This window comes from Carassius gibelio, chromosome A9, assembly GCF_023724105.1.
Source record: "Carassius gibelio isolate Cgi1373 ecotype wild population from Czech Republic chromosome A9, carGib1.2-hapl.c, whole genome shotgun sequence".
NCBI lineage: Eukaryota > Metazoa > Chordata > Actinopteri > Cypriniformes > Cyprinidae > Carassius > Carassius gibelio.
In genome coordinates, this window is record NC_068379.1 from 15746984 (window position 1) to 15890330 (window position 143347).

Consider the following 143347-nt stretch of genomic DNA (forward strand, 5'->3'; position numbering starts at 1 on the left):
TGGGCTGTGGTATGTACTGAAAAACTATGATTTCTTTTTTCTTAAGTTGAACAATTAAACAAATTAAGTTCCTTTATAACAATTAAAATGAGAAGTTTACTTTCAAACTATGTGTCGCCCCCTTGAGGTAGCAAAGAAGCTGTAACAAATAACCTTATAGATCAGCCTTGTACATTAGGACAGTGCTTAAAGCTCTGTGGGGGAAAATCTGTAGAGAATTAAAGTGTGAAACGTCTGTCATGACAGATATAAACACTTTATTGAGTTGTATTATACATGAGTGCAGTCTCCTCTTGCATGGTAATGTGTCTCCTCAGTCCAGAGGTACCAGAGAGTCAGGTGCAGGCACAAGGTTAATGAAAATACTGGACTGTACACACCGGGAAACATCATGTCAGCTAGCTGAGCAAAGCAGTGAGGCCACTCCAGGTAGGGTTCCGCTCAGCTAGGGACTAGTCCTCTTAGTCCAAGGTCTGTGTCACCCTATTTCTCTTTCAATAGCCATTCATGAAGAAAAACACTGGGTTTATGCGGTCTCGCAAGTCCTGACTTTTTTAGTTAGCTGCAAATTGTCTGTTCACAGTTCGCAATAATCTGTAATAAATTAATCAGACAAGTTCAGGTGACGTCGCTGGGTCACCTTCACAGTGAGCGACCACCGGCCTCCACGTCCGGTTGGAAAGATACAGAGAGCACACTGCTATCTGAGGTCAAAGGTCATCTTTCTCGCAGTCGTGACATCATCCATTCTAGACCCTGGCAGAGCCTGCAGACAGGAACGAGACATTCAGCTCAGCCAGTTAACAATGCTCCTTTTTAATTTCTTTCTTTCTGTAAATTGGCCAAAGAGAGAAATGTGTGCTTTCTGTCTTTCTGAACTAATGACCTTGGCCATAAATTGAAGTGAATTTGAGTCTTTTCAGCAAACATTAATGTCCACTCATACTTTCCGGATCACATTACCGCTTTAAACATATTTTCGACATAATTTTCTGTGCATTCTGGTATCTGTATGCATCCACAGACCAGTCAGAATAGATTTGGAAAAGGTGCAATTTGAATGTGCTTCTATACATTTTGTGAAATTTTGCTTTGGCCAGGGTTGTCTACGAAAGTTAATTTCCACTAAATAAGAAATAAAAGTCATGCTTTGGCAAATCATGACGACATAGAAATCAAAACTGAGATAGCATATCATAAATTTGACTTTTAAATTGAACATTTCTACTTTTTATATAATAATGACTGCCAAGGTCTTCCATTTTTCATAAATGAGGGTTTCTCTCATTTTAACATTTTGTCACCATTTTGACTGCCATAATGACTTCTCGATTTCAAATTTTTGTAAAAAAGAATTTCTCAGTTATTTATACTCATAATATTGAACGTTGTTATATTACTTAGAAGTCAAACTGGCAAAGTAAAAATGTCTAGATAAAAAGCAAAAATTATAACCTAAAAATTCAAACATTATTAAATTACGACATTATTGTCAATGACAACATCATAATTATGATTTATCAAAGCATGATTTTTTTTCTTATGTGCCAGAAATGGCCATAGCTCCAAAGTTATAGTTTCAAAGTTCTTGTTTTTTAATAAAAACAAGCATGTGCTGGAAACACAAGGACATGTCTGCATTTGTCTCATGGTAATTGCTGTCTATGCAGCTTTTAGATATCTAATACTGATTCATAACTTCTATTGATGCTAGTCCTATTTTCAGCCAAAAGGACTAGAACAGCAGACTTTTACACAATCTGTGACTCATTACATCTTCTCTTCTAATGGAGAGAGAAATACAATCATTTAAGTGGATCTTTGTATTGGATGTTTTTCATGTGGCTCTATAGGTTTCTATGGCCTTACCCTTCTCCAGTGAGAGCACAGCAGGCCTGGATGTGCCACTGGTGGTCTTTGACAGAGGTAAGCTGAAGACTCTGGGAAATCTCAGCAACGGTCATACAACCCTTCACATCTTGCTTGTTGGCGAAAATCAACAAACCAGCTTTTTTCAGATCCTAATGAAGAGAAAAGTGGAAAGGAAATCATGTAGTGTGATGAGGACACAGAAGAGAAAACCGGACATTCTCAGAACAATCCTTTCAGCAAAGACATGTGTATGAAGACTCAAGCGGTACCAGCTTCTCATAGTGACATACATATACTCGCCTCATGGGCTAACATCCTGTAGAGCTCCTCTCTGGTCACTGAGATCCTCTCTCTGTCTGTGCTGTCCACGACCACGATCACAAACTACACAACAGGAGAAATGTGTTGATGAGACACTCTCTTTATAATTCCTGATAACTTTACAGCTGTCTCAGAGCACCTACCTCTGTGTTAGTGTAGTAAGTGTTCCAAGAGGAGCGTAGTGACTCCTGTCCTCCAATGTCCCACATGAGGAAATGTGTATTATTGACCATAATCTCTTCCACATTGCTGCCTATAGTGGGTGAAGTGTGCACCACCTCATTCATAGAGCTGGAGATTACAAAAATGACATGAGCATGAAAAGAACAACAAATGGTGTTGTCAAATATGAAAACACCGCAAATAAATCTGTAATTTGCATGATACAATCATACCACGGTGTAAACCTGTGTTTTTTAAGAAATCAATACTTCTATTAAAAGAGGACACATTTAATTGATCAAAAGTCACAGTATAAACATTTATAATGTTACAAAAGGTTTCTGTTTTAAATAAATGCTGTTCTTTTGAATGTCTATACATTAAAGAAACATGAAAGTAGTATTACAATTTCCACAAAAATATTAAGAAGCACAACTGTTTTCAATATCAGCATTTTAGAGTGATTTCTGAAGGATCACCTGACACTAAAGACTGCAGTAATGGCTTCTGGAAATTCAGTGACATCACAGGAATACATGATGTATTAAAATATATTCAAATAAAACAGTTTTCTAAATTGTAATAATATTATTGTTTTTAATTGCTTAAAACAAGAATGGACTGCTAGATTTATAATTTAGTGCAATACTTACAACTGATAAAGTATGGTGGTCTTTCCTGCATTGTCCAGCCCGACAATAATGACTTTGTGCTCTGCCAGAAAAACAGAAAGACAGATAAATGTTTCGGAAAACACTTTAATTGCAGCCATTCATCTTTTTACCATCTTTAATACACAAACATTTGTAAACCGATATTTGAACGTGTTATTGAGCAAGGTGTCATCCTATACTAGGGATGGACGTTTTCCGTAAATATCACATTCGAATATTTGAGCTCACAATAAACGAATATTCGAATATTCGTTTATTTAAATTAAGTTTAATGAGACAGACGTTATTTTTCAGCAACATTTATTGTTTCCGTCATTTTGAACAAGCTTACACAGAATAAGCTTAAACATTACACATCATGTTTTGCAGCTGAAAACATTTAACAATGTGTGCAAACAAACAAAAGTACAGATTAAAAGCAAAAAAAAAAAAAGTGAACAAAGAAAAAACAAAGCAGCCTGCTGCAATTAGGCTATTGTAGAACGTAGCCTACACTTAACTTTGAAACTTTTTTGCTGTCAGCAAATCTTTTTTGCTTTTTTTTCCTATTGTTTTACATGTTTTTGTTAAGAAACACGGGCATGTTAAAGCCGGCTCCTTAGTCTGTTAACAATAAGGCCAGCCATGGAGAAAACGCGCTCTGAAGGCACAGATGTTGGTGGGACACACAAATAACGGTGTGCTAAGCGAATAAGTTTTGTGAAGCGCTTCGTGTTTTCATTTCACCACTGAATGGGATCCTCATCTGGTGGAATACATGGCTCCGGAACATCCTCTTCATCGTTGGTGACGGCGGCTGCATCCGCACCACTCGCATTAAGGAAAATGTTCTGATAATGTTCAAAAAAGTTTTTCTTTCTTCTCTCATGTTTTCATCGAGAAACCTGAGATATTTGTGTCGATGGTCTAGGGCAGACGCAAGAGGAGGAGTTTTCACTGCATTCTCCAAGTTAGCAGTGTTTATTCGTTGCTTGAGAGATGCCGCAACAATGTTCTTGAATTCGGTCACTTTCTGTGATTCTCCACGGCATATTTGAAGTGCTGTAGAAGACTGCAGTTCTTAGGGGCCGTTCACATATTGCGTCTTTTGCGCGCTCAAGTTCGTTATTTCCAATGGAAACGACGCAGTGCGACGAGCCTGTTTTTTTCCAGACGCGTCCGCACCGCATCGAGTTAAAAACATCTCAACTTTTCAGAATGCCGCAAGCGCACCGCAGGTCATGTGACAAGAACTAAACATTCAGTTTAATCCTTTCCCGTAACAACGTTGAAGAGCTACTGAAAGCGTAACTGCCAGAGCGCTTTGGAAAGGAGAAAGCGGCGCGCCTAGCGTTTTCTACGCGTTGTTAGGCGCGATATGTGAATGGCCCCTTATTCATTCATTAATTATTTTTTGGTGCATACATCTTCACATATACCATGGAGAATCAAAGAAAAATATTTTTTTTCTTTTGCGAAATTTGAATATCATTTTTATTTATCGAATAATTAGAGCACAATATTCTAATGTTCGACTATCCGTGAACACCCCTATCCTATACAGTAACTCAAAGTATAATGGGTGGAGTCAAAGTCTTCTCACAATAACAAGGAACGGAGCAGATCTAAAAGAACAGAATAATGGCCAAACCCACACAGTAAAACATGCTGCATGTCTCAAACGTGCTTTAGACTTGAGACCAATAGATCCAGCCCAGCTCCTGCCCTTAAAGGAACTGTTTAATACCTAAATAAAACATGATTTGATAAAGTACTGATGTTATTTAGACTCATTTTGGCCAGCTGTATAATCAGGATGTAAATATCAGGTCTGCTGAAACACCACAAAATGGAGCCACAGCCAGCATCTTGGTGATGTTTCTCAATTTTAATATTACTTATTTTTACACTGTGGCTGTGCAGCACCATTAAGCACGTTGCAAAAAACTATATCTAAAATTCTTAGAAACTCCAAATACAATAACAATTTGGATAAAACCATTAAATAGAAAAGGAGAAATGAAATCAGCATCCACAAACAGGATGTGGGGAAACATTTGAACACTTGCTGTGATTCTTATCTACTGAAACTAACGTGACAAAAATACAACCAAACGATAAATTTGTCATACGTGATGCCTGAATATGACTAAGCTATAACCGCAATAGTCTGAAAACAACTGAATGAACCAGTTTAGAAATATTCTGAATTCTCTCATTATAGGTCATCAATTACAAGACGCCCTGAACCTAACTGACAGAAAATATGAATTGGAGAATAAAGAGAAAGAAACTAAAGAGGAAAGACTACCTATTATCAGAGTCAACACCATGAGTAGACTTACTAAAGACCTGCAATTGGTATTCAAGCATATTCAGACACACCCATTTAGATGTGTTGGAAAATGAGGCTACATTTACATGACAATGGTGTAGTCAAAAAAGGAAACGTTTTTCCCTTGCAAAATGATTCTCATTACACATATCAGCAAAAATGGCAAAAATTAACACGTAAACGATAATGGTGCTGTTTTCAAAAACTTGCACTTTAAAATTTCAGATGATTTTTCAGTCCATTGTCATGTAAACGAAGAGTAAACGTGCATAAAAAAGTTTCCCGGTTTTGGCAGAAAACATCACGTAAACAGCCCCTGAGTCACAAGTATGCACACTAGATAGACCAATGTACTTTTCCAGGACACTTGCGCTTGTTTAGTCTGAAAGAGAAAAAAAGAGAGCTCTCAAAAGGCCATTCTGTACTGTAGATATAATCTTTCCTTATAGTCTTGCTCTTGTTAACTTAGGCCATTTAATTTGAAAATAACAAACAAGAGGAAAAGCTCAAATAAAAGCATTCCAAAGCAATGCTTTTACCAACACACTGTGAAACTGATGACACTCAGAGTTTAAAGCTGATATGATCATATCAGCTAAACATTCATATGACAAAGACGGTCCAAAGGTTAGGGTGTATTGTAAATGCAATGTATGTGTTTTAATACTCCAATGAAGTGTTTTGCTTTCTCATTCCTTTTATTCACAAGAACCTACAAAATAGCTTAATACCAAGCCCCTGCATTTGTAGTAAAAAAGATCATGGCTAAATAGGACAAACATGAGGTGTGTATCACATTCAAATATACTGTGTTGATGTTTAGATTTAAAAAGGTGGCTCGAGTCACACTGTCCCGGGTCTCTCTTTCTATCAGAGCTTTAAAAAAAAAAAGCAATGGTATTTGTAAATTATCCAGCTTTAATACATTTTTTACTTTCTTTTGAAAAACTCTGAAATATGGTCAATAAGTCATTTGTGCAATTTCAACAACTAATAATCTATACAACTTCAGTCTGTGACATCACTTAGATTATTTGTAGAGGTCACACCAATATTCAATACCTCAAAGAAAAATGCATCATTTGTAAGGCATTAACACTACATAAATATACAAAAGTAACGTAAAGCTGAAACTAAAACAAAGCTGGTTTGTCAAAGTGTTAGTGCAGGGTTTTATTTTCAGTGGCAATATCCCAAGCCAAAGACTGACAAAATTTCACAGAAACCTTACTCTTGCATTCTAAAAGTTTGTTCCTGGAAGGTTTCATACTAACCTGAACAAGACCAGACATGAAACTGAGGAATAAGCAGAGAAAAATCAAAGGGGTACAAAGCATGCAAGAAGGGCTTCTACCCGTTCACAGGCTCTGATTATATCATCTTATCACTTCTGTCTATTGCAGTAAATGTTTTGAAAGAATTTGAGCACTTGTGTGTGTCAGTGCTGCTGTTTGATGCAGAAACAAAGCATTTTTAGCAAGCTTTTATTTAGCAAGGATGCTTTAAATTGATCACAAGTGACAGTAAAGAGATTTTAATGTTACAAAAGATTTCTATTTCACATAAATGCTATTTTTCTGAACTATATATTCAAAGAGTCCTGTAAAAAAATATCAAAGTTTTCACAAAAATAAAAAGCAGCAAACGGGTTTTCAATATTAATAATAATGGGTATTTTTCTTTAGCATCAAATCAGCATATCAGAATGATTTCTGAAGGATCAAGACACAGACTGAAGAAGACTGGAGTAATGATGACTTGCCATCAAATGAATAAATAACATTTTAAAATACATTAAAATAGACAACCGTTTTTATTATATTTCACAATATTATTGCTTTACTGTATTTTTTATCAAATAAACACAGCTTTGGTGAGCATACGAGACTTTCAAAAACATTACAAATTTTACAGACCCCTAAGTTTAGAACAATAGTAAGTCGCCTTTAGTGCTACTACTGCATCTGACTGTAGGCAACAGACTCCAGCTCTCATGTTACAAAGCTCACTCATATCACAATGATCTGTTCAGCTAATGAGTAAGGTGAGAACGGAAGAGAAATGTTCCACTGGGTTATAGGTTACAATTTGAACAAGCGCAATGGCCCATACACTGGTGTGCAAATCTTTCAAACAAGATTATGCTTTATGGATATCGCACACAATTTATAATAAATGAGAGACCACTGGCTATCACATGGACGTGTTCTGACACAAACCCAAGTGCTTTGAGGATTACACCACCGTCAGAGACACACAGGCTGTCCTGAACTGCTAAATGCCCAGCATGCACAATGGCAGGGGATGATCTGGCTTAAAAAAAGGCAAAGAGTGCTGCAATGGGTGTTTCACTTTTTGATTCCTAGGCTACCTCCTGGTGAATAAGCAGGTTAATCTATTCTAAGTGCTGCCAACTTGCTTTCACATTTACTTTATATTGATATAACCACAACTGGTGAGTTGTTTGGTTTTATCTTTTATTAATACCAAACTAAATACAGTCCATGAAACCATGTCACTGTAAAGTGGAATATAAGAAAAAAAAAAAAAGTAAATAAAACCATACATCGTTGCCTAGGGGAATTTAATACCCATATTTACCCCAAAATGCTAACAAATATATGTATTACCACATTTATTCTTACATGAAAATACCATAAGGGCGTCACAAGGTTTGAATACATAAATCAGGGCTCCAACCTCCATTTAAACAGAGACTGAACCTGACAGCAGTGTGTGTACCTGTCAACAGCCAGTCCTGGACCATCTTAGCCAGACGTATTGAAGCATTATCGACTGTTTAATGTAATGACATACGTTCACAGAATATTTCTGTATTTACAACATGTTAATACATATTTAAGTCGTATATAAGCACCACCATCGCCGTTTTAAAATGAAACTACAGCAGCACGTTAGCAGGCACTTCCTAGCTAGTAAAAATCCACTTAAATTGAATATTATAAAATTATACTTATGGATATACCGTTTTACGTACCTTGGTGGTTAAAAAGCCTCCATAATTTTGTGAAAATGATTCCCATCGCTGGTGTCCGGCCTCGGGCTTCACCACCCAGCAGCAGCAGCAGAGGCTGAAAATCTATCTGCTGTTAGCCCGCTAAGCTAACGATCAAGATCGGTATAAAATAGTGCTCTCGGTAACAGTTATTCACTCCTTTAATATCTTCCTGTGAATGGTATCCATGTCTCGTAAGGATGTGATTTCTAAATACTGCATTATTTCGGTGCTGTCATGCCTGGTAGAAAGTGAAATGAAGGCGTTCATTTGATTCTGCTGCAGTGAGACGAGAGTCACAAAGCTGAACTCAATCAGAGCTGCTGACGGCGGTTAGGCTCGATCATGGCATTCAGCAGAAACTACTGGGCATGCGCACATCAATATAGCGTAATTTTTCTCACACTTTAAATCTCAATTATTACTATTTTTTAACATTGTAAGGTGTAAGTTTAGGGTTGGGGAAGACGTTGTAGACGGTGTAGACGGTGTAGACGTTGAAAAAACACAATCTAATAGGTAGAAAATTTCAATGTATTAGCTTCCGGTTTTTGTTGTATCCCTTCTAGCCACAACCAACCTCACAAGTGTGTGTGTGTGTGTGTGTGTGTGTGTGTGTGTGTGTGTGTGTGTGTGCGTGTGTGTGTGTGTGTGTGTGTGTGTGAGATGGAGAGAGAGGAAGGGAGGGAGAAGTGTGTGTGTGTGTGTGTGTGTGTGAGAGATGGAGACAGAGAGAGTGAGGGAGAAGTGTGTGTGTGTGTGTGTGTGTGAGAGAGAGAGAGAGAGAGAGAGAGAGAGAGAGGGAGGGAGAGAGAACCAGAGAACCAGAGAACCAGAGAGAGTGTATATGTCACAAATTATAATAAATTGTTTCTTCAACTTATTAAAATATCTTATTTTACTGCAACTATCTGTTTCTGCTTCTTTATCATATTTATAGTGTGTGATTTATAAATATCCTACCTCACATATTTAGATTTTGGGCGTCTGGACACTTATATATTATATCAGAATATAATATGTCACTGTGTGACTATTATGAATATTAAAATACGCTGAATCATGTGTCCTATATCTGCATGAATGACCTTTGCAGCAAAAAAAAACCCGCGTCAAAAGCAGTTAGGTATTCAGTGAGATATGATTAATTTAATGCGCTGACAGCTCATTGCACCTGGCAAACAAGTTACACTGAGTGGAGCTGGCGACCGGTCCAAGATGGCGGCTCACATGTCTATGGCCACAACCGCTTTCGGCCAAGCAACACTCGCCGGAAGTCACTCTCGCGAGCTGTATTAAATCCATAGTTCGCAGTCTACCAAGACAGCGTGGCAGGGTATTTAAAACGGGATGTAAAGCTCGGCATGTTTGTGGTGTATGAAATGCGGTCTAGCTAGGCAGCACATTAGGTTTTACGATAAAGCCACACTCTCACTGACAGCATAGAGTGATCGTGATGCTAGAGATAGTATTTCTACGAACATGTATAGTAAATATGTGACAAAAAAGACATATGCAATGCATAAAAACGAGGAATAAAATATTTATCCGAGGTTCTTGATTAATACGTTTGTTATTATAAAAGCAGTTGTGCAATTCATTAGGCCTGCATTTGTCAAATAAACGAACGAATGAATAATTAAGACCCTTCAATAGTGTTCTCTCAGTCTCTCTCTTATTTATTTATTTATAATTACGACAATTGTCTATTCTTGTGATTTTGGTTGCTTTGCTGCTGATAGTTCTGATTAACTGCTATGCATTAGTGATTTATCTTGAAGTAAGCATTTATGTATCTCTCATCTGCTTAAAATTAGGCTAAAAAGCACGAACAATAGTTTTGTAACACATACTTTATTTAACATATCCTGCAGCTTTCTTACTCACAATTTCTTGTATAATTGCATCTATATAATGATTATTTTTATGTTCACACCCATTTTTTTTTAATGTATTATTATTATTAGATTTAATTTTTCAAATGATTGAACAGTGAAGGTGTCTGGGAAAATATTAAAGATGAGACCACAGATAGAACAGCTATATATAAATCAACATTGTGAAAAAACAATACAAAATTCATATATATTTGATGGACCACCAGTAACATGAAGAGAGGCTAGCATTACATCATCATGAGACAAAACTGAGCAGGGACATGTGAGCATGTTCTTTTAATGTGTTTAGCCTATGAAAGGGAAAGACACCATATTTTCCAGTTTTTATCTATATATTAATAGTTCATAGCTAAACTATATGTGTACGTTTCACACTCCAGACCAGTAGGTGGCGGACATGCACCTTTAGCTTTGGTTTGCCAAGGGACAGATGTTAACGTGCATGCAGATGACTTCATGCTGTTTGTTTCCCGAGCACGACAATTGATAAACAGTCTCTGTTTACATCCTTTCTTTATCCAAACTGTGAATATTTGGAACAGCTGGTCACAGTAAAGAGCGACGCCTGCACGTTTAAAGATGTCTGTAACGGAGATGTTTAGCTATATCCAAGGATTTTTGAGTGCCGATCAAGATATTCGAGAGGTACACGACAGCACTGACACCTAAACTGGCTTTCGGAAACGCAAAATAATTTACCTAAAAAAAAAAGGTTAAGTTGCAACAAGAAGTCCATTTGAACTGTTATGCAATTGTCGCAGAACCTCTGCATAGAATATTGCTTTATCAATAACATCCTTAGTTATGTTTTCACAGGACATGAATTAGACATGATAAAGTACAACAGATGTTGAAATCTAGACAGAATGTTCTGCTGATCTCTTTTTGAATTTCGCTGTTTTCAATCCATTTGAGCTCTTGGCTCACTCATCATTCTGTGCTCTTCTTGTAGGACATAAGAAAAGTTGTCCAAGTTCTGGAGCAGACAGCGAGAGAGATCCTCACTGTTCTTCAAAGTGTCCATCAACCCAGTGGTTTCAAAGACAGTAAGTTAAAATAACTGATCCAAGTCTTTTGGTCTACATATATTTTTTTTAGAATACGTTTTCATTCCCTCCTTCAGTTCCCAGCAAGTGTCTAAAGGCCAGAGAGCTGTTCTGCACTGTAAGAAACCACACTGGAGAGCTGAAAACTAAGTTCCCTGTTGAACAGTACTATCGGTCAGTGTAAAGACCTCTTACACTATTCTTCTTTCCATTAGTGATTGAATGATCGTGCTTCTAGCCTTGATAATTATATTAAAGCCTGACACTTTTCCATAGGTATCATGAACACTGGAGATTTGTTCTTCAACGACTTGCCTTCCTTGCTGCTTTTGTGGTGTACCTGGAAAGTGAGTCCTTGGTTACACGTGAGGACGTGGCAGAAATACTTGGCAGTATGTAATGGTCATGTTTATGTATATATTTTAATACTTGTGTGAGACTGTAGTAGATTAATTCTATGTTACACGTACGCAGTTGAAGTCAACAGAGAAAAAGGGTTTCATTTGGATGTGGAAGACTATCTAGCTGGAGTTCTTATTTTGGCCAGTGAGCTGGTAAGTGTTTTTTTTTTTTTTTCTCAAATGTATTCAAGCTAGTAATAATTTATGTGCTACTCCATTTAAATATTTGCGCTGCCATGAACATTAAAGGGGTCATGACATGGATTATTTTATTTGAATATGTTTCTTGAAGTTCACTTATAATAAGTAATATGCAGAAATATGGTTATTTTCAACTCTCATTCTGACCTTTTTTCTGAAATTATACATTTAAGGGGGGGGGGGGTCCTTTAAAGGTACAGTTTGTAGGACCTGCCACTAGAGGGCGCACTATCAAAACAATAACAATCGCGTGGTTTGATGATGCCAAGAAGGAGCATTGAATGATGGGATTTGTTGTCTTCTACCCAACAGCTGACGGCCATCAAATCAGAAGGAAACATAAATTATGGATTTAACGCGAGTTCAACGATTTGTGCGAGTAGATTACATACAAAGTCAATGCAAAGACGCGATCAGACTATGGACCAGACGCGTTCTCGCGCAGGTCTAGAGACTTGATCCCCCGCGTTTGGCATGTATGCCTCATTATACTAATCTTGTTGATCGTTATAATAGCATACGTTTTCTGTAAAGATACGAATCAAAACAACTCACACGTTGAGTAATACACAAGTGAGATCGGCATCTCTTTCTAGTTCAAGTTTGTCACGAAGCTACTTCCGCATCTGTCCACAACACTGTTGTCATGTGGTTTCTACATCCGATACAGTAGGTGGCGGTATGCACCTTATAAGCCATGGTAGCAATCTACCATAAAACTAAGAAGAAGAACTAACGTCATGGACAGGCGACTGCACTGCCCGTGTCACTGTTAAGAATGGGAATTTTCTCATGATTTACAAGTAGTTGAAAATATTAGAGGTATTGTTAGTAATCAGCTGGACAAATTATATAACACTAGACTAGTGGTTTTTGGATATTTTACTGCAAATATCTTACAAATCGTACCTTTAAGGCTTCTCATTAAACAGCCACTGTTTGATTGACTGCTTTTATTACATAGGAAACAATATCAACTTCCCCTCATTATTGCACATGAGTAACTGTCATTAAAATTAAACCACCCACTTGTTTCTGATGCTCAGAACTTTTTTAACTGTATAGAGACCCAGACAAGCTGTTTAAACCCGATACAATCCGTATGAACTTACTTTACTCTTCCATTTGCCCTGTTGTCAGCAGAATCAAGTGTGTGGAGTTTGTCAGAAATGGAATTAGTATCTTTCTTTTGTATTCAGCTTAGAAAGTGTCAATGATTTTAATGAGATCTGTTTGCTTTGGATGCAACTCGGTGCTCTCATTCTGTGTTTACAGATTGTGTACAGTCACATACAGCTACATTAAACACTGCATGAAAGGCAGAAGGCAGTATTAAAAATAGCATGAAAGGGGCAGTTGAAGCAAATGACCGCCAGTGGGTGGGGCCTGTGGTGTGATGATGTATAAACAAACCCTTTTGAAGACGTTGCACTCCTATTACATATGAATGGGAAAAGTGCAACGCGCAATATGATGGGATCGTCACACCTTCTTAGTAAAAGACCCATCATGTCACTACAGCTGCCGTTAGAAACTCTGGTTAAATAAAGGTAGAATTGTATGACAAGTGGTGACCAGAATTACGGGCATTTCATGCGCATTGTGCAAAAATTTTTTAAAATAAAATTCCTGAGACGTGAGCATTGGAATTAAAAAAAGTTAGCTTTCAAGATGCACTTTTAAGAAGTCGATCTTATTTTAACTTGAGTGCCATGCTTTTAGAATGTCTCAAAAGATGTAACTGTAGTGGTCAAACGTGTCAGTCTAGTGCATAATTACATAGAAAACCGTGGAAAAGTTGTACAGTGAAATGTAAAAATGTGTTCAATGTAAACAGCCCCTACCTGCTGTGTTGCCATCTCGTTGATATTATTACAATGAGCCACTAGATTATTTAAGATATTGCTGCATGTTCAGTATTAACCATCTTTTTTAAAATCAATTTATAGTCAGTATTATATTGCAACACCCTAATACAAAAACTTTACATAACATAATGTTAATTGTAGTATATGTGCTGTTGAAGCAAGCACTGCATAATGTTAAAGGGTTAGTTCATCCAAAAATGAAAATTAGCCCATACATTCCTCATCCTCAAGTCATCCTAGGTGTGTGTGACTTTCTTCTGTCAGACGAATCCAGTTGGAGTTACATAAAAAAATTGTCTTTGATCTTGTAAGCTGTTTAATACCCCTCAGCGGGTGTTGCAGTGCTTCAGTCCAAAAGAGGTGAAATAAAAAGTGCCCTTCTATAAACAAAACAAAAGTGTCTCATGCGGCTCTGGTGGGTAAACAAAGTACTTCAGTAGCTAATTGATGCGTTTTTGATGTGTTGCACATGTGGCTCTCAGAAATGTTGAACACGGATGCGCAGGGGAGAGTTCATAACAATTGTCACTAATTAGAAGAACAAAATGATATAAGCCATGAGGAGACTGGTTTTCCTTTGCTAAAGTAAGGAAACTTTGCTTCCTTTTCTCCTGTAAAAAAATGTTGATTTTCATGGGACTCACCGGAACATTGATCTCATATCTCATCTTCCCGGAGCTGCTTCCATGTACAACAGTTGATGCAAGCTACAATAAAGTGATTATTACATTTTGAATATGGATTTTTTTTTTTTTTTTTTTTACAAAAACGCATCAATTCACAACTGAGACACTTTTTTTTTTATAGATAGGGTGCTTTTTATTTGACTTCTTTGAGATGCATGCAACACCCGGCCCGCTGAGTGCCATTAAACAGCTTGAAAGATCAGAGACAATTTTTTATATAACTCCGACTGGGTTCGTCTGAAAGAGAACAAGTAATATACACCTAGGATGACTTGAGGGTTTATTGTGGATTTTGTTTTGCCTTTTTGATGTAAAACAAACTTTGACAAGAGTGTAAAGAATGTGAATCAAGTTAAAAGCACAATGTATTTGTTGCGTCTTTTTCCGTTTAGTCTAGGCTGGCAGTTAACAGCGTGACCGCAGGGGACTATGTACGTCCGCTAAGGATCTCAAACTTCATCAATGAACTTGACTATGGCTTTCGGTTGCTCAACTTGAAAAATGACCCTCTTCGCAAGCGCTACGATGGGCTCAAGTACGATCTGAAGAAGATTGAGGAGGTGGTATACGATCTTTCCATCCGAGGCCTTGCCAAGGAGCTGGAGGCTGGAGGAGATAAGTAGAGGCAGTGGGAACGCAAGAGGCCGCGGGGCACTACCCTGGCTGGGATTCTTCATTACTGCAAGAGTGGTTAAAACCTGTCAGGTTTAGGTGGTCGGAGGAAGAGGGGAGGGGATGGAGGTTTTGAAGCCCCAGCAGCTTTGGGCGGTGTCTTTTAAACCACTTGCCCATCATGACAGAGATCAGTTCAGGTTTTAGTGGGGAGATCTTCTCTTTCTCACTTATGTTGAGAGATGTTTATGTATCAGATGCATTTGTTTGCCCGTTTTTTGACTGGATGCTTTTTTACTATTATTGATTTGTTTTTATCAGCTGTCTCTCTTGTGAATCATTGTACAGTCAACCAAGAAGGAAGAAAACATTTCTGGGTGTTTTCATAAAACATTTAAAAATACCGTTAAAAACAAAAGTTCTGTGCCTGTTTTGTGGCTTGTTCAGTCGAGACATCAAGACGTTTTCTTGATGTTGAACAAAGTAAATATTATATTAGACATAACCTATGCTTATTGATTCATTAAATTTGGTTTTGAACCCAAACACCTTTCTTGAATGTAACTATGATTAAATCACATTATTAGTATCTTGAAGATAAAATGAATACATTTATGCCAAAACATTTAGTTTCATACTGCAAATACATATGGAATCAGTTAATCATCTAGTGGTTTTTTAAACCACTGGTTTGCTGTTGGTACATATTTCAACTTTCATGTATTTCTTTAAAATGACTGTTCATCCAAAAATAAAAGTTATTTTATCATTTACTCACCCCCATGTTGCCCCAAACCCATTTGACTTACTTTCTTCTGGGGAACACAATATATATATATATATATATATTTTTGTCCATACAATCAAAGTCAAAAGGGTTGTTTTGTAATGCATGGACTTTCATTATATTGACATAAACAGTGGAAACATTCTTCAAATTTTCTTCATTTGTGATGCACAGAAGAAAGCTACACTGGCTTGGAATGACATGAGAGTTAGTAAATTATCACAAAATGTTCGTTTTGGATAAATGCATGAGATCAAAGTGATTTCTTGCTTTGCATATTTGATGGTTTATACATTTTTGGTTTATGTTTCTTTCTTTTGTTCTGGATCTTATGTTGTTGCATGCTGAACTGTTGAACTTCACCTGCAGATAGTGTCCTATGGGGAAGGACTTTGGAAAAAGAACACTAAAACCTTCCTAACAAATGTTTTCAAAGGAGAGAAGGAGAGTGCATTTGTATTTCTTTTTGTAAAGCTTTATGGCAACTTTACATTCCTCCCTATTTTGTCTGAAGATTCTCAGTGCATTCTTTTTATTGCCCTTCTTGTTGTGGCTTCTTTGTGGGTGAATGAAACTGCACTTTCAGACTTTTACTTAAAATGGTTAAAAAGAAATCCTCTGCAATAATGCTTTGTGTTCTTTGTTTCTCCCTGAAGACAGGGTTCTCAGAGAGATTTTTATTCTTCATTATTTGCATTTGAAATGTCTGTGTTTTTGTGCCATTTGCTTGTTCAGTAATGTTAGGCTAATAAAGATTACGCACTGGGAATAATGTTCTCAGAAAACATGGAGTCAGTTGAGAGAGATCGGTACTTGTTTTTAATTGCAATTCACAATATTTTACAAATAAAATAAAAAATAAATTAAGATTATTAAGAATGGAAAGAAGTATTTAACAGCTTGATTGGTCTCAGTAAAAAGAAACATTTTTCAGTCCTGGCAGGGTCAACTCATCTTTTTGTTGTATAATGTGGAAGCTACAGTACGACATTTCTAACAGTATCAGTGCCATTAAAAAAAAAAAAAAACTAAATGTCGAAACCTAAATGCCTGAATCCAGTGATTGCGACAATTTCTATCCATCAGTATTGACTTTAAACATAGAAAGACCAGAAAGACTGTGATTGATTGCTATTGCTGAAGTCAACTGTGGTTCATTTTCTCTTAAAGCTAAAGCAATTTTAAAAACAAAGTACAGTAAAGCTTTGTAAACTGCAGGACAATGCCCTTGCTCCAGTTTAGGATCTCCATATTAAAGTGCATCAAACAAAAACAGTTAACATTTAACAAGTTATCATAAAGCACAGTCTGTATATCAGTGGGAAAGTCAGAATATAATAGATCAATTATAGATCTTTTTCTCAACTGACATAAGGCCTGATTTGTGGGTAAAAGTGGGTTAAACTTGAACAAAATAGTACTAATGACTCATTCAGTATCAAATAAACAAAGGCACATATTTCTCCCCCTCAGAGATCACAAAGGAAAGCAGAATTGTATTTAAAAACTACATTAAGGGGTAACATGTAATGGACATTTTCTAACTGAAGATCTGGTTCATGGCCACAGATGTTTTCAGCACAACCATTAATGTGGCAATGACAATACTTGATGCCTAGACTGATGCTACACCCTCATAAGATTTGGGAGAAAACATACCAAAAATGGTTTGTTACATCACTGATCACAAGAATATGGGAACCTGTAAATAAAAACTGCTTGACTGCTGCTACATAATACAAATGAAGATTATTGCTGTTTTGTAAACCAGCACAGTGATCTGAAAATAAGAACTGCTCCTTAATGGCAGAGGGAATAGGTGCTAATGGAAGAGGGAATTAAAATGATCCGAAAACAAAACAGCTTTACCTCCGTCTTCACACAAAACACAGGTTTCCTTTCTGTTGTGCATACTAAAAAGTCCACATAAAGTCCATCCGATCACAAACATGTTCCCTCATGCTTATCACAAAAACCATTTCACAACTGAGAACATTTCTCCTCAGTGGAAAACTGGTTGTACAATCAGTGTTTTACAAGTGCAGCAGTGAGGCGCCTAACGAGCCCCTCATTTTGGTATGCCAAAGGGCATTACTTTTTGCTTGACAGTGGTTTTTTCCTCTTCCCAAATGTCATTAAGTTGCTTTCCACTCATACAAAGTGCCTTTTTGCAGTCTATATTAATATTCAGTCAAATCTACCAATTTAAAGTCCATTGGTGGATGGTTCTAATACTGTTTGCTCAACAAAATATTGATTTTTTTATCATTATTATTTACATCAGAGCTATGCTGGGAAGGGATGAGGGGTGTGTCGCTAAAGGCTTAGTCTCAGGAGCGGCTCTGGGTCGTGTTAATCATGATATTTGGGAGAGCATTGCGTCTCTTTCTCCAGGGTCCCAAATCACAAGCGTATCTCTTGATCTGGCGAAACCACTGCTGAGTGCGAGGTTTGTCAGAGGCACGGAAAACGAAGGCCTCACGTCGAATGTCCAGCACCTCAAAGGTGTCTTCACAGTCAGGGTCGGCAGACACCACGCAATTTGCCAAATGGATTGGCTCCCGTAACACCGTGAACTTCCCACTGCTCTTGTCTTTGATGAGTACCAGTACACCGTCCTGCACCATCTCCGAGGTCTCCAGACTCCCTTCAGTCACCGTGTCTGCATTGCACAGAGTGCGTACCATAAGTAAACTCTGAACATTCTGGAATTTGAGGGATTTGCTTCCCTTCTTAAGCCACTGGCCATCGGCGGGCTGTGCCAACTGGAGTGGCCCCTCCATGATGAAGTGTGTGCTCTCCCGTGTCCAGCCCACAGTTTTCACTGACAGCTCTCTCATCTCAATGTTGATGACTTCTCGGTTCTTGCGGCTGTCGCGCCGGAATGAGCGCAAGGACCATGTGGCAGTCCCTTCCTGTTTGGTCTTCATGTTGATGTGCTCTAGATGGGACTCCACGCGGCTCTTGGCTTCTTTTAAGCGAGAGTAGTCTGGGTGACACTCGTTGGTGGCCTTGCTGATCCGACTTAGCAGTAACGGGTACTTGGTCACACGCTGAAGTGGGGCCATGAGGAAGGAGCGCAGGTTCATGCGCCTGAGTGCCGTGTTGTCATTCTGGGACACGTCGAGGAATATCCTGAGGGATGATAAGGGATATATATAAATAATTATATATATATAATTTTCTTAATTGTTGGGCTAGTGAAAATATTAATAGTGCATGTACAAATCTGAACTACTGCCCCAACAGGAAATCAAATCTTGCTGTTAAACTATTGTTAGGATTATATTTGAGCAGACCTAATATCTTGTATTCCCATATGCACACTTGCACTGCTGATACTTTTACTAATACTACCTTTATTTGTAACACAGTTATATTATATATTATGTGTACCTAAGAAGCTCTTTTTCTTTCTCCAGTGTGTTGAGCATGTTCACAGATGTGGACTGCTGCAGGCAGTAGGTCTGAAACGCTGGAAGCATGTTGACAAACTCCAAGAAGATTTCTCCAATGCACACAGTCTGCAGGTCCTCATCGCCCTGTATGGAGGCAATCACCGTTTAATTTAGGTTTACCATTACCATTACTTTTCAGTGTCACATGATACTTCAGAAATTATTCTAATATGCTGATTTGATGCTCATGTAACATTTCTTCCTATTACCAGTGTTAAAAGGAGTGGTGCTGCCAAATATTTTTTTGGAGACACAAAACATTGTAACATAATATGTCTTAGCTGTCAGTCAGGTGCTGTAGATTGATTTTATTCATGCATCCTTGATAAATACATATCAGTAGATTTTGGGACTGACACAAAAAACAAAGAAATACCTTGTTTTATGTTAAAGTTGAAATGGCTACAAAACGTCATTCCATCACTAGCATTCCTTACCTGATCAAAAGCCTGATCAATGCTGTCCTGCAGGTGCTCTGTGAACCTGTCATTGACATCAATGAGCTCTTGAACGTTACTGAAGACCACGGCCAGCTGCTCTGCTGTGAGCAGCCCTGCGCTCTGCATGGGACAGTAAAACTCTTCCTTGATGATGCGGAGGTCCTCTCCATAACTCGACTCAGTGTTGAGAAACTCTAGGATGGCCTCTTTGCGCTCTGTGCGTAGCTTGGAGCAGCGTTCACACATGCCTTGCTCACGGCCGCCTTCTTTGTGTCCACAGTCAGGACAGGGCTGCTGAATGTCCCAGTTCCTGAGGGATGGCAAGGGTCTCCTCCAGCCCCGAGTCAATCCAGGGCCGATGCCGCTGTCAACGCGTTCTACCTCAGCTCCGGCACTGTGGCGGGCATGATGGGGCTCTTCCTCATCTTCACGCTCATCGCTCAAGCCTACAACACCGCTGTCTGCGCTCAGGCTGCTGACGGTACTCCAGCGGTGCTGTGCTGAGCGGCTCACACCCAGGCCCCTGCTCCTCTCCTCACCTCTGGGCTCTGAACGGCCCCTGGCTGTGCCTGGCACTGATGACAAAAAATAAACAAATCTCTGGAGATCAGTAACAATAGTTACATTAATGATATAGTGAAATGTTTTTTTAGTTTTATAATACATTGGAACAGTAGAGGTAAAACAAAAAGAGACCATAAAAAACTGAAGGAAAATTTCATTCAAATATTTTATCATATAAGACAATGTATTTGAGGTGTTTTGAAGTTCAAAACAACCCCATTAATTTATATGTGGGAGTGAAACAGTAGGCCCAGGGGAGAATGGTGTGTGATACGAAAGGGCAATGTAACTAATAATCATCATGCTACATAAGCCAGTTTAAGAGCTGTTTTAAAGGAAGCAGATCAGAAGGATAGTACGGGAAACTGAACAGTGAAATGTGTGGTCAGAAAGGATATAACAACTAAGAAGCATAATGCACACTAAACAAATAGCATCATCTTTTAACTCATCAAGAGTTAAAATAACTTGAAAAAATGGTGGGCAGAGTTGGTAAGGTTGGCTATTTGCAATGTAAATAGAAGTAACACTTTATTTCAAGGTGTCCTTGTTACATGTTTCATGTACTTACTTGGATAATAACAATTAATTATACATAATTACATGCAAGTAACCCTAAGACAATCCCAAATCCTAACCCTAAGTCCCTAACCCTATATTAAGTACATGTAGTTAATTAATATTACTCAGTAGTACTTATATGTATAATTATACTGTATACAAAGACACCTTAAAATAAAGTGTAGCCTAAATAGAAATTGCCATATTATTTTCATGTTATAAAAACTGATTACAGATATGATAAATCAATACTTTTTTAAAAATCTATACTTAAAAAATATGATTTTTGCTATAACAAATTATCCTGTTTGAAACAGAATAGCATAAATTCTCATAATGGCAGAGAGCGGTGCTCTGGGACAGCTCAGAGAGTTGAGTATTAAACATAATCTGTCACTATTTATTTGAAGTTAGTGCTTTGTGATGATCTAAATCTTAAAAAAAGCCACAAACAATATTTCAGTGTTTGATAATACCAATATATACATAACGGACAAACAATGGAAAATAACCAATATCGTCCCCTTGGAATTATAAGGTTCTATCTCTTTTGTCAAAATTGAGTTATTAACATATTATCATTCTATGTCAACGTATTTACATTGTGTGATAGATTTTTTAATATTGAGTACTATAAGGTTCTATCAACACAGTCGAATGGAACACAAAAACTTTGAAGTTCAATATCTCAAAACTACTCGGTGATATATGGTGCTTATACAGTATACTGTGCACTCATAATTTGATACTGGATATGTATTTGATAATTAACTTTAAGTCTAAAAACAACAACAAAACAAAGTACAGACACTGAGTATGGATGCTGCGGTATAGAAGATAAAAGCAGTCCTCAGGGCAGAGGTCATGCATGCGACGGACCAACAGTAAAAGCCACCTAAGGCCATGGCTTTCGTAATAGCATAGGGTCTCATAATAACAACTAAAGTGATGCCCTCGGGTTACAGACAAGCCTAAAAACTGTTTTAATAGAAGTATTGTCAGAACAAAACTGGGACATGACTTAAGTTTATTTACAGCAAGAACTGTGAGCATAGCGTAGTGCAGTTGAAAGAGTCTTACCACTGTCCCTGTCTCTGCGGTGAATGTGCAAACGTGTGGCTGCGGCGATCTTCATTTCTAGCTGCTTACGTTTGGTGGCGTCTGCAGGCATGGGGTCGCTGAAGTGGGGGCGCAGGCGGCACTCACGCTGGGCCCTCACTGACTCAGCCAGCTCATAGGCCGCATCTGAGCTGGAGCGTCTGCAGCCCGCCCCAGACACCTGCTGATAGGATGGAGATCTGTCAATCAACAGTGCACATGGCAGAGCACTGGTCTGAAATGTGTGTGTGTGTGTAAGGGGAGAGTTTAACAGTGTAAAACCTCATGAAGGCAGATTAATCCCTAAGCACATATGAGAATTAATGGAACCACTAGATGTTTTAGACATCAGAGTCACTGCATTACGGTACATCCAAAGCTTTTAATATATTGTGGTGCTAAGTGGAAAATTCTTTGCTGTGGCTTTTCATGCCCATTAACTGTTTATTAAAAAGTCTATTGACAGACTCCAGTGACATACAATGCATCTGTTTTCTCAATAGAAATGATTCGGAAACCAAGTCCTTTTTAAATCTGGCCTGCCTACTTTTTTCTGTGGAACATAAAATATGACATTTTGAGAAATGGCTCATTGTTTTTGTCCATTAAATGACAAACAAAACCAGGTTGGGGCCAACTATGAGACTTTTTGTGATACAATAAGGTATCAATTCTGGTCAATAACTTTATTTACCAGTTTAAACTGGTTTCACTGGAAGTCAATTGGGTTGACCACACTGACCAGATCTGCCTCAACTGACAGAATTAAAGACCTTTCACCTTTTAGACCTCTGAAACATCAGAAAGTGATTTCAAAATGACGTTTCTAAGTCAGTGCATGGCGTATTACAGCTGCGTCTGCTACCAACATACATCTACGGCATAAAACCCTCAAAATGTGGCTCGACAGCATTTGGTTCTCAAGTGTTATCAATGCACGAGAAACAAGACACAGGTGACGTACAGAATAATTAATAGGGCAACTGTTATCATAATTAAAGAGAGAAATGCAGAGACAGAAGAAACATCTGTGCGCAATGGCTAACCAATAAATCATAGCAACATTGTATATGAATGCCAGCATTTCTTGATATCACCCTTAACCTTAAAAGCATACAGCCAGTCATACACCGTGGATGAATGAGGTGATCTCAAGCAGCAGGGACAGGACACAGTGAGCATCAACACACAACCTGACACAAAGAAGGAATGTAAAGCAGTTACCAGCATGAAACCTGGCTCTAATCCTCCCTGCGTGCTGCTCTTAGCTGCGGCTCTGCGCGCTTTCCCCCTGCAACCTCAGCCTCCTGAGCATCACGCTCCCGGACATGCATGACAGTTGCCGCTTACCTCGTTCAGAGGTGATATGCAGAGGTGTGAGAGTGTGTGTGAGACGGGAGCATTCCTTACGCATTCTGTCGCCACTTTCCCCCGCTGTCCCACGGGCTCGGTGCAAGCCTCCTCTCCGCAGGCCGACGTTGTCATGGCAACGTGGGCAGATTGATGGCTGGGCTGGGGAGCGGTGATGTTAGTGACGTCATTGTGCTCACGCGACAATCGGACGGGAGTCTCGGCTGCAATCTCTGCACTGCAGCTGGAACAGAGAGGGAGAGAGAACACAAAGGGAAGGAAATGAGAATTACAATCCTGATTCTCTACTCCTTCGTGTGCTGTGCAGTCAAGCACCATCCCCCTACAGAGAACCGGTGCCCCTCAGACCAGAGGACAGCAATTAGACGCATCAGTTCACATTAACACCTGAACTCCTCGCTGCGGGGCTCCGGAAACAAGCATAATCGATCTTTTAGATGCCTGATGTCTGTGTGTGTGTGTGTGTGTGTGTGTGTGTGTGTGTGTGTGTGTGTGTGTGTGAAGTAGAAAAAGAGATTATGTATCTGTGGGTGACCCCACACACTGCAGTCGGTGAATAAAGGGGAGTCAAACTGTGAAGGTTTGGTATCAGAAAATATGTCCTGTTTTATATCTTTAGTTTGTAACTTTTTGCATTTTGTTTGTGCAGTTATATTTTTTTTAAGAATAAACTGTAAAATATTTTGAACGACCATAAAATTAGTTTTCTGAGAATTGTCTTTTATTGTCTTGGAAAATATACTACTTGATTTCCCAATGGAGTAAAAAAAAAAAAAAAAAATGTAATTGTCCACTACTGTTCAAATGTTTGGGTTAAGTAAGAAAGGTTTTTGGATTTGAAAAAAAAAAAAAGATTAAAATGATAAAAAAGGAGACATTAATAATGTTACAGAAAACTGCAATTTCAAATAAATGCTATTCTTTTGAACTTTCTATTCATTAAAGAATCCTGAAATGTATCACGGTTTCCATAAAAATATTAAGCATTATCGTTTTCACCATTGATAATAATAAGAAATGCTTCTTTACCAGGAAATCAGCATAATAGAATGATTTCTGAAGGATCATGTGACACTGAAGACTGGAGTGATGATGCTAAAAATTCAGCTTTGTCATCACAGGAAAAAAAATATTGGAAAACTTAATTGTAATCATATTTCAAAATTTTACTATTTTTACTATGTGTTTGATCAAATAAATGCAGCTTTGGGGAGCATGAGGGACTTTTTAAGCAACATAACTGACCTCAAACCTTTGGATGGCACTGTATCTTGTTTTAAGGATATTTAGATATTTTGACTGGAAAACAAGACAAACAACTGTGAATTAGAATTTTTATTTTGCAGTGTATCAACATAATTGTAAAAATAATACATCTGAATGAATGCTGATGGTTGTGCATTCATTGTTGAACATATACTTTCAGATATATTAATGAGCTGTTTGCCCCAGCTATTGTTTATATACAGACGTCTCTTCGGATTAAAAACAGGTGTTTTGATTGATTTGTTATAAGCTCTTAATTGCCTCTTTCAAATCGTTTCCATCTCCGTTGATGCTTCAGTACCTCAGAATCTGATTATGCTGCACTCATCACTGTCATAAATTTGCATAGATGCCATCTGAGAATAGTGCTGACATTACAGCCAAGAGCTCTGAAGCATTCAAAAGAAAAACACACAAAGACAAAGAGGCCTTGACATCTCATAAGAAAAGAAAAATCACAGCCACGGACTGACAGTAATCAATATAACACTCTGAATGTGGTTATAAAACCAACGTCTTTCACACATGAATTAAATGATCATTAAAGCACTGCAGATATAAAATCTGTCATTTCAGCAGTACTGTATGAGGTCATTCATTGGAATTTTCTCTCCTTAATTATTTTGTGATTTATTAAGATGTATAAAGGTGTATAAAAACTTATTTTAGTGTATTGACAGACACTTTTAGGATGATGTTCTATGATTAATTTAAAGGTATGTGCATCGTTTCAACCTATCCTGACTGAAGAAAAAACAAACTTGTATTAACATCACATCAGGACAAGCTCCCTGGGAATGTGCTGATCCATTCTAGTCAATAATATAAAGTGACTGTAAGCTTAAATAAGATTGCCTTGTGACTTCGTCATCTTTCTACTATCAAGCAGACAATAAATGAAACTAACTGTATAAAAGATCTGGAAGCCCCAGGCTGCTCTGTAGTTAATGAATCCCTTCACTTGAGGCACTATGGGACAGTTGGGATATTGGATGTTATATTTAGACGGTTCACAGCCTGGACTGAACTCCTGCCCTAGAGGAACATATTATTAGAGAAAGGCTCTGTAATGTCGAAAAGCTTTTGATGCATCAGCAATTAAGCGCTGTACTGTGTCCGGAGCTAAATCGGCTGAAGGAAAATCTATACAGATTTATGCATCCATGCTAAATTTGAGAAGACTGTCAGGGCCAGAGTTATGTGCTGTTATGTTAATCAAATTTCTGTCAGGTTCGCATATGTCACGCTTGTGTGAGATTCTGTGTGTAAAAAGTGCTGTTGGTGGACACAACCACTGAAGAATCCATATGATACAGTAACTGCCCGAGTGAATCAATGGGGAATTAAAGGGGTTTATTTCTATAGTATCCAGGTCTTTACTTTTGATTGTTGCGGCTGAAAAAATCTGTCTCTTGATCTTTGTTTTACATAAAAAAAAATGAATTTACATTAAGCTTCAACTAAATTCAATCAAGTTTATGATTAAAACTACTACAAAAAAATTGCTTTTGCAACTTTGCTTCTTAGGAATTTTTGGGGGGGTTGTAATTTTGTACTGGAGAACAAGACAAAGATGATTAGGACAGGATATTTAATAGCATTCCTAGTAGCCATGTTTTACATTCTTAATATAGCTAAACCACAGAATATGCCACTATATGCAAATATCACATCTGCTACTGTGTACTTGGGATAAATGAGGACATTAAGAATCACATCAATAATGATATATTCACTCTGCTCCTCTGTATACAAGCTGTGCATAGATTCAGGAATAAATCAATAACACAAATACTGATGCAAAGGCTGCGAGAGCTGCTATGGGAAACTGATACACTGATCCAACTGATGGCCATTTTTCCCATTTAAACTCTGATTGATTGGATGCACAATAACAATAGTGTATCGATTTATTAGCTAACAGAGATTTTTTTAGTTAATTGGTAATGGTCAATACTGGATATATATTGACTGATATTTAAGAATTAATTGTTCATTTTAATTTCCTCTATTTCTGCATTCAGATTCCCTTTGCCATTATCTACTAACATTCAGTTAATCTTTAAAAATACTATTAATTTAACACTGCAATATTAAATCTGTAATTTTTTTTAACTTTATTTTGTACATTGTAATATCGTGGTGCCTTAAACCACTTGTATAATTTAAAACAACTGATTAACATTTTTCTTTTATTTATAATTAATTATAAAAAATCAAAAAAAAAAAAATAATGTCAGACATTTGTCCATTATTGGCCATGAAAATCTGTCTAGGCTCAATTTTGATATCATAGGAGACCTGGATTTGAATCCAAACTAGGTTCCCATTCCATTCACCCTTTCCCTTCCTCATTTTCTGTCTCTTTTTCTGTGTTTATCAATAAAATGTTACCATCCCATCAATAACCAATGGATAGAGCCGAGTCACTGTCCTACATTATTTGGTCTGTCACTGCTTACAATGCAACTTTAAGTATTATGTGAATGCACAAGTCTAACACTACCAAACACAACAGCTCCTATCCACTCACCTTTTTTTAATAAGGTCAAGGGCAGATCCTAGGAAACCATCCCTCATTTTATAGATTTTGGCTCCATAGCTGGAAAGGTCTGTTCCGTCCAGAAGGATTGCGGGGCAGCAGCTGGATGGGCCATCGCCACTGTCCCAGTGGGGTGGGAAGGGGACAACAGCTACATCTGTGGCCCCAGGGCCTGTTGGGCCCTTTGTTTCCTTGTCTCTTCCTGTAACAGCTTGAGGGTGTAATAGAGAGCGAGCCACTGGGCTTGTGCAGATGGGTCCTCCTGGGACCTCTGCGGTCGAACTGGGCTCAGACAACTCCGCTCCACTGTGATTCGCATCCTGAGCGATTTCGACGTCAATGTCTGTCTTTTCTGCACTCTGCATTTCCTCTGTCTGTATTCTTTCCTCTCTATGCTTGTTGTTACTCTCCATTTCAGAGGAAATGTGGTTCTTAATGCCCTCCCTTTGTCTCATTCTCTTAAACTCCTCAAATGTAGGTATGTGCAGGCGGCCCATCGGAGGTCTTTTCCTCTCAGGGGTTGACTGGGCAGAGTTAGTGCAGATGAGCTCTGCGGTATGAGATTTACTTATGGTATTAGGCTCCTGCCTGGAGTTCAGTGCCAGGTTAGGGGTGCTTTGTTGCCTTCGGAGTCGCAGTCGCCGCAGCGCTTCCTGTTTGATCTCCTCTGGACTGGTGATGCGACGGGCGATCAACCCTTGCTGTCCATTCCTTTGCAATGATGTCAGCCCAGTCCGAACTGCTACCTCCTGATCGCACGGATAGAGTGGAGAAGGTGCATTACCAAGCGCAGGTTGAGGACGCAAGGGCTTGTGGGGCTCCGTCACACGTGTGCTCTGAAACCGTAGCTTGTCTCGAAGACCCTTTCGTGCATTTCCGTTCATACCCCAGTCCTCAACCGCTGGTAAAAGCCATTGTGGAAAGAGTGGTATATCCTTCCTAACTACTCCTCGGCGGCCGTAGATTGCCATGCTGTCATGGGAAGGCATTAAGCCGTAAACTTGCGGTCCCGGAGGAGGTCCATCGTACCAGTGGCTGCTTGAAGTGCAATGAAGGATAAACTCACTGTCCACGCTCCTGTAAGGATACGCTTTGGGATCAGACACGGCGGCCCAGTGTAGGTTTTCCAGGCTGCGGTAAAGCCGGGTGCCACCGGTGTTCCCACAGCTTTGTGGAAAGCGCATCATATCGTAAGCGGACTGGCCGTCAGTCTGGTTAAAAGGATGCATACTGCTGGTGGAACAGTAGACTCCCAGGTTGCTGAGCAGGCCATTGTTGTTGTTGCAGTGGCCCGGTGCTACACCCTGGGCAGGGAAGGGGGCCACACCGTGGTGAGAGAAAGCAGACAGCGGGGAGCTGAGGACGGACAGGTCCATGGACAAGTCCATGCTGCAGCTTTCAGGAGATCCTGCTGGGGAATATTCACATTGTGGGGCTTTCACATCCGGCATGGCCACAGAAATAGCTGCCATATTCCAGAAAGGAGCATCGGGATCATAGCCCTGCAGAAATACACAGACAAGGCATTGACTTCTGCAGCAGAACAATGTGATTATACACTGAAACTGCTCTGCATCTAAAAATCAGTAATTCACAAACACCTGGTTTTTAAAACTGGTTTTGAGTAATAATTATAATATAAATTAAAGTGTCTTGTATAGACTCTTGGCGAATTCCGTTGCCTTTGCTAAAAAAAACAAATATTGTGAAAAGGCTATACAAATGAATCAAACAAACAAAAATTAATCAGGGTAATAATAACCTCTAAAAGAAAAAGATACATCAGTACTAAAAAAGTAAATATTTTCCAAATAATATTGTGGATTTTAATTAGATTTCTTCGGCTTTAGCACAATCACATTAAAAAAAAAAATTGCATTTTGATATGCAAGTTATTTAACTTTTTTCTCAAACAGCATAAGTGCGTCTCTCGTTTATTACGGACTGCTGTGAAAAAAAAAAAAAAAAAAAAAAAAAAAAAAAACAGGCATACTTTATAAATGTATAAATAAATAACAAAATACTCAATGAATCAATTCCACTGCTAATTATTGTGTAAACATGAGCAATTGAGGATTTAAACTAACTGATAAAATCTACAATTACCTCAGGTTTCAAAATTAATCATGATGGGCTACCGAGGATTAATGTGGATGATTCTGAAAATGCAAAATTACCTCCTTGAAACACTGATTGTATGTAACATTTGCTAATGGCTGGTATGTAAGGGATTCTGTTGCTCACTTGTGTTTGCAGCAACCCTGCAAATATAACCCTATATCCCTATCAAATCCCCTGAAATGTGGCGTAAATGCATTTCTCATATTTAAAAATGGATTTCATATGGACAAAGATACCAATATTCCTCTTACTGTAGAACTAATTGCATACTAATCTAAATCACATCAAATGATCCTTCCAAAGACAAAACTAAAGCTAAGTAACACAAGGATGTTTCACAGTTCAATAACCACTATAGTAATTATAATGCTCATCATGCGTAGTTCCTATGACTTGTATAATTAAATTAATATTCTAAAAATGGCTCGTTCTTTTTTACAAATCAAATGGTGGTGGTGGGGGGCGGGGGTGGAGTTCTGTCTGGAATTAAAAACATTAAACCGAGAGGGAGGAAAATCAGAAGGGACAGTAATGAAGAGAGCCACAACACTCGCCCAGGGCTCTTATTCCACTAATCAGATGAGAACTGTGGATTAGCAGGGAGAGTGCTTCTCTTTCAGTAATTAGTACAAATTGCCTTGCTTTGGGCCATATTAATATCCACCCATAAACTTAAACAGAAGTCAGGGTCAAACCAGGAGTAACAAAAGAACATGTCTCAATAATTCCGGGCAGCAGAGTCAGGACTAATCCATCTGAATATTCTTCACAGTGCCTTTCAGAGAACAACAATGGCATTGTGATTAGATTGAAAAAGGTGGGAAACCAGCAATTTTGAGTGGGGGAAACCCAGCATATTCAGGTGTTCAATTAACGTTTGGTCCAATTTAGTTAAAAAGTGAGCTATTGAAACCCCCTCTGGTATTGTCGTCAGGCTAATTTCTATCCCTAATTTCATCTCCATTTAGGAGATAAAAAGATTAAAATCCCCCTTTTTGTTATTCTGTGAATTGTACAGTGGAGCACTCAGGAGGATCTGTCTTTTTGAGCGGGTGGACTCTCTCTGTCTCAATATCACTGCCATTGTTTTCTTTCGCTTGAAAACTGCTGACGTGTGAATAAACAGTCAATTAGCATAAGAGCTTGTTTAATGAGCATGTGGCACAGGATCAACTCACACCGGGCCCATTATGTCCTCTCTGTGTGTGACAGACAGGCAGATGCTCCATTTCCTATTTGAGCAGAATTATTACGGACACAAGAAAGCAAGAGCAGACTGTCCCTCACTGAGACAATAGCAAGCCATACCAAGCCAGAATACTAGAGATTCAAAGACACTAAAGCTTGAAGACTGGATTAGCCAAATTCATGGCAAACTACTCAGCTTCTCTGATTGATTTGACATTACCCTTGAGAATATACAGAATTAAATCTTGATTAATATATAACAGTATATTGAATAATACATGAGGAATTGAAGCTTTCATATATTTAAAAAATGTGACGCATTTAATTATATTTAATGAAACATTATGTAATTTGATATTCAGTTATACATTTCATAACATATAGATGTGCATGTGATAAAATATGGTAGTGCATGTGTATTAATATATTGCACATATATTTACTCATGCAGTATATAAACATACTGTATATAGACAGGCAAGATATATTTATTATATTTAATAATTATTTACATTGTTCATATTTTCATATACAGCTAGATAACATCAGCACAAGCCCACCTGAATGTACTAAAGTATTTAGCAAAGAGACTATCAGCGTGCTTGTTTCACAAGGGTTTCATTTCTTTAACCAGTTTAAAAAACTTAATGAGATGAAAATCTCTTTTATAAGAGTGACCTGGCCAAAAAGTGATCTAGACAACTGAAAAACAGTGAATCTGTATGTACTTGTATATACATAGTTGTATCTGCAGGGCTCTGCTGAAAAAGTTAGAGTGTTAGAGAAACCCTTTAGGATTGCAATATGTTAGTCTTTTTGTTGTGTTAGACTTACCCCATTTTAATCAACTCTGTCTGCACCTTTACTCAACTTGCTTTAGGCTCACATTCACAGGCTCTGAGCCAACAGAATCTCTTTTGGTTTGGATTAGAGGTAGACAAACCATCCACAACGCCTGACTGCTGAGATCTCAAGCACAGGCAGCTACAAAAGAAGAGAAGAAAAACATAAATACAGGCATCCACAAATACAAATCAATTTCTAAAATGAAAAAAGGATCCTGCAGTATTTCTAAGGATTCAGTTTTTCAGTTTTCTTTGAGAAAACTGAAATTTTGGAAATTTTTGGAATTTAGGACTGTTTATTAAGAAGTCAAATACTTTGAATAAACCTGGGGTTTCCCTTATACACAAAGAAAATGATTTATTTGGATTAAAGAAATTATCAAGCTTAATCATTTTCTTGCTTTCTATATTTGTAAACAAATCAAACATAATAATATTGCTAATAATATATGTTGATGCTATTCATAAATATTAACATAGACAGAAAACTGTATTCCAAAATTCAAAATATTCCAAGTCCAATGCACTTGAAACACCTGTGATTCAAGACTGAAATTCAAGACATGTTGTGGAGTTAGGCTTTACAATTTGATCTCCTCTGACCTCAATATCAGCCAGAGACCTTCTGGAATTAGTTCAAGTTGTGATAGTGGCACGTCAGTGAATGCAGTTTCAATGATTTCTCATTACAGAGGGAGACACAGCTCGACCTCCACCAGGATGGAGTCAGGCTTCAGTCAATAAACACATTCAGTTGCTCTTGTACTCCATCTTACTATTGGCAAGAACTCTGGGTGTTTGGTGAATATCTGCTGCTCACTAACATGTCTCAGAGTAACAAAACCCTGAGGATTACAGCGGGACATTAGTAAGTGAAATAAGAAGAGATGCCTTTCAACCTAGTTGTACTCGCAATATGCACACAACCATTCCATGCGGACACTTTAGTCTGATTTATGACTAAATGACTCTTATGAGCAGTTCTTTTAATGAATCATTCAAAACAACTCACGAAGCCTGAATTTAGAATAGCATACTGGCATAGCACTGTTACTATTTTTAGAACACTAGTATGCTATTCCGTGACAAATTCTTCTCTGAATGAACTCAATGATAGACTGACAGTGCCGCTTCCATTTCCTACACCTGCAAATTTGGAATTTTTATTATTTTCCATTCAGCCACTGCTGTAGCAAGGTTGCACATTGATCTATGAAAGCCGCTCAATAGGGAATCATAGACTAAAAGGCCACATATTGATTGAATCTGCAGGTTTGTGTGATAGCACAGCAGGGGTGTTTCTAGGTTTCAGGAGGTGGAAAGGCATGAAGGGCAGATGGAGATTCACAGTATGATTATGCTGCAGAAGACTGACCTAATGACTGGTTGTTGAGACTGATCTATATAGTCTGAGTTCACAATGGCCACAGCAGCAGATATCAACCGATTTCCAACCACTGGATTTGTGCTTCCACAAAAAGGATTTTAAGCTGTGAAGAGCAATTTCAGTGAAAGAGGGGGTCATAAGTACACGGGTGTTGAAAATGGTTAAATCTGCATGTCTGTGAAGAATATAGGTTAGCTTTAATTGAAATGGGGATGGTTTAAAGAGGGAATGTGGGAAGATGATTAAGTTACACAAAGCATAAATAATACATTATACAACATTAATACATTATAAAACAAATGATACCACTTCATAAATTCATTTATAGATGATTTACATACTTTTCCACACACTATACATACATTTCTGAACACAGCATATTAGAATACTATTTAAATTTTATATAATGTTTTAAATATATATATATTTAAAATGTTCTAAAGCCTGAACAATGTTTCATAGCATTGTTCCATCATCTGTTTCTGAGGCAGGGGAAGTATACATGGAGCTGAGGTAGTTAGTTACAGTAGAAGCGAGTGCTGTATAATCAGATGCAGAACTGAAGAGCTTCTCTATTACCTGTCAGCGGCGCACCGCACTCATTCTGACAAGAGCATCCGAGACAGAGCTGGGTTACAACTCTTCAAAGTAAGAGGAGAAGGCATCAAAACATGTAAGAGTGAGGCTCAGGAGAGGTGAAGCCTCAAGTACCAGCTTACCTCAGTTAATTATGCTTCAACTCTGCAGTGAGTTCACTGCATTCAAACAAAATGCACTATCTACCATACAGTATCTGCCACATTTGAGATAAATAAAAATAGTTTGTTATAGTAATCACATGTACGCAAGGTATCCAATGTGAATAGCATACATCATGCAGATAAAAAAAATAAAAATACCCTTGACAAATATACTATAGGGTGTGTCATTTCCAGTAGCTCAAGATTGTTTAGTGAATATTTTATGCTTCTGTAGTGTTAACTGAGCTGATGAACAATGCATTGGGTAGATTAGGTGAGAGATGCATCATTGTTAGCGCACATGTTTTTCCATAAACACATTAGTCTACATATTATTCTTAGATGGCTATGATAATAGTGATTGCAGGCTTGACACACTAATAATCAGTACATATTACAAAGCTATAATGAAGCTATTGCTATTACTAATTGGTGCACACAGATGTCACAGTTTTTCTCATAAATCATTACATGTCTGGCAAAGTATAGACGCTGTCTCGTATATCTAGCACAGATTATGTCATTCGTCATTACGTGAAGGGGGACAATGTCTTGTATAAACAGGCTAAATACACATTGGAAAAGGAGATCAAAGTGGCAAAGAGGAATTATTCTGAAAAAATAAGGACTCAGTTCACTTCCAACGACTCAGCATCAGTGTGGAAAAGTCTAAAGAAGATCACCAATTACAAGACACCACCCCCCAGCACCGTAGAGAATCAACGACTGGCAGACGATCTGAACGAGTTTTACTGCAGGTTTGAAAGAACACCCATCACCTGCCCTGAACGCCTCCCCACACAACCATTCACACCCTTCACAACTCCTGCAACCAGCCCTGTATGCCTCTCCAAACTACCGTTCACACCATTAACAGCTCCTGCAACCCATCCTGAACATCTCTCCAATCAAGCACTCTCACCATTCTCACCTCCTGCATCCCCCCTCTCCCCCACACCTGCAATTCAGATCAGCGAGGATGCGGTGCGCCAGGTCTTCCGGAAGCAGAAAAGGAAAAAAGCACCAGGCCCAGATTGTGTTACACCAGCCTGTCTGAAATCCTGTGCTGACCAGCTGGCCCCCATCTTCACACAGATCTTCAACAGATCGCTGGAGCTGTGCGAAGTCCCTTCATGCCTCAAACGTTCCACCATCATCCCCATCCCTAAGAAACCCAAAATTACAGGACTAAATGACTACAGGCCTGTGGCTCTAACGTCTGTAGTCATGAAGTCATTTGAAAAACTGGTGCTGGCCCACCTGAAGGACATCACTGGACCCTTGCTGGATCCTCTTCAGTTTGCCTACAGAGCAAACAGGTCTGTGGACGATGCAGTAAACATTGGACTGCATTATGTTCTGCAACACCTAGACAGACCGGGGACTTATGTGAGGATCCTGTTTGTGGACTTCAGCTCGGCCTTCAACACGATCATCCCAAACCTCCTCCTGCCCAAACTAAATCAGCTCTCCGTGCCCACCTCCGTCTGTCAGTGGATCAACAGCTTCCTGACAGACAGGCAGCAGCTAGTGAGGCTGGGAAAATACACATCCAGCACCCGTACAATCAGCACCGGAGCTCCCCAGGGCTGCGTTCTCTCCCCACTGCTCTTCTCCCTGTACACCAACGATTGCACATCTAAGGACCCCTCTGTCAAGCTCCTGAAGTTTGCAGATGACACCACACTCATCGGCCTCATTCAGGACGGTGACGAGTCTGCTTACAGACAGGAGGTAAAAGAGCTGGCTGTCTGGTGCAGTCTCAACAACCTGGAGCTTAACACGCTCAAAACAGTGGAGATGATCGTGGACTTCAGGAGAAACCCCCCTGCACTCCCCCCACTCACCATCATGAACAGCCCTGTGACTGCAGTGGAGTCATTCAGGTTCCTGGGAACCACCATCTCTCAGGACCTGAAGTGGGACATTCACATTGACTCCATCGTAAAAAAGGCCCAGCAGAGGTTGTACTTTCTCCGCCAGCTGAGGAAGTTAAACCTGCCACAGGAGCTGCTGAAACAGTTCTACTCCACCATCATTGAATCCATCCTCTGCACTTCAGTAACTGTTTGGTTCAGCTCAGCTTCTAAATCTGACCTCAGAAGACTACAGAGGGTAGTCCGGACTGCTGAGCGAATCATCGGTTCAACTCTCCCATCTATTCAAGAACTGTACTTATCCAGAGTGAGAAAAAGGGCTGTCAAAATCACTCTGGACCCCTCACATCCAGCACACTCCCTCTTTGAACTGTTGCCATCTGGTCGACGCTACAGAGCACTGAGCACTAGAACGACCAGACACAGGACCAGTTTCTTCCCTCAGGCAATCCATCTTATGAACAGCTGACAATAATGGCGAACACACTACACTTTATATTTATATACACACACACTTTATTTATCTAACACACATACTTAGTATACACTTAAATTTTGCACACAATATATATGTACATACATAACTTCACTTTGTAATATACCTGCCTACAATTGTCATTTGTATATTGTCATTCACTGTCTACATATTTGTATTTTTTATTCTTTTATTATGTGTTTTATGTTCTGTCGCTGTCATTCTGTTGTACTGCGGAGCTTCTGTCACGAAAACAAATTCCTCGTATGTGTAAACATACCTGGCAATAAAGCTCATTCTGATTCTGATTCTGATTCTGATTCTAGGCAGCAACAACACAAAGGCAATTTGCAGAGCTTGTGTTTCCATGAGACGCAAACATCAATATGGCAATGGATCAACGTTTGCCGGTTGTCTTGTTGGTGAGGTGTTTAATTAATGACCAAGCTGCCACATATAATATCATTAGTGCATGATTTCATCCTGTAAATCGGAGTATGATTGAAGTGCCAATTTATCAGTAAGTTTGCTTCCTAAGCTTTAAATGCTGAATATGAGGACAAATTATAGATATCCTCATTCTAATAAGATAAGGCCACTGCTTACATAATGCATAGCGAGACTCGGAAGAGGATAAGAATCTTTTCTATGAAATGTATATGGGTCGAAGCTCTGTGTGATGTAACCCTGTCGTTAGTTGATTTTTGCTTTGATAAGCAGAGGGAAATGAAACCAGATGATAATTGTCTTTCAGACTGATGAATCAATGCGCTGCAGCTCCTCACGAGGATTTTTTTTTTCACCTTTTCCTGAAGTAGATAAGTCAAATGAACATGATACTGCTGCTCTGAAAGATAAAGCTGGTATAGTTACAGACATACTGTCAACAGCAGTCAGTACTGCCCTCAGAAACATTGTGTCCTATATCATGTAAACTGGATGAGCACTGGAAACGTGCCAATCTCTGAGAGTATAAAAATAAAACTTGTGGTAAATACCTATTTATTTCTATTAGTAATAAAAGTACTACAACGACTTTTGGACATAGTGTCATGTAAATACCATGATGCATGAATAAGGTTGATGTGTCCTCTGCATCAAAATTATAAGTCAAAATGTATATACCTATATACCCTACTGTTCAAATGTTTCAAAGTCAGTAAGATTTCATTTAAAAAGTGAAGTAGTTTCTTATTCTCACCAATGCTGCATTAATTTCATCAAAAATATAGTTAAAACATGAATATAATGAAATCTTACAATTGAAAACATTGGTTTTCTATTCATGTGGTGTAAAAGCTAAATTTTCAGAAATGACTGTAATTTGATGATTTAATGCTAAAAAAAAACATTACTTAACATCAATGTTGAAAACAGCTGTGCTGCTTAATATTTTTGTGGAAACGTCTTGAAAGATTATAATATCTTTCACTTTTTAATATTTTAATGCACCCTTGATGATTATATATATATATATATATATATATATATATATATATATATATGTATATATATATATAATCATCAATTATTTATTTAAAAAATATTACTGACCCCATACTTTTGAATGGTAGTGTAACCGGTCCTGTGCCTGCATCACCCTTTAATTTTTGCACAACAAATGAAATGTATAAATATTATTTAATATGAGATCATAAAATTGGTGTGAATAGTAATTATAAAAGAAGGGGCAAAATTCTATTTCATACAAGTATTTGTTTGAGTAAATCTTGTCACACCTTAGAAAGACCCAAGTCATTTCATATACAAAAGCACCACAGTATCATCATCAGATGCCATCACTGCACTACGGTATCACTCCAGTGCTTTTTCTAATGCTAAGTCAACTTGTGGAGATGATGATGATGATGATGATAAAAGGCAGCACTGGACAGCACTGGACAGTCAATATGAAATTTCCAATATTCCAAAGTCTATGACAGCTTCATATTTACTGTGGAACATTTATAGCTTTACCTTCTAATTACTAATGTGACAACTATTCTAATTGGTATTATATTAAGAGTAAATCATTTTATTTTAAAGTTTTTAAAAGCAGATAGACTAGTCGTGAAGGGCTCTAGTCAGTCATGGGCTCTTCCTCTTCATTACTCCTAAGTGTACTCTCTTTACTCCTGCTCTGTTTGTGTTTTCATTGGATAATGAGACCAGCAGCTCTGGCGACAGTAACAATAACAAAAACAACCTACGAACCCGCCGACTTCACACTTATCAGCCTCCTGAGAGAAAGAGAGAGTGCTATGGATCCAGTGTGAAATGCTGCAAAGACAACAAGAGAAAACTGTGTCAAGGACAGAGAGGGACAGGACAGGACAGGACAGGAAAGAGTGATTGATAGGTGCGAGTAGAAAGCCTGATAAAAGGGTTAGGTGTGGAGAGCAGGAGACACGAGCGATGAGAGATGAGCGGTAGAGGGAGGAGAACAAGTATGAGAGAGAGCAAGAGAAAGAGGTGGAGAGATGGGGAACATCCCAGGAGCTCCGCTGATAGGCAACAGTGCTAGTAATAAGGCAGGATTGCTGTAAGAAGCAGAGGTCCCTGTGGCAGAGAGAGACAGAGATATGGGCTAAACAGAAAAGTATAATATCAAGAAATCACTGCAGCTCTCTTTTCTCCCTCACTGCTGTCTGCACTAAGCTGTCCTGGACTTCACAACTAGTTCAGACCATAGCTTTTGGGGAAAAACTCATTTTAAATTGCTATTCACTGGAAATGTTACACTATTAATAAAAGTCATGACATTTGCCAAGCATAGTAACCCATACTCGGAATTGGTGTTCTGCATTTAACCCATCCAAGTGCACACACACAACAGTGAGTACGGAACACACTGTGAACACACACCCGGAGCAGTGGGCAGCTATATATCCAGCGCCCGGGAGCTACTGGGGGTTCATGGGCACTTCAGCCATGGGTATTGAGTGTGGAAGAGCACTGTTCATCCATCTGTACAGCCATCATTAGTAAAGCCATATGGTTTTAGTTTAGGGCAGCGGTGAACAGAATTAAAAAGTTATATATTCTATTTACACTAAAGACAAACGGCAGCATTTTTAGCGATGTGCTATTTACACTAAATGAAAATAGCAATTCTAATTACACTATGTAAAAGTAGCAGATCTTGGCAATAAGTGTAAATAGTATTTAGATGTTATGTATACTTATAAATGGTGAAAGATACTATTTGCACCTCAGTATTGTTGTACATTAACAGCATGCAATAATAACAGTGTAAATTATTTTATTTATAAAAAAAAAAGAATTAAATAGACACTGACTTATTGGGACAACGAAGCCCTCTTTAAACCTACCAAATTAATACATCATTATTAAACACTCATTAGGCAACTGATTTCCACATTTCTGATGAGATATGTGACGAAAAAAGAAGAAGAGCGACTTCGGCAAGAGGCGAATTCGAACTCTGGTCATCGCATCATATGCTACATCCACAAGCATTACTCTCTGTGACCATCGCCACTCCAGACGCTGATTAACACTCGTGTCCAACGAGATCAATTAAAATATGACACGAGTGTGTTTATTCTCAACATTTTATTTAGACTTTTAGTTTTGCATTATAAAGACTTTAATCAATGGTAAAATATGGTTTTATTATTTAAAAAAATAATTATTATTGCTTGGCATCTTTCAAAACTAAAAGAGCTTTAAATTGCATGAAAATATTACATAGTCTAATAAATTATTTAAATGAGAAAGTTAACCTTTGATTTTAAATCCTAGATACAAGATTCAAGTTTCAATTTACTAAGTAAAATTGTTTAAATGTTTTTATTACTCTTGACTGTCACATGATCTTTCAGTAATAGTTCTAATATGCTGATATGGTACTCAAGAAACATTTATAATTATCAATGTTAAAAACGTGTGCTTGTGCTGCTTAATATTTTTTGTGAAATCCAGGAAACATCTGTTCTGATTCTAACAGAGAGTTTAAAAGAACATTTTTAATAGAAATCTTTTATAACAGTTAAAAAAAAAATAACATCACTGTTATTAAGATCACTCAATTTAATGCTGAACAATACTGACAATAACTTTTCAATAGAAATTTAGGTCAACCAAGATTTTAGTTCTATAGATCTTCATTTACTTGTTATATTTCTAAATAGAACAGGGCAACTGATTTACAAGGTGACAGATGATTATTATTGGTAACGCAACCTCTGATGTCAACAGCACAACCATACGTTACACAGTCAATACAGCAATCTATACTACTTCATGGGCTGTGCCATTAAAGAGATGATAGAGATGAACAGCATCACGCTTCTCTTTCAGTAGAACAGGACTGCTGGATGTCCTCAGGAGCTGCCTGTGGCTGTCATATTTCAACAGCTCCATATGAACCCTAATAACCATTCATTGGGAGAACATCATAAGACCCACACAACCCTGTCCTAAGGGGCCCTCCCACACACACATCAGCTCCTTTGTTGTTCTTTGTGAATGAAGAAGGGATCAAAGCAGCGGATCTCTACGTGAAGGTGCCCCAGTCTCCGTCAGAACCACTTGGACGGTAATGGGCTTTCATCGGGGGGTGATGAGGTGAGAGCAGGATAGGACAGACGGGGGGAGAAAGGGGGATTGGGAATTAGGAACACAAGTGGGGCGGCAATTGATCAGCTGTCATCTCTGCTTACTGTACGCTGGAGCACCTTTCACAGGAAAATGTCCGATCATACTGGGTAAGATGCACACTGAGCACAATCATCTCCATTTCAAAGAGGAAACCTTTTTGAACGAGACCACAGCCCACAAATGATGCAACAGGATACAGCTCAACAAGAACTTTAAACGAAAGTCTCCATTTAGAAAACCCAACACTGATTAAAAAACTATAGTGATGACTTTACTATTAATGAATAATGAATGAAAATATATTTTCAAATTTATAATAAAAAAAAAAACATAATGTAAGCCTGATATCACATTTTTTTAACCCACATTGAGATTGTAAAATCCGAGTTCACTGCCATTCTCTGGCGCCATTCCGTATAATTATTCCAAACATTCATCACACATGAACAATGGCAGTTCAATGCCAATGCCCCACATACTTCACAACATAACTGTCTCCTCCTGCTGATAACAAAAACGTACTCAGGCAGATGACATGCCAGAGCTTTCATTCCTCCAAAAACATGCTTAGCATTCTGCACTGAAATAAATGTAACCCTTGCCTCAAACAATTTAGGTACAGACAGTCTGAAGCAATTGAAGGTTATCCTAGCAAGACAAACTCTGTTTTAAACAGATTCATTTTTATGGGATAGTTCACTCAAAGATATGCCTTTTGTCATCATGTACGCACACTTATTCTGTCATAACTTTAGGGCCAACAGCTTGTCACTGAGACATTATCCTTAAAGGGGCAACGTTTGTACCTTTTCTATCTGTATTAGTACTTCAGAGCAGTAATATGTATCCTTAATGTACTACTATGAAACTTGAGAGGTATATAAAGTACAAAGATCCCTGTTCAAGGGTACTGCCCTCCATCTGATGGTCACTTTACAATCCCATGAGGCCATGGGAGAAGAGTTGTGATTGGCAGTGAAGATAAGCAACTGACGTAGGTCACATGACAATTCACACATTACAAATGTAGTACTTCTTGGTTGGTTATTTTATACTAAATACACTCATACTATGCAGAGCATACATTTTTAACAGCTGCAAAGTAATTACTTATTGAAAAGAATTATCTAGTATATGATTTTAGACTAGCTTTGGAAACCCCTACGATTTTTGCATATCATTTCTTACATAAAACACAAAAGGGGAAATGAAGCAGAATGTCCAAGCCGCACTTTTCCTTCAATGACAGTGGTTGGTAATTAGGCTCTCCAAGAAAAAGAAAAAAAAAGAGAGCACAAAACACATGTAAATGGTTAATATGAGTTGTGTGCTGCATTCCTATTCTTCCAAAGCTTTAATAGCTTTCTGAGAAGAACAGACAGACTGCAGTTGTTATTCACAAAAAATGTCATTATTATCTTTTTTGGCAAAGAGAAGCTTGGGCGCTGCAATAAATAACTCATTTTGTGTTCCACAGACACAGGTTTCAAAATCCGTGAGGCTGAGTAAATGGTGACTACTTTTAAATTAAAACTTTTAGTTAGAAAGCCAAATCTTCAGATCATCAGTTTCCCCGCTTCACTGAGGAGGTGTTATCCTCTGATGGATACTATGCAAGCCTGCAGGTGTCACATCAATTTATATTCCAATTTCCTGTCCGCTGAGATACCCTCTTCATTTCTATCTCTCTACTGTCCGACTAGATGAAATATTGAGGGCTTTCTGCTGAGAGGTGAATTGGCCCATTTTCACACCATGTGCGCCAGACACTGAGGTGATCGTCTTGAACACCTGGCTCAAGTTCTGTAGCGGTCTGTGCCCACACAGCAACACACAATAAATCAATGAAGCATTTCATTAGAGCAGATGGCTTCATCATCATCCAGCGATCTGGTGCCGTGTGTATTATTGAGGTGCACGGCAGTGGACCAGGTCAGGCTAAAAACTAGAATGGCGGTGTTGTCACAACAAAACAGCCTGACCCCTTACTCCCTTCGTCACGACAACACGTCAAGGGGTCAGTGAGGCATGACAACCCCGCAAACAGAAGGATCGTGTAACAGCGCAGGGAGTAGAAAATGAATTCAGCGCTTCTCTTTTTCTCTCTCTCCCTTCCTCCAGAGATCTATCCTCCGCTTCAGATCTGTCCAATGTCATGCAGAGGTATGCAAATGATATTCACAGTGTTCCCTTGTACTGTTCACAGCAAGTCTGCTCCGCTTATTCCCCAACTGGAAATCTACTCAAGTGGAATGTCACTCGCAAACCATGAGAAATTTTACACACAATAAGTAAACTGCATAAAAAAAATAAAATAAAGAAAAGGTTGTGATCTATAGTGCATGCACTGTTCTAAATTACATCCTGGCATATCATCAGCACAAAACATATGTTCATTCTTTTCTCTACAAATCATCCCATTCAACAAGCACAAAATAAGTGCTTTTTAAAGCATTAACCAGTGGCAAAATTATTACATTCTAAGTCAAAATTTCCCTTCCCCCAAATCTCCATCTAGATTTACATACCTCTTTCTCGTGCAGAAATATCAGGTAGGGGACGATAAGGCAGAGCATGTCAGCAGAATCAGCAGTGTGCACGCAGAGGTCTATTCCACTCTGATGTGATAGCAGCGTGTGAGCTGCTTTAGCTCTCTCAGCTATTGTTACAGCCGCCAGCTCCGCACTGAGCATGCTCCAAACACCAATCCATTCACCGTTGGCATGGGAACCATTCAAGCACAGACCTCACTAAAAAGGACCTCCCTGATATACACTCTCTCTTTCCCTCCACCTGTCCTCCCAAGGGGGTTTTCCTTGTTTTGGTGTGTGTAACCCTGTGAACCAAAGCAAATCTTCACAGACGAGAATAAACTGACATAAAACATCCACTCATGAAGTTAACTGAGCTAAAAAGCCAGCTGCAACTAGCTTTAGCATCTTTGTCTGAGTCTTCATCTGCAATCCTAAATTTATAACAGAGGAATATAATCAGTTCAATCCAAATGGAGATGTTATGAAAAACATTTTTTTTTTTCTTTTGAGTCGATACTCTGCAGGAATGTCCAACAACCAACTAGTGAATAAGTGAGGTCAACAAGATTTAATTATTTTAAAATAAATAAAATAAAATATAAATAAATATATTTATGTTTTTTTTTTTTTTTTTTTAAACATTATATTTATTTGTAATACGTAAATAAATATATTTATTATTATTATAATATGTGTTATCAATTAAATAATCAAAATAAATAAATATCATAAAAAAATTTGATGTATATGGTTTTCAGTTTTATATTTATTTCAAAATAAATTAAAATCTAAAATTAAATTAAAATCTAAATACAAAAACTAAGGTTTTCTACTTATTTATGATTTAAATATCTCTCAAATCCAAAGCAAGGGTCATAATCTCTAATGGAATGCAATGCAGGCTTTTGCTGCATTCTTCAGAATTCCCATGAGAGGGCTTTTGAAGCATATTGGCTGTGCTCTGTAATTACAGTATGTTGCGTGGGGTTGTCGAGGCTGGGCCATATGGAGAGAGCTAATCCTCTGTTACCACACATGCTTCTCAGCTCCTCCAGCGATCAGAGCGCTAAACAGACATCAGCTGAGCCCGCCAGGCCACGTCAGTCTGCCACAACCCTTCACACTGGATCTCTGGGGCTCAGGACTAGAGCGGGTCAAAGGAAGGGATTTCCTCTTTACCTCAGCCGTACTTCAGTGATCTATTGGGTTCAAGCGCAGGAGGTCGGTGGCCAGTGCATTATCAGCATTTGATACCGAGCTCCCTGGAGAGACTCAGCTTTTGTTTCAAGGCTTCTAGCCTTACATTAGCCAAAGTGACACTTTCATTAGAGACCCTAACAGCTTTTTTATATTGTGTAATTTATCTTTATAAGATATTAATCATGATGATCTATCTGTTCAGCAGCACTTTAATAGCAAACCACAGTTCTGATGGGATCTAAATAAAATTACATGTCCCTGTGGTTCAGTTGAGGATGGTTTAATACACTGCAGCCAGTAAAAGCTTTATGCATTAGCCTGAATGTTTCTCCAGAGGGCCAGATTTATATTGTCTACTTATGAGCAGTGGCACACAGTGCAAATAGAAACAATACGATGAGTGAAAAACATCATCTGATTAACATTGAAACACAACAGAATGGTCAGATGGCTTCATTTACAAAAACATCCCAAAAATGACCATGGTAATACCATGTTTTGGGGATTTTTACGATAGTAGTACCATGGTATTCTTAACAGTACCATGGAGTTCCATGTAACAACCATGATTGTTAGTATTCATATTTGAGTGTGGACAATTCTGGCCACTTGGAGATTTAGAAAATATAGTCTCTTAAAACACGCTTTCACAGCTCCAATAATTTACTTATTTGTGCCATTCTACAGAATGTTAAAAATGTCTTGAAAGTTTTTTTCTATGAAAATTGTATAATATCCAATATACACATTTTTTGTAATTGCGTAGTACATTAAATATTGTATTTTCAGAAAGTTTTGGAATATTTGTCCTCTTCCCAAATTTGTGAGTACCGAAACTCAGTAATAATAATTTAATTAGAATCGATATTTAATAACTTTTAAGATTTTGCTTACATCTAAAAAATTTATTTTAATTTAATTTATTTTAATTTAATTTTACATCTTCATTGTTAATATATATATAATTATTGCTATTTTATTTTAAAAAAAAATCAGAGGTAAATCAAGAACAGTTATATTTCTTTACAATATTTCAAGTGTAATTTATGAGATTTGTTTTATTTTGAATCCAATTATTCTTTGTAAAAGGCAAAAAGTCGATCATACTGATTTCAAAGTTAAGGATGCATTAGTTGAATTAACATTACACCAAAAACATCATAAATCTTTATGCTTTATTTATGTATACTTTATTTTCGACAAAACATCCAATTATTCTGTATTTTAACTTTTCTGTATGCTAAAACACTACTAAAATACAAAAAAAAAAAATTGCATAACTGTACTAAAATGTTGTTTATTACCCCCAAATTATGATGATTATGTGTTCTCTTTTGTCACTACCGAAACAATGATGACATGTTTCTGTTGTGACTGTTTTGGTAGTGACAGTTTGGGATAAAACCCCCTAAAAAAAACCACACACACCAATATGTCATTACCGAAACTCTGTAGTTTCGGTAGTGACAATTTTTTTCTCAAGGGGCTAATCAGCACATGCTTAGCTAACACAGTTCTGAACACACATAAAAAAATGAAATGATATAGAATAACTCCCAAAAAAGTGCTTAATTCTGCTTAATTGCAGAAGAAATGTGAAATGAAAACGCGAGATACATTTTTTACATAGAGTTTCACAATTTATATATATATATATATATATATATATATATATATATATATATATATATACCAGTGGACCAATTCTTTGGAATGGACTATTTATTTTCTACTATGTCCAGTGGATTTTTTTCTTAAGTATCATTAATATTTTACTACAGAATTATTTCTAAAACCTTTCAAATTCAGTTTTGTGCTTAATAATAATCAACAATGTAAGTAAAGATAATAGAAATTAAATTCATAACATTTTTGGAATAAAATGTCTGACTCCTTCACATTTTTCTATTGTTCAAATTTTTTACAGATATTTTAAATGATGCAAAATAAAACCATTCTGTTCCAGAGTAATATAACATATTATATTCTAAGCAAATATTATTAGGGTTGGGTATCATTTGAATTTGATCAATTCCGATTCTGATTCTGCTCATTGATTCAGATTCTTTTCAATTCCCAGTTTTGATTCCAATTTGATTAAATAATGATATCAAACATTTATCCTGTATCCCATTTTTGCAAACCATTTATTGGAGCTGAATATCATGAACAGAAATCAAAAGGCTACATAAAAACTGGGTCCCAAGCTAGTGGCCTTGACACTCAAGATGCAGAGCGTCTACAGAGCAGCGGCCGTCACCTTGCCCAAAGATTCACTATTCCTAATTTATGAGGGCTCTACCAAGCCTCAATAATTCATACACCCAGCTCCACACAGTGATCACTGAAGCACAGACTGCCTTTCACACAAGACACACACACACACACACACAAATTAATAAATAATCACAATTCTCTTTCAGAAAAGGTATGCCTCTCCATTATGAGATTCTTTGTTTTGGCAGCAATGGGATTACATTGGGTTCTGTATATGAATCAGCAGCTGATGCACAAATAGCTGAAAGTTGAGAAAGCTGAAACAGCATTCACAAAACTGTTAAACCAAGTCAATAAATGTTAGTATGTCAGGCAAAAAAAAAAAAAAAAACGGGGTTATTTCAAAATTATGACGCATGTGTTGAAACCTTATCCTTTCATTGGGATAATTAAAAAACTCCACAATGAATTCAATAAGAATGTACTGATACACAATGCCATTAGTTTCCCTAAAAAGTGTAGGATGTCATAAAAATTTAGTAGTTTAGCTCCAGGGCTCCATATATTTGGCATTATTATGAGACACAATATTGGTGAGCAGATAAGAGACAATGAATTGTACCATGAGAAAATGGCTCACAAAACACACTGACACAAATACAGGGAGAGGGCAGCTGGCTTTAACACACTAACACACATACTAATTAAAACAAAAACTGAACGGCATATGCATACAGTATATAATGTATCAGATGTGGGTCAATGTGCGGTACATTGGTCATATAGATGCATTAGTTTAATGTGCCATACCGAGGTGGTGGCTGGTGGTGACATCACTTCCTGTGCTACTCTGAGCCTGGGAAACAGCATGGGAACTGTCCCAAATTCCTCAGCCGAGCCATGACCGGGACTGCAAAAGTATACACAGCAGGAATCCATTGTCATTAGTGCATGAGACCATGTCAGTGAGACTACAATGTATTGACTCAGTTGTTCTATTCAATGAAGCTGCTATGTATACCAATAGATATATGGGTACAGTGTGTGAACGGAAAGTTTGATTAGTCCATTATGGGCCAGACATGTCAATGTTTATATAACCATAACCAACCCACATTTTTAATGTCAGGTTCTGATGGGTTAATGGGTCTCAGATTAAATGCCCTACACAATGAGGATAAAAAATAAATCCCCAAGCATGACACTGAATCAAGGTGTCTCCTAATGATACCATAAATTACCACAAATAGTTGCTTACATGATCATGCCATCCAATGTTTCCCTTCAAAGCACAGCTTTGTAACCTTAAATTAGCTTCACATACTCAGGGTTAGGAACTTTCATTTTTAAAGTTAGTCACATACAATTTGTGTTACGGGCATGAATGAGGCCTCAAAAATTCAATGATCCAGCTTCTCTTGGTGCAGAATACCCACAAAACACCACTGCGACCCCTACAGAACACCCCATAAATTAACCTTAAAAATGCCCTAACTAGGGCTGCACAATTAATTTGGAATTTCTAATGGCGATTACAATTGTGGATGACACAATTACATAATCGTTCGGAGTAGGGGTTGGCATTGAATGATGTCTACAGTGAAACATTGCATTGTACTATGACATTGGTGGGGGGAGGGTGTAGTTAGGGGTGTGCCTGAAGCATGAATCCTTAAACAACTAATGATTCCTATGGTGTCTACACCGGATGCGAATGGTGCGGCACAGTGTGACAAAATACTGTATAACCACTGATCTAGTGTATAAGAGATTCATTGTATATAGATCAGTCAATAGAACTCAGTAAAGTCAGTGATGCTGTCTACACTGGATGGAGCGAGGTGTAGTGTGACACCACAAATACCTGACAGTAAACGCTGCCGCATTCTATTTATGATGTGTTTTCGTAAATGTCAAATGATTTTCAATGGTTGCTTTGTCGCTTCCTGTGTAGACAGTCTTTAGCTGATGCGCCGCAGCTCCACACAACAACCGTCACACACAGTGAAAGGAGAGATTAACTGAGGACGATGGCGTATGATTTACAGATCCTCAGTACCACTGACAAACATACAGGTGCATCTCAGAAAAAAAATTATATCATGGTGTGGCGAGAGGGGCGGGGCCAAGAGGCGTGGGAACGAGGAGTGAGGCCAGGTGTAGTGATTGGAGATGAGCTACACCTGCGCCCCGTATCGAGTCCCACGTAGGAGATGGAAGGATATAAAACTGGAGTGACGACCGTGAAGGACGAGAGAGGACCAGGCCTGGGACATTATTTTAATGTGTGTGCTTTTTATTTATGCGCACCAGTCGGCCGTGAGGGGCTGGTGCGCCGTTTTGTATTTATTTTGGATATTAAAATGAGTTTTGATTGTGCGCCGTTCCCGCCTCCTTCTTCCCGATGATTAGGAAGTTTTTATTGTTACACATGGAAAAGTTCTTTTTTTGTGTGTCATTTAATTCAAAAAAGCAAATGTTCGTATATTCTAGATTAATTGCACACAAACTTAAATATTTGAAGAGTTTTTTGTTTTAATCCTGATGGCTATGACTTACAGCTTAGGAAAATTATAAATTCAGTGTCTCAAAAATGTGAATATTTTCTTAAAGATAAATCACAAAAAACTTATGAACTCAATTCTTGGTTGGGGCTCCTTTTGCATGAATTACTGCTTCAGTGTGGTGTGGCATGGAGGCGATCGGCCTGTGGCACTGCTGAGGCGTTATTGAAGCCCATGTTGCTTTGATAGCGGCCTTCAGCCGCTAGTGAGGTTCAGGTCAGGTGAGTTGGCTGGCCAATCAAGCACAGTAATATCATGTTCATCAAACCACTTGGAAGTGGTTTCGGCTCTGTGGGCACGTGCTTAAGTCCTGCTTCAAAATGAAATGAGCATCTCCATAAAGCTTGTTTGCAAATGAAAGTATAAAGTGCTCCAAAATCTCCAGATAGATGGCTGCACTGACTTTGGACTTGATAAAACACAATGGACCAACACCAGCAGACGTCACAGCATCCAAATCATCATTGACTCCAAAAACGTCACACTGGACTCTGGATTCTGTGCTTCTAAACTAGCCCAAGAGCTACCCAGTATTTACACTCAAAATTAATCAAACTAATCAAGCTCAAAATTGAATTTTCAATTTTTTAATTTCTTAAGCTGTAAGTTGAAACCAACAGAATAATAAAAAAAAAAACTCTTGAAATATTTCAATTTGTGTACAATGAATCCAGAATATAAGAAAGTTTGCTTTTTTAAATTAAATTACAAAAAATAAAGTCCTTTCCATGATGTTCAAATTTTTTGAGATGCACCTGTATAATCTTGTAAAATGTGTTGTAAGTACTGCCGCTCCATAATATAAATAGAGTACGTGTGATTGCAAATCTCGAAAGTGATAGTGAAACTAAAAAGTTTGCATTCAAAACGTGATGGTGGTGGTGGTGGTGGGGGGGGGGGGACACGATGGATGATGGCATATCTTTCGACACAACCCTAGACCAAGGCGACAATTAATCGTTTAAAGTCCACTTATGTTATTCTGCACTCTTTAAGATATGTTTTTGTCTTTCTACATGTTATCTTAAGGGTTTTTTCATAATACCATTCATATTTTTACTTTTTCTATAATTAAAAAAAAAATAATAATTAGATGTATATTTGACATTTGAGGCTTAATACTATAGAAAAGCACTTGAGGTTTTTCAGTTAGAGTGTTTTTAGCTTATGTTTCAGCTTTCAGTTTATTTTCATATACAACATGCAGTTGCATCAAACAATGGTATAAATGTTATTCAGTGTAAATTGTGATAATCGTAATTAATAAATTATGAGATTATAGCCTATTCACAATCAAATTAGAATTAGCCTTTTATGCTTGGAAAAACTGCATGGTCTGCACACAATATCCTTGCACAAAGTCCAAGCAAAACATCCCTGCTCACATTAATTTTGCACAGCATAAACAGTGTTTTTTGTCCTCCTCGGCTGTGTACAAAGTGGTAAACTAATTTTGCAATGTTGTTTGTTTACTTTGCACACAAAGTATTTACATTTATTTTAATATTAATATATTTATTAAGATTGTATAGCTGAAAAAGCTGATCTTTGTGTTAAAGTCTCTTTTTTAAATGGCAGTATGTGGCATTGCCATCTGAATGGGGTTAAATAGTCAAGTTCTTCAATTTAATGAATTATAATCATCTTTATAATCATTTACTTTGTGTAAATTGTTTCAACCAACCTCAGGAAGTGAGTGATACCGGGATATGGCCCATATTTGGTTCTTATTAGATTTAGATCTAGCAAAGTTGTGGCCTAGTGATAAGAGAGTTTGACTTCTAACTCTAAGGTTGTGGGTTTGAGTCTCGGGCTGGCAATACCATGACTTAGGTGCCCTTGAGCAGGGGACTGAACCCCCAACTGCTCCCCAGGTGCTGCAGCATAAATGGCTGCCCACTGCTCCAGGTGTGTGTTAACTCCTGAGTGTGTGCACTTTGGATGGGTTAAATGCAGAGCACGAATTCTGAGTATGGGTCACCATACTTGGCTGAATGTCATGTCACTTTTTTATTTTTTCGAATTAATAGAATTCTGATTCAAATTCAACTTTATGTAAAACAGGAAGAAGAGCTAAACTCCTCACTGGCATCAGTATTTACACAACAAAAGCCCTTTCAGCATACATCAAGCTATTATGATGCAGAATATTCAGTGCATTTGATGCTAAACGCTAGGCCTGATAACAGCCAGGGATGATTTTGCGACCAATAATGTGGCCATTTCATCTCTGACTTATTATTATTATTTTTTGCTAAATAAGCAGCCTTTATTCAAGGCATCCAGGTGATAGTGATAATGTAAAACAAATAACCAAAATAAACCACAGCATGTCTAAATGTGTACTGCATGATGTCTCTGCCGATACAGTAAATTTTACTGATACAAGATTCCATTGTTAAAATTCCATCTGTTAGAAATTATGGGGAACTGACTTCATTACTGTATGTTGCAGACTTAAAGAAGGACACAAATGAAAACAATTTATTTAATCTGGGCCCCATTAATTCATTAATTTCTGGCTCGAGAGGGAGAACATGATTATTTCAGTCATGCATGTTGTTTTGGGAACTAACTATTTTTATCTCACATTCATCTGCCTTCGTTTGTCATCATCTAAGGATTCAACCAACATCCAATGTATAGGGTGCAAGTCCACACCCTATATTTTTTTCTTTTTCTGATCTGTCACTAATACCGTTTTATTTTAACATCAGCTATGTTTTTTCACTATTATCACTTTTTTTTAAATTACACTGTAAAAAATTTCCTGTAGAAATTACAGTAACTTACTGGCAGCAGTTTGCCAGTAACTTACTGTAAATTAAACTTACAGTAAAAATACTGTATTCATATTTACAGTACCATTTAACTTGCTGTAAATGCATTTGCAGTAATATATTTTTTTTACTGTAAAACACAATTATGTTGTTTTCTCCTTTTATATATTTTAATACAATAAAATATTACTTTACACTGTGAAATTTACTGTAATTGGTTCACTTTTATTATGTATTGTAAAACTTTACAAATTATTGTATTTCAACAGGTCTCATGTCTCAGTAGTAAAAACTATAAAAAGAAACAAAAGACTGTTTAACTTCTTTTATTGGTTTAATAGTTAAATTGTAATACTTGAAATAACATTTTAATATTCTTGCAGATTGTACTTTCAGTTTTCCAAAAACTTGAATACATTTCATTTATACATAAAAGTTTCATATTAAGAGCATTTTAAAACAACAGACATGAACAGATTCAGTCATAAGAACAATCTTAAAAATTTACAAATTCAGAAAACTCCTGTGTAGAATGTATTTGCTCTTAGTAGCTTAATAGTTTTGCCAGCTGAAATCCAGAAACTCCTTAAAGGGATAGTTCACCCAAAAATCAGAATTAGGTCATTAATAACTTACCCTCATGTCGTTCCAAACCCGTGAGACTTCCGTTTATCTTCAGAACACAGTTTAAGATATTTTAGATTTAGTCCGAGAGCTCTCAGTCCCTCCATTGAAGCTGTGTGTGTGGTATACGGTCCATGTCCAGAAAGGTAAGAAAAACATCATCAAAGTAGTCCATGTGACATCAGAGGGTCAGTTAGAATTTTTTGAAGCGTCGAAAATACATTTTGGTCCAAAAATAGCAAAAACTACGACTTTATTCAGCATTGTCTTCTCTTCCGGGTCTGTTGTGAGACAGTTCAAAACAAAGCAGTTTGTGATATCCAGTTCATGAATCATTCGATGTAACCGGATCTTTTTGAACCAGTTCACCAAATCAAACTGAATCATTTTATACTGTTCGCGTCTCCAATATGCATTAATTCACAAATTACTTAAGCTGTTAACTTTTTTAATGTGGCTGACTCGAGAACGAGTCAGTATTTTGTTCATTATCTGGCTCAGCTCGGTGTTCATCTTCAGTTCTCTCCTCACAGCAGTTCAGTCAGTGTACTTTTTGAGTAAATGAATTACTCCGGGATATTGGTTTGTTTGAACTCAGAAGTGTCAGCCACATTAAAAAAAGTTAACAGTTTAAGTAATTTGTGGATTAATGCATATTGGAGATGCGAACCATTTAAAATGATTCAGTTCGATTTGGTGAACTGGTTCAAAAGGATCCAATTACATGGAGTGATTCGTTCGCGAACCAGATATCACAAACTGCTTTGTTTTGAACTCTCTCTCACAACAGACACGGAGGAGAAGACAATGCTGAATAAAGTTGTAGTCTTTGCTATTTTTGGACAAAAACGTATTTTCGATGCTTCAAAAAATTCTAACTGACCCTCTGATGTCACATGGACTACTTTGATGATGTTTTTCTTACCTTTCTGGACATGGACAGCAGACCGAACACACAGCTTCAATGGAGGGACAGAGGACATAAATGGAGGTCTCACGGGTTTGGAACGACATGAGGGTGAGTTATTAATGGGTGAATTAATTTTTTGGGTGAACTATCCCTTTAATGAAGGAGGATACATGAGGGTTCAGACCAGAGTTCTTCCTTTGCACCATCTTCCCACTTCTTTTGATGACGTGGAACTTTGAGGAGCACTTGCTGCTGTCAGGGTTAACATTTGACCTTTACATAACAGAAAAAAAAGTTAGATCATTTGATGTGAAAAATGTCTAACAAAACAACCAAATATTCACAACACAACCAAATACAGAAATGCACTGCAAATGGCACAGAACACAACGGAAATATTTCCAGGGGACCCAATATGTGACGAACCCGGATGGAGCATGTTTAGTACTCAACGTCTACTTTTGTTTTCTTGCAAAAAATACAGAGATTACATATTTATGACATACAACTTTATATGCAATATAAAAAATGTAAAAAGAACATGAGGGTGAGATATTAATCTATACATTAGTAACATTGTAAAAAAAATTGTAATGTTATGTTTAAATAAGTTTCATAGGTAAGAAATGTAAGGTAATGTAGGGTCCAAAGATGAAACAGCTAATTTTAAAGTTGAGACACACACAGATAAATAAAGCATATTACGAAAACTTTTTTGTATAAAATGTATTTATTTGCAACAGTTATTTTAACAGCAATAATAAGACATTTATGTCCTAAGTACAGCTATTAAGCTGATACGAGAACATCCCAGGTTAAAATAATGAGGAAATTACGTTGGCTAAATCCGAAATCGCCCCCTTAACACTCATTCACTCATTTCTACATTAGTCCACTAATACGGTTCACTTGAAGCTGTGAATGAAAACGAGTGAGTGAATTCGGACAGCCATTGATCGCGCATTGGATGTACACAGTCGGGTTCGTCACTTACTGGGGTCCCCTGAAAACATTTCCATTATGTTCTGTGCCATTTGCGGCACATTTTCGCGAACGAGATTATGTTATTCTCCCGATGCTGATGTACAGAACAAATGTTACATTTGAAGTAGACATATTTTTCTCTTGGTTGTTTAGTTTCCTTAACTTTATGTGTTTAAGGTAACGTTAAATATGAGACTGAGGGGCGGAGAGGCTTTGGAAAGTGTATGGGCATTCAGGAACTGCACACGAAAACCTTAAATTCGCCGTGTTTTTATGCCCTTTGTCATGATTAATAAAGGCGTATAATGTCTCCACAGAGACGCCAGTGTTTGCACACGACACGAACATTGCGGGTTTTACTCTAGCACTACAAGCATGACGTGCATTTATATGGGGTAATCAGTTAACAGCAAGCGATAATAGCGGGAAAAAATCCGACTGACTTTAAGCTAAATCCACGAAAGCTTTGTTGTTCGGCTAACAGTTGACATGAACACTCACCAGCTCCTGGAGTGGTCAAACCCAAGGCAGAGACCCGTTAATGTCCATATTTTGACGGTGAAACGTTCAGAAAAGGGAAAGAAAGGAAAGAAATATGAATGTTTGCACAGTGTCACCACAACTCTCTCTAGCTCTCTTCACAGCATAAATGTGAGGTGACTGCGCGCCGTTCAGTGGCAGCGTTTTTTTTATTTATATTTTTGTTTTAGTTAAACCAAAGATATAATATATTTAAAGTAAAAGAAGTAATATTTGTACCCACCTTTGCATCTGACTGGTTCTTTTCGCATCTGTGTGTCTTGTTTTCTTCTTTCTCCAAGTGGGAAATAAAACTTGATCTGTGATTGGTCAGGTTTCGCGCTCATTTTTTCTTTACTGTATTTAGATTTACAATAAATTAAAAATACTGTAATTTAGTGTCGCCAAGAGGGTATTCCCCAAAATGTAACTTTAAAATACAGTAATATGCTGTATAACTGTCCTACAGTAAAATACAGTTAATTTTACAGTTAAATACTGTTAAATTTACAGACATTTCTAACAGTGTACGTATTCTGAGGAGAGAGGTTGTGCAGACACCTAAACAAGATTCTGCACTTTAATAAACAATCAACAGTGAATAAAGCCTATTACAGCCTTCCTGACATTGTGCACAGTTCCACTTCATTTGGCCTCAAGGTCATTGAAAACTGAATAAATAAATGAATCCCTGAATCACAAGCAGCCAATTTTCAAAATTAGATCAAATATATTTAACCACCAAATACATACTGGTCCTTTCTGCTGACAAGGTGACCTAGACCACATTTTAAGAACAAAACAATACAGACAAAGCAATGAGGACATTTATCAAAGAGATGGAAACAAGAGGTGTATACAGTATATACACATAATCAAATAATCTTCATTTATAAAGCCTCAGATAAAAATAATGATGTTGAAACACTGATGTAATCACCCTCGTTATCGTGATGCTTTAGTCATCATGCTGTGGTGATTTAATCTTCCAAAAATTCACATCATATCATGACAATTCCATGTGGTATTCTAGTTGTGAAACTGTTTTATTAACATTCTCTCTCTTTCTTTCTTTCTCTCTCTCTCTCTCTCTCAAGAGAAAGCAACATGCCTTGAATCAAGGGCAATGCCAGACTGATATGATGTTGCTCTTGTGGTAGGCCTTCCAGAGAACATCTACGCTCGACTTTAGGCAAAACAAACAATAGCTGTATATGGTTATTTGCATCTACAAAGTTCAGTAATGGAACATCAAGTGTTTGTTTAAATAAAACACATTTAAAGTAGGTCACATACAGAGTTGGGTATAACGCGTTACAAAGTAACGCGTTACTGTATTCTAATTACTTTTCGTGATAACGCAGTAATGTAACTCATTACATTTAAAATAAATGTAATTTGATTACAGTTACTGATGTCGATAAAATTAAGTTACTTGCGTTACAAATGTATTAGTAAGAAAAAATATTAAAGTAAATAAATAAAAATGCATTTCGAATCACGTTTTGGGGCGGCTTATCGAGCATTCGCTTTAATGAATTCCTACTGGAGAACTCGTGCTGTTAAAATGGACGGAGATTTTTGTTTAAGATCGGGAGGGAAGGTAACTTCTGGACAGGTGAAGAGCTGTAGCAGCGTGTGTGGTGGAGGAAATGCTGCCCTTGTCGACTGTGGAATCGCAGTCATTTAGAGACTTGCTTACGATGATACCCGTGACGGACAGCTCTGTACCCTTGCAGGACCGAAAGAAATTTGCAAGGTATCTAGATAAATGCTATGCGGATAGAGAGCTGTTACGAGAATACATTTTGATTGACAGCCTTTTAAAGCCCGAACCCGTGTGCAGCGCAGCCCGACATTCAGATGTGCGCATACACGCACAGCTCTTTTGCCTTTTGTCAACAATGAGCCATTTATACATGTTTTAACATAATTTATTCATAGCTAACGTAGACTAGGCCACTTGGAAGTTGGAATAAAGAAATAAAATAAGTCCTCTGTAACATCGTATCTCGGCACTCTAAATAGACATAGACTCATTTAGCCTATAAATAAACCAACGCACCAATAAAAACGATCTTTTTTAACAGATTAAATTAAGATATGGTATTTGGCAATAACGAAATTGAGATAAAGGCTCCGCCGGATTTGCTTCTCAGATCAGATGACATTTAATGAAAGAATAATGCCAACATTAGCGTAAATACTCTGTCCACATTATGCATTTAAGCCTTAATGAATATAGTTATCATTTGAAAAACCTTACTCACAGAGATTAAGCTAGGTCTACATGTTTATGTGGAGGAAAATGAATGAATCCACTATAGATGTCTTCAATGTGTTCCTGTGCTCACTGATGGTGATTATTCACTCATTATTCTTATTATAAACACGGTCAAAACTTTTCCACACCTCAGAACTTTGCTTTAGCTGCTGGTGCAACCAAAACGTATTTTCGCCAGAGGCAAGCCTCCGTTTAACCTACTCAGCATCCATTTCACCTCTTTCTCGCGCTACTCGAAACACATCACATGACTCATTTAGCCTACCTCACAAACCGGAGCACAAGCCTGAGCCCGCGTTTAGATGATATAAAGTAAGCCCCAACACGAGTTTTTTTTACATCTATATTTTTTTAATTGTTTAATTATTTTAAAATTAATAGTTTGGTCAAAATCGATTCCCTATTTTCATTTTGGAAACTTTTTTTGGTTGGTCCGATCGATTGTGCAATCGATTTTCGAACGAAAAGTGACAGCCCTATGGAGTATGAACTTAAAAAAAACATTCGAGCGTTTGGAATATATGTCTCCACAACCGCAGACATCTGGACTTGTAATAATAGAAGCTTCCTTGGAATGACAGCCCATATGTAGTTAAGACATAGGCCTATGTATATACATTTAAAAAGACTACAGTTTCCATTGTTAGGCAAGTTTATGTTAAGAATGTTAAGTTATAGAAATGCATTGGATCTTTAATTCAAGTTGCTGTTTTCATATTTCTGTAATATTTTTCACTTTGTTTCACTTTGTTTTGAGTTTCACTTTGTTTGTAGTTTTTTTCCTTGTAGGTTTAATAGGTTTTCAAAGTAACTTGAAAGTAAAGTAATTAGTAATCTGATTACTTTTTACATGCAGTAATCAGTAATGTAATCAAATTACAATTTTAGAGCAGTAATTAGTAATTTGTAGTGGATTACTTTTTTTGGGTAATTTACCCAACACTGGTCACATACTACATGTAATCTACAGGAGATGCAAATGAGCTCTAAATGGCTCAAACTGAGCAGTTCTGAGCTCATCTGTCCTTGCAGCTCTCCTGTCATGTTTTCTGCTAGTGACCATTATACATGTTGAGGTCATTTAGTGTGTTTCCAGTTTATCTAATCTATAGCTAAACACAATTTAGTTGTCTATACAAAAGTGAAATAGGCAATATGCTTTCTTTCCTATTTCATATATTCCTCATTCAGAGGAACTGGAATTTTCCAAATATAGTGCACACAACCAAAAAAAAAAAAAAAAAGATAATATATATGTATATATGTTGGTGGTGGTTAAATTGTAGTCATGCATCCAGCATGATTGAGAAAAGAAAAATAATTTTAGGATTCAGTCAAAAGGCTGCAATCACTGACCAAAACAGCGCTTCTCTGATGTTTTGACTTTGTGATTGTCTGTCTTATTGCACACAATGTGTAAAAACTACAAGTAAACATGCAGGAGTGTAGAGACAATTCTCTGAGACCAAATATGATGCTAGAGTAGCAATAAAGGAAAATAGTTCAGCTGTGGAGGTTTGTTGACAAAAAACTTTACTATGACTTGTGTATCATCTGTGCACAGCATTAAGATTAATTAACCAAATTATTTTCCAAAACTTAGTTTTTGGCTAAAATGAAAACTTTAATTTCAGTTTAGGGTATTTTCTGTAAAAACAAAAACAAAAAAAACAATAACAACAACAATGATTTTGCTACATGATCACGATTCACTACTAAACAGCAAAAGCTTCTTTAAACTTTCTGATAAAGAACAGCTGTCAGCTCTCTTTCAAATTAGCTACAACTTTATTTGTCCAGTAAGCAAGCGAGGAAAGAACAGCAATCCTGTAATGACTCCCTTGTTGACCATTACTTAGATAATGTAGTCTGTGTGGACAGGAGTCCTGATCTCAGCCAATCACTTAATGGAGAACAATCATCTGTCCACTGCTGAGTCCACTATGTCTGCATGTATCACCTGGCAATGACACTTGCTGTGTGGATAAAAAAGGATGAGACCAACAGAGAAAATGCTTCTATTTTGCATTTTTCTGATACAGTTTTCGTTCTTTATGAATTTCCAGAGCTTGCATAAGAACTCGAAAATGTTTTCATGATCTATGTCATGTGACCCTTAAAGAGTGCAGAATTTTAAAAGTTTCTTAAAATTGCATCATAATTTTGTGATAAAAAAAAAAAAAACTTTAAAATCGGTACATTTCCAGGTTTAAATAAACCAAATCCCCGATTTTTCTCAAACTTTTGAACCCAACTATATATCGGTAGACAAATATGTAGTGAATTTACATGTATAATGTCCATTCTTATCATATGGAAAAAAAGAAAAAAGAACAGATTGTCATTTGGGGGGTCATATAAACAAATGCAGAACCTCTATCTAAGGATGCCAGGCGGTCTCCATCTGTATTGGAAAATAATTTCAGATTTCCAATCATCTTCACTTCATAATGGGTCTTACGTGAAGACAGTCTCCCAGCAACCTGCTTATTCCCAACAATCACATTCCTCTGCTGCCCCAAATCTCTATTGACTTTAAATGTTGTTAGATATGAGTTTAGTATTCAGAGATCCTGCACTTGACTATTTACTTACTTTTAAGCTTATAAATGATAGCCAACTGTAAAGCTGCTGATTTAATTACCCACTATAAGGTACCCTGTGAAATTGAAGCCTAAGTTCAGACTCTTAGAAGCTGAAATTAACTATAATTATAACTAATTATAACTTAATATAATGTAAAATAATAAATAAGTCATTATGAATATATTATACGTTTTTATGAAATTACCAGCTTTGAATAGACTTTAAAATATATATTTTAGGTATTTTTAATATTATTCATTGTGTTGCAACTGTAAACTGACTAGTCCTTTTTCTTGGAGAGCACTAGAGGGCACCCATGCGTTCGGGTAACAAATGGACACTTCCGTCTCTCCTTGCCTCGGGGTTGACTAACAGTTTTCTTAGCCAATTACAGTGAATAATACCTCCAATGAGGCGTGACCAAGTAAACAAACGCAACCAATCACAGCGTAGCAAGCGCAAGCACTGGTCCATATACTCCAGAAGTGAGGTGTCTGTTTCTGCCGTAGATGGTATCGAATTTCTTTTACTGTCTATGAACAAATCGAGCAGAAAGTTTCAAACTGGTAACATATGATTCAAATTTGTGATTAGAATGAATGGAACAGCATATTCAAACTTTGACAGTCAAGAACACGTCCTCAAACTAGGCGAAACCTTTGAAAAACAACCCAAAAGTGCATTCCATACGGTACGATGTAAGTGGCACCTTTTACATTATCATCTTTATATTGGATTTTTTTTAAATATAAACACATACAAACAAATCATGTGTAGAAAAAGAGTCCGGTTTCTTACGTTGATACTGAAACCATAATTTGTTTTCAAACAATGTGCACAGGCATATGAGAAGGCAGCTGTGTGTTTTTCCCCAATGTTTTTTTAATGTTACTTGGAAATAATGAAAAGGCATCTGTCTTTGGATGGAATCTATGGGAATCTTTCCTAGACGAACACGGTTTTCTATCAGCTGATAAGCTGTGGTTTACAATGAAATCTTGGTGAACATTTAATTATTAGATTTAATAAACATTTATTTTCCTGTAAAATAGGAAACACGCGCCCTCTGTAGGTTCTACGTCGGTACTGCACTGCTTATGTTGAATATCAGCAGTGGCACATGACTATTTAATGGGAATGTTTTCTTCCTGGTCATAGATGATTTCAAACCAGCCTCCATAGATACAACTTGTGAGGGGGAGCTGGAAGTTGGCAAAGGAGAGCAAGTTACAGTCACATTACCGAACTTAGAGGTAGGTTCAGTAACCTTAAAAGAAAGAAAGAAATGATTATATGTACTGTAGCATGAATGAATAAGCTGAATCTTCTTTCCCATAAATCTTTGCAGGGATCCATAACACCTGTTACCGTATTTAAAGGTTCCAAAAGGCCTTACATGAAAGAATGTGTTCTCATTGTAAACCATGACACGGGAGAGTATCGTCTAGAGAAGCTCAGCAGCAACATTGCAGTCAAGAAGACCAGGTATTAATGCGCTTGTGTTCCACATCATATTTACAATGTATTTCACGATATACTCATTTTAAAGTATTTGTTACGTAAATAAACGGTCATGTTTCTGTTTCCTTACAGGGCTGAGGGAAGCAGTAAGATTCAGTCACGGCTGGAGCAGCAAACCAGCAGGCTCAGTCAGCAGATGAAGACCGGAAGTGGAAACAAGGCTCCGTCCAGCACCAAAAGCTCTCCTCCCAAGGAGAAAATGTCCCCATCATCTCCCATGGATGATATAGAGCGAGGTAATATGTCTTATGAGGTAATAAACATTGTTGATTTGTCTAGGGATATTAAGGGTATGTAAAATTCACACACACACACAAAAAAAACTAATTAGGATACAGCCTAGTGGAAGTTAGACGGTGGGCAAATAGGGTAAAGGAGAACACCACAAATTCAAACTGAGTAAAGACATTTATTTGCTTTAGCCATGACCAGTATGACAAGGAACACTCTTTAAATATATTCAAAATATATTTAAAAATAATAATAAACAAAAAGAACAGTAATAATACAAATTAACTCACTGAAGGACAAAGCCACCCTCAACTCAAACATAGCAGATTGTAACACTTGCCGATATCTGGAGCACTAGCATCAGAAACATATATGGTGAAATAGACAAAAGTGCTGTTCAAATGTTTGGGGTCAGTAAGAGTTTCATTTTTCATTTAAATAAATGTATGCTTTTATTTAGCAAGAACACATTAAATTGGTCCAAATTGATTGTTGTTTCCACAAAATTATTAAGGAGCACAACTGTTTTCTACACTGATGGCAATAATTAAGCAGCAGGTCAGGATATTAGAAAGATTTTCAGAGGATCATGTAATGATGAAGATTGAAGTAATGGGTCCTGAAAATTCTGCTTTGCTGTCACAGCAATAAATTGCACTATAAATTACTGTATATTAAAATATAAAACAGTTATTTTAAATTGTAATAATATTTCACAATATTACTGTTTTTACTTTACTCATTATACAAATGCAGCCTTGTACAGCATAAGATACTGCTTTCAAAAACAAAATCTTACTGGCCCCAAATCCCTTATACAGTAGTGTACGAGGCAAGCATGTGTACTGCAATCCTTCTGTTAATCCTCCTTGTCTTCTGTGTCTCTGCAGAGCTGATGGCCGAGGCGCGTGTCATGGATCAGATGAGCAGTGGAGACAGCTCGTCAGATTCCCACAGTTCCTCGTCCTCCAGCAGCGGGGAGAGCTCCAGCAGCAGCGACTCAGAGAATGAGGATCGCCCCACACATAATGTGGCCCCAGCTCCCCCACAGAGCACCTCTGCCCTCAACACATCTCAAAGCCGTGTGGAGGAGAGCAGCGGGCTTTTAATGAACACACTTAGTGAGTTTCAGGTCATCTAGCTGATTTTGAATTGTATACCACTCACTTTTGTGTGTCTAATATTCTCATGTTTTGATTCATTTCAGAAAATGATCTCCAGTTGAGTGAGTCTGAGAGTGAAAGTGATGATGACTAACCGCACTAAGACACGTGGGACACCTGATGCTGAAAGAGGGTCAGGTGTTCAGGAAGTACTTTCTCTTGTTAAAACGTGTTTGTGATACCTGAATCCAAATCCCTGTTCACTTCTCAGTTATGAAATATTTTCTTTCCCCCAGATTCTTAGTAAGGTTTGCTGTATTAGTAAATTAAGAAAAAGTATTTATTTTATTTTGAGAATGCTATTGCATATATGTTAGTTTTATAGGAATATCATATAATTGCTTCCTCAGAGGTTATAGAAGTATATCTGTTTGTGGAATAACTGTTTAGAAAGATCATCATGGTCTTCATATATATATATCTGTGTGTGTGTGTATTGAGGCTTAAGATACACAAGCACAAGTGATTCAGTAGCATGTTATAAGGAGTCTTAAAGAGCACCAGTGAATTAAGGTGCAATACTCAATCTCAAATATTTACACATTACCCAACCTGCAATACTTGAATTTGTCTCCCTTTTGATGATTCAGAGACATTTGCTAATAACAAACTGTGCCTTGAATATCAGGTGTATTTGACTATCCTTCCCATTCTCTTGTGTTTAAGTGCACCCATTTTTTTTATTATTTTTATTTCCTAAAAAATGATATCGATTTAGAGGTAGAAGTCTCTGTTGTGTGTGTCTTACTGTACGCCTCTGGAAGGCCCATAACCAACACTCACTCTTAAAGGATGTCTTTAGCCAGCCCTTCTTGAGCACTAATTTCAAAATATGACATGTAATGTAGCAGGGTTGACTGGTGTGGTAAATGTAGTTATATGGGAGGTGTTTGATCATTAAGATTGTGTGTAGAATAATAAAGATTTATTTTGTGACGTTTATTTGTGGATCATTTTATTGTCTTCATATAGCAGAACATCATTTTCAGCTGAGCTGCAAAGTTTGTTAGCTGAGCTTCACTTAATGGAATGATTAACTTGATCAAGTCTAATCGAGTAATTGTGAGATAGGAATCATTGCCCTAATTATGTTGAGGGTTTCAACAAATCTTTTTGAACATTATGCAGTGGCTCATGAGACTTGCATATTTTAGATGAAGCAAGACTTGAGGACAGCGTTTACTGTAACTGTCTCTATTTTGCAATGCACATGAATCGTAACTAAATACCTAAAAATACCAGGGCTATTAGAGTGCCATTATAACCATGGATAGTTGGTATTGCTTGTCACCACCATCAAAATATAAGTAAGTATTAAAAGATTTTCATAGCTTTTTTCAACTGCACTGGCAGATGTTTATTAAAAAAAAAAAACATTGAGAAAAACAAAGTGAAATCTTTCCACATTTCCTTGCAATGAGTTCATTTTTATACTATCATGTGTTGGTGTGTATATATATATATATATATATATGGGTCAGTGACATATGTACCATAAAAAAGTGTTTTTTCAAAAATTTCAAATAACAGGCATAAAAATGGTTGACTTTTGTTCTACTAACTCTCATCTTTATAGAAACATATGTTGTTTCAAAATTTTCAATTGGAATCAGAATTTATGTGACAATTTGTTGTATTAGTGCTTACAATCGTCATATGGTGTGACATGAAAATAATTGTATATAAACTGAAAATGGATTATATCTTTCTTAAGTTACTCACTTTATCAAAGTCATTTATCATAACTAAACTGTGATCCATTATAGTTTTGTGAAAATTAATTAAATTTGTGTATTATTTTTTAAAACATTGCTCAATGTGAGACCTATGCCGTCGGTCTTTCAACATTTTTTCTATTTATTGTGACAAACCTTGCTAGAAAATTGTAAAAATATGTGTGACTCTTTCTGATACTATTTTCTATGTATTCCATGAACATTTTCAGGTTTTATCATTAATAAAGGTATGTTATTTTCACAATTTGGAATGTCACACCAAATGATATAGTGTCACACCATATGATAATGTCCCCATGTGTCAATGCAAACCATGTATTATCCTACTTATTGGTGAGTACTGATCACTCATATGGCAGGAAATATTTAACCACTCTTAAATGCTGCAAGGCAATATTCAAATTTTATTGATTTATTTGATATTTAACAATAAAACAAACATTGTTTTAATATTGTATGAACCATATGAACATATGTTTGTGTATCAAATTTCATTTCAATTCAAAACTGGTCTGCAATATGTATTAAAATAAGTAAAACAACCAATTTTTTTATATCATATGAACCGTGAACATACAACGTAGCTGAGTGGATCCACAAATAAATCAGTTCATCTAGACTCCATTGTACATAAGCCAGTCAAATTTGGAGAGAGTAGTGAAAGTGAAAGTGAAGTGACATTCAGCCAAGTATGGTGACCCATACTCAGAATTTGTGCTCTGCATTTAACCCATCCGAAATGCACACACAGTGAACACACACACACACACACACTGTGAGCACACACCCGGAGCAGTGGGCAGCCATTTATGCTGCGGCGCCAGGGGAGCAGTTGGGGGTTCGATGCCTTGCTCAAGGGCACCTCAGTCGTGGTATTGAAGGTGGAGAGAGAACTGTTCATGCACTCCCCCCACCTACAATTCCTGTGAGCCCGAGACTAGAACCCACAACCCTTCGATTAGGAGTCCAACCCTCTAACCATTAGGCCACGTAGCAAACCTCTCCCTGTATCTCTTTGTCCTGTCTGCACTTGTCATCATTATCTGCCTCAAGTTGACAAAAAAAAAGGAAATGAATGGTTTGAGATGAAGACAAACAGCATTCTAAGGTTTCTGTGAATGGATCTGCGGTGTCTGTCTGATGAACTAGAAATCTGTATCACCGAATTAAACTAAACTAAACTTTTATGTGATGATTGACCCAAATAAATGTTTAAAAAGACAAAACATACATTGGACTTTGTTATTTATTGTTATATATGCAGGGAATTACAATTCATATCATATGGTGTGACAATCAAATCATATGGCGTGACAGGCAGACATGTCACACCATATGATGTTTTCTGCACTTAGCACAACCTTGAGTCTTGTAGCTACACATTAGCATACTAACAACATGCTAGCTATAACAAAGCAGCATAGATTTACATATAATTATGACAAAATAATAACATTTCTTTTGCATTGTTATAAAAAAATGTGTCACACCAAAAGACATCTGGAAGTGGGACTTTTGTCAGAGTGCCAACAAGATCTGATTTATTGTAAAAATAAAAATGATGACTCACCTCAGGTTGAACAGTAGAAATACACTGCTAGTTCTGTACAACATTGCTGAAGAAGGTCCTCTCCTTCCCAAGGGTGTCAAAACAGTTGCCCGTTCAAATATCCCAAAATAGTGTCACACCATATGAATTTGATTTGTGTGACAAAATCTTTTTGATTAGAACTGACTCAAAACATTATGCTTGGACTTTGAAAAGAGTAGGCTCACAAATAGACATCTGTATTATTTGTCTGTATTTTTTTGAGAATTTTTGCATTTATTTTTTTTTGTTTTATTCAAGTTCTCACTTTGAGAAACAAGTGCCGGACAGTCACAGCATATGAGTTTTGTTATGTTTGGTTGAAAATTCTGAAAAAATTAGTTATGAACCGTTTTAATGTTGAATATGTTCACATAAAGCATAATGTTCTGCACAATATTGAGAAGGTTTTTGGCAAATATATTTTGCATTCATACATGTTTGACACTGAAGACAGCAAAACTGCCATGTCACGTCACCCACCCATATGCATATTAGAATGATCTCTGAAGGATCACGTGACACTTAAGACCAGAGTAATTGTCCAGTGTCCAACAGCTCTGGTGATTATAAGAGACTTGATACAAAAACATCACTTGTAGTTACAGTTGTATTCTGACAGAAACAATGTTTGCGTTTAGGTTAATGTTTGTAAGGCTGCTAACCGGCGGCTTCCTCGGAGTCTCAACACGCTCGGCTCGATAACAAGCGAGTTTATTCAAGTTCATCGGCAGGGGAAGAGGGAAGAGCCGCTTTAGGCACAGCCTGTCATTGCAGGGCAGCACACTGCTGTAACAGGACTGAGTCGCGGACTGCGAGATTAGAAATGTTTTCCCATTCGGTACTGAGAACTGGATTATTTTTATGCAAGCAGGAACACGGAGGATTAAAATGTCTGACATCGATATTCCTCACTCAGTCGACCAGAACACTAACTGGTGGTGATGATAAACAAAAAACGAAACAAAAAACGATGGACGACTTGAATGGTCCCAGCTTTCTGACGTCATTATACTGGCTGTTTGGGAAAGGTTATTTTCAGACGACACATCAAATGCAGGTAAAGATTCAGAAAAGGTTCAGTAAAGAACTAACACGTTTAATCACCAAATGATTGTCTTTCATTTCTCCTGAGAAAATGATGTTGGGTTTTTAAATCTTTATTATGTATATTTCACTGTTTTATATCTTTCACTACTTTATGTGAAGGAGTGGGATGACATTTTCAGTTATTTCCTGAAAGTATGTCTGTATTAGAATAATTATAATATGTAACATGCTATGATAGTTGTAAAATTAATATTTATTTACACTAAAATGTGTAATTAATGCAGATAGAGCACAGCAAAATCTACGGCCCCCTTTGGAAGTCCAAGTATGGACCACTGGTTGTTGTTAATGTGGCCAATGCAGACCTCATAGAACAGGTTCTACGGCAAGAGGGTCACCATCCCATCCGTACCGACATGCCCCACTGGAGAGGCTACCGAAAACTCCGGAATCATGCCTATGGACCCCTCACGGAGTAAGTAACACTGGAGACCCCAGCATTATTGGCACAAGCATTCATCTGATATGTAAATGCATTCATTGCACACAGAATGTGCAACCATAATGCAGTCAGCTGGTGCAGAAGTATGCATAAAAACAGATGTTATGAAGCCACAAATGTAGTGCGTGTCTGAACATGTATTGAATAGCTAGCAGCTTGCAAATTGATTTCTTAGAAAGTGGGTACAAAATGAAAACATCACTAAAGACACACATTATTGTGTCCATTGAACAGTAAAACCAAAGCCTAATTCAAGAAAAGAATTCATGGAATTTGTATGCTACACAGCCCCTTTTAGTGGGAATAAATAGAGAATTGTTTTTGAGATTTTACAGTGAACAATGAAATTGAATTGAAATCTCTGTGAAGGATGACAACAGAAGCAGACAATAAATGCAAGTGTTAGTGGGGAAACTGGTTTGAGCTTACTCATTCTGTGTTCAGAGGTCATTGCCAGGATCGAATCAGTTTTACCCCATAATAATATTTTTTTAACAAATTATCATGCAAGGTTTTATGGGAAAGTCACTATGCTGTCAGAAACGTCAATACTCATAATGTATTTATTGTCCTGTTTCAGAATGGGAGCAGAGTGGCAGCGCATTAGAAGCATCCTGAATCCTCGCATGCTGAAGCCCAAACACGTGTCCTCCTACACCAATGCCATTAACGGTGTGGTGAGCGACTTTATTGAGAAGGTGGCTAAGCTTAGGACAACAAAAGGCAATGACGTTATGGTGTATGATGTGGCAGGAGAACTGTACAAGTTTGCCTTTGAAGGTAGAACATATTGAATCATTTCAAGTTCAAGATATTGAATTATGCCATAGAGTCATTCCCAAGCATCCATAAAAGCAGACTGAATGAATCAAGTGCGTACAAAGGGTCAATGCCACACATAAGATAACAAAAGCCACTTGTTATCCTATAAAGAGCATTGGCCTTGACAGGTTCAAAGCTTCTAGTCTTTATCTTAACTAGTCTACCTTTCAAATACGGTAAATCAGAATCATAAAAATACTGGGAAAACAATTATGCTGTAATATATACATTGCCTAATAATATTATTGGATTGTTTTGTTCCTGTGAAATTTTAGTTGTGTTGTTTTATCGCCCGCTCACACACACACACACACACACACACACACACACACACACACACACACACACACACACACACACACACACACACACACACACACACATATATATATATATATATATATATATATATATATATACATATATATATAGTTTGATTTATATTTGATAACAAGTGTGGTGTCCATCACACTAATACAGGTTTTTGTCTTTCCTTCATAAGGAATATGCTCAGTGTTGTTTGAGACTCGTATGGGGTGTCTGAATGAAGTGGTTCCTGAAGAAACGCAGAAGTTTATCTTCTCTGTTGGGGAAATGTTCCGTCTTTCTCCCATCGTGATCCTGTTCCCCAAATCAATCTGGCCCTACATGCCTTTTTGGAAGCATTTTGTTGCTGTTTGGGACCATTTGTTCAAAGTTGGTATGTTTATTTCTATTATTGTCAAGTTTAAAGGATTAAAGCACTTCTGTTCCAAAGTTTAGCACAATAAAAAAAAAAAGAAGAGTAAATTAATAGTTTTATTCAGTGAAGATACATTCAATTGATCAAAAGTGACAGAAAAGGCACTTATAATGTTGTAATAAAGTTTCTATTTCAAATAAATGCTGTTCTTTTGAACTTTCTATTAATCAACGTGTGGAAACATTTCACAAAAAGAATAAGCAGCGTTTTTACTGCATTTTTGATCAAATAAATGTAGTCTATGACAGAATAAGAGACTTGTTGTGTGAATAGAGTGACTCTATTCAAACTTTACTCATCAGAAAATGCAATCATCTTCAAATTTTTTTTTTTTTTTTTTGCAAAGCCGAGGAATTGGTTCAGAAGAAGATGACAGAGATCCAGGAAATGGTGAAACATGGGCAGCCAGTGGAGGGCGAGTATCTCACACACCTCCTGATCAGTGAACAGATGTCCCCCACTGAGGTTTTGGGAAGCATTACAGAGCTTCTGCTGGCTGGAGTCGACACTGTAAATATCTTCACTCTTTTGAGCCTTTACGGATGCAATGCATTGCAAATATTTTTAGTGTGTCTATGGTAGTTTCATTTTATAATCAATCTTGCCATTTGCAGCATTTGATTTAAAAAGAAAGGAAATAAATAAACAAGCACCACTAGTATTTGTAACATATTTGAGATTCTGCATTTTTGATGCACGCTCGTTTTAGACATCAAACACTATTTCCTGGGCACTGTATCACTTGGCACGGGAGCCAGAGATCCAGCAGAAGCTGTATGAGGAGGTTATCAGCGTCTGCCCTGGTGAAAAAGTGCCCTGCAGTGAAGACATCACCAGGATGCCATTGTTAAAGGCCATCGTTAGAGAGACTCTTCGGTATAGTATCTTTTGTATCTCTCATCTATACTATGTTATAAACATATTTAAAGGAATAGTTCACACTAAAATGTAAAGTTGCCACACATGGTAAAATTGACTCACCCTTAAGCCGTCAAAGATGGAGATTCATTGAAACAGGTTTTAGATCCTCTGCAATGAATGGGTGCCGTCAGAATGAGGGTCCAAACAGCTGATAAAAACATCACAATAATCCCCGAGTAACCCACACAACCGTGGTCAATCAGTGGAGAAACCTTGTTGTGGATAAAGGACTCATATTTTGTCTAATACAAACACACAGCTTTTCACTTCACAAGACTTAATGGACTATTGTGATGTTTTTATCAGCTGTTTGGACTCTTGTTCTGACAGCACCCATTCATCGCAGAGGATCCACTGGTGAGCAAGTGATGCAATGCTAAATTTCTCCCGGTATGTCCTGATGAAGAAACAATCTCATCTACAGTACATTTTGGATGGTCTGAGGGTGAGTAAATTTTTAATAAATATAAATTTTGGGGTAAACTACTTCATTAAAAGCTGTCTAATATGCTAGTGCAATGTGAAAATAGTGAAAACAATGTTGTGTTAGATTGCTAAATTAATCCTTCAAACATGTTCTCTGACATTTGCAGTTTATATCCGGTGGTTCCTGGGAATGCTCGTGTCATTGCTGAAAGAGAAATAGTGGTGGGTGGCCACCTCTTCCCTAAAAATGTAAGCTGAGCTACAAACTGCCATTTCATGAACAAATACAGATGGAATCTGATGCACATTTAATTTTGTGCCTGTAAATAGACATCCAAACTAATCAGCGCAATGTAATTCGTGTTTTCCAGACTCTTTTCCACCTCTGCCACTTTGCAGTGTCAAACGATGAGAAGGTGTTTCCCAATCCTTCTGCCTTCCTCCCTCAGCGATGGATCCGGGAGCAGAAGCAGCTAAACCAACATCCCTTCGGATCTGTGCCGTTTGGCTTCGGCATCCGCGCCTGCCTGGGCCGCAGAGTGGCTGAACTGGAGATGTACCTCCTCTTGTCCCGGGTAAGGGTCAAGGGTCTGTGTACCTCACAGATGATTTAAACCTAAGACACTTTTTGCATTTTTGGTTCTATATACTGTAGAGTGAGGCTCAGAAGTTTAATGCCACATTGACATTTTGAGGAGATTAAAAACTATAAAACAAAGAAATGCGCATTTAGGTCATTCTGTGAGTTTTGAACCCATCCATGTCATCAAAGATTGTCCTGACTCAGTTTAGCTGTTCAGTTTGGTGTGTTAGTTTTAAATCTTTGACTAATCTGCAGACCTTCACCTTTGGTCCAACCTCCTCTGCTATTACAGAGATAGTTCTGCTTATCAATGAGTAACTAAGATAGTATTGAGCATGTTGCCTGTGATGATCATTAAACTTAAATAAACCGTGCTTGTTAAGGGCAATATGTCATCATTATTTCTCCTTCTGCAGTTAATTAAACACTATGAAGTGTGTCCAGACCCTTCAGGAAGGACTGTGAAGCCGATCACACGAACTCTGCTGGTCCCTGCCACATCCATTGACCTGCAGTTCATTGACAGGCAAAAGGAGCAAGAGGAGCCAGTCAAAGCAAATGCTTCTGTTTAAATAACTGTGCACTTCTCAAAGCAATTATGGCAGTTGTTGCTTCTAGATGATGTTGTTTACATATTTGATATGACTTATGTAATTGAAAAAATTACTACAATGCAATAGCCCTGTGTGCTTACTAAATTACATTGCTTGAATGTTGCCTTTTTATTTATAACAACACTCATTTTACTGTTATTAATACGTATTATATACTGTAAACGATGGACTCATATTTGACATTCCATTGTATAAATAGTTTTGTTTTAATTGCATTTGAATTAATTTGTCAGATGTGAGGGTTTTTAGATGTTTTACAAATAATGTCAACTTATTTTCTTTTGTGAATGCACCTTTTTTCTTTTTCTTTTTTGTTGTAACGATTTGTGATTTTTATTTTTAGAGAAAGATTATTACAATTTAACATGTCTAATTTCAGGCTACATTGTCCTTGAATAATACTGATAATAATTGACCACATGTTGCAACAGCTTGTCCACAGTTTGCCTAAAATCCTTCTCTCATTAGTTCCGTTTCAATATGAATGCAAGCTCCACTGATGCCCCCATGTGGGTGACAATTGCAAATGCAATAAACAGAAATATTCCAGTGTTTCCAATTTTTTGTCTTTTTGTTCATCTTTTATCTCAGCAAAAAAACCTCAGTTTGACACTTAAGGCCAAGGCAATGCACCGGTCAAAGGGCTGATTAAAGGCATGGCATAAAAAACAATTTATAGGAAAGTCCATATCGAACATTTCAGTGAATTTGCATCCTGTGATGATTTTTTTAATGTTTTCATTTATTTCTATCCCAACCTTTTAAATACATTTACCATGAAATCGAGTTTGCAAGCCCATAATGTAGGTGCAGTCTTCTTCTCTCTAAATTTTTACGATTTGCCATTTGACCCAATAATCTTTCAATAAAAATATGGCATTTTAGCATACACTATTTTTACAGCAATTTCAAATTTCCCACTTTACCTGAGTTTCCAATTAAATCCAGCAGATGGTAGTGTCGGATCAAACTACATGCACTAGAGAGCTGTAAGAAACTCAAAACTCATTTTGCCAGTATTAGTGAAGGACGTTTCTGGTAGCTTACATTTAAATAAATAAATCATATTCCTATTTGTTTTACAACTGTGGCTTAAAAGAAACGTTTTAGACTGTAAGATGTTTGTGATGTTTGCAAATAATGACAGGTATGCTTCATTTATTCCCACATATTAATATCTCATAGAAAAAATACCTACAGTGTATATCTATGACATTATCTGACACTTTTTGGTGCAGTCAGGTCTAATAGTACAGGACTAACGTAAGCAACACTGACCATGTGTTAATCCAGGTTAGTTCCATCCATAAACTAGGGTACACTGCAATTAAATATTATAACAACAAAATGCAAAGGAAATTCTTCTTTGGACAACTTCTACAAAGTTATAAGGGCTCATTTGGCAGTAGGCCTACATAGGAACATTAACCCTGCTTTAGGTGTTTTATGATGGCTAAAAATCTTCTTGAGGTGCTTTAAAATGGGGAGAGTAGACTGCATCATCATTAATACATGTCACTCAGTCATACATATTGTGAATATAGTGAAGTGCACAAAAAATCTCCATTCAGTTCATGTCCCATTAATGCCCCTATGGAATCTTTGCAAGAATCCTGATAGGGGAAGGAATGCATGCAAATGAAATGGCTTCTGAAATCACATGACTGTGCAGGTTTTTGCCTTGGTCTTTTGTAGATGTGACAATGAGCCCAGCTCCGGCCTGTTAGAGACATGTGAAGTCCTCTTGGTGGCTCTGCTGGACTTGATGCGCTTCACATTCTTGTTGCTTTTACTGATGCAGGCCAGTGTGGCTATGTGAAAAATGTCCCTCACGCTGTTCTCAGACTGCTGTGCTGAGCACTCGATGTAAGGAGCTGAGATCAGCTTAGCCACGTTTGAACCCTAAAACAAATATCTGAAATTACTCAGCAAGCTTGCACAGCTAAATACATGATTTCCAAAAATAACAATAATTATTTTAATGGCTTGCAAGCTAAACATCTTAAAGTAAAAGTACTTGAATATGTTGGAACATGGCCCATCCAACCAAACCAAGATACTTTAGCTTCTACTAATACTGTGCTACTTCAAATACTATACTAAATATCTAATTGCATTGTTTTTGAAAATCTATGTTGCTTCTGTTTTTTTTTTTCATTCAAAAATGACATTTTCTTTAAAAACCCACCTGGTCATACGACGAAGGAATGTCATTGGACAGCTGCACAAATGTGGCCAGGTCTGTACGCAGGTCTGACTTGCATCCAACCAAAAGTACTTTAGTATTGGGACAGAATTCTTCAATTTCTCCCTTCCACTAAAGGATTCAAAAACAGTGTTAGATTGATGACAATCATAAAATCATATGTAATTAAAGAAAATTCTGATACATAGCTGTAATCTTATTGTTAACTCAAACTATATAAAATTGATTTTTTTTTTGGTAATAAAGCTAACCTAAGTGTAACCTGAAATTTCCTTTCAAAGACCAGAATATAATTATTAACTTTCCCAAGTAATCTTCTGTATAATACTGGATTCAGCTGTTTACTTGGAAAATGACAGATCCCACAAATTCCATTCCATTGTCACATCCTGTGATTGTAGATCTATGTTCTGATTGTTCTTTATAACTCATTGACATGATCAAATACTAACTATAATTTCCCCCTCTAGCTAGTGCAGAAGTCTGGCATACAGCAGAGTGACTGGAGCAGAATCACTCCTGATGACATCAGCACAGTCAGTGCGAGCACCAATGGAGACTGAGGCGGCCCAAAACGGCTTATTCTTGCTCTCTCAAAACCTCTTGTCTCCCAGTGACATCAGAGGTTACAAAGCATTCTGTGGCACAAAGGCTCTATGATTCTGAGACCCAACGTAAACAAGCTCCTCGTTCTCCCCCTCATGTGATAATCAAAGGATCAAAGTCCTCCCACACATCCCCCTCTCATTCATAGGACTCTTCTCTCAGACGTCTGGACTTTTGTTCTCATTGCCACAATGAGGGATTGTGAGAATATCCCAAGCACAATCGAGAGCTACAGCAGTTTTATAAAAATCCAGCATCCATCAACAAATGTCTTTAAAATCAGCTTACCTTTCTCAGCACATTGTCCAGAGTCTCTGGTCGACCGATATCAAAACAGATGAGAACTGCATCAGCGTCTGGGTAAGAGAGGGGCCGCACATTGTCATAGTATGGAGAACCTGCAAATAGACACAAAAACACTGTCCTGATAAATAAATTATTCCTTAACATCAACTAATAGATCTGAACAATTACAGTACAATGGAAAAAAAACAGATAAGTTGAACAATGAAGACAGCATGTTAGTGTGGTATGCAGCTGAATTGTTTTATATTATATATATATTCATTTGAATTTTAAGTTTTTAAAAATGTTATGCGCTTTTGTCATTTTATTGTTTTAACTAATATTTTCATTCCAGTTTTAGTAATTTTAGTACTTCAACTTATTTATTTCAGTTAGTTGCCAAGGCAGCATTTCATTTTTTTATATTTAGGTTTATCTCAAACATTATATTTTATTTTATTTATACTCTAAAATGACTGGAGGAAAAAAACTATTTTTAATAGTTTATATTTATTTATTTTGAATAAATAAATGCTTCTAGCATGGCAAACATGGCTACACAATGCAGTGGATCAGATTCCATGCACATCTGTCCTGGAAATCTTTTTTTTTTCTTTTCTTTCATATCTATTCATTTACAGCATTCATCCCCATAAATTACAAACATTACAGTTATTTGACAGTACAAAGTCTTTAAATCAAGTCTAATTATCAAAAGTCAAAAGTAAGTAATAATTTTACTTATCTATTTATTGAAAGTGTCACTGTGAGCAAATTCTAAGGACATTAGTCATGTGGGGGACCCTGTGCAAGTCACTGTCCCGCTATAGGAAGACAGCAATGTACTCCTGATTCAAGTCCAGTAAATTAGGTTACAGTTCTATTCTGGGAGGTGAGTGCTGAATCTGCTCTAGAAGGTTTGTAGGGCTTGAAATGAGTTCAAACCTCAGATCATTAGCCATCATTACTGAAATATTTAAAGGTCTCATTTTGAAATGTTGGTCCAGTCTGAAGGATGGTGCTCACGAAAACATAGATGGGGAGGGAAAAGATGATAACTGTACGTTCAGATTTAATAATATATAAAGAGATTTGACAATATTAGGCTACATAAACAATTCAACTGTGCTGAAAGAAATCTTGCTATGATCACACTATATCTGTAGTTTATTTTGAGAGTGGTACCTTACATTAACAACATTCATCTGAGTCATTCTAGAAGTGTGGGAGACAAGAGTGAGTCTGCTGTGAGAACATCACCGGCAATCTATGGTGAGTCTGTATCAACTGGATCGGTCTAGTTTACTGTTTAGTGTTTACTGTAGTTTACATTCAGAACCAAACATAGTTTTACAGCTTGATTCAGTAACTTTTTAAGTTCCACAGAAAACTTCAGACAACCATGTATTTACAGACCATAGAAATTAATATCCTGAGTGCAACATAAGAGCTTATATATATCAGAAAACTCCCTTCACATAGCCCACAAAGTCTGACAATCCTAACACATTTCAGCTTCAATAATGAATCTGTGTGGAGTTATACGATGGAGGCTTGGATAAAAAACTAAAATATAATGTCTCCAGACAAATCAAATCAAATGAGTTACATCTAATGGTTTTCCCCCCTCTTACCTGAAGTATCCCAAAGACTGAGCTCAACTCTCAATGTGTCCACCTCAAAACTGGCTGTGTAGTTCTCAAACACTGTAGGAGCATAGTTCTGTGAGAGAAAGAGCAACAGTTTGATTTTTAACTAAACATAACTAACTCCGAACTAAAACATCACGTATGTTTTGCACCCATGATACAAATGGCAGTAAAAATCGGAAGAAAGTTCATAGCGGTGTCTCTTCTCTACAAACCTCTGGAAAGGAGTCTTTGGCAAAAACATTTAACAAAGACGTCTTCCCACACTGAGTGTCCCCGACCACAACTATTTTACATTTCAAATCGTGATGGCGATCCATCATGGACTAACTGAACCTCATCTCCATTCACTGTGGCGGAACATCAGCCGGTTGACCTCGAGTCTGCAGAGTCTCAGTAGCCTGTATGAGAGAAATATTCCAGTTCTCTGTTCAAAGTGCTTCACAGTGTCTCCGGGTTGTGATAAAGGTGAGTTATGAGTGCAGCTGAACCACGGCTCTCTGAAAAGGCACGAGGCGCATCCTCTGTGAGCTGCGCGGAGAAATCAACCGCTTCAGCGCGTCGCTCTGGAGTCTGTGAATCAGCCACATACTTGAGTGATGAGCGCAGCGCGAGACCGCCCCTCGCATCAGCTCGCGTTTCAGCGCGCGAAGGAGACCAGCGGGGTTTCTGCAGAGAAAGAGCACAGAGCTAGTGATAGACATAACTTAATACTCTGATGTGATCATTTAAACAGCCAGTGGCTATAAATATGAAACTTTTTAACTGTTAGTTACACTATACGATGTGGTCCTTAAAAGTTTTTAATAGGAAGAAGCCGAGGCAACCTTTATTTGATCAACAATTAAGATAATATTGTGAATAATAATTGTTTTGCATTTAAATATATTTAAAAAGTAGCCCAATTTATTCCTGTCTTGGCAAAACTACATTTACCCAACCCAGTGCAGGGAAATACCTGGAGGTAGCCTACGTATTTCAGGTTTTGCAAAAATGTAGGCAGAGTAACGTATTTTCAATGAGACTGGGTTGAAATTTTCAGCAGCCTTTACTACAGTCTTCAGTTTCACATGATCTTTCAGAAATAATCTACTATGCTGATTTTCTTGCTCAATAAATATTTCTTCTTATTATCAATTTTGAAAAAAGTTGCTTAATGTTTTTGTGGATCAATGAATTCATGAATTTATTTATCACAGTTAAGACTTCTTTTTCTTTTCCTAATTTCTGCAAATAACTTTCTAAAGTGAAATACAATAATAATTCGGCATGACTTCACCGACATTTCAGTACAGTCTTGATTTTAAACACTAACCAAATTATAGGAAGATGTCTGGTAAAATAGGCCTTTTGTACATTGCCTCATCAGTCTGTATGATGGCATTTACAACAATGAAATACAATTGGAAATAGGTTGGATGTGCTATGATCTTATGATATGTTCTGACCTGTTTGTATGACAAATGTGCTTCCTGTCATTTGTCCCTATGAGAAATCACTGTGAGGTCAATGTACAAGACATTTTAAGAGAAAACAGCCATAGAGGAACTTTTCAAACTTATAGGGAGGGTAAGCTTTTGACGAAATGTGAGAAGAATGTCTTGCGGTTGGCTTGTCCTCTTTTCTCAACAGTTTCGCAATATTGTTGGCTCCACACGCCTGTGTCTTATCACATGAAACATTTGTTTTGTCTTTACACTCTGGTGTAAAACATGATCATGCAGTACCAATGAAATCCATTTCCCTTTTTCATTTAACAGAGTCATTTGTACTTAATTATTTAATCTGTTCTTTTTGTAGATAACATATTTCAATAATTATCTAAACAAATATTGTATTAATTTCAAACACTACAAAAAAAAACACATTAAAAAAGCTGAATTTACATATCAGATTAAGTCTTTTTCATGCAAAAAATTAAATAAAAATAAAATAATAATAGTGAGCACGCTCCTATTTTTGTGTGTCAGCAGCACAACCCAGAGCAGGAATGTTCTCATGTTGGAGAACAGCCAGAGCAAGAAGCTGCTCCGTGACTGATTGAATACCATATCCTCACAGTCAACCAACAAGAACTGTCTCCTTCCTGGATCATTTACAGATCATGAAAAATATTTTTGAAATGCTTTTAAGAATACTGTACACATATGGAAACACTTGATGATTATTTTTCCACTTCAACTTGTGATTTTAATCATCTTCCAACCATCACTGGATACTGTAACAGAACTGTTAGCATGTTCCCGTGTTGAAGAGCATCTGTATTCCTGTCTGTCAGCATCACTTTCTATATGTTTGTGTCATTTCCTTTTGTGTCCCTAGAAACTCGATTGGCCCCAGCTGGTGTACCTTTGTGCTGACTGAACAGAAATACCACAAGTGCTTTACACAGAACTGAAAAATCAGAGAGGTTGTAGAAACTGTGTGGAAACATATGGATCTGATAACACCATTTTCTCAAAAAAGTTATTTGCAACCCCCGCTGGACCACCGGAATATAGAATAATAAACTGAGAGAGTCTGTGGAATGTGAAAGTTAAACATCAGGCATGGGCCTCTTCTGTTACAAGGCAGCTCCTCACCTGATAAAAGAGCTCTCCGGATTTAGTTTGAGCCGGTGAGGAGGCAAAGACTCTGAGATGGAGGTAATTTGGCAGAAATATGCTGTTCCCACCACAAATATATGAAACAACCTACAGTATATTAATTTCAAGGACATACTAAGAAGGGGGTCTATAATTATTTAGATTGTGATCATATCATGAGAACATATGAATGATTGAAAGTTTGTGGCAAAGCACTGGGTCATCATGTATGCTTTTCTTTCTGTTTTTTGGGAGGGGTTGGGGAGGGGGTGCGCAAATCTTTGTCCCAGGTTTGGGCTCAAGGCAAGATAAAATAAAACCAAAGGAAAAATGTCATCATGTAACAGAATCAAATGAAGCATCCATTGGGAAAATGTACTTGTATTCCCAGAACATACTGTACTGTGTTCTGTGTACGGTGTTTCTGAGCCCTGAAAATAAAAATAAAAAATAAAATAAAATATATATATATATGTATGTTATATATATATATATATATATATATATATATATATATATATATATATATATATATATATATATATATATATATATATAATTAATAAAAAAAATACATGTCTTACAATCTCAACTAAAATGTATCTTGTTTTCCTCATATGCTACTGACACCATTAGTTAATAATGGTTTTTGCCTCTGGCTCATATGTTGCAATGAAAAACAGAAAGCAGGTATCTCAGAGCCGACCGGTTCATCTAGTGATATAGGAAGTACTGCTTGTTGAGGCTTGTTGTAACTCAGGATGTTTTTTCTTTAAAACCCCAGAGATTAACAATGTCTCTTTATTTATGTCTATTCCCTATGTGTCTTCTCTACTGCTTGTATCTGAGATTCTTTTTTCTATAAAGATTGCCAATGTCTTAACTGTCTGTTTAGTCCTTCAGTCCATTCTTGAGGAATGACAGCTTGGATCCATTCTTGGTGTTCTCAAAACACTACAGCCCTTTTAATGAGTAACGTAATAATGTTCTCCTTGATTCCAAATGATAATCAACAGGAATCAAAGAATAATTATTGAAAATGTGAAATTGTGGAGGACTTCAGTATATATACATATATCTTTTTTCTTCTTCTGTTGAACATAAAAGAAGATAGTTTGAAGAATATTAGTAACCAAACTGGTAGCCACAATTCTTTTCCATCTGTGTTCAAATGTAGAAAGAAAGAAAGTAATACAGGTTTGGAACAATTTAGGGCGAAGAAACAATGATATAATTTCCTTTAATAATTATGTATATTGTTGTATTGTTTGTCTTATTGCCAAGCTGATTGTTTTGTGTTATGGAATATTTTTCCCCCTTATGCTTTCTATATACAAACACAACTGGCACCATCTTTTTTTTTTGTCATCATTTGTTGATAAACATATGAATAAATAAATTAATAATAATGCACTCATTTTTTTCACCTTATGGTAATTTATGCATTTATTAATTAATTAATAATTAATAAATGCAGCAGCAGGAAGGGTTGTCTTCAATGAGCCAAAAAAAGCTCATATTAGTCCTCTCCTCATCAGGTTAAACTGTAGCCGCTCGCATCAAATTCAAGGTACTGATGCTTGCCTACAAGACGACCACTGGCACGACACCAACGCCTAACCTGATTTTACCAAGTGAGACATGTTCCTGGGACAACATCGTTGTTGACCCTGGAACAACATTGTGATCAACCAATCAGATTTGAAGAACCAGTTTATAGATTTTGTGAAGTTTATGCTCAAAATCAGTGTTTGGTGCTTGTACATCAGTGTCATTCATCTGTCATATCCTCTGATTTTAGGGATTACTCATGGTTAAGGTTAGGTTTAGGTGTAGGGATATGGTTAAGAATATATTTTTGGTGTAAAATGTTGTTCCAGGGTCAACAAAATATGTTGACCTAGGAACACATCGGACTTGGCAAAATCAGGACGTGCCGACACCAACATACCTTAACTCACTGGTTAAATCTTATGTTCCCTCTAGAAGTTTGCGCTCTGCAAGTGAACGACGCCTTGTGGTGCCATCTCAAAGAAGTTTATAATCACTCTCACGGACCTTTTCCTGGACTGTGCCCAGCTGGTGGAATGACCTCCCAATCTCAATCCGAACAGCTGAGTCTTTACTCATTTTCAAGAAACATCAAAAGACTCATCTTTTTCGCCAGCACTTAACCAACTTATACTAGCACTTTTCCTTCTTTTTTTGTCTTTTCACTTATTTAAAAAACAAAACAAAAAAAAACTGGCAATGCGTTCTGTACTAGACTAACTGAGACTTGTCATGGCACTTGTATACTGTTGTTGTTTTCTTGTTGACCTGACTGCTTCTATTGTTCTCATGTGTAAGTCGCTTTGGATAAAAGCGTCTGCTAAATGATTAAATGTAAATGTAAATTAATGTATGTACGTATTTATTTTATGTATATAATTCCCAATTATATTTCCCCCTCTAAAATAACAAGGGGAGAGGTTGGTTCACCCCTATTGGGTGATCTATTACAAAATGTACAGACAGCAGAACTAAACACATCTTGGTGCCTCATCTTATAAGAGTTTTCCTGTGTGTTTAACTATGATTAATCCTCACAATTATTAGTGAATGAGACCTATTGTCATGCTGATAATGAAAAGGGCCCTCCAACTCCTCCCCAAACTGTTGTAGAAAAGTTGGAAGCACAAAGTTGTCTAGACAGAGAATCACTGTGCCATAGCATTAAGATAAGAGTGGTCTTCACTGGAATTAAGACGCCTAGGCAAACACACACAAGGTATGACCTCATAAAAATTTAGGTTTCACAAGAAATCATGCCTTATTGCATAACGGCTGTCTCTTTCTTATGCCATAAACAGAAACACATTTCTCTTCAATCCAATTTTGATGTAGCCTTAACTGTTTTAACTGTTTAACTAACATAACTGTTTCCTCAGCACAAACACATTTGGTATTGAAGGAACAAGACATCTTAGGACATCTTTTGTGCTTTTATCATGAGAAATAAGGCAGCCAAGTGCCACTAAAAGAACACCGGGGGAAAACCTGAAGCTACTGTAATCTCATTACACCCCACTGGAGAAAGTGCAGAGCTGCTGTTTTTAACTGTGGCTTTATTGAGGAGAAACCCTTTAGCTTTAGTACAGCTTTTAGATGTTCAGTTGCTACATGCTCATTGAAAGGACTGACAAACAGTGCCTGGTAATGCAATTCAGTGCTGCAGGGTGACCTGGAATATCCTCCCAGTTTCAGAAGCGCACGCAAGGCAGTGAAAGCCTTAACAGGCCTCAACAAAAGCTTTCTTTCCTTTACAGTAATGGGGTCTGTTGCTGTTTTTAATTTAGGTACATATCACAACTGACCCATGATGAATGAAAACACGACAGATTTAAAAGGACCCAAAATGAAGACCATGAGTATGTCCTCACGGTGGGACACTATTATGTTTGCTTTATAGTTGTATATTATAAAAGTAATCAGAAATGTATGAACTATTGCAACAGCAAAAATTATCTTCTTCAGTTTATTGTGTAACTTACATCTGATAAAAATACAACTGTGAAAGATGCAATACTAAATCACAGTTCTCTTATTGTCATTGTATGTGAACTTTGAAAGCAGGCTGTACTGCAGAAAAGCCACATTTTCCTTTCATATTCTCAAGCTGGCTTTAGCAGAATAACGGAAGAAATGCCAAGACAATTTTAATAGGCTATATAAATCACATTTTCTGGCTGGTCTTGCGTGCTTGGAAGAAATGGAAAAATCTATATACATTTGTTTGGTTTTCAAATGTCACGTTTTCTTCATGGCTGCAAGTAATGAGGTCTTTACCCGTTATGGTGCACAGCAGAAAACAGCGCAAGATATATTGTTTTAAACATGGATGCTTTTTAATAACGTGAAGTTGCTTCCATCACAAAAACAGAACTGAAGTATATTCACATGGTTCTGTTACACCTCCAATGCCTTCACCCTCTTAATATTAAAAATAATAAATATATATATATAAATGAGGTAGAGTGTGATTGGTACCAGCAGATGAAAAAAAGAGAAAAATTGTAATTATATAACTTAGTATATAAGGCATTAGTTTTTTTATATATATATTTATTATTTTTATTTATTTATAAATATATATGATTAAAGAGAGTGAATAGCTGTTTGTTGTTAAATGCTTGTATGGAACCCATCTAGAGTCCCAAGAAATGTTTTCTATGTTCTGCTGACATCTAGTGTAGAAAGCAAGTTCATGGTTGTTCTTTTGTTTGTCCTTTACAGGCTGCCGTTGTTACGTAATCAAAAGGTTAAACAAGACTAGCTTTTAGCAAGCTAAAAGCTAACATCAATCTCAAATAATTCAGGTAAGCACAAATAAATTTGTTAAATTTGAATATCGTTACTGACTGTCCACAAACAGAGTACCAAAATAATACGAAACACAGCATATCCTCAGTATTTTTGCGAGTGATTATTAACCGTAACCTCAGCTTGTTTAGCCACTGGGCTAATGAAACATGAAAACAAATATTAAGAAATGTGTAATTAACTGTTCGCTCATATTTCATCTGCTTTTACACATGTGTTTCATTTTTATACAGATGGTTTAGTTTAGTTAGTAGTTTTTAGTAAGTTATACCTTTAGTGGTTTATTCTCTCTTTATGACCTTTATGCTTCTTCTGGTTAAAAACACAACAGACAGAAGCTAACGTTACTTTATTACAACCTGCGTGTTTCTAACAATCATGTCGTTATTGTTTAGTCCCTAGCAATAAAAGGAAATGTTTTGGAGTTTCTTCAAAGCTTTACTGGGCTGTTTAGCTCTACTGTAAACAAAGACATGTTTGCTATCACCCATTATTTTTCCAGCTGTTTTGTCAGGTGCCTAATAAACATTTTCATTTGTTGTGAGTAGATAGCATTTTTTTTCTTTATTTCAATAAATATAGTCGTGTGACTGTATTCATGTTTTTTCCCCCACTCAGGTGAACTGTAAACAAGAGAAGCCCAACAGGATGACCAGTGTAAGTGTACTGTAAATCCCAGTTAAACTGTAATTGCTTTGTCTTATGCAAAGTGGATCTAAGTAAATGCAACACTATCTAACATCACATCTGAAAAAAAGCTATTCTTGTGTACGTCTTTTGCCGTTTTTCACTTTATCATAACTGTGTGTAACTGCTTGCTGTGTGTTGTCAGGTGCTCTGCAGCAGAGCTCGGCTGGTGACGTACCTGCCTGGGCTTCACGTTCTAGTTCATCGTGTCGTTGGAGCCAGGACTTTCTCTGGGGCGTCCAGCTCAGATGAGCCACACCTGAACAACACAATCCCTGACACTGGTAAATGAGTGTATTCCTCTGTTGAAGACTACATCAGAAGACTACAGCTTTCATTAAAATAGTTCATGGTGATACCTTTACAAATAGATTCGATTGCAGGATATTTGACACACGGGTTAATAATAACATTTGCTCTTGTATTTCTAGTTGATTGTGTTTTACAAGGTGTTTTCTAATGATCTGTGTTTGATATTTCTGTGAATAGCACAAAGGACAGTGTGGCCAGACGAGACCATGGGCCCATTCGGACCTCAGGATAAGCGTTTCCAGTTGCCGGGAAATGTGGGTTTTGACTGTCACTTGGTGGGTCCAGCGGAGCAGAGGATCTTACCAATCCACAGTGTCATGCCAGACGTGCTCACTGCTCAGTCCAGCAGCGAGAGGCACGACTTCGTCCTGGCCCACTTAATCAATGAACTTCATGTATGATGTTTTCAGAATCATTTTAAATGACAGAATGAATAAATAAATAAGCAGTAAAATAATAACTTGTATTATTGGTTGTAAAGCTTTTAATGCTTTAAAGGGTTAATTCACTGAAAAATGAAAATTATGTAATTAATGACATATATATATATTTATATATATTAATTAAAAAGACCTGAAGATATGCATTTTCTACAACTATATAAATAAAGAGCACAACTGTTTGTAATATTGATAATATTATGAAATGTTTCTTGAGTAGCACATTAGCATATTAGAATGATTTCTGAAGGGTCGTGAAACACTGAAGACTGGAGTAAAGATGCTGAAAATTCAGCTTTGCATCACAGGAATATATTACATAAAAATAAATAACTATATATATATATATATATATATATATATATATATATATTTATATACACACAAAAGAATAAAATGAACAGTATTTTTGTAATAATGTGAAAGTATCAGAAAATATTATTATAGTATTATTTTTTCAAAGTAAAAAGGATCATACTAACCCCAGACTTTTCTCTGTTCCTCTATATGTTTTTTAGGAAAGTGATAAAACCTCTACAGAGCAGAACGTTGATAAAGCAGAGCACTATTTTGATCATTCCAGTGTGGAGTGTGCCATTCAGTCTTGCCCTGAATTGTTAAAGAAAGGTCTGTATGTTGCTCTTTTGGAGTATTTGAGGTGAGCAGATGTAACATGGACTACTATAATGCACTGTGAATTTATAATGAGATCATGTGCAGTAGGGGCCAGCTCAATTGTCTTGAAATTCAATGTCATTTGTCATTGAAATGTGGCCACAAGAGGGTAGCATTTCCATCTGTATTGTAGGCACTGAATGGTGTGGTTGATGTTAATTCCGAAATTGATTTTTTTTTTATAGTATGTAAATGCTGTAGAGAAATGTTTTTTTTATACTCATTACTGTGTGTGTTCCCTGTTCATCATGTACTTCAGATTTTGAGTCCATGTTCCCCGAGGCCCCGTCGACTGACATGATGGTGGTCACAGTGACTCAGAGAACACAGAACGACATGACGGCCTGGACTGAGCAAGTGGATCAGGAGAGAGATCAGCTGCTTGCTAAAGTGAGTTGATCTAGTTGCTTTAATCTGTTTTGATTCTATAAGATACTAATATTATTATAAACATTATGTATAACATAACATTTTATGTTATTTCTGTGCACACCATACCTAACTGACTCTGCTGTCACTTAGTATCAATGTAGCTAATAAATAATTGATCATACTTTGGCCTATGCCTATGGGTTTGTATTGTCCTTGGGGAAAGTTTGATAGCTTTAGTACAATAAAACTACTTCAGAACGCGTGTGTACGAGAGGGAGAGCTTTGTGACTCAGCAGTGTGAGCCTTCGGCGCTCTGTGTTATTTACTGTCTGCTTCACATCACTGTGGAGTTCCTGTCTAATCTTCCTGTCAGGGGAAAGATTTATAGCTATGCATGTGTTAAAACAGTGTAAGCAAATCTGAATGGAAGCTCCATGGTTAAAGCTAATCATTACAGATAAATGGTGAAAGAATGGTGAGAGCTGATAATTGTGTTGTATGCAGTTTGTTGAAGGTGCAAAGGAGATATGTCATGCTCTCCGAACAGAAGGATTCTGGGCTGATTTCATAGACCCGTCATCTGGACTTGCAGTATGTCATATAAATGTCTACTAAACTTTTGATGCAATCGAAAAACTTCTCTTAATCTCTGTGTATTTGTATTGCATTTCTCTCTCCTCAGTTCTTCGGTTCATACACAAACAACACGCTCTTTGAAACGGATGAAAGGTATCGCCATTTAGGTTTTCAGATCGAGGACCTGGGCTGTTGTAAAGTGATTCGGCACGTAATGTGGGGGACACATGTTTTTGTGGGCACACTTTTCACCACAGCGCCACCCAACAGCCAGATCATGATGAAGCTACAAGGAAGCTAACTTAATTAGTTCAAGATGCTGAGGCATCATGGGAACACTATTAATATCAAAATCAAACCTCAGCTTTTGAGATGATTAGTATAATCAAAAACACATTAACATCCCATGGTGCACTTCATGAAGGTGTCCAATGGCTGCTGCTGGAAATGTGTATTTATTTTTGCAGATCAAAAAGCACTTTTGGTGTGACTTTTATTTTGGGTGCGTGTGCTACAGAGGGAAGTTCTCTTTCAGTCTCTCTCTTCCTCTATGTTGACTTTCTTGTACTTCAGACCTCAAAGCAACTAAAATGTGACCGTTAAAAATATTTCCACAACATTGCTACATCCAAATCTGTATTTTATTCATTTTTTTTGTCCATACAATATATTTAAAAAGTTTTAGTAGTGATTAAGAGCTTTAAGCATAATTCAGGATTGTCAGCTTTCTTCATTGCTCCATGATAGGCACAATAAATAATGAATGAATGAGTATCACATGGCTGTTGTAATGTTGGTTTATTGTTTGTGTGAACAGTTTGGACTTGATGACCTTCACTTTAAACCATCCATCATCTAAACGGTTAAGCTACCAAGATATACCGCCTTCAGGAGAGTTGACAGAATTTTTCTTTTTCCATACTCTTGTACTTATTGGTTCTTCAGTATCAAGTGCTTTTCATAAATAGCATAATTTGGATAGTCTGTAAACACATAACTATAAAGATCAAAATACAGTAAATAATAAATAGTAGTCTAACCTTGTCCTTATTAGCCAGAAGGTGATCAAATCATCTGTTGAGGGTGTCATTAGAATTCATTCAGAAGCACAACAGATGGACTAGAATCATTCTCTTTTAAACTCTACATCTACCATTAGTTAGACGGTTCTTCTCTCTCCGTTAGCTCATGCCTGTCTGTGAATTGTGCTGGCCCTTAATACAGCTGATCTCTCCTTGATGGAAAGTCACACAAATATTCTATAAAAGCTATAAAGGGTTTATTAATTTAAATATTTTGCATTATATCAGATCTGATCCTTTGCTTACATAGTTTTTCTGGCGTTCATAGAACATTTTAGTGCATTGAATCAGTATATACTGTAGTATAGTTTTCTTCCCGTGGTAAGCAGCATCTGAAAATCTCATTTAAGACATTTAACAAAAAAAAAAAAAGTGCGGTTGATCAAAGAGGTTCCGTGTGTGGATGGTGAAACGTGTTTTAGAGATTGTCTAAGAGTCTGATTGACACAACTATTAATTGGATGTAATTGTCCTGCTAAAACTAGCTTCCTCTACTTTCTATGATGGAAAGTTCAGTCGTAATTGTTTCACTGAATTCAAACTGTCAAACTGAACAATTCATTAACAATATGATTATAATGCCAACTGGTCCTCTTATCGCTCTGAAGGAACAAAGTGTTTACATTTGTAAAAGAGGCATCCACTTCCATGTCTCAGCTTCACACATTGTTTCAAAATGGCAGACTTTTGAGCTTCATATGTAATAATAGTGCAAGACAAAAAAGGTCTTTTTTTTTTTTTTTGAGTGGGGTAAAATTAATAATTTGAAATACAGTTATTGATCAAATCAAATAAATAATTTCCTTCTGACTATATATATCAATTTATGTTTGACTTAAGCATCTGCAGTTGTGGAATAATTCAAATCACAGGAGAAAGTCAGGGTCATACATTTTTAATTGGGGTTAGATATCTAGGTCAGACAGCCATCGTTGCTTTCCATGAGAAATAAATTATTCAAACAACACCCCATCCACCCAACAGACCCCACATTCTTTAAGAAATGGCATTTGTAGATCTACATATTTGATATAGGTCCTGATATATCTGGAAAGAAAGATGGAAGAAATATGTTAATAGGAATTTTTGGTAAATACATTAGTGCAGTAGTGATAACAATAATAGCAATAATGATAACTGTGGATAAGTAACAACAATAACAACAGTTGTCAGATATTGGATGGAAGTAGGAATTCCCAATCAGTAACTAGAATGATTAGCCATATTTTTTTGAGTGACGTTGAACATTTATTGAGACATAAGGGACAAGGAATGAATAAACTATATGAGTCCATGTTCACACAAGAACTGAAACTATATCTGAATAAATGAGAAACTCAAAGTGTGAGTTGGGTGAGGGCCACAGAGCGCTTCTGTCTCCTGTTAGTAAAGTGACAGTCAGCAGCACCAGGTCTGCAACGCAAAGGAAAACCTAGTGCCAGAGGTCTGTTCAGACAATGGAGCGTTCCCACTCGTATCTGCCAACACTTTCCTGTTTTTAGAAAGCAGCTAAGATTTACATTGGCTTGGCCATGTAGAGATCCGAACCGTCCTGCACACCATTAAAGGTACAGTATGTCTTTGCACTGGGCAAACAATGGAAGGTATTTTAGACCGTATCTCTTGTGGTCATTAACTTTTTGAACATTTTTGTTTTAAACTACTTTTATTCTTACTACTAATCTGTTTAGGGTTTTCTCTGCTGGAATTTCATTGAGTTTGACTCCAATTAGAGTTTAGACTTGTAATGAATTAGAAAACTCAGAGAGAATGAATGAGAGCTGCACACACACACACACACACACACACACACACACACACAACAACTGGATCTTCTTTATTAGACTAAGCAAAGAGATGATTGTGATCACTGATAATTAGGCTCATATGTTTATATTGTTAAATTCAGTTTTAATTTCTTTTTGTTCCGCTCTGCTCACTCTTTTTTCTGCTTGCATTGCTGTTCAAATTCAGGATTCTGGATTCAGGAACACCAGAAGCTGTTTTTAGGATTCATAATTCATATTTTGATGAACCCTGAGTACTTATTCCCCTCGGGTCTGTCATCATCATGTAATTCAGTCATTGTGAAGCTGAAGCTGTGATTTGTGCAATTCTCTCAGTCCAGTCCTTCCTCAAGTCTTCCCATCGCACTGCAGCAGACTTCCAGTCTGTCCTGTGAGATTTTCCCACTGTCTCCGTCTTCCTCTGAAGACAGCTTTCACACTTACATCATTTTGTGTTGTTGTCTCCACCCTGTCCTGGAAACTGATATAAAGCTTTTCACACACCAAAAATAGCAGTTACATTTTGTCCAGCATGCATTATTTATTTTTGTCATGGATAATTAAGTAGCTACATATGAATTACTTTGAATGAAAACTTCAGGATTTTTTTTTTTGTTTTTGTTTTTATACTCACCAAAGCTGCATCTATTTAATCGGAAATGCAGTAAAAACACTAATAATATGAAATTCTCAAAATTCTAATATGCTAATTCAGTGCTCAAGAAATATTTTGTATTATTGGCAATGGTGATTTTATTTTTTTTTTGCTGCTGCTTAACATTTTTCTTTAAACTATGCTACATTAACATTCAGAAGTTTGGAGTACATAGGGCTAGTAAAAAATATTATTAGTGTGCACTGAATTGCTTGAACAGACATTTATAATGTTAAGATTTATGTTTCAAATAAATGCTGTTCTTTTAAACTTCTTATCCTTAAAAGAAACGTATCAAGGTTTCCACAAAAATATTAAAGCACCAAAAACTCTTTTCAGTAATGGTAATAACCATTAATAATTATTGAGCACCAAATCAACATATTAGAATGATTTCTGTAGGATCACGTCACACTGAGTAATGGCTGCTGAAAAGGGGTCCTTTACATTTTAAAATATATTTAAAAAGAAAACATATGTTTTAAATTGTAATCAGATTTCACAATATTAATGCAGCCTTGGTGAGCATAAGAGATCAAAACAGTAAAAACCTGAATTATTTCAAACTTTTGATTAGTATCCATTTAACTGTACCAGTAATCATTGTTATGAGCAGTCTGTGCTAAAATCACTATAAACAACTGCATTATTATCTTGCATAATATTAATAGCTATATTTTTATGTGTGGCTCAGTCATGCTGAATCCAGACGGCTGTCATTTTCCCACAGTAAAGAAGAGCTGAGTATGTTTCCACTGCTGCTCAATCAATCCTGAAGCCCCGCTGCAGAGTAATTAAAATCTCAGCATGGCCGGACTGAACAGGATATGCAGCCATGCCCTCCAACAATGAGGGTCATTCTTTGGACTCCAGGCCAGGTACCTGAAACCCAGCCTGCAACAGCTCTTGATCATTAAAAACATGTTACTGCTCATCTGGAAAGTCAGCTCTAGAGAGGAAATCTGACTTTGTATCGGCAGGGAATGAGCCGAGAAACTGGATTACTAAAGCAAGATGAAGGGAGCTTTTGTTGTGACTTGGAAACATATCTGAACCTCAGTCAAAATTTCAATTTGTTTCTTTGTTTTTATTCAGTTACGTTTAAATGTAAAAGCAAACTACCCTGTTGTATTGTTTGTCCCCACTTTTCTCTTATAAAGCCTACTTTATAAGTCATTAGAGATGTATTTGTCTGCCATCACATCCCGGCAGATTGATACTAAATGCCCCTATAAAGTTGACTTCATTTTCAACCTGCAGTCCATTTGAGAAACAAGAAGTGACCAGAAGGTCACTGGGTGTTCACCTTTGACCTCTGGCACTAGGCTTAATGAGAGCTGTGTTTCCTCTTCTCCACTGCATTTCACAGAGCCACAGCTACAGCATAAATCTGAAGACTCCTAAAATAAGGCCTTATCCTATCAAGATAAATGTAGTCAATATTTGGGTGATATGTACCATTGAAGCTAGTTAATTCTACAAATGACAGCTTTATTTGAAGGAAATGTTTTTCTCTAAGGTATGATTTAAACAAGCACAAAATATTTTTCTTGTTTTAAGCATATGACATAAAGTGTACTCTTAAAAATATAACTTTTTTTTCAGTTTGTACACTGCTTCTTCCTGATTAGATGTTAGCAGTTATGAACTAATGAATGGATGGCTAGTTACTATCATAAAAGTAAAAAGAGAAAATATGTGCCACATTTAGAAAGTTTCGCTTTGCTTTTTTAAGTGGATAATCGACCGTGGATGTAAGATATCAATGTAAAATTGAACAAACCTGAAATATCTTTTGTGTGAATAACCAATGCAAGGATCATTTGAAGAGAACATTGACAAACTCATTTGAGTTTTATGTTGAATCATCATTTGTGTATTTCAGCCCAAACAAACTTAATTTCTTTAGAATATTGTGGTTATTATCAGTAAACAAAACATCAGTAAACATTTCAGTTTAATACACAGAAGTGTTACCAATGTACTGCAGAGGTGAGATTTAAAAATATATCCAAAATCATGTACAAAAGAATATACAGGGACTTTACAAACAAGCATAGAAAAAAAATCTACATTTATAAGAAGCCTTGGCACACGATGGCATGCAGCATTCACAATTTTGTGAGTATAAAAAAGACCATGCAACCCTATTACAAATATCCACTTCTTATTATAGTTTAAATGAGAGTAAAAACTGATTTAAAAAAAACATTTTTATGTACATAATGTTATAAATCTGAGATGACGAGAGCTGATTTTACATCAGCACATTCAGAGACATGTTTAATGCAGATGACCTCTGATTGTTCACTACTGAGGGTAAAGGTGTTTTGTGTATTACTAAACTGTCTGGCACTAACTGGTCCTTAATTACCTGAGTAAAGGTTCTTAGCCCTTCTGTGATCACAATGCCCTTTATATTGTACTGAAGTGTACAAAATTATTTCAGTGAATGTTACAATACTTTTCATAACTCAACAAAAGATGGAGAAGAAACAGGAAATAACTTCATTTACAGCCGGGCAGATCCCCTAAACCAATCATAACGCCTGAAAAATATAACACTGTTACCGCAGACCCAACACATTTTGCCGACTGCAAAGTCAGCCAGGAATCATGATTATGAAATATTACAGTACACAACAACAGACTGACAAATGTATAGGAATGTATATATTTATAGCCCTTCACTCTAGGCTATATGGACGTTTAACATGATAATCTGTACACAAGCGCTTTAGGAATACATGTTGCATTATTATGACACAAATACACAGTGCAAAACTAGAAGATAATTTTCTTTTTATAGGAGTGAGGAATGCTGGATGACACACTGAACTTGGTTCTAAAGGTGGCAAACCCTTTTCAATGACAAAAATACTCTAACAGTGGTGAGAGGGGTGGGTGGAAAAATTCAAGTTAGGTTCATACCTACAGCCAACAACATAGTTCATCTTCCTACAAAAATGAATGATAAAAAAATAAATATATCTATAGAAATGTATAAAACACAACTAACATTAATACAATTAAAAAATAAAATAAAATAAAAAAGTGCAGTTTTGTTTCAGTTTTGCCATAAATATCCACGTCCCAAGTCCACTCAGCTTCAGGGAAACCAACCAATATTTTTTTTTTCATATCATACATTAGTATATGATACATAAAAATGTATTCAGAGAAAATAAAAACACTTCATTTTGAGGAAAGTAAAGCCCACAGCTGACGGGCACAAGTCAACAGTTTCCTAAATAACTGCCATGAAGGTTTCTTCCACTCCGGGCCATTCTCTCAGTTAATACTGTGGAGCATCAGGATGATGATACAGACAGAAAGCATCAGCGTGGGACTCTGTGCTGGCTGAACGCTCTCATTAATGGGAGATGAGGTGGCAAAGATGGCGTCAGTTTCGTTTCGCGGGAGGGGCATGTTACAGATGTTCCCCTCACAACAGGATATACAAACCTGGATGGAAAAAAAGCAGACAATAAACACGAGAATCAGCACTATAGCGAACAGTAAAATACACAGAATGCAAGGTTCTCAAGAATAGTGAAAAATAGTCGAAAGATAACGTGGCCACAAATTAAGAATTTGTTCCGTCAGCTTATTAATTAATTTACGGTATTGCCCCAATTGAACAAAATTAAAACAAGGGGACAAATGATTACAATTTGGCCACGATTTAAATTAGGGAACAATGTAAACCACAAATTAATACACTTTTGGAACAAATTAATTTGTGGCCACAATATAATTTGGCCACAATTTCTTCCACATCGTAAAACACATTGAAAGCATTTCCTCTGAAGTTTGTGTGTCAACAAATGACCCTGTCCCTGGCTTCTTCTGATTGGTTGACAAACTGTTTCAAAAATCGCTTTAACTTAACTAACAAAAAATGTGCCCCTCATGTGCAAGACACTGAAATAGCAGCAAGACACAGTAACAGACACCTAAAAGAAGTGGCATTTACATTGAGCCATTTAGCAGACACTTTTATCCAAACCAACTTACAAAGGAGGACAATAGAAGCAATCAAAGAAAGAATGGGCAGTGCTAGTATTAGAGTGCCAGATTTCGTTTAAATAATTCAAAAGAAAACAAGCAGATAGAGTAGAAATTAAATAGAGAGTGCTGGTGTTGATATGTCTTTAACTGTTTCTTGAAGATGGACTCAGCTGCTAAATATAAATTTAGTTTAAAGCTGCAGTAGGGAACTTTTGACGCTCTAGCGGTTAATAAACAGAACTGCTTGCGTCTTGCGGAAGAACATCGTAGCCGGAGCTACTTCTCTCTGTTTATGTCTATGAAGAATCACAAAGGTACTGGGTTACTCCGCCGCGGTACCCCGAAGCAATCTAAAATAGTCCGAATATAAACACTTATTATAGGTGCACCCTAGTGATTCAGGACAAGCTAAAAACAGGGTTTGGAAATTGGATTCATGGTGTACTCGCTTATTATATACATTTTTCTATATTTTGAACACAAACAAAGTTACCAACCGCAGCTCTGATTGGTTGTTTTTTACCGGGAGCGATGGAGTTTCTGCAAATGACAATAGGATCACTGGGAGGAGCCAGAGGAGCTTGATTTTTTTCACAGATTATCTGTCTCATATTCTGCTGTCAGGACATAATGACAGGTTTAACAAATATGTAAAAAATATTTTTTTACAAAAGTTCCCTACAGCACCTTTAATGCTGCTCAGAGGTGGCAGAAAATACGTCTGTATACTGTAAAACTAGGGGCAGAGGTGGGACAGATCAGGAAAATTTGAGTTTAGTTTTTATACAGCATTACATCCTCACACAGAGTTTTGCGCAGGAACAGAGCCTTAACTCAGCTGTGCAAAGAGGCCTTCGGAGAAAGAACAAATTAGAATCTAAACATTTCTAAAAGTTTACAAAAATTGACACCATACCCCAGGATGAGATTTTCTACAAAACAAAGCTAGTGTTAAGTGTTTTGAGTTAAATGGGTTGCTGAAGTTTAATACCGCAGTACAGTGCTGCACTGTAATAAAAGCCTCTGCTTCACCTCTCTGAACATGAAAAGTAAACAGTCATTACTTAAAGTCTTCCTAAAGAGAAAAAAAATCACTTCAGACAAACACAAATAAATTAAACCCTTTTTTAACCCAAGGATGAACCTTCAGCTTCTAAATTTACCCTTTTAGTATAGCTGTGGCATCTTTACGCTGCATTTATCTCTCAATCTGGCCTCCTCACATCTGCCCCCTGCCCTCTGCATAACTCCTGTCCTGTGCTAGAGGTAAAAGGTAAGCCACAAAGAGTTCAGGGAGTGACCGGGCGCACCTTTCAGCAAGGATTACTCAAAGAAGGATTACTGAGAGAGACGGCAGCATAACTCACACCTTTATCTCATCTGCAGCGAAATCACTCGAGAGGATAAATGGATTAACTAAAGAGCGCAGTTTAGTGTTGCTGACTGAGCCGGATCCTACAGGCAGCAGAGCCGATCAGAAATGTGTTTATCAACCACTCGACATGCTTTCTTTAAGATCACTTCAAGTGGACTGTGTAAAGTGAGATGAGAAGATGAACGAGGATGGATTTCAGACTGGGCACATTTGGTCTGAAACGTAAGTGACTTGGTATAATGTGAGTTGTATCTCACCTTGTTTCCTTCATGATCCACCTCAGAGCACCCAGTTACAAGACAGTCTTCCAGCGCCACACAACGCTTCGTCACCGACACTGTGTTTCCATCCCAGCTCATCTTATGTTGTGTGTAGCAATATCTGCTCTCTAAAAGTTACAAAGAAGCTTCACTTAGTTTTATCAACGACATACTGTATATATCACAAAAGACAGCTTTAAATCCAGTCTGATAAAGGAGTCAGATTTCAGAGGAAAAGCAACATCCTTCCAGGGATTTAAAAAAAAAAAATTGGATCGGATATTGCAGAACTCGCTCTCAGCCGCTTTAAATTTCATGTGTCGTTGAAATGTGAGTCTTACAATAACACAATATTGCACAATATTTATGAACTCTGTAGAAACACTGATCACTGAAAATTGCATTCCTGTAAATTTCTACATTGACCTGCAAATGTGCAGGTGATATGCAGCAGCATGTGCTTTACTGAAGGAATGAGTGTCTGTAACGGGTTATACAGCTCCTGAACCATTAACACAGTGCTGTAAATCAGACACAACGCAGCACAGGACTCCTTATGTCCATGGCAAAAACATGTACTGAATACATACATGGAGCAACTCAAAGGCAAAGCAGGACCTGAAACATACTGACCCAGCATCTTATTCACTAAATGCACTTCAATAGCAATACACCTAGACTATTTAAATGCCCTGTAACTGTTTTAATATTTTATAACACAATCCAGGGATTAAAAAAAAAATACTGTACTTTTGTTTCAAGAAACATACTGCAAGACAAAGAGATATGATGAATTCTGACTTGTCTGTAATAAGAGAGAGGTAATGGAGATGTTGGTACCTCGTGGACAGTAGAGATCTGGAGCCCAGCGGTTGCATTCATAGTTGTCAGGTGCATTTTCACATGTAAAACATTTAAATCCTCCTGGATATGGAGTTGCTGGGAAAACAGATGCAGCAGAATAATTATCAACGTAAACAGAAATGTTTTGGTAATAGCAAAACTGCTGGTGAAATCGATTAACATACATAATTATTGTGTGGAACAAAATACATTTTTGTTTGTTTGTTTTTTTGGAAGTTTCTTCTGCTCACCAAGGCTGCACTTATAAATTGTTTTTTATTCTATTAATTTTATCAAATAATTGTAAAAATTGTAATCAGTATTACCATGAAAAAATACCACAATGTTTAAAAACATTGTGTGTTTTCCTATTGTCAAACATTATCATCTGACATTATAATTTACACACTGTGTTTGCATTAGACGAAATGCCACTTATAGCACTTTTAAATAATTAAATCACACTCATAATTTTTTTTCTGTGCCTGTCTCCGTTTCCTAATCATCAGGAACACCTGCCACACTGACTGAGACACTATCTAATCAAGGGCACTTCCTCCAGCTTTTGCATCTTTGGAACACAGTGTGTTTCTCTTCTGGAGCTCCTCAATCAGATTACACAGCTCACATGAAACAGAAACATCTCTCTTTTTTCTTCTTTTTTTTTTTTGAGTTTTAAAAAGAAAACCCTCTTGTTGACCTCACCCAGCAAAAAAAAAAAAAAAAAAAAGTAAGATTCTGATTTAAACAAGCCATTGATTCATCCAGACAGCCCTGATGTGTTATTACCTCTGAGGTCTCTAAATAGCTCTGTATATACAAACAGAGCTCAGTAGCTCATTTTGACCTACAGTTTAACCGTTATGTCCCCCAAATTCTTGTGACTCTAATGAAAGTGGTCATTAAATAATTAAATCAATGATACAACTGACTGTATCCCCTCTTAGAGACTTAACGAGGTGAGAGAAACACTGTAGTTAAAACAACAGCAAAACATGAACAATCCAACATTTGTATGACCGTCGGATGTCGATGTCATTATAACATTATACAATTTCTTCCTTTCCTCCAGCTAATTCAATAAGCATGTCTGTTTAATTTTTGGTGTCAAAAAAACAAAACAAGAAAAACAATTTGTAACACAATAAGCATGGTTGCATTGTTAAGAAGCGCTAACTAGGCTAAGTAGCTGGAGTGTGTTTTGTTTTCTGAATGATCTCATGTGGATGTAAATCCACACTTGCCATCTGGATTCATGAAATATAATGAACTCCAAGATCATCATAAATCCTCTACATCAATATACAACAGCTGGATATCAGCAGGTCACAAAATCAGTGCTGGTGCAAAGACTATTTTGGGAACTCATAAGAACTGATTTGTTTTAACCTCTCTCTCACACACACACACACACTCAATCCCCGCTGGGCCATTGAGCAGATACGGATATCTCCAGCTGCTCACCGGAGAGCCGGCATACAGCTTAAAGGATTTTGGGAGGTCCTGCTCACTGTGATGAAAGAGTTTGGGATTTCACAGATTAATTCTCTCAACAGAATTGAAACCAACCTCTACTCTCTTTCATTATGGCAAAATTGTACTTGAACAATCCACATGTATCCAACAGATTCTGAGATATTAAAATTATGTATTGGTAACAGATTATTGTAACTTTTATTATAAGTCAATGACTAAAATGTAATGCATAGACCATCAGTACATTCAAATAATCTGGTGAGATTGTCAAGAGTACCTAGTGTATAGACGGTTTCATCGGGCGCATGTGCCTGGTCCTAAGTTAACTTCTGGTCTGTGTTTGTTATTACTCTGGCTATGGCGCCGTCTACAAATGCAGTTAAAGTTAAGGTGATTAGCAGACTGAAGTTGGACTCAGGTGGTTATGCTGTGGGATGCATTTCACATACATTTATTCATTTGTGGCACTCGCAATATCATAACTGACCCATTTTCCAAAAGGCTTCGTTGAATAAAGATGAGCATGCACTGCACGTTTAAAACAAGGTACAGTTGTTTTTATATCACTGTATTTCTGAAGGAAGACTTTAATTAGTCTATTAGTCTAGATCTTTAATTAGTCTATACAATTTTCTATGTCACTTTTAAAGTAGCATTTGTGAGCTCAGCGCTGCTTCGTGTACAGCGGTTACTGGGGAAACCTCTGTTTCTCCTGGTTTAAATCACCATTTGCATTTTCAGTAAATCTGATTTACGCAGCAAACGTATTTTGCTTGTTATCAAAAATAATCTACTCTAGAGGGACTACTTAGCTGTTGTTATTGATGTTATTGATATTTGGAAGTCTACTGGAAGTTAAGTTAGGGCCACAAAAGCGCGCCCGTAACGTTTGTTTATGTTGCTTTAAGCAAAAGTTGTTTTTTGATTTAGTTAAGAAGTTAGTTAGAAGTTAACTGATAAATATATTTTTTTTTACATTAGTTTTGATAGTATCCTCACATTACAGCATTTTTACACAAGTGCCTAAAACTTTTCACAGTACTGTAGCTTTGCAGGTAGGTTTCTTCAAGTATCTTGGAGAGGTTGCCACAGTCATCCCAGACTGACTGCATGATGGCATTTCTCGAATGCATCGTAAGCCTAAGTAGATCTTAGACCCTTTGCCACTCTATGATGGTCTCTGCAATCAACGTAGCTTACGATGAGAAATGTGTGAAGCACCAGCTGTTGTCACACTCCATGTGCTGGAAAAAATCTCACTGGATTATTACAATTAATGACAAAAGCAATGTTGGAAATGTAAACTGATATTTCCTACTGGCAAACTACAGCAAAATACAGAAATAACTGGGTTTGCTGTTGACTATGATCTGATTAATGTTGTAAGAAAATGTTACCCATATATTTGATGGCATAACATTTCCCCATGAAGGAACAGCTACACTGCCATTGTGGCCATTGGCACATGCTTTGAACAATTGATTTAGAATCAGCAGGCATGGAAGGCAATGAGTTTCAGGGTGGGGGATCTTAACACAGCTGCTATGTCAGCTGAGATGCTGAGTTTAGCTACAGATCACTGGCCTGGAAGGCCTGGCCAATTATTAGGACACAATAGAAAATCAAGAACACCGCATTTGGAATAAATCTGCCTGCATTCAGAGCCTAAAGCCCAACCAGTCTTTACAGAAGTCATGACTGACAAATTATTACTGACACTGGTGTCATTTTCAAGGCTTTGGCAGAATCTAAGAAAAAAAAATACTTACTTGAGGGATGGAGAAAAACAATGTCTTTTTCTGTGAAGTCCCTCGATTGAACCGCTCTGATGATGGCGGTCAGCATCAGGCCCCAGGCCATGAGAGGCCAGGGTTCCATAGCTGGAGAACAACTCACATGAGCAGGTACCCAGATCCAACACGGCACCTGTTAAACAAAACAACCATTTATTAAAAAAACACCAAACCAGAGTCATACAAAACAACTCAACTATAGGCACCAAATAAATGACGTTTTAACGAGGGATTAAAGAAACATCTTCTGAAGATAGAAAGAACACGCTACAGGATTAAAGCTGCTCAAAAGCGGTGTTAACTCCAAAACACTGGACACACAGAGACATGCTTGTTATTCCTGCAAGTGCTTCATTATATCAATGACAATGTCAGCAGTCTGCCAATGTCCTGCCCCTCAGCAACAGTGACCCTCTTAGCCGTTTGCTTTGTTAGTTGGCAGCAGAACAAACACCCATCTATTGTTCTCAATTACTGAAGCCCATGTTTACCATGAAACATCTTTGATCAACACCACAAAATGAATAGCCACATATTTACAATCTATTAAACAGAATCAAATTTAATGGAACAGAACATTCATGTGGCATATTTTTGATAGATTTATATTTATATATTGAAATTACATTTCACCATTTACAATTACTTTAAATAGAATTAAATGAAAAAGGATCATACTGGTCTTTGGTGAGATAGAAAAAATCCCTCTTAAACTAAATAAAGCCTGGAGAAAAGCACATGGCCTAAACATGGAGCTCTGCGGTTTACATTACTGAAACTAAAGCTGGGGCAGGATACACTTTTCAGAAATGCTCGACTAAACTGCTTTGTGTGCTTTCTTCAGCGAGTCAGATGGCAATTTAGCCAAAAATCATCCCATTCATTTTGGTGAATCAATTTCTCTAATTTTGTATACAACTCACACATTTAATGCCCTATGGAAAAAGCTGACTCATAAAACCTAGCATAAGAAAGCCATGCAGTTTAACAGAATAACAATAATAATACATTTCTAATTTTTCTTCATCAATTCAAAGGGAAAACAAATTTCCTCCTTTTTATTTTATTGTTTATTGTTAGATCATGCTGATCTCAGAAAAATGATTAAACAGGCCGACACTGGGCAGCCTTGAGCTTCTGTAGCTGCGTAGCTCCTGACCTCTCAGACAATGCAGAGTGGCACAGCACAGCCATGTTAGATCGCATCAGGTTTCCTCAAAGTGATCCTTTTCACCACTGAAGGTCTAAGGCCGTATTGAAAAGGAGCACACAAGTACATATCGGTTTTCGTTTTCAGCTGCAGATTTGTCCCACAAGCTGTTCGTCGACTGGAAATGTCAACAAACAATTTAAGTATGTTTTGACACAGCTTTGATAAATGTGGTGACCTCTATAATAAGTTAAGTCTGAATGTAATGAATTGGATTTTCCCCTGAGCTGTCAGTATTATATTAGTAAGAACTTAACACATGAAAATATGTTTCATGTGGATACTGCTAAACAGAGATAACGTGGCATATGATAAATCTTTAAATGAAACATCCAGGTGTTACGATGAACTAAAAGTAATTCGGTTAATGACACATTTGTGCAATCATAGTTTCTACAAGAGAAAAGATTAAAGGGATAAAATTGAAGTTCTGTCATCATGCTGTTCCAAACCTGTATGTTTTTTTTTTCTTTTCTTCAGGAGAACACAAAAGGAGATTTTTAGAAAAGTGCTCATGCTTTTTCATGTTCATATCTTTTTTTGTTTTCCTCGGAAAAAAAGCCTTAAGTAAACTACAACAATTTGTATTTTTGGTGAACTGTAACTTTAAAAACATAAGACATATACTTGATACATTATCTGGCCAACTAAAAAAATCTCACAATTAAATATTCAATGCAAAGCTGATTATAGTATAAAAAACTTGCTGATTATCTTTATTCTTAATCTAGATAGAGAATGCCTGCAGCTGAAATAATCTGAAGCTCTGATCAAATCAAGCCCAGCATGACATGAAGAGAGAATGAGTTAAGTAAGGTAAGCCCAGAGTAAAAAAAAGACATTGACAACCTACTGATAAGAAAACATGGATTTAGTTTCCACACACAGGTGTCCTCAGACCAGAGGCATCTTATTCAGCTTTATCTGTTATTGAGGTGTCTAATGTCCAAGACTATCAAGCACCAGCTGTCCAGACCTCAACTCTGAGAACATGGCTGATAAAAGATCACCAACAATAGTGAAGGACAGAGACATAACTCTATTCTTGCATACCTTGCATCAATAAGACTCCAAACTTCAAACGTTTCAAGTATATTACATCTTATATTCACAAAGGATACATTAAATTGATCAAAGGGGATGGCAAATACATTTACAATGTTTCTATTTAAAAATAAATGCTGTTTTTTTTACCTTTATTAATCAAAATTATAAAAAATTATAAAAACAAAATAAAGATAAGCAGAACAACTGCTTTCAACATTGATAATAATAAGAAATGTTTTATGGTACCAAATCAACATATTACAATGATTTCTGAAGGATCTTGTGACTCTGAAAATTCAGTCTCACTTTCACAGGAATAAATTACATTTTAAAATACATTAATGTTCATTTGTGTGGCACCTGAAGTCCAGCAGACTTTTTCTTCATAATTATTTGAATAATTTAATTTTAAGTGTTGACATTCTAATCACAATAATGACGACTGCAACAAACAAGTGAAATATTATATTTAAATACTCCAGTTTCTAAACAAGGCACATAATAACTACTCTGACATTCAAAGGCAACCTTCCAGACCAATCAGGAAGTGCTTCAGGTTGAACTTCAGTGCCCCATCTCCTCTAAAGCTTTGCCAGGTGCCTGCCATGAGCGATACCTGTCATCAGAGCTCACACACCTTCGAGCTGCTCTGCAAAATGAAAAATGTGGTTGTCTGTTTGTTTAAGCAGATATTCTGTATAGTTTTGGAGAGTGCTGAAGAGAATCATGCTGTATTAAAGCATAACAGGAGAGCAAACAATTTAACACAGCATGCACTTGATTGATTTTGTCTGTACTGCTTCCATGGCATCTCTGGTCTTTTTAATGCAAAAAAATTACTAAGGAAGTATAAATATGTGTCCATATACCACTGGTACATTTAATCATATTTTATGCTCTTTCAGTGAGATTAAATATAAAATTACACATATTCTCTACAAAATTCATGTGCATTATGAATGACATTAACACATCATATCTGTACACTGTACTACATTAATTTACAACTACTCTTTGCTGTTTAAAAGTTTGGGGTGAGGAAGATTTTTTTTATGCTCACAAAGACTGAATTGATTTAAATAAAAATACAGTAAAAACAGTAATATTGTGAAATATTACTAAAAATCAAAACATCTATTTTCTACTTGAAAATCTTAATGTAATTTATTCCTGTGATAACAAAGCTGAATTTTCAGCAGCATTACAATCTTCCGTGTCACATGATCCTTCCGAAATCATGCCAGTATGCTCATTTGCTGCTCAAGAAATAATTCTTATTATCAATGTTGAAAACAGCTGTGCGGCCTAATATTTTCAGAAGTTTTATTTCAAATGGAAAGCTTTGGTTGCATTATAAATGTCTTTACTACCATTTTTAATCACATTTTTTTGCATAGAGCTGTAAAAAATAATGCTGATAAAGTTTATTAATTATTTTATATATGTTTATAAAGATCATTTGGTCTATTTTATAAGAATTGTTTGAATTTATATAGCAATTTCAGATTTTTTGACTGAGCCATCGTTGAAAAAAAGAACAATTCACTCCAAAACAAGCAGCATTAGTCATTTCACCGCGTCTATTATAAAGTGCTGATTTGAATGTTTAGCACCTGTGATACACCATGTAAGAATGACCTTCTGAAAGCCTGACTTCCTCTCTGTACAGCATGATACATCCAGTCACACTCATTTCATCTCATTACTGAGGTCACTGGCTGACTCAGACCCAGCAGGGTGGAGGAAAGACTCCCAGCAGGTCAAGGGCCCTGGAGTTCCTGCCTGAGCCACTGCCAGGTGAGCAAGACTAACTCAGGTCAGAAACACAATCCTCTTGGGTTGTGAATTGGCCTGTGAATGGCAGTCGCTCCCATGAATGGAGGGAAAGAAATGCGAATCCTCTCTTGTGACTTCCACAACTTGTTCAACCAGATTTCGCACAGGTTTGAGAAGTGAAAGGGGACGAGTGGCGAAGAAGCCACAGGCTGCACGTTGTGGCTCTTTTCCAGTCTGCCACAAAGTATTTCATCTAGAAGGTAAACATCATATTAGAAACCGCATAATACAAGAGGTTTATATTACTTAGGACAATAGCACAACTGTTATTTATGCCACAAATAGAAAATTAACAAATATGTTGCATAACATATTCAAAACATTTTGTTGCAAAGCTAAGTTCCTTGGAAAGCCACTATATAGAAAGAATGTACAATAACACAGATGAAGCTGCACATCTCCACTCATTTGAGAGAGCACAATGCAATCTCAACAGGACCCTGCTTTCACAGGACAAATGGCATTGAGTAATGCCTCCTATAGTGCACCCAGCCAAAACCAAAGGAGTCAAGTTGGATCAGAATCACACAGCAGCTAATTGAAATCCTGCATGCACACACACACACACACTCACTAATTGGGCACTATTCATTTGAAGTGGTCCAGTTCAGCTGTATAATTTTTAATCCCCTCTTCAGTCTCGACACATTCAAGGATGTTAGGAATCAGTCATGTAGCTCAGGATAACACAATGGAAAAACAGCTTCACAAAGCAGAAATGAGTCTGTTTAAAATGATCACTGTCGGAACAATATTAATATGACACAATGTGCCATATGCTACATACATATGTTTGGGAGGAAACCTGAATACACATCTTTTATGATTTTTTTTTTTTTTTGGTGGGCATGAGTCAAAATGTCAGGGTCATACAACTGTCCTGATCTAATAATCGAGAAACAAAGCCTTAATGAATGAGATTCTTAAACAAATAAAAAAACATATCGAGTAGTTTGACAATCTTTTATAATTATTTCTTTAGAAATATTTTAGTGTCTCACTGTTACTGCTTATTTATATGTAAAACATGTGTGTGTGTGTGCGTGTGTGTGTGTGTGTGTGTGTGTGTATATATATTAGCTTGTTAGTTTATTTATTAGTAACTTATTTTAGTATATAACGTATGTATAGTAAGTAGTAAATCAACTAGTTGAAATACTTTTTTCAAGTAATGAATTTTTTTATATATATATATATATATATATATATATATATATAGTTTTCATTATAGTTTTGGACTTACATTAAGTTATCTATAATAACCCTGGTGAGTAAATAACAGATTTTTTGAGGGGTGAACTATCCCTTTTATAATCTTCTTCCATTATGATATGTTTTCTCGACAACATATCCTTCTCGTTACAGTATTCATTCTGTTTTCCTCCTGTAGATTTAAATGTAACTCATTCGGCTAGATCAAAATGACCTCTGCAGTAGCATCTCTTCTCTTTGGGTTCGGTGACCCCGCTTTTTGAAACTAGGAAAAAGACTTGATCTCTTTGTAGGGTAGTGCAAATACAATAATGTCATGGTGTGTGTGTGTGTGTCGGTGTGTGTCTGTGTGTGGGGTGGGACTGAAGAAGGGATAAAATATCCTTGTGGCAGGTGTAGAAAACCAAGTGGATGGGGCAAGTTTGAATCCCTTGAACTTTGGGCCAGCAAAACTATAACTGGATTAGAGGGCAAACGGGGGCTAATTAAGAATGTTCATGAAAGGATTTGCTCTTCTTTTGTCTTTGGGGCTCAGATGACAAAGCCTCACATTCTCCCAAAAAGACTGTTACACTTCGTGCTCACGGACAGGCGTGACAGAGTTTAATCGGATGGAGGAAAGCATGCTCTGCTCTGAACTATGAGGCTTTTGTGCATGCTTACATGTAAACATCTACGGATCAGACAAGACTGGAATATTTGAAGATCACCTGACACTTGTGATTCGGTCAACATGCATGCCAAAGAAACATACATTTCATCATAAATTGCCCAAACATAGCACCACTATATCTGTTCAAGATCTAAATGATGGGGATAAGATGGCAGAAAGATGGCTGTGGTTGCATTAAAAAAAAGGTACTGTCATCTTTTCAATCAAAGGTATATGTCTATGTTTTTGCAAAAGAGCCAAACTTTGGAAAGCATCCAACCATGAAGAAAAAAACTTACCAACTTAATTTAATTGTGTAAACGTGAAAGGTTTAAGATGGCAATTAAAAACATGTCAGTGAAGTACCTCAATTAGGCACGGGGCAGTGAAGCTAAAGTCTGCAGTGAAAGTGGGATGGCAAAGACTGTATTTACATGGAGTGGCAATAAGGACATTTGCATCATTCTTAGTCTGAGATATATATATATATATCATATATATATATATATATATATATATATATATATATATATATATATATATATTCTTAAAACAGATTATAAAAACCAATCAATGTATACTGTTTTTATAATTATATATGTATATATATATATAATTATATATATTTTTTTTATTATTATTATTTTTTTTTTTTTTGCAGAAAATGTCCAAGTTATTAAGAATCAGGTTAAAAGCAGTGGATATGCCTGCAATGTGAATTATCCACAAGAATCCAGCCAAGCATTCTCATGGAGAAAAAAAAAAAACTTCAAAGGAAATGGAAAAGCTCTGGAAGCATGCTGAGATATCTGCTGCTGATGCTGAGGAGGGAGAAACATACTCTGAATGACAACATCAAGATTGACTGCCGACATATGGAGTTCAAAGTGAAACGGCAAAATAGCAGCCCAGGCACGTGGATGTTATGCCTTTTTGAACCACTATGCTATAACAAATAAGAGGGGAGACTCTACATTTCTTCCAATCACAAACAAGATTATGACACTCATTCAGAAATATACAGGACATACAGCTTCCCTGAGTTCACAGGAATGTAGGTTTCCCTGAGGAAAAGGACTGCAATCACTTTGTGAGGAAGCACAATAATTACCCTCTGCTGAATCCTTCTCAATATGTTTAATGCTTTTGTAAGTAAACGTAAATGTAGTTTATTTTTAGGTAGATGTTTGAAAGCGAACATTTACAGTAGTTGTATTAAATGCAATATCGTAATCAAGCTAAACAGAAAACCCTATAAAACCCAAAAATGAATGTTATAAATTGCACAATGATTCTACTTCTACTAATGATAATAATGTTTTAATAAGTTTTTTTTTTTAAAGGTTTGGGGTTGTAAGATTTTTTTTATGTTTTGACATTTCTTATAGCATTAAAATATACAGGCCTACTGTTCAGTGGTTTGGGGTTATTAAGATTTTGTTTTTTTTACAAGCCTCACCTAGACTGCATTTATTTGATTAAAAATCACAGTGAAATTTAAATTTTTTTTTTCTTTTTTTTTTCTATGTATTCCTGTGATTACAAAACTGAATTTCCAGCCTCATAACTCCAGTCTTCCTAATGTGTTGATTTAGAGCTCAAGAAATTAGTAATACAAATAAATATAGAGAGTTCAAAAGAACAGCATTTATTTAAAACAAATACATTTTATAATAATGTAAAAGTTTTTACTATCACTTTTGATAAAGTTTAATGGGTCCACGCTGAATTATAAATGAATGTATATAATGCTGAATAAAATACTTTTTTTAATATATATAAATATATATTTTATATACATTTCAAAATATATCTGATTACACTGATATTGAACTATATACTAACTGGGGTGAATAAACTTTATTGTTCAGATCCTGGTACAAAGTGTATTATTAACAGACTACATATCAATCTTCATACACAGACAAAAGATGGCAGCAGCTTCAATACAGGGTGCAAAAGGCCTCCGTAAGACAAATTGGATACATCTGTTCAGTAAACCATTCAAATGAGGTTCAAGAGCAGCTAATTAGCATCAGAATCTGCCAAAAGCTACTTAACACCACACAGTTTTACACAGGCCACTCTGACCAAATTATTCTCCATAGTGACTAACCTAAAGAAATACATATATCATGCTGTTTAGCTAAAAAGACTTGAAAATGAATATAATGGAATAATGGGGTATAACAATAACAGACGCATTAAGAGCACTGGGCGCCTCAGGCAGACGAGCACTGACTCAGTGATAGTGATCTTTGCCTGGTCACTCATGCAGTTAATGCTAAACAAACTTTGCTAAATAATTCAAAAAGAGCATAAGTAATGCACAGCGTTGAGGGATTCTCATATACGCCCCAATGCACAGCGTTTGTTAGGTACTCAGCCCAGAGAGAAGTGTCATTAACCAAAGCCCATCAGCCTTTGTCAAGTTCCTCGATACGGTGAGGGAAAACAAAGGAGTCAGATGAAGCCATCGTCTTCTGCCTCACTGTCCCCTTTGAGATGGCACTCTGGGTCATGGTGAGTCTGATCAGCTCACGGAGCACTGAACCCCCTCCCCCACTCTGCCATGGGATGATTTATAAGACCTCTGATGGTCACGCAATGGTAAAACGGTAATATTGTGGGTATTCTAAGAAAATGTAAAGGGAAAAAGATGCTTCTGACATGCAAAGAGACTGCAAGCAAAGGTTCGCTAAATGTTAACGGAGCATTTTAACTATTAAAAAAGAACCACAGAGTAAATGAAAAGATAAATCCAGACACAACACATTGCAACATCATTGCATGTAGTGATGCAATCCATTAACACGTTTCAAGAGATTCAAAACACACCAGAACGGCCACATCTAGCATTCCTTGTGACCTTCCTGCATCATACCATCAGAAAATCACCCTCATGCATCAGTAATAAAGTCCCATATAACTCTAAATGCTGCAATACCCTACTCATTAGAAGGTCTCAAATAACACCTTTCAGTTTCTCAGCTGGCCCATCTGGAGAAACACCTGCCCCGGCTCTAACATGTTATCAGGTGTTTAACTATTTCTTGGAGTTAGAGGACATGTAAATATGTGTAACAAATTTCTATGAGGGAAAGTATCCCCTCAAACAAGAGTGGAATCCACAATCAGTAGTCAGGTGAAGCTAATCTATCAAGTGCTAACGGGATATCAGATTCCTCCATCTGTCTACAAAGCAGAGGTATTAGCAGTGCTCAATTATAAGGATGGCCGCATATGATACATGAAGCATGAATCAGTTTAATTCAAACATAAATGATACATTGGTGATATATATATATATATATATATATATATATATATATATATATATATATACTGTATACATAATTTAGATATATTTTTTTATTATGAAATACAAATATAAATTATATAATTAATAATAATATTCATATTAATAATAATTTATTTTGCACAACAGTTCTAAAATGACTATATAATCAGTCTTGTTTCTCTTTCTGGTTCAGTCACCATAGTGCTGTAAATGTTTCAGTAAAGTCTTGCACATAGAGTTTGCTAATTAGGCTGCACATTTAAGCAATCATAAGCAAATTCTGTCCCTTTTCTGAAAAAAAAAAAAAAAACATGTCTGAACATCTACAAACTACTACGGTCTGTATCTTATATTTACTAAGCTGTAATGCTTTGTATTATGCTAACATCTTATGATGCAAATTTCTTCATTTTATATTTACAGAAAATAGCATTTAAGCCTATGTGAGATAGTCGTGAGTTACACCACCCCCACCCAGATAAAGTGAACACGGCAGAACTAATGGACGATAAATCTTATTGCGTGGGCACTGGGTTTTAAAAAATGAAGACAAATGCATTTTTCATGCTGGTGAGGACCCTTTCATTTCTTAAAGATTTTCTTCTTGAATTCATTGTTCTGACCTCGTCCTTTCAACCAAGACTGCAGCCCCACCACAAAAATCAGACTGTCCACAGATGGGCTTTAGACACACATCACTCTATAATTCCATTCTTCCTATGCATGTTTGCAGGAGACAATGCATTTCCTTTGCCCCTGACTGGATGAGACGGTAGGCTTTATGGTATTCAACACTGAAAACTGCTTTACAGCAATGCACTATATTAATTTAAACCATTGTTCGTAACACTTTACAATAAGGCTGTATTATTTATTATGCAAAAGTTAACATGATGAAAAACACATTCAATTATAAATTAATCGGGGTTATTGTTATTATCTACATACAGTATATTATTAAATTATAAATGATAACATGATTTCAAGCATTATAATCTAACGTTAAGCATAAATGATCAAAAATAATGAATACAATTAAACATAAAACATGTATTATTAATAGTAGCAGTATGAAAACAAAATAATATTAATCTATATTTCAATTTACACCTATATAAATAAATGCTATATTAAAAAAAGATTGTTAATTTTTGTTAATTTACCTAACACATCAACTAATGTTAATATATTGAATAACACTGTATAGCATTCCCATGATATTCTTGAGTTTGAAGGTGACTGTACGAGTCAGTCTATGCTTTACTAAGGTACTTTTACTTTGAATTGTCTGAAATGGTCTCGGTCATTGTGGTTTCATCAGGGCTTTCCCAGAAAGAAAAAGGGCTTTCCACCTCAGTTTAAATGTTTTCTCCTGTCTGATATCAGAGGAAGTTTGGTTCGTAAATAACTTGATGGATTTCATCTCGCTGCCTGCTAGGTGAGAATATTTCGCAGTGTTCCTTCCCCTTGTGTCCTTGGCTGCCTGTGTTGAGTCTGTATTCACACACACCCTACACAGACTACAGATAAAATACACTTCAGTCTATCTTTTGCACTGAAAAAAAAAATCTCACTGTGGAAATGAGCATGGAGTTATTTATCTTCTCCACCACCACGCAGGAGCATTACCACTAAATGAGATTAAGCTTCGACACTAGAAAGAGAAATACAACAGTCAGGGCTACGACTGGCACTTTCATAAAAAGGTTATTGAAATGATAAGACGAGGTTCTTCTCATGGTTGGTCAGCATAAGGCATTGACTTTGAACCAAAAAAAACATACACATACTAAGCAGCCTGTGTATTATAGATTTTAATATAGAACTGTATTGAAAATGCAGATAACAAACAAAAAGCAGCAATGCATATGTCCAAAATTAATTAACCACTCCTTCGAGCAAAGCAAACACAAAGCAGCACAAAAAGATCCATCAAGGCAAGGAATTGACCCACCCATATCAAATAAAATCTGCCTCGTTCCAAAAAAACAACAACACTGCTGTATTCATGCACCTGCTGCATATTTTAATATTAAATATTATAGATCAATTTTTATGCATGTATTCACACCAGTGGAAGTAGGAGCACTTAATTGCTGAATAGTTCCATATAATACAGCACAAACGCATGACACTGAGGGCAGGAATGCAATGAATGAGGTCACCACTAGCTTTTGACAGAACATCAAAATACACATATTTAACGAGCGTGGAACATAACTCGCTAATTTGGCCAGCACTATGTACAGATTTAAGAATTAAATTTGGACCCCTTTGTAAGTTTAATTGAACTTAATTTAATTTTGTAAAATATCAGTGGTGTTTTTTTTATTTTTGACAGGATGACCAGTTTGATTTGACCTTTGAAAATGTCTTACTGTTGAACTTCTTACTAGTTTAGACTAAATTTAACCTCAAATATTGTTAATGATGCAACAAACTACACTGTAAATTTTTTTTTTTTGAAAATGTAACATTTTCAAATTTACATAAAAAAAAATCACAATTCCTAATTATACTATATGTCACTAAAATATATAATGTAAATATACAAATCAATTTGAATTATTTAAATCTGTTTATCACTGTAAATGTACTGAAATAAGACAAATGGACAATAAAAGGCCAGGCGATAATTTATAGTTCATCAAAATGCCTCTTCAGCAATAGTAGTCAATCATAATGTAAATACAGAGCACTCATACAAAGACAAGACACATCCCGCTAACACCAAAATATTGTAATAAACATAAACTAAACCTAAAAGGCAACATAAAACACTAATAGCAAAATGCCCCATTCCCCATAAATAAATTATTGGTGACATATAATTTTTACAAGTAGAATCTAAACATTAAATATCACAAAATTATTATTATTATTATTTTTACAGTAAAATCACATAGTAGGCCTACATATATATATATATATATATATATATATATATATATATATATATATATATATATATATATATTATCGTGCATTATATTATATAGTTACATGTTCTGTCATCTCAGTATGCGTTTCTATAGAATTTCTATATTCTTTTTGTTAAAATTCATACCCAACATTTTTAGAACGTAGCTCTTTAGCGCGAGCGTGCTCTTCAGTCTCACTGATTATAATGCAAGCGTGCTAATTTTGACGCAACGCTGTCAAACAAGCTGCCGTTGTTACTTACACGTTTAGGCTACTATCTTTCTGCTGTGGTTTGGATGCAGGGAGGTGCAGTAAATCAAAAGCATTTTACACCACCGAACCATCTAAAACGCAGTCTTCTAGAGCTGAAAACAGTAGGTACATTTGTTCAGATTTTAAAGGGTGTGCTCTGTCATGCATTAATCCAATCGCAGCAGGTTAAATAAAAAGGTTGCGGCCACTCACCGAGAATGATTTAAACGACTTAAGTCAAACTTTTTATCACGGCAGATTTATCCTTGATTTATTCTTGTGTGGCAATAACCGAAGAGAGACCTGTAGGGTGTATCAATAGTGTCCTTTCAGTTGTCTGTACTCATGACACGTCCAAACTGAGTCCCTGTAAACTCAAAGGTTCCTAAAAGGCGGATGAGACGCTCGGCTTCGCCTATCAGAGGTCGAGAGGAGGCGCGTCCCGATGGATCTACACACACACACACACACACACACATACACACACAGTCTGGTGCACTATCCTTGTAGAGATTCCCCTCGGCATAATGTTTTCTATACTATACAAACTATATTTTTCTATTGCCCTACACATATGTAAACCTAACCCTCGCAGAAAACGTTCTGCATTAAAAAACAAAAAAAAAAACAAACAAACAAACAAAAAAACATTCTGTATGATTTATAACCTTCTGTACCACAGGGGGATCTTAATACAGTCATGAGTCCATAATCAGGATGAGGTCCCCACCAGTATAGAAAACAAGTAGAGTACACACACACACACACACACACACACACGCACGCACACACACACACACACACACACACACACACACACACCCCTTCTGTAATGGGTTTTATTCCTATACTTGGAGACTTTTCTAAAATATCACTAATTATATCCACTGTATCCATTTTATCTTATTTTAGGATAAATTCATATTTATCCGTCAAAAAAAAAAAAAAAAAAAAAAAAAAAAATTGTTGAGTCGATGGTGCGTAAAAACGCTGTGTGTTTATTGCTGGCCAAAAATGTAATCTAGAATAGACAGACAGTTCGTTAAGTCTTTTCAGCTGGCCCTCTGCTGGTGATCAAACAGTAAATGACTGTGAAATGTCAAATCAAACACTTCCCTGCAGTGAACCACAACCAAATAGCTTCATTGCTGACAAAAACTGACTTCTAAATGGTTATTATGCAGCATTCATATTGCTAACTTTAGTTAAAATAAGAAATAAGTGAACAACTAATACAACATCAATCAAAAGCTAAATATTTTAAAAGATAAAATGTAGCGAGAGCCACAAAAATATTACTTTATACTGAATATTAATGGGACACATAATTTGTGTAAAAAAATAAATGGTAGTCTGTTATTGTTTAAAATGTAAAGAACAAGGGGCCCTCACCATGGGGCAAAAAGAAGCACCTAGAACAACATTTTTTTGTTTTTTGTCTTAAAATATTTGTGACGCTTTCAGAGATTCTCACTGGCCATACAAATCTAAAACATATAAAAATATTAAATATTTAATCAAAAGACCTCAAAATCTGGCCTTAATGGATCGGGAAAATCTAGTGGTAAAATAGTGCTCAACCTCCAAATATTATATGCACTGATGTCATGAATGGGTGGTAAAATGCTCTATGCAACAAAAATCCAAAAAAGTTTGCCCAAGGCAACAATTACCAACTTAAAGACAGAAAGCCTGATGAAATATGATGTGGATGAGGAATGAAAATATACAGTAAGCCATGCAGAATCATTAAAACAATTAAATAAGCTGTTTTTATTTTACTCTTATAGGTAATTATCTCAAATACTCAATTTTGAATAATTGATCATGAATTATGCTTGAAAATTATTTTAAATATAAATATATAGAATAAATGTAAATAATTGAAACATAAATAATAATAATAATAATAATAATAATAATAATAATAATAATAATAAATACAGCAACTGGCTCTCTTCCCATGCTTGCAAAATATTTACAATTAAATATGTAATTTAAAAAATGGTGTTTTGAAGACAACTGGCTTCTGCTGGAAAAACTCCGGGGCCCTAAAAACATTAACTTAAAGTGTAATAGCTACTTAAAAGCTTGTGTCTAAAGATCAACTTCAGAGCAGAAGAATCTTTGCACAAGATGAGAGTTTGATTTGTAGTGAGTGGGTTTCGAGACAGCAGTGAGGGAAGCCTCTGCTGTTTTAGAGAAGTGCAGAGAGATTGATGGGAGGAGTAGATCATGAGGTGAGGTGAGTCATGTAAATACAGTGTTTTCATCTGGTTTACTCACTGTACAGCTCCTATTTTGAATGTAAGTCACTTACCATAGAACACAATACAAAAATCTTGCTTGATAAATAGTTCCAAATTCAAACAGATCTGTAATAGATGTTCAGAGATTGCTCGTCAATTATTATTCCTTTATTTAACCAGGGGAAATCATATCGAGACGATAGTCTCTTTTTCAAATTCTGTAAAAGTATAACATATACACCTCCATAAATGAATTTCCTGTCTGACAGGCTGAAACGCTGAGACAGTGTCCACACAGCATGTCAGATATCACAGGAATGGACTGACGGGATGAAGAAAAGAGCATCAGAGCCATGTACAAATTTTGTGCATGACTGGATTCCACTTGAAGTTGAAATCTAAAATCAGCCATTCAGACATAATTACAACCTCCTCCTGCGGGGTCGGATTTCATGTAATGGAGGTGCAGCGTCTCGCTGGTATGCAAAGCCACCAGATAAGGATAATTTTACTACAGGTTGAAATGAACAGTGAATAGCAGAGAACGAGGAGTTCACAAAGACACCAGAGAAACAGAATGAAGGCAAATAGTTTATATTTATATATTGCTTGCATGAGGGACATCGTACTGAATAAAACTGAATCAGTATTGTCTGTGTTCTGCAAATTGCATGCAAAATCTGACTTTCCTTCTTAAGACAAACACAATGGAGTCTATGCACCTTATTCTGGAATGGCAAAGCAAGTTATTTTCTGTGAAAATGCAGTAATCAGTAGCAAATGATTTGCGCTTCAAACCAGGCTATTTATGATTACAATAATAACTTATAATAAAATGATATTTACAGAATCAAGCAGCCTAAAAGACTTCACACAATCAAGTTACAAATTGCCTCATATGATCGAATAGCTTCATACGAACGGCATCATTTAAAATGTAAAAATAAGGTGGATAATCTCTTTGTGGCAGCTGTGGCAATTTTAAACGGTAACAGAATTAAATGAATGTGTGGAATCATGTGAGGCCCTGCTCTAGGGAAAAGGTTTGAGACTGTATTACGTTGATAAGCTCTTTAAAAAGACCACATAAATAATTCTAGTATCCACTCTAGAGCTTCTACATCACACAAACTCATCTGAAAAAAAAGAGCTGCTATAAACACCAAGGAGAAAGTAACAAAAAGATTAAACTGCCATTGCCATTTCTGCCTCAGGGCTGTACAGCTGCAAACCAACAGCAGCAGTCATTACAGGCCTGCACGCTCTCTGAGGAACAGTTATTTGCATTGAGAATTTTTCATACCTAAAAATCTACTTTCTGTTGTCAAAGACAGACCCAGAGGGGAGATAAAACACCTGGCATGTCCTCTTACCTGTCACCAGGCTTCTAGCTGAGGTGGTTGGCATGCGAGAGGCAAATATCTCAAACTGAATGGGTTGGCTTTGATGATGTGCACTACAGGGACATTGGTGAAGGAAGGCATGACTGCCTCCGGCATACTTCATTCATCTGTTCTGGTGTTTTCAAGGAGCACCGATCCTTCCTCACAACACGTCAATCATTTCTACAGAACAAGATAAATGCCCATCTGCAAACGAAGATTTAGAGAAGAAATGCTGGTAGCAATTCTGCATTCCTACTTCTGACTTATGCCACTTCTTTTTATTCTGCTTTCATCTACAGTCATATCTCAAGACATTTGCTTTAGGCTATTTTTGTTGTGCTCAGGTCATATATAGTACTTATACATTACACTGTAAACAGTTTAGTTCATCCAAAGAATAAAATTCTTAAAAAAAACTTAATTATGTCACATATGAAACCCGTAAGTATTTCATTCATCTTTAAAATAGAGACATAAAAGTAATCCATGTGAAATGAGTTGTTTAATCCAAGTCTTCTGAAGAGACGTAGGGCCAGCTGCTTAAACTAGTCTTTAAAAAGATGTTTAATTTGTCTTCAAGACTGGTCATAACTTTTTAAACTTAGTATACAAAAAAGTTGATTGGCCCAATTTCAATCAGAAAAGTAATACGGATTACCTCTTGACTTACTGCTAGTTTGTAAAAATAGTTCTCATATACAGTCTCACCATGGTGGCTGTGTTTATGCAACTCTCCTATGATCACTTTATATGATGAACATATTAAAATTTTATTCAAAAACAATAATCAACAAACACACATAGAGTACATCAATTATGTAAACAAAAGCTCAGCTTTGCTTGCTTGAGGCACAAGAATTTTGGAGAATCAAAATTTGATTGGGTGAACTAACCCTTTAATACATTTTAATGTGGTAGGAAAAATGAAACATTTAGATTAATTCTTGAGCTTTAGCTAAAGCTTTTTTTATTATTATTATTGTTTGAGATCTAAAAATAATCAGATGTTGAATACCCTATTTATTCTATAAGATTCCATGCAGCAATAATCTACATCCAAATTCTATATCTGATCCTTAAACGTTTGGCGAGAGAGGGTCATCAGGGGCCAATTATGTACTTTCTATCAGCCCTAAGTTATTTCTTCTTCATGTTGAGAGGTTTGTTGGCAACGCAGGGGGTGTAAGATCTCAGCAAGTCATCAGACTTCACAGAAACTCTTCACATGTGCTTAAAGATCACAGAGTGAGATACACCGGTCTTCTCCTGTCAGATGCACGTCAGTATTTGAGTATTTATTTTTACACCAGGCTCTGGTATTTGTACAAATTGTTAATTTATTCTTCAAGGTTATAGTTTATAATGTGGGTTTGTCACCCTTTGTCAAAGCAACTGTCTGTAACTTCTTTTTTGCATATTATACTTCTGATTTCATGTTTAAGAACACTGTATTCTGCATACCTAAAAGGTTACAAGCCCCTAATCATTGTCTCAGAATCATAAACAATGAGAGCCACTGCTCTGCGATCCATCAGAAGAGCTTCTCTCTCATTGGTATTTTTATTGTCCAATGACTAAGTGGCACTGAGGGTACAGGGCTGTCTTTGAGGTCTGGTTCCACCAGGTTTCAGAGAGGTCACATCCTCATGGAGAACAAAATCCCTCTGGAAACACTGCCTGCTGCCAATTAGTGCAGTGATCTCTGGCCCTGCAGTGGAATGTTAAGCCCTGCTGGCCGGCACAGAGCATGTACACAAGCAGACAATGCAGCCGGGTGACTCATTCGGATTACAGGACAGGCCCGATCCAATGATCAAATGCAGCCAGTGCTGTGTTGGGATTACCACAGAAAGGGTTGTTCGTCAAGAGCCCTTGTTGTAGGGAGAGGCTTTTCTTATTTCTTTTTTTCTTCTTCACAAATTCATTCTAAACATCTAAAGGCATAGAGTAGCTGCCAAGCGGTAATGGCTGTATTCTTGAAATATCAGAATGATACTCCTAGATTTATGCCAAACTTAAAAAAAAAAGAAAAAAAAAAAAAACCCCCGATACATTATTGAATTAAATGAGTGCAAATATTATTGGGATTTGTGTTATTGATTGCTTTTATTTTGTTTGCTGAAGATGTCATCATGTGCACAGTGCAGCCAATCATGAGTCACTTCCTTAACAAGAACACAATTATTGAAGATGACTGTGTGAGGAGACATCAATCACCAGACTTCAATGAAACACAATTTTACATGGCGCCACCATAAAAAACAAGAGCAGGAATGAAGGTTGTTCATTGTTTAAGAGTATCAAATGCCATTCAGTAAATCAATGTTGCTTTTATACTATTTTTATGATATAAGTTTGAAGTTACTCTTATTACTGAACGCGTCACTGGAAAATCCAATGAATCATTAATTAAATAATGTCAATTTTCTTTTAAATTATTGTCTTCCTCTTAAAATGTACAGTGGCATTTTATTGTAGGGAAAGTATATATATATATATATATATATATATATATATATATATATATATATATATATATATATTTGTTTTTAATCATAATGTCATCTGGATGGATAAGAGCCATGAGCTTTCTTGGCTCCTCGTCTTGGGTTCTGAATACTAAAGACACAGGCAGTGCAGTTTTTCTCATTGGGAGATAAACAACTCTTCAAAGATGGAAAGTGACAGATTCCAACTCCATGCCTAATAAAACCAGAACAAAGACAGCCAGCAGCCAGAGCAAACAGGACACACGGCGAGACAGTCAGCGGTGCAGGGACGCACACACACACATACACACACATTAACTTCATAAGTTAAAGCAGCTACACAGAAACCAAATCTCATTTCCTCTGTAACACTTTTGGAGGAAGAACCATGTCATGTTTGGTTTACAGAGAAAAAAAAAAACCTCATTATTCCAGACAGCAATGATATTAATGGTCCGCGGCATTGTGTGCCACACTGAGATCCTCTTGGGAATGTTTTTATGAGCTCTGAAGGGAAGCTGCTCTTTTGTGCTGCTCGAGGTTCAGTTCCCTCCTCCAAATTTAAACCTGAGCCGTCTCATGTGAAAAGACAGAAACTGTTCTCAGATCAGCGTGCAAGGAATTAAAAAAACCTAGCCCTGAGGCTCACCTACAAAAAGCAAAACGGTATGTTATAGATAAAATTAATTAGAAATTGTTTACACACTCAATCAACCCAATGAAAGTAAACAAGACTATTTATCATAACTCACTTCAACCTTCATGGGATGGAACACAGCCGTGAGGTTTGAACATTAAAGGGATAGTTCACTCAAAAATGAAAATTCTGTCATCAAACAGTTTGTGGTTGCCATTGACTTCCATAATATATATATATATATATATATATATATATATATACATATTATTATTATTTTTTTCCTACTATGGAAGTCAATGGGTCAAAATGTTTGATTACCAGCAATCTGCAAAATATCTTATTTTATTTTCTACACAAGAAAGCAACTTGTACAGGTTTGGAACAACATGAGGGTGAGTAAATGACGACAGAATTTACATTTTTGGGTAAACTATCCCTTTATCATCTGGAGGAGATGAGAGGGGGAGAGAGAGACAGAGAAAGAGAGAGAGAGAGAGAGAGAAAGAGAGAGAGTTTCCTATGTATGTGTGTACTACTTATTTTTAATGGCAATACTCTAGCCATTGTAAAAGTGAATTGAGTTTTATAATTATAATATATATAATGTTGTTTAATATTAGTTTTAACAGTATTGTTCTGTATTTAATTTTTTAAGTCTTGATGAAACTTTTTTTTCCTTTTTTTTCAGTATTGTGATGTGCAACCGAGTGATGTAGGGTAGGGTAGATTCTATGCATTGTTCTTTGATTGGATGGAGACAGATCTGCTCAAAGTGAACTTGCAATCAAATGTAGTAAGGTGGTGTTTATGATATTTTGATTAAAAATGTTAAGTTTAAAACATTTTAACGACCAGACGAATTGTTCAAAATAACAGATGAATTTTGATTTGATGGCAAAGCATAAGGGGAATATATAAGTATAATAATAAATGAATAAAATAGAATATTGTGCATGGACACATTATGGTAAGTTAAATATGGTAACATTTTTATTTCTTTTTTTTTTTGTGTGTGTGTGTGTGTGGGGGGGGGGGGGGGCAATAAAACATGACAACATTTGCAATAGTCAAGTCAGAATAACTCAAAATATGCTTAATTTGTAAATTTCTTTTACGTGATGGAGGTCCACGTTCTTAAAGCAGTGACATTTATGCAGCAATCAAGATCACTATTAGAGACATTCACACCATTTAGAAAACAAGAACACATCCCACGTCCTCTCATTGCTCTGCTTGGCCTGTGTGACAGAATCTGGGACCAGAGCCACAGGACCATCCCACATAGGGACTTCTAATGGTCAATGTTTGAGACTCAATTTGCTCAATACAAATCCAGTGAGGCAGCATAAGTTAATTCCAATGCTTCAGCTGCTAAATTCAGTTTTGCTACCCGCCTGTTTCTCTGTCCTATTTAGCATGTCATTAGTAAGCAGTCATCACAAGTGGCACTAGTGTTCCATTGAAAAACCTTCTTGACACTGCAACTTCCTGTGCACACAGTTCCTCCATCACTGGCCGACAAGCCGTCTCTTCACTGAATCCACCAAAGAGTTATGGTTTTGCTGATTAGCACAGTCACATTACTTAGCCACTGCTGGAATTCCATAACTACATCGTATAGGCTGCAAAAGGACATTCAAAAGTAATTTTGTGTTCTGAAAGAATAAAATAATTTGCAAGCAACATCTAAGTCACAAATATTTAATTCTATTACAGTAGATTATGTATCAATGTCCAACTGTTTTTGAAGGGAGAGGACAAGTGTGAAATTGACTTTTATCACAGCTCCGGACAGATGCTAATGAGTGATCTTCTTCTTCTCATTAACCGATCAGCCAAGACATGATGTAATTTTTCCTGCGGCTCCAGGCAGATTAGTCAATGATCAGTCATGGAAACATCTGTGAGCCCAAAGACGGCAAATCACATTCTTCTAGCGAATCCTGCGACATCCTGCAAGTGGGATGAATGGGAATGCTGCATGATATTACTGTGGCCTTAATGGATACATCCATCTGACAGTATTAATAATACTGCAGTGTGTTTGACGTCTCCTTTGTCTCAACAATTTGTAGAGCTGTTCAAAACCGAACAGATTCACATGATTGAGGATCACAACGGTAATAGTCCCGTGAGAACTGGGACCATGAGGATCACAGAATCCCAGATCCTGAAAGTGGGTGCCGCTGAGCTCTGGGTCTGCCTTTCGGCAAACACTGCATTACTGTGATTAGTCGGCAGCTCTACGTTGCAAACCATCCCTTCACAACAGGATATGCACTCCTGCAAGAAAAAAAAAAATCACATTTTGTGAGTGAATAATTTTGATATAAGTGACTATTTTTGTATTTTTACATGTATTAATGCATTAAAGAATGGAACAGTGTGTATGTGGATACTCACATGATGTGTGTTTTTGTGATGTCTACAGCCAGCTAACTGGCATTCTTCATGCACTGCACATCTTTTGGTAACAAATGTTGTCTTTCCATGATGGTTGAAGTGGTGTATTGTCATGCAGTATTGGGTATCTATAGATGAAAGAACAGGATATTACAAAGTGTCTGATCAATTCAGTCGCAGGATTGTTTAAATCTAGAGACCACGGTGAAGATCTAACAGAGGTGGGTTTGTGTTGAGGAAACTCACTCTGAGGACACCACACATCTTCTGCCCAGCGGTTACAGCGGTAGTTGTCTGAGGCCTGTTCACATGTGAAGCACTTGAAACTCTTGGGGTATGGAGTGGCTGTACAAGACATGAACACTGCGTTATATTATTGCTATAAAGTCACTAGACGTTAACAAAATTAAACTGAATAAACAAAACAGAAAAAATCAAACTCACCTTCTGCAGCAGGCATGATATTGTAGAAGTCAATGCTGTCACTTGTCACCAAATCAACAAAAAGCTGGATGAGAACGCTGACTAAGGCCAGATCTGCTGCCATGTTTAAAACACTGACAGTGACTCCTAAAATAAACAGATGGAGATAAAGTTAAAGTCACTGAATTTTAACTTCCACTCGTCTTAATATATACTTTGTTATGCACCTCAATATTACAATTATTGGCATGAATTGGGCAAATACACACAGCTTCTAGTGCTTAAATGTGATGAACAGGCACCTTTTACTTCACAGTATAAAACAGTTTAGCATGAGAAGTGCACAAATGTTTATAACTGGGATATGATGAGCTTTTGAAAGGATTAATACAAATATTTTATGTAGATTATGTACGTATAACATGTAGTTTTTTTTGTTGCTTTATGTCTAAAAATCTAAGACTGATGGCTACAGCTATAACATTCATAGCTATAAGATTCTATTCATTCATATCCATCATAATCTCCTTTAACTGAATATAGACAAGGCACAAATGCCTGAATAACAGGACAGAATTGTAGGTGATAGATGAATTAACACATTACTTCTTTTAATTACAGCAAAGGCTCATACTCGGAAGAAGTACAACCTATGAATTCTAATCATCCAAACAGGATTCATTTCATAAATAATTCAATTTACTGAATGTGCTGGATTCACTAATATGGCCATTTGCATAAAACCCTCTGGTACTTCAGTTGCAAGTACATACTTTTTTTTATGCAGGAAACCAAAACCCAGCATAAGGGCTTATAATTGATGACAAGGGGCTACAGTCCCCATCCACGTCTTCTTGAGTTCCACTCCCATATTTGAAATGTCTTGCACCTGCAGTAAGGCATGCTGACCTCAGGAGGTTAATGATTAAGGCTGAACACATTCTCTAAAGACACTGACATGCTCTAGTGCTTGTTTCCATCAGTGTTTAATTACACACCATTGACAGTCTCACTGTGTGTGATGGACGTTAGCCTAGTGCGTAACTTATTTCCTGTCTGAATAAACATGAGCGTGCATCAGGAAAAAAAAAAAATCAGGAAAATTAATAAGTTTAATTTCATCTTTCAAATGGCTTAAATTAAGAACTCAGCATCAGTTTAGTACACAGAAATCCACAGGCTCTACTTCATCTCTAGACAGCATATGGTTTAAAAGCAAACAGATGAGTGTCATTAATCTTGTAGCAGTGACAATCTACTCCTAAGGGTCTCTACCAGAGTAAAGATAGATCACACGTATATAATGACTAACAGCACAACAGCAATCAGCTCCACTGACCCAGAGGTTAAAACGCAAGCAGGGGCCTGCAGTATGAAGCTTTTCAGCTCCTAATGCAAGTGCTCGGTCACAAACCAGCCAGGGCACATGTAGGAACTTAAAAGCAGTTCATTAAGAGTGAAGAGCATAAAATGGTAATTTGCATGCATCTTTATGTTGGCATATGTATGCCTAATATAAAACCACACACACATGCACTCATTCTTACATAAACAAAGATTGCATTATGAAACATGGTGGGATTTTAGACCAAAACTATATTTAATGCATTCTTTGAAAGTAGTCTTTATGTGAAAAGAAATGTGATGTAAATGAGCTCTAGAGGCCAGTGCTGTCTGACTGGTTTAAGGGTTAGTTCATCCAAAAATGAAAATTATGTAATTAATAACTCACCCTTATGCTGTTTCAAACATGTAAGGCCTCCTTTTATCTTCGGAACACAGTTTAAGATATTTTAGATTTAGTCCGAGAGCTTTCTGTCCCTCCATTGAAGCTGTGTGTACGGTATACTGTCCATGTCCAGAAAGGTAAGAAAAACATCATCAAAGTAGTCCATGTGACATCAGAGGGTCCGTTGGAATTTTTTGAAGCATCGAAAATACATTTTGGTCCAAAAATGGCAAAAACAAAAACTCTCTTCCGTGTCTGTTGTGAGAGAGAGTTCAAATCAAAGCAGCTGGATATCATGTTTGTGAACGAATCATTCAGTTCACCAAATCGAACTGAATCGTTTTAAACGACTCGCTCCTCTAATACGCATTAATCCACAAATGGCGGAGTAATGCATGCACTCAAACAGTACACTGACTGAATTGCTGTGAAGATGAACACAGAGACGAGCCAGATAATGAACAATAGATTGACTCGTTCACGAGTGAAGAACCGGTTGCATCGGTTTTCGGATCACCAGTAGTTATTTCGGACAGTTCGATTCAATAAACCAGTTTAAGAAAACGGTTCACCGGTTCTTTTGCGCTCGACATAATGGCGTCATTTGCGATGATTGCCCTTGATTCAAGCCTTGGTTTACCCGCGCTCATAACACTAGCACAGAATCAGTTCAGAATCAATCACCAAAATCAGTTCAGTTCAAATGGTTCTTGACTCGTGAACGAGTCAATGTTTTGTTCGTTATCTGGCTCGGCTTGGTGTTCATCTTCAGTTCTCTCTTCACAGCAGTTCAGTCAATGTACTGTTTGAGTAAATGAATTACTCTGGGATACTGGTTTGTTTGAACTCAGAGGGAGTGTCAGCCACATTAAAAAAGTGATCAGCTTAAGTCATTTGTGGATTAATGCGTATTAGAGATGTGAATCGTTTAAAACGATTCAGTTCGATTTGGTGAACTGAATGATTCGTTCGCGAACCGGATATCCAGACTGCTTTGATTTGAACTCTCTCTCACAACAGATACGGAAGAGAAGCCAATGCTGAATAAAGTCGTTGTTTTTGCCATTTTTGGACCAAAATGTATTTTCGATGCCTCAAAAAAATTCTAACTGACCCTCTGATGTCACATGGACTACTTTGATGATGTTTTTCTTACCTTTCTGGACATGGACAGTATACCTTACACACAGCTTCAATGGAGGGACTGAGAGCTCTCGGACTAAATCTAAAATATCTTAAACTGTGTTCCGAAGATAAAAGGAGGTCTTACATGTTTGAAACAGCATAAGGGTGAGTTATTAATTACATAATTTTCATTTTTGGATGAACTAACCCTTTAAGAACGTCAGAGGCCTGTTGATTGCTACAGTCATCTGTGAATGACCAAGACATTTAACATAGTAACTTCTTCTAAAAAAACATCTGCGAGAATCTAAGTTCTAATTAATATCTAGAATTTACAAAAACTGACCACTTACTAAAAACTTGCTTGTTAAAAAGGCAAAATTTGCTTGAAAAACAAGACAAAAGTAGCCTACTTATCCAATACAAATGAAATAATATAATACAACACATATACATCATTCACTCAAAATAATAGAGAAAATATACATGAATTTGAAAATCTAACTATACAAAAACAAAGACTTACCTTTCGTCTGTATGGGAAGCTTATAGGTTTAACGTGAAAGGCAGAGAGATAAGTAAATGTTTAAATGTGCAGAGGCTCCTGTCTTGACTGAGACTTTCAAAGGAAAGAGGAAGCTTGGAAATCATTTTCCATTTCAGCTCTCTCTCACAATAACAGAAAAAAACAGACCCCAACCTCCTGACATCCCACATTTCTGATTGGACAGCAGGTGCATTGTGGGGGCGGAGCCTCTAGCCTTTGTGTGAACTCGACAGTGTGGTGTCAAGCCAGTCTAGCCCATGTAATTAGCATTCACACAACACACTTAGCACACACCCCATAACCTCTGGAACACCCGAACATAACACTCTGCTAGATTACTTTCCTCAATACACTCCATGAGTGATTTGTGCACTGATTTTTGCAAAAGCTGAAAAGATCTATACATAAATACACTAAACTTATGAGGTGCCTGATGCATAGTCAACTGTTTTATTACTTCAAAATCTGTAACAGTGGGATTTAATGTATTCACTCTATTGTAAAACTATTCTTGAGGATCTTACTTGGTTGACAAACTGAACAAAAAGGTGAGATCAGCAAGTGAAGTGAGGAAAAGACTGCTGAGTGGACAAATCACATCAACACCACGATAACAGGAAATACAGAAGGCTTCATACTGTAAGCCACTACTGATTCTCTCATACAATAAGCTGAATACAACATTTTTATGTACTTTGGAAAATATATTATGGCCTCCTGCCAGTCCCAATAAAAAGCTGCATGTGGAATATCACTGAAATATGATACAGTATTGCTCATATTACACCTTGAGATCTAGCTGTCCCTCACGGCTGTCACCCTAAATATACAGCTGTGAAATCTTCAAGTCTTGTGTAAATACCACACCACAGTGAGTTTTAGTGCATCCTTTGAGCTTTATACAAGTCTGATGTTCTGACAGGGTTAGAATTACAGGAATGTTCCCAGACTAACCAGAACTTTTAAAAACCCATCAAATTAATGGTGGACTTGGACTATCCTTTGAATATCAAAATAAAACACTGGTGATATTCTCAAATGCATTCCTGAATATTTCACAACTGCCTTTTGGCCATAAACAGTTTGGTGTTTCCCATTTATGCCTTTCAGTAAAGGTTTAATGCTTTACGTTTTATGTCAAGACACTTTTTGTACCATGTGCGTAAAAAAATTTGAAATAGTTCTTCAAACACGTTTTAGTGGAGAAAGCAAATCACCTTCTGTCTTGCCTCGAGGGAAACTATCTTCCACAGTGACGATTTCAAAACAAAGAAGCTCAACTGGATTTGAAAGGAACGAATCAATGACAAATCGTCGTGACTTTAGGATCTTTTTTCAGTTAGTCTTAGAACTAGTCAATTCACTATTTTTCACGATCCAGAAAAGAAATTATGTTAATAATTTGCTTTGAATGGATATACTTTTTTCATTTTCTTAATATGACTTTCCTTCTCCTGACATGGCATAAATTGTAAAAGTCACGATAAACTTAAAAAAAAAAAATAATTGTCAGAAACAGACTCTTAAGAACTCACAATAATACAATAAATACAGCCACATGATTAATTTGTGTTTTATCCTGTGTTCTTTAGGCTAGGTAACAGTCAGACGGCATCATTATCAATGGAGCTTAAATCTTTTCCAAATATAATTTGCATTAATGCATGATCTTCACTAGCATTAATGCCAAAACAAGATGTACATTATATGTCCAGGAACACAGTAAATTGCTCTATCAGCTTCTTTACTGGAAGACGCCGTTGACAGATTTACTACTTTGTTTTGAATCTAACAGATTTCGCTGTGTTTTGACAGAAAACCAGAACACATAACGTGCTCTTCTATAGGTGATGATGGTCCCACCCTTCTCAAGGGCCGGAGGGCTTTTCTGATGGCCTGAGGGCCAGTGCATCTATTTCATTACATTATAAAGTATTCTATTTTTGCTTCTGTGAGGTTACAGTTGAAAAAAGAGGAATCTGAAGAAACTGTGTAGAAAAAAAAGTTATATAAAAAGCCAATGTTCAGACATACCAATCCAGAAATCAATTATTACCTCTCTGTCCTATGATCAGCATGATTTAATGCTACTCAGCAACCTTCTCGTAAATGTGATCCTAAGTCTAGCAATTTAAAAACAATTTGTCTGAACATGAAGAGAGAAAAAAAGAGAAGAAAACATTCCCACAATTCACTAAGAAGCACCTGCATAGGTACGACCCAGATCCTGACCATTCAAGTGAAAAACACTTAAACCCACATGTCAAATCTCTTGAAATATGTCAGAACTGAGAGCTTAGCATGAAATAGAAAAATAAGCTTTAAAGACCTAAACGCCCTGGTTCCAGGACACTTTCATCAAATGACAGATTTGAGGAATCAAATTTCTGTTGGAATATGGAGAGAAAGTGACATCAAAGCAATATTTATAAGACCTCCATCATGTTGATGGCTCAGTACACAGTAACACTGGCAGAATTTCAAGTACGCCACACTCAAGTGTGTGTTTATTTATCAATCTCATGAATCATTGCAGCATAGCAACACTGAACGAACAATACAAACATTCAGATGGTACAGATACCTGAGATTTCCTGTTGAGATCCTCAGAAGAGTAAAACACTTCCTCTTTCTCTCTTAAATCATTTTCCCCCTCAAGAAACTGCTGATAAAAAAGGGGGAAAAAACTGGATTATCCACACAATTAAATCCATCTATCCAGACTGCTTAGTTGACAAACATCATCATTTCCTCTCCGCAGAAAGAGTCCAGGAATTTTCCTACACAATCTCACCACATTTATATCTCCTTTGTCTCACATTTGTCAGTAACTGGTTAGGTATGTGAGCCCACCTTCACAGGAAGACAGACGCTCATAAACACACCAGGTCAAGCATATAAACTCAAGGGGGCTTTGTGGGAATGCTTTTATTGCTCATTCACGAGTTCACACTTACATATAATTAGCTGAAGTATTATAGTGCATATTTGGCGTGCTGTCCGGGGAAGGGGCTCCGAGCTCGGGAATGGCCCGAACCTAGAGTACCCCCCATATATGTAAAAGTGTAACATGAACTCTAGTGGAGGAGATGGGGATGGAGGGGGGATGCTGACAAACCATCAATGGAGACAGGTAGGCTAATTCAGCTGTATTTATACCCTGAGATAGATTGTATTAAGTGGCTCCACCTGTGTTAATTAGGCTAAGTATCTGACGTGCTCCTCCCGAACCTTGTTATGAAACTGCATTTTGTGATTGGTGTCTTTCCCACTCATGTATCAATGCTGACCAAGTCAGCACACAGACATGTAGGTTGTAAAACACAAAGGCCCTGAGGAAAATACACCACAACTCAGACCAGGGGCTATTAGTACTCTGGTGGACTTTTAAAGACATTTTATAAATGAAAAACTATGTGCATCACAGAATTTAAATAATATTTTAATGTAAATTGCTGTATACGGTTTATTCATATTACTACATTTCAGATTTTTTTATTAAAAAAAAACTTCTAAAATATTATAAAGTAACTTAAGTAACAATAAATCTAGAATTACATAAAACTACATTAGAACTCAAACAAAACTAATAATAATAATAATAATAATAATAATAATAATAATAATAATAATAATAATAAAAACGGTTAAGGAATCTTCTAAAATACTGAGAAGAAAATGAAGAAAATGAGCAGATCATGATAATTAAGTTATTCCAGTATTTATTTGTTATTATCGAATGAGTTATTAGGAAAGGATGTATAAAAAGTCTATTCATTCTAAAAAAAAAAAAAGTCTGGTCATACTGTAAATCTATTACTGACTTGCATAATCTTATCCATTCACATACTGTATAAGGATCAGTCTGGCAATTGTTCATTGTTATATAAAAATGTCATGTAAAGATTCCATTATATCCTTCAGGCTGTCATGTGTCAGGTGACGTACAGTGATAAATTCTGGATAATGCCTTTCTGTTACCAGATCAGGTCTCGTCGTGCCTTAGTGAGATCTGTGTGGAAAATCCCTGAGGTCTGTATTTATGTGTATGTGAAGATGAGGGTCACAGTAAGGTAGGATAAAAAAATAAAAAAAATAAAAAAGCAGCTTGAGGTGGATCATTTTCACTTGTGTCATGACATTTCATCTGAACTGAGAACAGCAGGGCAGACCATGACTAGTTATCACATATTTAGTCAATATTTCTAAAGATTTAGGGTTGGTTACTTTAATGTTCTGACAACAAAAAGCTACTGAACTGTTGATGTCCTGGGCAAAAAAAAGAAGAAGATACAGATCATTCACTAAATTGCCATTAAAAACCTATTAAAGGCTTTCCAGCTAAATTTGAACAATTAATGAAACAGCAAAAAAATTCTCATATGAGAATATCAAACCATTGTTTTAACCAACAACAAAAAAAATAAATAATAATAAATAAAAAAATACAAATAATTGTAGGCTAATCAATCAATTTTATACATTTCCAACATTTAAAATGTGGTAAAATTTATATTTATGAAAAATACTTGTGTCCTAGTTCATCCATTCAGTTAAAGTCTACTGTAAAAATATCTACAGGATATAGGTCTAATGAAAATTTCCTCATAACCTCAACCAATTTCCTTAAAAAGTAATAAAATACTTTTAACAAATCTATTAACCTTCCATGATTGTACAAAATATCAACCTAATACTTTAATGTCTTGACTCATATGTAAACAAAGGCAAATTCCAATATAATGAAATAATATATATTTTTAAATAAACTAATTAAAAGCTTACAATATTCAACATAAACTACTACTCAAACAGTGTGATCTCTGTGGCAGAGTATTGCGTTAGCAGCGCAAAATGTAGTGGGTTCAATTCCCAGGGAACACACATACTGTTAAAAAAAAGCAGCAATGTATAGCCTGAATGCACTGCAAACTCACTTTTGCATCTGCTAAATGCATTAATGTAGTTAATGTAAATGTAGTTAAAAAATACTCTGATCAGAGTAGGAAGCCACTGCGCTTGGCACCTGAACCGGGAAAAAGGTTTCAGGAAGGGAAGCTGCATGAACGTCTCCTTTCACAACAATTTTAAGGGCTCAACGGCCACCCTGGTAAAATTACACAGGTCTCATATTTCACATTAAATTTCTTTGTGGGCCCTTTCCCAAGTATTGATTACTTTTTGGTACATGACACCTAAAAGCAGCTTAGAAAGTCTTTAAGAAAGACTGAGAATGTGCATTTGGTGTCTCAACCAATTCATTAGAGCATTAGGGTCTTTCTAAAGGAATTCTCTCAAAAGTCTGTCGTGGACTGAAGCAAATTGCTCTTCAGTCCCAAAGGCTTTTAGACCATTTTGTTTCAGAACTGCCATCTGCTTCCATAATTAGAAAAAATACTATTTTAATCCTCACTTTAAAGGTGTATTCACACGAGTAAAGTCCGCTAGTTCACTTGCTTTTTCTGGAACAAATACAATGTTGATTTTTTTGTTTGGTGTGGTTCGCTTTCACACTGCCCTTTTTGCAGGTGAACCAATAATTGTAAACAAAACTACACATGTGCTAAAGGCCAACCATTCACTGGACAGAAATTCTCAAGCATACCAGAGTTTGTTTGGAAGCAGACCAAGATGACTACTTACTGGGTCTGGGTGTGGTTGTTTGGTCTGCACCTGAGTGCCATTGCTGCATTCACACCTGCCCAAAAGAGGCGCACCAAGTTGAGTTAGATTCAAATCGAACCAAACAAGACAGGTGTGAATACAACCTTAGCATGCTTACAGAAGCATATCCCTTCCAAAGATTAATATGTTGAGAAAGGAACCCTTGGAAGTTGTGGCCTAATGGTTAGAGGGTTGGACTCCCAATCGAAGGGTTGTGGGTTCTAGTCTCGGGCCGGACGGAATTGTGGGTGGGGGTAGTGCATGTACAGTTCTCTCTCCACCTTCAATACCACGACTTAGGTGCCCTTGAGCAAGGCATCGAACCCCCAACTGCTCCCCGGGCGCCGCAGCATAAATGGCTGCCCACTGCTCCGGGTGTGTGCTCACAGTGTGTGTGTGTGTGTGCTCACTGCTCTGTGTGTGTGCATTTCGGATGGGTTAAATGCAGAGCACAAATTCTGAGTATGGGTCACCATACTTGGCTGAATGTCACTTCACTCACTCACTTCACTGATTGTCAGCCTCTCTCATTACATGGGGGTGAGAGACCAGGGTCTGTTTAATTGGCCAACTGATTACAGCACATACGCTCTTTCACGCCACCGTTCTCCTGCATACTCTCAGAAGCCTTCCTGTTCTCTTGCCTGCAGGATCAGAGAGATCAGAGCCCTGCAACAAGGGCTTTCTTTGTGTGCCTCACTGGGCTGAGAAATGGAGATGAGTTTGTCCATTTGCCTCTGAGGCCACAGCGAGGGCTGGATGGGGCCCTGGGAGAAACGTGGGCTATCAGGTATCACTAACGGCAGGTGAACTGATATCAAACTGGATGAGTTCTGGAAAAGTCCAGCATGACCGTAGTGCTGTGATGTTCTTCAAATGATTTAGCTCACACTGAAGCCAAGAACGTTCTTAAACTTTAAAACCTCTGCACACACACAAAAACAAGATGAATAACCTTAAAAGGACTGGCTGTTTCAAAGCTGGTTCAATCTGCATTATCTAATATTAAGGCGTAGATATTGACGGACCCTTAATAATTTAACATAAATTCTTGCAATTATGTGTCTGGTGAGATTTTACAGCAGAACATTAAGGAAATATATGAATGCACATACACTTGCTTGATGTACTTGCATTTACATGTTTGACGCGTGAGAACAAATTGGTTCTTGTGTGCCAAGCAAGTGTGTTTGAGCTTCCATTTACCATACAACTGTACTCTATGTATGTGCACTGATCAATGTTTATATGTCTATAAAATAAATTAATTACATTATAGACTTTAAATGGACAGATAAACATGATGAGGAAATACATATAAAAAAAGAAATCTTTATTTCTATTCCAAAAATGAAGGGAAGGGAAGGATTTGGAACAACATGATGATGAATTTTTGGGTGAAGTATCTTTTAATAATCAGTCATTGTATTCCAAACATTTATTTCTGTAGCACCTTGATTAGTCTAAGGCATAGGACTTTTATTCCAAAAACAAATTTGAAAAATGCGCTTTATATAATGTTTTATTCACTCAATAATTAAAAACCAAAAGGGGGAAAAGGAGCAACAATGTTGCCAAAGACATGAAGAAAAGAAAAGTGAAGCTGCTAAAATAGTCACAACTCAACCTGACTATCCAGAAGAAAGGTAAATCAGTCTGTGTGCTGCACAATGTGATGGGTCCCTTGTCTATTCACATCCCAGCACAAGAACTGATACGATACACATAGCAAGAAAGGCAGTGCGCCCAGGCTCCACACAATAGTAGGTTTGAAACTCATATGACTCACAAAATAGATTGTAAACAAAACTTTCCAGCAAAAGGATTTAACAAATATGTTCTTAGTCTCTTTAAAAAAAAAAAAAAAAAAAGACCATTTAAATACCGGTCCAGACCAGTGTTATCATGAATAGAGAGCTGGCAGTAGTTGACAATGAATGGCAGAAAAAGTAATCAGGGGATTTGCAGAAAAACAGATACACCCCAAAGGGCGTAACACTTCACTTTCCTAGAATGTGCTGCTTTTGAAATCACTAAGATATTAATTATTGTACTTCTTCTTGCGTTAGCTAATCAAAAAACTACACAACCCTTTCTGCAAACATTGAAATGTATTTATAATCTGAGAAGCTAAATTTAACAGAAGAGCTATTAATTGGGTGTAAATGAGTAAATTGTGGGTCTGAATAATGTCTTTTTGTCAAAAGCTACTTATTACTCTTCCAGAAAGTTTCTATTCATTCTTTAATTAATAGGTCAGAGTGCTTCATCTGAAGACACACTGGGTTCAGAAGCCCAGACTTAAACGCCTATTACTCTGGCCACTGCTTTTGACACATCTGATTTGTGGGTATGTGGATCTAATCTCCTGAGATGATGAGAGATTGGGTTCTTTTACAAAGTGCTCTCGTCAAGTTAAAATTAAATAGACCCTTTAGCTGTCTCACATGGGACTGTGGCCAAGGTAACTGAATAGAGATGCCTGGACATTTATTCTGTGTGAGAGAGTCTCCCTGCATTCTCAGGATCTGATGAGGATTACAGTGCTCTTATTGAAGAGAGCAATGAGAAGGAATGCAGCCTGTGCTAAGTGCAATAATACTGCTGAGGTCATGTGCAGTTTACCTGAAGAACGAGAAAAAGGTGGAAATACAGCAGAATAATGTGGGTTAATAAGGGTGAACTTTTTGTTACTTCTGATAAACTAAATGCATGTTTACTGAATAAACTTATTAAATAAAACATCTTACAAACCCCAAATTACTAATATAAATATATAAATACATATATAAACCCAGCTAAATTGCAAAAGTGACGTAAATGGACGAACAAAATGCACACAATTGAAAATGGTATTTGCAGCCATAATGCTGCAGATGAACACCTTTTTTACGCACAAAAACAAGAACCTTATTAAATATACAACTTATTGGAAGTTATTGGAATTTTATTTCTTGGAAGTTGCATTCAAAATCTACATAGCTCAAAAAATCCTGCCCTCTCGGTTTGAATAGGCAAAATTTTTCAGAGGATATCTGATCCTTTTCACTATGAACCACCTAGACGGCAAGATGTTTCAGGAAAATTGTATTTAGTAGTCTAAATAATGAACAAACTCTCCTCATAAGGGAGGACCTATTCTTCAACCATATAAAGAGTTGATTCTAGATACTCTACTAATGCTTCTGCTGACTTTTTGGAGATAAAAGAGTATGTGTCTCTCATCGATGACCCTGGGGACCTCTATTGTTTTCATGATCTTGAGGGCAAGAGCAGGTGACCCTCCCCTGTCATTCTACTTAGTGACACTGTGATAATCCTGCAACACAGGGCCTCAGGTCAGGCTTATCTCCACGCTTGAGCATCCCCAGTCATTCTAGAGGGGGACACTCACCTGAGCCAAAGCACATTTACAGTTTCTGCTCTTGCACCTGAATATATACTGATATATTGAACACAAACAGAATAGCAACTACTACAAACGACCTCTTTAAACCTGAATGTATTGGTCTAAACATGCCCCCAGCGAGGCAGGGCCTGTCAGGTTAGTTGTTAAAAATTGGGGCAAAAGATACAAGTCAGAACCTTTCTATGACCTGAAACGACTTCTTTACATCATTCCTTGCGTTAGAATATGACATAACTGGAGTCATGTGATACCAGTCAAGATCATGTCCTTTAAGGTTTGATGAAAACCCACTTGTGAGCTCTGAGCTCCCTCTCAAGTCAATTGTTAAGAGCTGATTCTTATGACTCACTCTAATGATACACCGCAGTGAAATAGCTGAGCTCTTAGCTATCGTAAGCACCACTTCAAGAAGTAAAACAACCCTGTGTTTAAAGTACATCCAAACACCTATTAAACAAAAAGATCTCCGCACGTCATCCATTAAGGAACAAACTCAATCAAAAATGAGGAAAAACATGAGCATCCAACACAAAAGCGGGAGAAATCTTCCCCTGATTATAAACATGAACATTACAGTATATTTGCTGTGCAAACTTGAATAGAACAGTAGTTTTGACATCGAGCACAATACCGTGTGGATCAGTCAACAGCAGCTGGGACCTTCGTGCCATCTGTCCCCCGTCATCTGTCCACAGCAACAACGTCCTTCGGAATCAAAGAGGGCAAGCAATCTTACACTCTATGCAAGCGATAAAAAACGTAACTGGTGTGGTATGTGGCCACAGTAAAATTCCACAGTAATTGCAAAGGTCTGAATCAGGACTGAAATAAACGAGTCATGTGGATTTGATCTAAACAGTTGGATGCAGAACATCCTAAGCTAAGTATCAAATAAAAGTTGAACACAAGGATCCAACTCATTGCTGCATGGAGACGACCTTCTTAAAATTACCTAGATACTGTCTCTTTAAATTATAATTGGGTTCAATGACCTCATGCTAATTCTTTCTCTCTGAACCTAGTCATTTATTTAAAAATACATACAAAATGCAATTCATATTTACACTAACTGTAATTCACATCTTCTGTGATGAGCATGTTTTTTGGAAGCTAAAAGTTGAAAAGAAATGTCAGGATGGTACAACAGTTCTTATTAAAAGCCTCATTAAATATGAATGATTTGTTTGTTTGGGGGCAGAATATGTAAATAATAATAATAATAATTCAATAATACATTTTTAAATATTTTAAAATATAGAATACTTGTTTAAATATAAAATAAAATTATAAGAGTATTTAAATAACACAAAAAAAATTATTAAAATAGTCAAGGCACAAGGAAACTATTTTATTGACGTTTTCTGTCTACACAAAGAAATGCATAAATGTGTTAGAAATGCCACAAGCTAAATTACACACAAGGTTTTTACAAAAATTAAATGAGTGACTGAGAAGCCTTCAGTCTTTGGGTTTAGTGATGCGTTCTACAAACCAGGGTTTGAATGACAGGACGTGACCAGTTCATCTCTATCTTGTGGGCTCCTCAACACACTGTTAATGACAGTCTGACTCTTGATTGCACAGATACATGGCAGCTGACAGCGGAATCTGATCCCTGGGTAAGACTGAGCTTTCACTGACAGACTAATGGAAGCTCTCTTGTAGCCAGAGACGGACCCTCAATGATATCTAGAGGAGCTGAGGGCCACATCAAAGACAACAATCCTGCCTGTGATCTGCAAGTGTCCTCCAGTTCTACATGAGAGCAGAGATGAGTGACAGCTGAGGTAGGAAGGGGGGAGGGGCCATTTTTTTCTTTTAAAGGGGTAATTCACAGCTGGAAAGATGGGCTTTTAATAATACTTGGCTATCTATGCAGTAGAAATGAAAAAGAAAACAGACAAAATGGGCTATGATGTTCCATTTTGCCAAAAACTTAAATTGGACTTTAATTAATTAATTTGATTTTGGTATTTTTGCATTTGTGACATCCAGATGACTTTTACTGAAAAATCAACAGGTATTTCTGGTTTTCAATGGATTTTTTTTAAGCAATGCTTATGAAAGGTGTTTTCAGACACCCAAGTAAAAGCTAAAAAGAGTTGTTTATATATATATATATATATATATATATATATATATATATATATATATATATATATATACGTATACATATGTATATATATGTATATATATATATATATATATATATGTATATATATATATGTATATATATGTATATATATATATATATATATATATGTATATATATATGTATATATATATATATATATATATATATGTATATATATATGTATATATATATTTATATATATATGTATATATATATGTATATATATATATATATATATATATATATATATATATATATATATATATATATATATATATATATATATATATTATGTCAACCAAGCTAAACATCCAATCGTTTCTGATATTGCTTAAATAACTAAACTACTATAATGAAAGACATGGTTTTTTGTCATAAATGTCAGGTTGGGACTATAATGCCACATATGTTGTAATTTTATAAATAATACAAAATTAATTATAAATTCGTAAAATACAATTGGCAAAAAACGTTCATGAGTTTGGTGTTTGCAAATAGATTTTGAGCGTTTGTCCCATAGAGTTTAACTGTAACTTAAAGAGCTCAAAGCATACTCACCGTCGACGTGTGTGATTTAATTTACATTTACAGACATAAAATCTCATTTCCCTGTAGCTCAGTGCGTGAAGGTCACCCGCATCCCCTCTGCGGCGATCACAGTCATCTACAAAATAGCGAATTTGCTACTGTGGTTTATCGCGTCTAACAAACACAAATGTCCGTTTCTTTTTTTCTTTTGAGTCGAGTCATCTAGTGAATCAGTTGAATCATTTCACATATAAAGCGGCTGAAGAATCTGTCTTATTAGCACCGTAGACATGTTTGATTCGTGATCACTGGATTGGTACCAGATTAGTGACCGGGATACGTGAACACTCTTAAAAACTTAATTAAAACGCAACAAAAAGTAATGTAGTACCGGCTACATATGGATTTATTAGAACATTTTAGACCATATTGTAAATATGCTCACAAGGATCTCATGATCACATTTAATTTGAATCTATTTACCGGTTCTTTGAAATGAATTGTTCAAAAGAATCGATTCGCAGAAAAGGTGGACTTGCTTTTATCCTGTTCTTTAGTTGTCATCATAAACTTTCTCCACACACCAACATATGTTTTTATAATGTTGTCCATGTTCATTTTTTCCTCAAAGCAAATTACAGCAAAGTACAACTTTTTGCAAAGAGAAGACAAAATTGCTTCAAAATACATTAGTAAACCTTTATTTATTCCACATCAACATCTGATAAATGAGTGTCACACTGTTATCCATAACACATGCTTTAAGCATCTTGAAACAAACATTAGAAACCTTTTCATATCCATGTTGTGGCACTTCATTTGAAGTTCATTCCGTGTTTTTTAATATCTCGTTATTAAATGCATAAGCTGCTGAGGTAAAGTTATAGCACATTTTAGAAAATTTTGAAATGCTGATTAACAAGAATGTGAAGACAAACTCAGTTTAAAGACATCTTTGTGTGCAGTACAGCGATCATCACAATAGAGCTGTAGCCTACATGGGAAAAAAAACAGTACAGAGAGATAGATACAAGAACACTAGGCCTTGTTAGGTTATGTGGTTTGTATGCTTTATATCAGATAATTTTTTAAATAGGAAAAACAAATTATTGCAGTGATGAAGGAATTTCTTTCGATAGGACAGGTTCTCAAATCGAAACTAACTTGAATTTCTGTGAATGTATTTGTGTTTTTCTTCCTCAATTCACAACATCCAAAGAAAGAGTGCAAGAAAGTGTTCACATTACTTACCATAAAGATGATAAGTCTTTACTCTAAACTGATTAAGAATTGGTTTTCACCATATTAACATTTTCATGTACTGATGTCACTTCATTACAGCTGATAAAAAAACAATGCTTTCAAAGTTCTGATGTAGAAGTATAGACCGGAGAAAATTAACACCACACAAGTTATTAGGCAACATTTTTGTATTAGTACAAGATTGTAAATAGCTATGGCATGGTAGCATACTTTACCTGATGAAACATTATTTGTGATTCTTTACAAATATATGATATCTCCTTCTTGAAGGTTTTATTTTTTATTTTTTAAAGAATTCTCCGTTCATATTATAATGATATCAAGAAAAATAAATAATTATATGAAAATAAATTAAGAGCAATCAGCTGTAAAACCTCTCCACATTTGCATTCTTTAACTTAAGTGGTCATCTCTATGACTTTGGCTTTCTTTAAGGATTGCATTTCATGCCCTTCAAAACAGGTCAGTTTAATAACAAGAAGATAGAAACGATTCCTGATTTTCCCACTAATGTGGTATTAATACTAATATTTTACATTTGTTGTTTGCTCCAGAGCACCTTGCAGTATAAATAACAGTTAATAAAATTTTCAAAGCACCCATATCTGCATAACAACGTCTACACACAACAACCTGGATCTACTGTGAGGGACTAAAAAATATTATACTAAAGACAACAGGCAAATAAAATAAACTAAATTCCAATACCTAACATAAAAATAAATAAATAAATGCATATAAAAATTTACATCCAGCAACAGGATTATCAGTCGTTATAAACTGTGACAGATTAAGCTTGAAGCAATGTGTGTGTTCCTAAGATACATTCCTAAGTCATGTCACTGCATGTTCTCAATGGCCATTATAAGGCTGAAGGAATTAGTGCCAATTAAAAGAATCACAGAAAGTTCTTAATGCTACTCCTGAGGGTCTAAAAACTTCTGGTGACAACTTTTTATCCATCCAGCCTTCCTGCTATGGAAACTAACCTGGCATGTGTAATGACAGACGGGCTGAATTACTATAATCAGAATGTGATAGAAACACTGAAGACTTCTTTAAATACAAAATGACTCGGGGGCAAAAAAAAAAAAAAAAAAGGTGCTATGAAATAGCATTTCAATAATTTTAAAAGACAACATACTTTATTCATAGTTTGTGGGTCTGGGTTTGTTTATTCATAGGTGAGTCCACAAATCTCCACTTGGGAATGGAGGTCATAGTAAGGACAAGAAGTGAACCTGAAAAGTCTTAGTATAAGATGACAGCAGTTCACCCCCCCCCCCCCCCCCTCACCCCTCACTGAATAGAATTGACTGCACTGGAAAAAGACGTCTTCTTGTTGCCACACATAGCTGGAAAGGAAAGAATGTGCAGACTGGTATTGACCGCTCATTTTTTGTCCCCTGTTTGAAGTATAAAGAGTTAGACACACTGTATTGGGAGGAAACCTGTCAGAAAAAAATATTAGCAAAAAACATTACATTCCTTAACATTATATCACTGACAAACAGTTTTTCTTATAACCCAGAACATGTAGAAATCATCAGACTGGGTAAATGAACGTGACTCTGAAATAGATCCATAAACTTTGACAACATTTCAGAGGATGCCAGATGGCACTAGACACTGTCCACTATGCATTCGAGCACAAGTCTTTTGTAGCTATTATAACCATGTTGTTCCATCTTTGTCAAACAGCTGTTACAGTAACTAATGTTACACTACAGCTTTCCGTCTAAAGTAATTTGTGCTTCCCAGATGCATCACATGCTGGAAACCTAACTAGCAGCATTTTTCAGCAATGACTCATTAATCTCAACATTAAGCCAAACAGAATCACGCAAGCTTGTTTCAACGTCAAATTTAATCAGAAAAACCCATGCATCTGAAGGAACATGACTTGGCTCCATGACTTAACCCTATCATATTTGATAAATTATCAAAACTGAAAAACCTGTTGCAAACAATCTTTTACATGCTTTCTGTCATCCGAGTGATAGTTTATACAAAACGTAAAAACCAAACTTTTAGTTGTAAAAATGTCCACCTTCAGTTTGTGGTACACCTCTTTTTGCTGTGAAATCTTTACTGATTTTTATAAAGTAAATGTAAGAATAACTTCTATATTGCTAGTAATACTGAAGCTACTAAAATCCTGTTAAAATGTGAGCATTTGTCAAATAATACATATTATTGGGAGATACAGAATGACAACTGATATGTATACGCATTTTATATCATAATATATGAACCATAAAAGCCTGATGTACCATTTTAGTATTACGTTAGCCAGTTGTTTCAGGGTTAAAATGAAGCAATACATATTGCTGTGGCAGAAAACGATGATATTTTGACAAAATGACAATGTTTTTTAACCTTGGATGGATATAAACCTATTATACAGGACTTATAAGCAGTGATAGGAAGCTTAGAATTTTCATCTTACTGGCTCTTTAAAGGTGCTGTAGGGAACTTTTGTAAAAAAATATTTTTTTACATATTTATTAAACCTGTCATTATGTCCTGACAGTAGAATATGAGACAGATAATCTGTGAAAAAAATCAAGCTCCTCTGGCTCCTCCCAGTGGTCGTATTGCCATTTGCAGTAACTCCATTGCTCCAGGTAAAAAATAATCAATCAGAGCTGCGGTCCGTAACTTTGTTTGTGTTCAAAATGTAGAAAAATGTATATAATAAGCGAGTACACCATGAATCCATTTTCCAAACCGTGTTTTTGGCTTGTCCTGAATCAGTAGGGTGCACCTATAATAAGTGTTTATATTCGGACTATTTTAGATTGCTTCGGGGATACCGCGGCGGAGTAACCCAGTACCTTTGTGATTCTTCATAGACTGACTTGGAGTAGTTAAACAGAACAGAGATGGAGTGACTCCCCTGATGCTGGCTGTAAGGGATGTGGATCTGTTTGAAGAACTACAGACGCCGTGGGACTATCAACCTGTGGAAGTGTTGAAATAACTTGTCTCTTCCGTTGTAAGGAATCGAATTTCAGTTTGATTTGTTATGGAAATGAAAAATATTAACAACAAATTGAAATGCAATGTATTTGGAAAATGTAGAATTGTAAACAGTAAAATTTAATTTAAGACTAATGGTAATTTAATATGGTAATGTTAATGGTAATTTTTTTATTGTATTTTGGAGACTTTATTCTTGTGTGAGTCCTCCTCTATGCCCCAGCTGCTCTATTACACGGGTCTGTTGGGCACCAACAAAAAGCATAAAAACATGATGGCATAAACTAAATAAAATTCTCAGTGAGATTGAAAGGCAAAGCAATTAAATGTAGATTATTTGGTCTGAAATGTTTTGATTAATCCCTTTTTGGGGTTTCATTTGGCTGAGCCTTTGTCACAGGCATCACAGCTGGCTAACGCTGTTTTTTTTGATTGAATAGACCCCCTCCAGATGGTCAGTAGTCAACAGGTGAATTAGTCGTGTTATTCTGGGAAAGGTTATTGTAACCTTGCAACTATTTTGCAGTGTTGTTTCTTGCTGCATACCAGCTGTCATTGCCATTTTCTTTACTGAACTTATATTTTTGCAGAAAGAATCAGCTGAGACTATAAAGGCACAAAAGGATCATGCAGACATCCACCAAGGTGAGTCAACATCTAGACTTTTTGAAAATTAAAAATGTATTGTTAATCTTACAAGACAGAATGAATTATCAGAGGGACAAATGCAGGATCATTCCAGAATGACATACTGTAGACTCTGAAACAGACACTCTCTATTTCTCTCTCTCTCTCTCTCTCTCTCTCTCTCTCTCACACACACACACACACACACACACACACACACACACAGAGAGAGAGAGAGAGAGAGCAGTCTCAGACTCTCAGCCCATCCCTCAGAGAATCCATGACATTAGGAGGGGTGTCAGACTCTTGCTTTTTGGGCTCCTTCTATTCAGATGAGTCAGACTTCACAGAGTCGTCCACAGAGAACCTCTGACACTCACAGATAAGGATTATGCAAGACTTTTAAAGTGGACTGACTTTGTAAAAGGTACTTTCTGCATATATTGCATTTTTTTAAAAGACAATTTACAATAAAAATAAAACAGCAGTTTTAAAATTTATTTTAAAATGTTATTTATTCCTGTGATGACAAAGTTGAATTTTAAGTAGTCATTACTCCAAACCTTTACGATCAGTGCTGAAAACAGGTATGTCACGCTTAGTTTTTTTAATGTTACCTCATTTAAGAATTTCTTAATTTTGAAGGCGAGTTCTGTTTGACCTCTTTGCTATCTTCCTTTTCAGTCTTGAGTGTTTCAACGTCTCTTCTCTCGAGTGAGATCAACTCCTCTGCCAAAGACTTCAGCAGGTCATCTGTGAGAGGTCCATCACCAATCTCCTCTAGAAGCCTCTGGTTCAAAGGTGACGCCGTTCCGTCACTTGTATTATATGGGCCATCACAGTGATCTGTTGTTCATAAGTGTGTGTCCTCAGGTGAACTACATTACTCTAACGAATATTGCTTAGATGATGCTATCACATTGACAAAAGATTCTGAGAGAGAGCTTCAGGGGTAAAGGAGCTTATGGAATGGTAGGTATTTTAAAAGTCATTTTAAAGCACTATTCTTAGCTAAACAATCATGATTTTCAAAATATTTTTTCAAACATAATCACAAAACCATTTTAATTCATAGGTGTATTGAGGGTTAACCAGTCAAGGTCAGCTGATTGCAGTAAAACGGGGCATTGAATGCTTCAACTTCAGAGATGGCAGAAAAAAAAAAAAAAAGGAGTATGAACACCTGGAGAGGGAATTGGGTCTTCTTAAGACCCTTCATTACACTAACATTGTTGGTTTCTTGGGCACAGATCTCCGTTAAAATGCTGTAAGCATCTTCATGGATTATGTTCCAGGTGGGTCTATCTCTAATATCCTCAGCCGTTTCGGACCCTTGCCAGAGAAGGTCTTCGTTCTATACACTCAACAAATTCTGGAAAGTGTTGCCTATCTTCATGCTAACAGGGTTATCCATAGAGATCTGAAGGGGAACAACATTATGCCTATGCCCAATGGAGTGGTCAAGCTAATCGACTTTGGTTGTGCTTGCCATCTTAGCTGTCTTCAGACTTCAACTGGAAGAGTGATGTTCTGAAGTCTGTGTATGGTACTCCATACTAGATGGCGCCAGAGGTCATGAGTGAGACAGGTCTTGGAAGAAAATCAGACATCTGGAGCTTCGACTGCACTGTGTTTGAAATGGTCAAAGAAAAGCCACCCCTCGCACACATGAACAGGATGGCAGCACTATTTTTTTAGATTGGGACTCAAGAGGGCTCAATGCCATCTCTGTCTGATGACTTCTCTACAAATGCAAAGGGCTTCGT

At 36.7% G+C, this 143347-nt stretch overlaps 9 protein-coding genes across 16 annotated transcripts; 4 read left to right on the plus strand and 5 right to left on the minus strand.

Moving 5' to 3' along the window:
• Nucleotides 1-237: 237 nt before the first annotated feature.
• Nucleotides 238-8720, minus strand: LOC128019754 (ADP-ribosylation factor-like protein 5A). The gene is made up of 6 exons (XM_052605954.1): nt 8342-8720; nt 3009-3069; nt 2337-2484; nt 2173-2256; nt 1870-2021; nt 238-766 (listed from the first exon to the last, which is right to left on the minus strand). The coding sequence occupies exons 1-6, from the start codon at nt 8385-8387 to the stop codon at nt 718-720; spliced, it is 540 nt and encodes a 179-aa protein (XP_052461914.1). The 5' UTR covers nt 8388-8720; the 3' UTR covers nt 238-717.
• Nucleotides 8721-10639: 1919 nt separating this feature from the next.
• LOC128019749 (translin) lies at nt 10640-16649 on the plus strand. The gene is made up of 6 exons (XM_052605945.1): nt 10640-10902; nt 11210-11303; nt 11381-11477; nt 11580-11695; nt 11778-11857; nt 14852-16649. Exons 1-6 carry the CDS (start codon nt 10837-10839, stop codon nt 15080-15082), a joined length of 684 nt encoding a protein of 227 aa, XP_052461905.1. The 5' UTR covers nt 10640-10836; the 3' UTR covers nt 15083-16649.
• LOC128019730 (uncharacterized) lies at nt 15920-43319 on the minus strand. Of its 2 annotated transcripts, none has more exons than XM_052605898.1 (8): nt 42943-43319; nt 31302-31451; nt 27150-28660; nt 23390-23573; nt 21962-22163; nt 19754-20331; nt 19255-19400; nt 15920-18993 (listed from the first exon to the last, which is right to left on the minus strand). In XM_052605898.1, exons 3-8 carry the CDS (start codon nt 28628-28630, stop codon nt 18189-18191), a joined length of 3396 nt encoding a protein of 1131 aa, XP_052461858.1. In that variant the 5' UTR covers nt 28631-28660; nt 31302-31451; nt 42943-43319; the 3' UTR covers nt 15920-18188. The 2 variants fall into 2 exon arrangements, with proteins under 2 accessions (XP_052461858.1, XP_052461859.1); XM_052605899.1 differs by having other exon boundaries at nt 21962-22160; nt 42943-43073.
• A 16754-nt stretch (nt 43320-60073) lies between these two features.
• On the plus strand, nt 60074-63473 carry LOC128019747 (ELL-associated factor 2). Of its 2 annotated transcripts, XM_052605940.1 has the most exons (7): nt 60075-60128; nt 60211-60314; nt 60775-60869; nt 60965-61101; nt 61210-61373; nt 62259-62489; nt 62576-63473. In XM_052605940.1, exons 2-7 carry the CDS (start codon nt 60212-60214, stop codon nt 62623-62625), a joined length of 780 nt encoding a protein of 259 aa, XP_052461900.1. In that variant the 5' UTR covers nt 60075-60128; nt 60211; the 3' UTR covers nt 62626-63473. The 2 variants fall into 2 exon arrangements, with proteins under 2 accessions (XP_052461899.1, XP_052461900.1); XM_052605939.1 differs by having other exon boundaries at nt 60074-60314.
• Nucleotides 63474-66410: 2937 nt separating this feature from the next.
• Nucleotides 66411-72074, plus strand: LOC128019738 (sterol 26-hydroxylase, mitochondrial-like). Its single transcript, XM_052605921.1, has 9 exons — nt 66411-66915; nt 67190-67380; nt 67988-68187; nt 68732-68929; nt 69318-69481; nt 69681-69847; nt 70486-70567; nt 70690-70893; nt 71318-72074. Exons 1-9 carry the CDS (start codon nt 66682-66684, stop codon nt 71471-71473), a joined length of 1596 nt encoding a protein of 531 aa, XP_052461881.1. The 5' UTR covers nt 66411-66681; the 3' UTR covers nt 71474-72074.
• A 562-nt stretch (nt 72075-72636) lies between these two features.
• On the minus strand, nt 72637-76910 carry LOC128019750 (rho-related GTP-binding protein RhoE). The gene is made up of 5 exons (XM_052605946.1): nt 76477-76910; nt 76247-76334; nt 74616-74725; nt 73704-73832; nt 72637-73417 (listed from the first exon to the last, which is right to left on the minus strand). Exons 1-5 carry the CDS (start codon nt 76582-76584, stop codon nt 73172-73174), a joined length of 681 nt encoding a protein of 226 aa, XP_052461906.1. The 5' UTR covers nt 76585-76910; the 3' UTR covers nt 72637-73171.
• A 6167-nt stretch (nt 76911-83077) lies between these two features.
• Nucleotides 83078-87049, plus strand: LOC128019744 (methylmalonic aciduria and homocystinuria type D homolog, mitochondrial). Its single transcript, XM_052605937.1, has 8 exons — nt 83078-83204; nt 83827-83865; nt 84041-84179; nt 84385-84602; nt 85166-85274; nt 85582-85712; nt 86199-86285; nt 86377-87049. Exons 2-8 carry the CDS (start codon nt 83857-83859, stop codon nt 86569-86571), a joined length of 888 nt encoding a protein of 295 aa, XP_052461897.1. The 5' UTR covers nt 83078-83204; nt 83827-83856; the 3' UTR covers nt 86572-87049.
• A 5530-nt stretch (nt 87050-92579) lies between these two features.
• Nucleotides 92580-112348, minus strand: LOC128019771 (ly6/PLAUR domain-containing protein 6-like). Its single transcript, XM_052605975.1, has 5 exons — nt 112198-112348; nt 99529-99685; nt 96281-96379; nt 95438-95568; nt 92580-93259 (listed from the first exon to the last, which is right to left on the minus strand). Exons 2-5 carry the CDS (start codon nt 99635-99637, stop codon nt 93086-93088), a joined length of 513 nt encoding a protein of 170 aa, XP_052461935.1. The 5' UTR covers nt 99638-99685; nt 112198-112348; the 3' UTR covers nt 92580-93085.
• A 7418-nt stretch (nt 112349-119766) lies between these two features.
• Nucleotides 119767-137115, minus strand: LOC128019751 (ly6/PLAUR domain-containing protein 6B-like). Of its 6 annotated transcripts, XM_052605951.1 has the most exons (7): nt 136740-137115; nt 134679-134752; nt 127559-127636; nt 121595-121720; nt 121397-121513; nt 121151-121278; nt 119767-121030 (listed from the first exon to the last, which is right to left on the minus strand). In XM_052605951.1, the coding sequence occupies exons 4-7, from the start codon at nt 121695-121697 to the stop codon at nt 120860-120862; spliced, it is 519 nt and encodes a 172-aa protein (XP_052461911.1). In that variant the 5' UTR covers nt 121698-121720; nt 127559-127636; nt 134679-134752; nt 136740-137115; the 3' UTR covers nt 119767-120859. The 6 variants fall into 6 exon arrangements, with proteins under 6 accessions (XP_052461911.1, XP_052461909.1, XP_052461910.1 ...); XM_052605949.1 differs by lacking the exon at nt 134679-134752; XM_052605950.1 differs by lacking the exon at nt 134679-134752 and having other exon boundaries at nt 127559-127639.
• Nucleotides 137116-143347: the final 6232 nt, after the last annotated feature.

What these genes read in the sequence shown, in the direction of transcription:
- LOC128019747 (XM_052605939.1), top strand. Translation starts at nt 60,212, where the DNA reads ATGAATGGAACAGCATATTCAAACTTTGACAGTCAAGAACACGTCCTC. An exon ending in TGCATTCCATACGGTACGAT is followed by an intron (nt 60,315 to 60,774) that starts GTAAGTGGCACC and finishes TCCTGGTCATAG; the next exon opens with ATGATTTCAAACCAGCCTCC. An exon ending in CATGGATGATATAGAGCGAG is followed by an intron (nt 61,374 to 62,258) that starts GTAATATGTCTT and finishes GTGTCTCTGCAG; the next exon opens with AGCTGATGGCCGAGGCGCGT.
- LOC128019744 (XM_052605937.1), top strand. An exon ending in ACTTAATCAATGAACTTCAT is followed by an intron (nt 84,603 to 85,165) that starts GTATGATGTTTT and finishes TATGTTTTTTAG; the next exon opens with GAAAGTGATAAAACCTCTAC. An exon ending in CCCTGAATTGTTAAAGAAAG is followed by an intron (nt 85,275 to 85,581) that starts GTCTGTATGTTG and finishes CATGTACTTCAG; the next exon opens with ATTTTGAGTCCATGTTCCCC.
- LOC128019730 (XM_052605898.1), bottom strand. Translation starts at nt 28,630, where the DNA reads ATGGCAGCTATTTCTGTGGCCATGCCGGATGTGAAAGCCCCACAATGT. An exon ending in CTTGACCTTATTAAAAAAAG is followed by an intron (nt 23,574 to 27,149) that starts GTGAGTGGATAG and finishes TCTCTGTTCCAG; the next exon opens with CTGCAGTGCAGAGATTGCAG. An exon ending in CCGCAGAGACAGGGACAGTG is followed by an intron (nt 20,332 to 21,961) that starts GTAAGACTCTTT and finishes TTTTGTCATCAG; the next exon opens with TGCCAGGCACAGCCAGGGGC.
- LOC128019751 (XM_052605947.1), bottom strand. Translation starts at nt 136,786, where the DNA reads ATGAGATTTTATGTCTGTAAATGTAAATTAAATCACACACGTCGACG. An exon ending in TTAAATCACACACGTCGACG is followed by an intron (nt 134,753 to 136,739) that starts GTGAGTATGCTT and finishes TTGATTCCGAAG; the next exon opens with GACGTTGTTGCTGTGGACAG. An exon ending in TATCATGCCTGCTGCAGAAG is followed by an intron (nt 121,514 to 121,594) that starts GTGAGTTTGATT and finishes AATATAACGCAG; the next exon opens with TGTTCATGTCTTGTACAGCC.
- LOC128019754 (XM_052605954.1), bottom strand. Translation starts at nt 8,387, where the DNA reads ATGGGAATCATTTTCACAAAATTATGGAGGCTTTTTAACCACCAAG. An exon ending in GAGGCTTTTTAACCACCAAG is followed by an intron (nt 3,070 to 8,341) that starts GTACGTAAAACG and finishes TTTTTCTGGCAG; the next exon opens with AGCACAAAGTCATTATTGTC. An exon ending in ACAGGATGTTAGCCCATGAG is followed by an intron (nt 2,022 to 2,172) that starts GCGAGTATATGT and finishes TCTCTTCATTAG; the next exon opens with GATCTGAAAAAAGCTGGTTT.
- LOC128019738 (XM_052605921.1), top strand. Translation starts at nt 66,682, where the DNA reads ATGTTTTCCCATTCGGTACTGAGAACTGGATTATTTTTATGCAAGCAG. An exon ending in ATCGTTAGAGAGACTCTTCG is followed by an intron (nt 69,848 to 70,485) that starts GTATAGTATCTT and finishes TGACATTTGCAG; the next exon opens with TTTATATCCGGTGGTTCCTG. An exon ending in GCCACCTCTTCCCTAAAAAT is followed by an intron (nt 70,568 to 70,689) that starts GTAAGCTGAGCT and finishes CGTGTTTTCCAG; the next exon opens with ACTCTTTTCCACCTCTGCCA.
- LOC128019749 (XM_052605945.1), top strand. Translation starts at nt 10,837, where the DNA reads ATGTCTGTAACGGAGATGTTTAGCTATATCCAAGGATTTTTGAGTGCC. An exon ending in ACCCAGTGGTTTCAAAGACA is followed by an intron (nt 11,304 to 11,380) that starts GTAAGTTAAAAT and finishes TCCCTCCTTCAG; the next exon opens with TTCCCAGCAAGTGTCTAAAG. An exon ending in CGTGGCAGAAATACTTGGCA is followed by an intron (nt 11,696 to 11,777) that starts GTATGTAATGGT and finishes ACACGTACGCAG; the next exon opens with TTGAAGTCAACAGAGAAAAA.
- LOC128019771 (XM_052605975.1), bottom strand. Translation starts at nt 99,637, where the DNA reads ATGGAACCCTGGCCTCTCATGGCCTGGGGCCTGATGCTGACCGCCATC. An exon ending in TGTTTTTCTCCATCCCTCAA is followed by an intron (nt 96,380 to 99,528) that starts GTAAGTATTTTT and finishes CTGTTTTCCCAG; the next exon opens with CAACTCCATATCCAGGAGGA. An exon ending in AGATCTCTACTGTCCACGAG is followed by an intron (nt 95,569 to 96,280) that starts GTACCAACATCT and finishes TGTAACTTTTAG; the next exon opens with AGAGCAGATATTGCTACACA.
- LOC128019750 (XM_052605946.1), bottom strand. Translation starts at nt 76,584, where the DNA reads ATGATGGATCGCCATCACGATTTGAAATGTAAAATAGTTGTGGTCGGG. An exon ending in CAGTCTTTGGGATACTTCAG is followed by an intron (nt 74,726 to 76,246) that starts GTAAGAGGGGGG and finishes GTCTATTTGCAG; the next exon opens with GTTCTCCATACTATGACAAT. An exon ending in TGGACAATGTGCTGAGAAAG is followed by an intron (nt 73,833 to 74,615) that starts GTAAGCTGATTT and finishes TGAATCCTTTAG; the next exon opens with TGGAAGGGAGAAATTGAAGA.